The sequence below is a fragment of the Labrus bergylta genome, chromosome 3, assembly GCF_963930695.1.
Source record: "Labrus bergylta chromosome 3, fLabBer1.1, whole genome shotgun sequence".
Lineage (NCBI taxonomy): Eukaryota > Metazoa > Chordata > Actinopteri > Labriformes > Labridae > Labrus > Labrus bergylta.
The window spans coordinates 3,221,839-3,366,017 of NC_089197.1; the positions used below are offsets into that span (position 1 = coordinate 3,221,839).

General features: G+C 43.5%; 3 protein-coding genes across 3 annotated transcripts; all 3 read right to left on the reverse strand.

Annotated features, from left to right (window-relative positions):
• Positions 1-17,960: 17,960 nt before the first annotated feature.
• Positions 17,961-66,730, reverse strand: LOC109999534 (C-terminal Src kinase). The gene is made up of 13 exons (XM_020654594.3): positions 66,413-66,730; positions 39,247-39,330; positions 35,216-35,329; positions 34,194-34,306; positions 28,626-28,845; positions 23,764-23,857; positions 23,278-23,343; positions 23,056-23,155; positions 22,767-22,857; positions 22,028-22,101; positions 21,341-21,536; positions 19,907-19,993; positions 17,961-19,364 (listed from the first exon to the last, which is right to left on the reverse strand). The coding sequence occupies exons 2-13, from the start codon at positions 39,259-39,261 to the stop codon at positions 19,182-19,184; spliced, it is 1,353 nt and encodes a 450-aa protein (XP_020510250.2). The 5' UTR covers positions 39,262-39,330; positions 66,413-66,730; the 3' UTR covers positions 17,961-19,181.
• A 3,579-nt stretch (positions 66,731-70,309) lies between these two features.
• LOC109999531 (enhancer of mRNA-decapping protein 3) lies at positions 70,310-98,745 on the reverse strand. Its single transcript, XM_020654591.3, has 7 exons — positions 98,646-98,745; positions 96,508-96,693; positions 95,655-95,854; positions 85,164-85,520; positions 77,795-77,948; positions 74,189-74,406; positions 70,310-72,566 (listed from the first exon to the last, which is right to left on the reverse strand). The coding sequence occupies exons 2-7, from the start codon at positions 96,669-96,671 to the stop codon at positions 72,232-72,234; spliced, it is 1,428 nt and encodes a 475-aa protein (XP_020510247.2). The 5' UTR covers positions 96,672-96,693; positions 98,646-98,745; the 3' UTR covers positions 70,310-72,231.
• A 602-nt stretch (positions 98,746-99,347) lies between these two features.
• Positions 99,348-103,370, reverse strand: cyp1a (cytochrome P450, family 1, subfamily A). The gene is made up of 7 exons (XM_020654595.3): positions 103,214-103,370; positions 101,918-102,795; positions 101,676-101,802; positions 101,489-101,578; positions 101,223-101,346; positions 101,027-101,113; positions 99,348-100,488 (listed from the first exon to the last, which is right to left on the reverse strand). Exons 2-7 carry the CDS (start codon positions 102,755-102,757, stop codon positions 100,191-100,193), a joined length of 1,566 nt encoding a protein of 521 aa, XP_020510251.1. The 5' UTR covers positions 102,758-102,795; positions 103,214-103,370; the 3' UTR covers positions 99,348-100,190.
• Positions 103,371-144,179: the final 40,809 nt, after the last annotated feature.

Below are 144,179 nucleotides of genomic sequence, written 5' to 3' on the forward strand. Positions count from 1 at the left end.
CCCTGACTCACACGACCAAAAAAGTGTCCCTTTGTTGCAAAAATAATCTGCAAAAAGCAGAGCAGCTACAAGAGCATGAAAGTAGTGATGTAAAACTGGCCTCAGGCTGCACGGACAACAAAAGGAAAGTATTTCTTACATAAAGTGTTTCATTGCACTGAGGTCTTACTATCAGCGGAACCGGAGGGGGGGTCAGACTACAGCCGGTCAGAACCACTCAAAGAATCACACATCAAGACAGACAGAGAGAGAGAGAGCGAGAGAGAGAGAGAGAGAGGGCAGCCAGGAGGAGCAGGAAGCATTTCATACAAAATAAAACCATCGTTTATTCAATCCCATTTCCTAAAAAGTTGGGATGTTGTCGCTTTTCAAGTCTTCTGATTACCGTACTCAAAAGTGCTTTTACACTGCAGGTCACACCTACACACTCACACACTGATGGCTGCTTTGTTATGTGTCCATCAAACGATCCATTCACAAGCTGCAGAGGAAGCAGCGGCAGCAACTTGCTGTGGAGCTGGGGATTGAACCCCCCTTCCAGTTGAGCCACAGCCACCTTTGTGCAAAGTGTTTGAAGGGATACTTCACCCATTTGCATTAATCTTTGTATCATTAGAAACCTGGTAGTGTTTTTGAATGCTCGTGCATCCCGCCCTCATTTTCCCCTGAGATGGTAAATCTTTGTATTACTGAGTCTGAAGGAGCTTCCAGTGACGCAATAATCGTTATTTTGGGTCATTGGAAGCGGTTGCGGTTAGCGGGGTGAAACTACACCCCGCTGGAAGCTAAGCTAACAGGCTCTATGGAGAAAGATGATAATGCAGAAAAAATATAAATATAGCGACGAGACGGCTGCTGCCGACAGGCCGGTCTTGTGTTTTGGCTTGTGGGGCCGCCGCTGGCTGCCGCAACACTAGAACGATTCTGATTCTGACATAGGACCTTAGTGGGAGTGGCCTGCAGTGCTGTGCATTCTGGGATTTGGTGTCTTTCATCAACAAGAGCCAAAAAGACACTTTCTGCCTTTTCTCGGCCAAGAAGGCTCCAACTTAAAAATGAATTTCACATTTGTACATATATGACCCAATGTCAATACAGATTCATGTTTCAATGGGTGAAGTATCCCTTTAAAAACAGAATGTCTTGATTTTCAAGAAATGAAAATCCTCTACTTGATAGAAAATGGTTGAAAGACAATATATCAATGGGTTTTTTTTTGTTGGGGGGGGGGGGGGGGGGGGTCAGCACATTTAGATTTTAATGCCAGCAACACCATTCATAAAAGATTTGACATTGACAACAAAAAGGCTGGAAATTATTTGAAACACCTGTGGATCAGTACAAAAGAACATCTCAGAGAGGCTGACTCTACCGGATGTAAGGGGTTGGTAGCTGCAGAAAATACTGTTTCTCAGTGTAATTTCAAAGAATCTGTGGAGTTCATTTCCTACAGCAGAGAGTGAAAACATCAACAGGCTGAGAGTGAATCCTCAGCAGACGTCACGTGCTCAAACAAAGAAAATAAGACGAGTCATATCTCAACCTTGACTTCACTTGAACAGCGTTGGGTAATGAAGAGAGACGCACACGCACTCCTTCCCTTTTGACAACTTCAACTTTTAGAACAGCTCTCCTGACCAATCAAATTCAAGAAGGGGCGGGACTTCTGATGTCAGCTTTATCAACGACATTGACGGAGGAAGCGCTAGTCTGACTCATCTTTTGGTGTAGAGCGGCTGCTCTCTTTCACGAAAACAGCCTGAGAGTCCAGAACTATTAATATGTTTCCAGGAGCATTTGAGATGAGGCACACTTTAATACAAGGTTCATATGCTGACATGAAAAAACTTTTTACATGCAAATTGAATAAGTTTTTGAAAATCATGGAGACTGACAGCTTTCTGATCGCAGTTTGTCATTCTGTCATGACCTCTGGCAATGATCCTTGATTTGTAGGATCACGTTTTAAAAGTAGAGTCACTTTTTTATAGATTTCAAGCTAATCCCATTCATACACCTTCAACGAAGCAGCAGGAGCAACTTGGGGTTCAGTGTCTGGCACAAGGACACATCGACAAGTGGCTGCAAGAGCTGGGGATCAAACCCCCGACCTTCCTGTTGAGAGACAAGCGATTCTACCACTGATCCACAGCCGCCCCTTTTATTACAATGGTTTGCTAGCGCACAGATATTATTCATTAGATTCAAGTTTGGAGTTTTGCAAAGAGATATGCAGTTATGGCATTTTTCATGGGTGACACTCCAAATAAAATCCAAGATCTAGCGAGTAATTTTGCAGTCATTGTCCCCATCTTTGATGCGTACAAACACATAGTGACCTTGATTAGTATACGTATTTCATAATCATTGCTGATAATGATTGCAAACTTATTTTCCATTTGTTACGTCAAAGTGACCGATGTCCCTGTTCATGCCCTCCTCTGACTGTCTGCAAGAAAACCACGATGGATGAAGTTTGATGATGAGTACTTACATTTTGCCGACTGTGGAGGGACAGTCTTTGGTTTAGCACTCTGATTATCCCAGCAGGTGGTAATCCCATTCAGTGTCAGTCTCTCTGGCTCCGTTTGTGCTGGAAGTAACTGTCCATTCTGACGACAGAAACCTCAGTCACAGACAATATTTCAAGGATGTTAGTGGTGTGTGAAAGGATGGAAGAATTCACAAGAGCATCCAGACTTTAAGAAGGGGAAGTGGGAAACAAATCGTCAGCACTGTAGGAAGGCAGGGAGGGCATACTAAAGGCCCAGACGCACGAGAACGCCACCTGGAGTTTTTTTATAAACTGGACACAACAATTATCCACGTCAAACGTCCTTCACTCCATTCTTCTGACCTTGTAGTGCAGAAGAAGTTAGGACCTGTTTTAACAGCTGCAGAACCTGTAACTGCAGAGTTAATATAAATAAAAAGGTGAGAAGTGCAAAATCCTGCAGTTCCTCGAGTGTCCACTAGAGGCTGGCTCCAGAAGCACAGGAAGTCACATACACACCCATTCTAAAAAGCCTGTTTTTACAGCAGAGATTAACATGTTTACAGCCTGGTTAAAAAAAACCCAAATAGGTGTGTTTAGCTCATGTCTCGATCGGCACACACTCTCACTGGTTTTGATTTTATGAATGATACGAGTTTTGCATAGTTAGGGGCAAGGCTGACGTGATTGACAGTGCTTTACTATTTGGCATATAGATTTTCTGGACCTCCGTTACATCACAGCTAATCTAAACAGATCATACTTTATTAGCACCACGTTGTTTGCTGTCAGTGTTGGGCTCATTACTCAAGAAAAGTAATATGTTACTCATTACTCAGTTTCATTTGACCAAATCTTTTTATTACATTTTTGCAGACAGTACAACATGATGTCACTTAGGAGTAAATCAGATCATCTGCATAGAGTAAAACAAAAATCCCCCAATTAAACAGAAAACCAAGACAATACAATAATAAACACCCATTTAACTCATTAAAGTAATATCATTACTTTACTTACTCTGCCAACAGTAATCCGTTACACTACTCCAGCACAGCTTCCATCAAAGTGTATTCCTTGTCTAGATAGCTTGCAGATGTTTCTTTACCTGGGGATCTTGTATTGCCTAAGACTGGTATTTCCTCAAGGATCTGTCTGAAAAGACGGAGAGTCCACTGTGGAGCTCGGCAACATTTTATCCATCCAAGTTTCATTAGTTATTTTTCCGCTTGTAGCTGTCTACGATTAAAATCCAGTCTTGGTTGTTTCGGCACTGCAAGGCTACAGAGGGCTTGTTGTTCCACCAGCGTTACGTTGTTGTGCTGTCAAGGAAGTTTGAAAGAGTCTTAATACCGGGCAGAGGCTCTGCTTGTCAATAGGCAAGGCAGGCACATGCTTGGGGCCCCAGACCACAAGGGGGCCCCCCAACTACTGACAAACTTTAAACCACAGCATTGCCTCAAAACCCAAATTTGTCAATGGAGGATTTTTCTGTTTGGGAGTGATTAAAAAAAAAGAGGAAAACAATAATGACAGCTAGTTGGAGGGGCCCCCAATGAATTTTTGCCTAGGGCCCCAACAGACCCTAGAATCGCCACTGATATTGGGACACAATTTATATCTGACAACCATGTTCTTATCATCTTTCCTCTCGACTAATCCAAAGAATATTTCCAGCCACTGAATGTAAACGTGTGGGCTTAAATCTTCCAGCGGGCTAGTTTTCTGCGCGACCAGGACGATTATGAAAATGACTCCGGGCAGGGATCGTTGCATTTTAAATCAGAAGTAGGGAAACATAACAACAAAAGCAAGGTTGTAACGCAAGTCATTGTATGTGTGGGTAACTGTAATATTACTACAGGAATTGTAGGAGTAATTTAATACACTACTCATTACTGTAATGAGCTAGCTAGCAGCTAACGTCATATCATACTGAAGTACACACAGCATGCAAAATAACAGAAACAGCTAACTTTGCTAATCGCTGTCAATTCTCAAACACAATCACAGTGGATATTTGGAAATGACAATCGCACATTTAAGCCTCTAGGTCAGTGCTTCCAAATATCACAATATTTACCATGAGCCAACCCCTCAAACAGACAGAGTGATTAGTAAGGCTTGTCATGACTATTCATGGACATAATATCCATATCCAGATATTTTATTATCTGTTTAGTAAACTTTTGCGTCTATCTTCGCTTAAGATCATGTTGTCATGTCCAATATTTTACCCTTACTGACAGTGGGAGCTGTAGTCATAACTTTTATTTTATAATGGGCCCGAGTAATTTTGTATTTCAAACTGGGCCGCGACAGTCTTAAGTTTGGGAAAGGCTGCTCTAGATGTCCAGAAATTCTTCTTATTTTACGGCTATAACGGATACATCATACAGATATCTGTGGGTCACCTCTTCATGTCCGATAAATCGTGAAGAACTACTGTACATCCCTGACCTAGAATTATGAACCTTCTACCTCTCTCTATCTCATGCACACAAACTAAATGGCAGTGGCTTTAATGATCAAAACCAAGGTTTTTAAATAGCATAGCATTATCAGTTTCCACACAAAGCGGCCTGTAAAGCGGCAAAGATGAATAAGACACGCAGGGAAACATGAACCATTATAAGCCAGTGAAGCAGTGATCCATTAAACTGAGAGCACAAAGGGACAAAGTGAAAGGGTCAAGCAGTTCCCTGAGTGTATGTATGTCAGATACACACGACAGCAGCAGAGTCATCGTTACAAACACAGGATTTCATGCCCTCGTCGACACACACAAAAAGCTACTGTATGTTTTCCTCCTGTTTGGTAATCAAAGCAAACGTGTGCTCGCTCACAGCTCGCTCTGCTGCAGCCATGTGATTATACATGTCTGTTCACATGTGAGTTGCCATGATGCATCAACTTAATTAATGTGAATGTGCTCGGAGCAGCCCGGAGTCATTCCTGCCCACGGTACAGAGGTTGTTACATCACTCACATGAAGACACAGAGAACACACACACACACACACCGAGCTATTTGGAGATTTCCCCGCCCTGTATTTGTGGAATCATATTCTCCTTGTAATATCAAAGACAAATCTCTTTTCATTTGTTGTACTTGGTGAGCCATTCCTGCATCTTTCTTCCCTTTTTTATTTTCATCGTCAGTGTCGAGCTTGCAGCTGCTGAGCCACACACACACGACTCCTGGCTGCGTCCGTTAGCTCCTGTGTTTCTTGTTGGGTCTGGCTTACTTCCCTCCTTGCAAGGCTTAAAGACCTCATTTGTGTCTCTCCCCCGCCTTGCCCTTCATGCCAAGCTGTTAAAAGTTCAGCTCTGACGGTGTGTGTGGTCCCCCCCCTTGGCTGCAAAGGGAGAGGGTTCTTGGTACTAACAGTTCCAGTTAACCCCGCTTTGAAATGTTTTCTATAAGACTAACAAAGGAAATCGATCGCGTTGCCAAAATAAATAAATCATTTGATCTGTAAAGTGGGGAACACACTGATCCAACAAAAATAACCAAAGTCCTGATTTTTTTTGATGCTTCAAAGATGGGCTTTCTCGTGGTGTGAGGCGCCGTAAAAGTGATCTGATCTCCTCTGAAGACTTTCAGCGCTGCAGCGATTTCTGATTTACGATCCAAAATCTTGTCGTGCAGAGGGGAAACCCTGAAGACAGCAGAACATGCACTCAGTGGATTGTAATGTGGAAGGAAACAATGTTTGGGAAGCGAGCTAACAAAAGAAGTAATCACCTCACACCTCACCTCAGCTCATGTTTACGCCTTCTCCACGACTTCAGTTAAGACTTAAGTTAAGACTTAAGTTAGCATGTTAGCGCCATGGGGTCTAACGTCTAAAAGTCAACGGGGATTTTGAATGTGTTTGTGTTTAGACGCCTGAAATAAGGTCTGTGGTTAACACAAGCTGAAGAGATGTTGGTGTTTTGTTAGATCACATAAACTACGTTAGGTAATACCTCCACTTGTGAAGTTTGAAGTTTTTACTCGTCTTTAAAAAGGCGGTTGCTAACAAGCGGCTAAATGTGACTACAGCGGTTGTCGGGGACATTAAAGGTCATCACGCCGGACACAGAGGGCGGGAACTCTCTCACTAGTCTGAGATGTCTCCTGTAGGTTTAATCTTTAGGTTCAGGTGAATATTATGTTAGTAAACTATTTATTAAGCTACGTGGATTAGTTTATCGGAGATCGTCTGAAGCGTAACGCTAGTGACGTCACAATCATCCCACGTGGTGTAGTTAGCTTGTAGAGTAACGTTAGCTTTTTACTTCTGTCGGCCGCATTAACGCTTCAAACATCATAAAAATGGCGTTCATCTGTGAAGATTATCCTGCTGAACAAAACGCCTACGCTTCAGAATCGTGTGTTTGACACAGATCTTATTTTCTGCAATGATCCAAAATCCAATGAAAACATCCCAGAGGAGAATTCTCATTAGACCCCCATGGTGACTTCAGGGTTGGCCTACAAAAATACGTTTGTTCTCTATAGTCACTCTCCACACACTAAAGGAACAAATCAGAAATGTTTTGACCTCCGGTGTGACATCTGTTGAGATTTTTTAGTGTGGGCCAGGTTTATCATCAGGTTTATTATGCTTTTCGAAATCTTTTTAAATAATTTATCCCGTAGGCCTAACCTTTTTTATAAATGCTGCTTCAGGCGAGGGGGTTTATTTGAGTCCCGGCCTCTAGGCAGCCCTCAAACTCCCTCTACCTTCTCCCCCTTACCCCAAAAATATTCACGATGTAGCTGTGAACGTACAGTTGTGACAAGCCTTCGTCTGCACAGTTTTGTTTGCAGTCTCCGAGGCATTTCATGAACCTTAACATTACTCTTGGTTGGCTGCGGTTCCTCGTGTCACAACGGTTTATAGTCTGTCCTCTGTGGAACGCTCGCCAAGTCTCAGACACAAAGCCCGGGTCATTTCTGGGGACGGAAACACCGAAAGACAGAAAAATTCATCTTTGTTCCCGAGACAGCACATGTTCAGACGCGTTCTCCTCCTCAGTTTATCATCACATCTTTGTAACTGTCACCCTGCCTGGTTAGTTTGAGTCTGCAGCCACAGTGAATCATGTTTGGTTTTTTAGAGATTTACAAAATCACACATGCAATCCTCAGTTTCTCGCATGCGAGGTGAGATGCAGTGTAAAGTTTAGCACTCTGCTATAAATGGTACGCACAGATGTCGTTTTGCTCAGGCAGCCGGGCCACTCAGCTCGCTGCTCAACGCCTATAAAAAAGAGAAAACAAACTCTCACCTCTGAATGACAGCGAGCATGACGAGTGCTCGGTGTCAGACTGTTGCTCTGACTCATGCAGCGAGGATTCATCAGACCTCACATCATCTGCCAGCTCAGGCAGGGGAGACGATTATTTTCAAAGCTGAACAAACAAAACTTTGCACACCAGCATCTCCAAACGGCAGCGAGACGTCCCTGAAAACTTTAACTTCTAAATGCAGAAGTCTTGTTAGGCGACATCAGTAAACTGCAGTTGCTGTGTTCATATTCACCAATAACTTAACCAAAGTTTTGTTTGGTTTTTGGTGTCAGATGGATTTATTGATTTGAATCAAACCTGAGTAGGGCTGAGTAAAGTTCAAAAATTTTTCGATGCTGATACCTTGACTTTGATACCGATTCCTAAACGATACGTTTTTCCATTACCAGTTTTATAAAATTCATTTTAAAGGTTTTATATGTGATTTTTTTGATTCAGCAGATGTCGCCCTTGAGCACCAGCATGAAACCAAAACAACTCCCGCTGCATTGTTGTGTTAGCATGCTAATGCTAGCGATCTTTATTATGCTGGTATCTTCACACTGCATGTAAATTTACCTGAAATGAGCGTGATCTAGAAACACAGTTAAGCAGTGAGTACAGTATGTTATTCTTCTTTTCTCTAGTCCCTCAATTAAACATCTTTTATAAACTCGGGTGTTACACCCATTGTAGACAGTCATGACTCACAGAGTTATTTTCAGAGGATAAACTTGATTTCTGTATTTAAGTGTGAAAAATCTCATTTAAAGACTTTAAGGGAAAGAAAATTACATGACACATTATGATACAAACCTTTAGTTTTATTTTTCAGCTCCATGGCATTTTAAAGCAAAGCAGTTTCATAACATGAGAATATAAAACATTTTACCACAGTATCTAACGTTAACGTTACATTGGTCCCAGTTTAAGTCACTGGTCTGCCCCTATTAGTAAACAACCATGTACTGCATTTTCACTTTTGCTAACATTAACTTTAGCTGCTAATCCCCCAGTCTTATCGCCGTCCTAATAGAATAGAATAGAATAGAATAGAATAGAATTACTTTATTGATCCTAAACTGGGAAATTGTGGTGTTATAGCAGCAGGTTATCCAAACACACAATATTAGCAAATATACACAATATAATATGAAATATAAAGTAAATAAGCACTAAAAATACAAAAACTAACATTGAGAATATATACATCCAGGATTTAATTTAACACAATTAATCTCAGATGAGGGGGAATCCGGAGATTTTGAAGGAGGCTCGGGTTCTTTAAAGTCAGGCGGATTTGAATGTAGAGGAGGAGATGGCTGCAGTCTGCTCTTCTTCTTGCTTCTCCGTGCAGCTACAAATGTTTCATCAAATTCGTCGTGTTGCCGGTCTTCGTAGTAACGATCTTGTCGCGTTTCTTTTTGGCCTTTGCCTTTCTCGATAGGACAACTAAGGAGAGACAGGCCATGCACGCGGGGAGGAGAGAGGGGGGTTGACAAACACCAAACGGTCACAGTGAGTCCTCTGCCTCTCTGTCTGAGACACCTGCTTTACTGACTGAGTCTAAACACCTCCACAGGGATCTTATATTCTTGCAGGATGCAGCATTATTTGTGATTTTATATTTCAGTCTTTTGTTATGTTGCTGTTTTCTGTAGATAAAGTCAGAAGTATAATACCGGTGAAGTTATGCTGTGAATCGGGTGATATCTCGATGGTGGCTTCCAGGGGCCGCAGGGCCCTTCATCCTCTTCTTATGAGGATGTGCGTTGGCATGGTTCCCCTCCTGCTGGCAACCAGCAGGCCCGGGGCAGGGGGAGGTGAAATGTCAAATGCAAAATGCAAATTCATTCTGACATGCGGTGCAGAAAGCATGTTCTCTGCGACTCGGGAACCCTTGATATTTCACAAAGTCAAATGAACATGTCAGCCAGCACTGCAGGGCAACTACAGGGTTATTTAAAGAGGAGGTTCAGAAAGCAGGCCGCCGTTACATCACAGGCAGCAGGACTGTTTACGTGCAGCTCAGCAGACAAGGCTTCTCTTTGTTGTGCTTGTTATCCTCCTTCTCCAGTTTCCCTCTGTCTGTGAGCCATCAGCTGTTCTCACAGTGAGACACAATGAAGGACGGCCGACAGAGGAGACACACACGGTTTCATGTTAGTTTGTCATTACCTCACTGCTGCGCTCACATCTGACAGACCCCGGGCGCTGTCTCTTTCAAGCTCCTAAAAACACTAAGATGCTCACAGCTGGAGCTTTGATTGACAGCAGGACACCATCAATACTTAAGAAGCAGACATGTTCGATTTACACTGCTGTGGCTGTTAAATGCTTTTGAAATAGAGATCATAGTGTGACATGCTCATTATCTGCTGGTCAGACAAACCATTATTATATATTTTGCATCAATGACTTTACTCACTTTATAACCATCGAAGAACTCCGTCCTGTCTCATAGGTTCACATCATGTCTGTGACCATACAATGATGAGGATGACATGTTTGGTCAGAGAGGCGGTCCAACACTTCTGTCTGAAGGGAAATATCGTACAAGTTCAAGATATAGTAAAGATATATTGCACGAAAATATTATTGAGATCTTCATGGTCCCCTGAGGATAAATGGGTTTTAATGATCCAGTGACTGATCCAGACTCTACGATGTCACACCCTCATGTTCAAGGAAGAATCTAAAAATACTTAGTTTAAAAGGCAAGTTATTGCAAAACTAAAAAACATTCCCATCAGTCCAACTAAAGCCGGGCTGTACAATGTGAGGCCAATGTCGACCTGATTTTTTAGATGTATGATTTACTTTTCAGCCCGACCACATGTTGTCAGTCATGCAGTGTACACTGTCACGGCCCAATCAGCTGCTCTCGACCGGTTGGATGATTTTCACATTTTGATGTTTTGGCTTATGTACTCTGATTGAGATAAATGAAGTCTCATATCTTGTGTTTGCTGCATTTTGCAACCAAACAGTCCATGAAAACAGCAGAGGGAATTTCATATTGAGAACTGTTAATTTAACCTTTTTTTTTTTTTTCTTTTTTTTACACATTCACTCCTTTTAATATCTGGAAAATTAAACTTTTGCCCGTAAAATGGGTTTATTTATTAAAATCCTTAGACATACCTTGGGTTCAACGACTTTCTGCAGCCGGTAAAGCTGCTAAACATGAGACAACGATGACTAGTGTTGTATTTATCGAAATCGATATTGATCTCAAGACTACTTTTGGAAGGTCTCTCCTCGGAATTGTAAGTAATTTTTTGTCTCAAAATCCAGATTTTAAATAAAGACCGCCACTGAAAAGAAAACAAATTAATTTGTATTTTGATTTTTATCCCCCGGTTACGGCCGTTACCTTCCCGTGTCTAAATTACGATCTGAATTGGTGACACGCCCCCTGCACACAAGATGATGATTTCTCTGTGATATTTATGGTCTAGGTCTTGACTCGGTCTCTATCCCTAAATGTCTCAGTCTTGTTTGGTCTCGGTTAGTGGTGGTCTTGACTGGGGCGCTCTGCAGACATGGGGAAGCTACAATTTGAAAGTTGTTGTACGATAAGATCGACTCTGTAACGACTCTTGCACGTTGGAAAAGTTACAGATTTCTGCTTGAAAGAAAAAAGTCTGGGTGAAAAATGTGGCTGTTTGCATTCACACATGCAGATCACCTCGGAAAATTTGGGGAATTTTCAGGAGCTTATTCATGTGTAAGAGCAGCTGTGGTTTGCCTTACAGACTCCTGACACCTTTTGATGCTTTGTATGAATTGTATGGTTTTGGTTTGTTTTACCAGAAAGCGGAATGCAGAATTTAGTCTCTGATCTGTCACGTAAACAAGACGAGGGAAGTAGATTGATGTTTACTGAAAACTGTTCAGATGAGAAAATTGTTTAAGAATGTAATCCTACATCTCTGGATGAGCCGTGCGTTTTATTTATGCTCGCGTAATATTCATATCTGAAGTCGTGTGTGTCAGGTTGTTCAGATGACGCTCTCTGCCTCTGTGACGTCATCAGGTCAGGGGTCGTCGCTGCTGAGTCGCTCTGTTGTACGAGGTCATGCCGCCTGCAGTCTGACATGAAAAAGACACGCAACAGAGAATCATAATTAATTACAGCTGGATGTGACTTCAAGACGTCCACTTTTACATGGCAGACAGAAGTAAATCATGTAGAATAAACTCCATATGTTGCACACGGCCCACAGGGACTACACTGCTGTGACACAGGAAGTGCCCCAACACACACACACACACACACAGGGACAAAGAACTGCCACCCATGTTTGACAGGCTAACATCACTGTCTCTGCAAACACCCCGTAAATAGAAGCTAAATGAGACCGGAAACTGCATATTTTTAGCCCGTTCAGCAAAGACGGTGAAGGGGGTGAGCCCAGTCTGAGTGATGTGTTCACACGGGGAGCTCACATGTGTGACTCAGCCGTCTTGCAACGTTGGCCTGATAACGTCAATATCTTCTCCTTCATCTCCTGTCAACTCGACGCCCGCCGCTTGTCACCGAAAAAACAGGCTGGAAAAGGAGAACTCCCACACTCACTCAATAACAGTGCTGGAGAGAGATAAACAAACCCCTCAGTGTCTGTAATTCAGTGGGATCACTGCTCTGCAATCTCCAAAAATCACTGCTCTGTCTTCAAGGAAAGATTCAGGGCGGAGCACGTCTTCACTTCTCTTGTTGGTTGGTCAAATGATTTATGATAGCAGTCATATCACATCCATCCAGGGTTAGCAAAGCTGTCAGGAATGTACTTTTTATTTTTAATTACTCTGGTATCAGAAGGGAATCCAGGAGGGGCCACTTCTTAAATCTAAGTCGGTGAAAGAAGGAAAGAAATGTCCAAAGCTGATTTCACATCTGCACTCCTAAAGAAATATCTACATCATTTCAGGAGTGCTCCTGAGGGGAACTTCTTCAGAGTTGAATGAGAAGTGGAGGATGAAGCAAGTCCGCTATACGACGAATATTTGCCTTTATATCAAAGGCTATACGTCTAATTCGATTAAAGAGCGGGGAAGAACATTCTGGACAGAAAAGATAATTTAGCTGTTTAATTAGGTGCACATCAAAGCGTTCTCATGCAGTTTATGCACTGTGCAGGATGTAAACGTCACCACCCCCTCCCACTCGCTTGAGGGGAATTCTCCTGATTATATCCTGCTGCGTTCTCACATAGATAGATAGATAGATACTTTATTGATCCTGAGGGAAAAGCATCCAGTAGCAGTTTACAAAAGACATGAAAGACATGAAACATTTGTTACAAATAAACAACCCCCCTCCCCCTCATACATATTAACCCCAAACAAAGATTTAAGTAAGCCCCCTAAAGGAGTTAAAATGAAACCTGTGCAATTAAAAACAGACTAATATAAATTAAAAAATATTAGAAACGTCAGCTCATACAAGCCGTTTTCACACATGCACTCCTAAAAATATCTAGATAATTACAGAAGGACTGCTCCGGAGATTCTCCTGACCTGGCTGTTCACATATGTTCCTCACAGCGGGAGACAATCCCTGTCAGACAGGAGGGTTAGGGGTCGTAGTGGTCGCGTGCAGACACTCTATGCACCGTGCAGCAGTAACAATATATAAACGTCACTCCTCCTCCTATAGAGAACAAACCATTTGACATATTTTTGTAGGCCAACATGGAAGTAGCATCACCATGGGGGTCTAATGAGAATTCTCCTCTGGGATGTTTTCATTGGATTTTGGATCATTAATAAATAATCTCTGTGGTAAACGCACGTTTCTGAAGCGTAGGCGTTTTGTTCAGCAGGATAATCTTTACAGATGAACGCCATTTTTATGATGTTTGAAGCGTTAATGTGCCCGACAGAAGTAAAAAGCTAACGTCATGCTACAAGCTAACTACACCACGGTGGGATGATTGTGACGTCACTAGCGTTATGCTTCAGACGATCTCCGATAAACTAATCCACGTAGCTTAATAAATAGTTTACTAACATAATATTCACCTTAACCTAAAGATTAAACCTACAGGAGACATCTCCGACTAGTGAGAGAGTTCCCGCCCTCTGTGTCCGGCGTGATGACCTTTAATGTCCCCGACAACCGCTGTAGTCACATTTAGCCGCTTGTTAGCAACCGCCTTTTTAAAGACGAGTAAAAACTTCAAACTTCAGAAGTGGAGGTATTACCTAACGTAGTTTATGTGGTCTAACAAAACACCAACATCTCTTCAGCTTGTGTTAACCACAGACCTTATTTCAGGAGTCTAACCACAAACACATTCAAAATCCCTGTTGACTTTTAGACGTTAGACCCCATGGCGCTAACATGCTAACTTACTTCCGGGTTTTAGGACTCTGTGGCACTCTATTGGCTCGAGGTGAATTCCCCGGAGAATATCCTGCTGTGTTCTCCAATCAGCTCACTCGGATAAAATACTAACGGGCTGGCAGGAGAAACTCTGGAGGAGGTCAGAAAATTAAGCTATTGGTGTTCACACATGCAGCTCCATCTTCAGATATCAGGAGTTTTCTGCAAGTGTGAAAGTGACACTGAATGGTTGTGAAAACATGCAGAGGTTTGATGGACTCTTATTTGGGTTTAGGGCCCAATAAACCTCGGACACAATCTAAATACTTCGACTGTCATCATGTGCTTCGCTGCCCCTTGAGCTGCTCCAGTATAACAAACTGGTTTTACTGGTTAGTTTCTTAAAAAAGGAAACATTTCATCTGTGAGCAAAATATCAAGCAGGGCCGAGGATGCTACAGGAATCACTAAAACCACTGACGTCAGAGCCACAGTGTGTTCCCGCGCCGTCATGTAACCATAGCAACAGCACATGAATGAACAATAAAAGAAAAACATGACCTGAAACCGTCCTCTTCACCACCTCACCCTCATTCTGTCCGTCAAACACATGTGAACGTGACAGGTCCAGCTCGGCACGCCGGGGAGAGAACGACGCACATGCAAAACGCCTCGATAAACACACGAGTTGCCCTCAGCGTCTTTTCTTTTTCTGACTCGCCCCCAAAATACAGAGTGTTGGCGCAATCAGATTAATTCAGGGGCTAATTTGCTGCGGTCGACTTTTGCCTCTTTTTTAGTAGCTCAGATCCATAACTTATCGAAAGCTGATTAACGCATCAATCCTCCTGCTTATGCGTGCTAAGAACGCCCGAGCTGTGCGGCTGTCAGGAGTACTTAAGTGTGAAGGAAAGAAGTCGTGAGAGCCTCGTATTAACTCTCTCTCTCCTGTCACCATGAGCTCTCTTCACAGTGATACCTCCAGTCAGGGCTTTACATTTTAAAAATGTGTCATTAGCCGTCGTCATACATGCTACATTTAAAATCAGCAGGACGGATGTTTAAGATGTGGATATATATGTCGAAAGATCACATTGAAGCATCCTTTGACTGATGATAAAGGACGCCGTTTCCGCTGACCCTTCCATCTGAGACTAAAAGCCCCTCAGAGCAAAGACTGTTAGATGCCTCCCGGCGGTGAGTTTTGCAAATGTTGCCCCATTGTGCTCACGAGCTGTGCTTTTTGAACAACAATTCAAGGAGACTAAATACATTTGGGGGGAGGGGGGGGGGAGAGATGCAGGAGGGGGGGGTCTTTGCAGTAGACCCATCCCGTGCAGCTGTAGCAGGATGGTATATCGGGGATGGCGTGATAGGTCCTGACAGCAGCACAGTCTTGGCCATGAGCACAAACCGCCTCGCTTATGTAACCGACCCCTTTGTTGCCGCCGTGTCACTGTCATTAAAATTCATAGAGATCACAATGAAAACACAAAGAAGAAGTGTTTTCTCCGGCAGCAGAAGATGTTAGATCAGAGACAAATAAGACGAGGAGGTAAAGAGGACAGGCGTGTGACTTGGAGAACTTCCTGTAAGTCACTGCAGCGGGGCTAAGTGAACCCTGTTGCAAAGACGAGCGGCAGCGCAGCGATCCCAGCGTGTTGTTAACCGGCAGAAACTTGTCAGCTGACATAACATCGATGCTCCTTCACACCTTTAAGGCTGTGCTGACATTTTACCACCTGTTCGCAGCACTTCTGCTATCAAAAGATTATCACGGGAGGATTATTTATAGCCGCAGAGCCGCGAGGACATCAGGCTCTGAGACACTTCTTCTCTCATCAGTCTTTCTCGCTCCTTGTCACAGGTCCCCCATGAAGTGATGAGTCGTTAAAGCAAAGAACTTTTTTTCTCCTTTCAGGCTGTTAAATCAGATTTAGGGAGACAGGGAGGCTCAAAATGAGTCTCAATGTTTCACCATTGCTTTAAGTTTTTTTCTTGCCTGCACCCTGGTAGAAGGTCCACATGAAGTCAGGATGATATGTTTAATAACACGTAGCATTAAAGAGGACATATTATCCCCCTTCTCCACCTTTTCAAACAGTCCCCCTGTGGTCTAAATGAAACATCTGTGCTGTGGTCAAAATCTAACATGAATCAAGCACCAGAGGAGGTTTGTGACCCTGTATAAACCAGCTCTCTCAGAACGCTCCGTTTTGGTGTGTGTGTCTCTTTAAATGACTTCTGCTGCCGTTACAGCCTCGTCAAGGTCAGAGAGAGCCTCAAGGTCAACGGGATAAGAAGAGTCTGAAACGACCCTGGTGGCTCAGGGTGCTTAGGAAGTTCACTTGAGATGAAGTTTAGTGCTCTTAAAAGTCAATGTGATTACGTCAGGCACACTGAATGTAAATATGGACATAAGAACATGTCTGACCAGAGGTTCCCAAGGGGGGGAGGGGGGTCGTGAAATGTCTTCAAAAGTCCCCCGCCTCTGGCATTTGAGGGTTTGCGAACCCATCGTATGAACGACTCTGAAGCATGTTTCAATCTGAGATGATCTGTTATTATGATGTTCATGTTGAAACCTGTTTGAGGCAAAAAAATGTACTCGTCGAGTTACGATGGCGAGGGTAGCCTTGAGCGCGGCTCTTCGCTTTGATTTGCTTTGGTGATGCTGTTGAGGAACGTCGAGCTGTGACGGGTGAAGATTTGTGGAAGAGCTCTAAAACGCTGATTTAATTGACAATATTTAAAATTATCGCCCAGTGTAACACATCCAACTGACTCATCGGTCTCTGCTGAATATTTCCAATGTGCACTCCCTGAGATGTCATTTGTAAATCCATAGACTGCATGTGACTCACACGCTCACACGAGGAGAATGCTTCACATATAGAAAGAGGGGAATGCATAAAAAGATGCACGGCATGACGGCACCCTTAAAAAAGTGAAGCCAACACACCACTAGCTGATTTATGTCCCAGGATTCAGTCTTCTGAGAACTTTAGTTTTAATTGGTGATTGGATGCTTTCAAAAAGGGCGTGATGTCATGATTGACAGCTCTGCTCACAGAGCTCCTGCATCGTTGTTTGCACTGGATTAGCAGAGTCGGAGAGAAACACAAGAGAGTAAACATCAACTCGGACACAGGAGGTGTTGAATCATCAGCTTCAAACTGACACAATAATCTGTCCCACTTCAGACTTTACCCTCGAGGGATCTTTGACATTAATCGGTAGGTTTTATGTGTCAGAACCAAGCGGCAACATCCGGTGTTGAAAAATGAAGCCGATGCTGAAGTGTAAAATCCTGCAGTTCATCGAGTGTCCACTAGAGGCCGACTCCAGAAGCACAGGAAGTCACATACACACCCTTTCAAAAAAGCCTGTTTTTACTGCAGAAATAAACAAGTTTATAGCCTGGTTTAAAAAACAAAATAGTCTGATTAGTAATCGTCATTACGGACACACACTGTACGGGGGGGTTAATTGTTTTTAAACGGCTCCGACGTAACGGGTTATCCATAATTAGGGGCGTAGCTAACCTGATTGACAGCTGGGCGCAATGTAACAGTTTGTCAAAACAATGCAAAAGATGAGCTGAGGTACGCTTCTGGAGCAACAGCGCTCGTGCATGTAAGTGAGGGGGCGTGGCTTTAGAGGGACCACAGAGGGGAGGGGGTGCAGACGGAGCACTGAGGGAATGCTACTTTCAAAATCATGCTAGTTTAGAAAATTACCAACCCTGAGTTTGATGTAGGGGTCCTAACAACGGCGATATTTTGGCTTTTTGTGAACAGTCTATGCAGGCATTCACACACACACACACACAATGATGCTCTTGTTCCCGCTCTGTTCAGATGGAATGATTTATTCGTAATCATGATAGCATAATAAAACAATGAACATTGAAAGCACTGACAGTTGAACCCAAGGCCTCTCACACACAGCATGCACCAACCCGACCCCAGCGTTCTCAGAGACACTGATCGTTCCTCACGCCAACGCGCTCCCGGCTCCTCAAAGTCCTTCTCGTTTTGTTTCAGTCAGTTTTCTTCTTTTTTTTTTTTTAATCCTTTAAATATATTTTGATATAAAAACAAGCCCACGTATGATGATTTGACCATGTTTGTGAACTCCTTCTCCCCCTTCTCCTCCTCCTCCTGTTATTGTCCTGTATCCCCCCCCTCCCCCTCCCCCTCCTCACATCACCTCTCATCGGGGATGAACATGATACTGGCCACCAAATCCTCTCTTCCAGTTCATGGACACTTGGCAGAACAAAAACAAAAAAACATTCTGATGGAGTGATGGCGGAGGTTGGGGGGGGGGGGAGGGGGAGAGACGGCACTAAAAAAAGCAAAATTTTGAAAACCTCCCTGAAAATGAAGAAAACTATAAAAAAAAGATTTCTTAAAAAAAGGTCATAAAAAAAAATAAACAACAGTCCAGTTGAGAGAATTTGCTGGAGGGAAGTCCGGAGCTCTGTAGACTGGAGGCACTTTGGCACAGAGCGAAGGCCCCACACCTGACACCACACCGAGGGAGGGGGGAGGGGGGGAGGGGTGGAATGACGGAGAGATGAATTCATGCAGATCAACATGGTGACAAAGAGATCCGGGAATGATGGAGGGGGGGGGGAGAAAGAGCACCTGACAATCGTGGAGGAAAAGGCCAGCCTCCCCTCGAGTTAATGCCGTGTTCAGGAGAGGAGGAGGGGAGGAAAAAAAAGAAAGAGAGAGAGAGAAAGAAAAGGGAGAGCAGGAGACAGAGAGGGAGAGCAGGAGAGCAGCGGCAGGTTAAGAAGGACGAAGGAGCAGTGGCCCACCGAGAGAGGAGGAAACTGTCCGGCAAAAAGCTTTACAACACAAACAGGAAACTGTCCTTATATGGAAGCAGGGGGCGGGGCATGTGAGTTTGGGAGGGAAGGGGGGCATAGTTTTGCAGTCCCAGTCAGGAGGAAGCTGTAGTGGTCCCCTCTTCTTCTTCTCCTCCTCTTCCTCATGCTGTTCTGGGCTGTGTCGCGCCCCCTCCCCCTCCCCCCTTCGACCCCCCCCCTCCTTAAGGGCCTCCTCTTCACAGGTAGAGCTCCTTGGCTCTGATATGCTGCAGCTTCTCCCTCAGCATGCGGAAGGAGGGCCGCACCACGGCGTCCAGGGTCCAGCACTGCTTCATCAGGTCGTAGACGACTGGCGGGCAGCCGTCGGGGGCGTCCATCTTGTATCCCTTCTCCACGCGGGGCACCACCTCTTTTAACGGCTGAGAGACGAAAGAGAGAAAGTTAACGTCTACTTTAACCGCCTGGTTTATCACTTCTTTCCATCTGTAGTTATTCTTGTTGACCTTTACTTCTTCCATTTTCTAAACGACTCTGTTGGGACCAATAAATGTTCCTGAAGTCCCGCCCCTTTTCTCCGTCTGTCAGAGCACTTTGTAAACATCTCGTCTTTAGAGCCGCTGTATCAACTCATTATTTATTCAATCTCATGCAGGTCGATATTCAGATGATGATGCAGCGGCTGAACCTCGACATGTCAGGAAAAGGTCAGAGCAAGCGGACAGGAAATGAAGCGTGCACAAATAATGAACTTTATCATTTACAGCTCATATTATGTTTTACTCTCATCTTCTGCTTCAGCAGTCAAACGGCACGATCTCATTATTTTTTTTACTCATTCTGAACAAAATAAATGAGGAGAAAAGAAAGACACAACACACAATGTGCACATGATGAATAAATACATCAGCTCCTGCCATCTGCTGGTGAGCTCCAGGAAATTTAGATTTTTTCAGGTACTTACAATTCTGGGGTAAGGCACGCGCCCGAAGGAGTAGATCTCCCACAGAAGGATTCCGTAACTCCAGACGTCCGACTTGGTGGAAAACCGCTGTGGGGAGGAGAGAGAGAGAGGGAGGGAGCTTTGATTCACACGTTCAAAGTAAATGCACACGGAGCAGAGCAGATCAGATCAGGGATTTGATTACCTCACAGGTCCAGAAGCATTTCTTATTCAAAGATATTAAAGGGGACATATTGTGAAAAATCCACTCTTACAGTGTTTTTAAACATATATTTGTGTAACCTGAGTGTCTACAGACCCACAAAATGTGAAATAAACCCATCCAGGCCCTTGTTTGTGGTCTGCATAAGTCTTACAATACAGAGAAAAATGCTCTGTTTTAAATGTGCTCTCCTTGTGATGTCACAGTGGGATTCTGGTAAAAAAAAAAAAAAAAAAAAAAAAAAATCCCCTCCCCTCCCCTGGTATCTCCACCCATGGACTCCACCCCCAGCCTAGAAGAAAACTTTTGTGCAGGTCTGCCATTTTTATTCTCGCTAGTGAAGGAGTGATGTCAACCGGGAAAACTTAGGGGGGCTCATTGCATTTAAAGAGACACACACACCAAAACGGAGCGTTCTGAGAGAGCTGGTTTCTACAGGGTCACAAACCTCCTCTGGTGCTTGATTCATGTTATATTTTGACCAAAGCACAGCACAGATGTTTCATTTAGACCACAGGGGGACTGTTTGAAAAGGAGGAGGAGGGGGAGAATATGTCCTCTTTAAAACATCCTGAGATGAGATGTAATGTCGTATTTTAAGACTCGTGAGTCCATTTTGATGCTGATGCCTTGGCAGATAGTTTCACACACCCCCTCCCGTCTGTTTGTCCCTTTCCTTCTTCCTGCATCCTCTCCTGTCTCCCCCTATCCCGTTTCTCTTTTCTAACACAACAAGGAGTAACCTCTCTTACCTGCTCTCTCTCTAAAGGGTCTCAAGATAACATTTGTCATGAATTGGCGCTACACAAATAAAGATCGATTGATTGACTTAACGGTGTTAGGAGCATTTCAGGCTGTATTTTTCGGCCTTTTAAAATCTTAAAATAAAACATCTATCTGGTCTTGAAATGTGCATGTGGCTCACGAGAAGTTTTAACGAGATATTTTTCGGCCACAAATTAAACAAATGGATCAGTAAAACGTTGGGTTTAGAAGTGGAGTCATGATGAGACATCCAGTCAGCATGAGCTCGGTACAATGTGTAAATACAGATTCAAGCTTTTATCTAAAACATCGATCTTTATTTGTGCAGTGAGCGCAGCAAAGTGGAGAGGAACGTTTGTCCTGATGTCATGATGTCATCGTGGTGGAGATGAAAACAAACACAGAGAGAGCAAAAACACATCGGCCCGGGTCTGCTGCCCGCCCGCCCGCCCCTTGTCCTCTCTCACCTTCTCTCGTAGTGCTTCTGGCGAGGTCCACTTGACGGGCAGCTTGGCGGTGTCCTGTATGGAGGACGCCTCCTTGGTGAGGCCGAAGTCGCTGACCTTGGCGATGTTGTCGTCGGACACGAGCACGTTGCGAGCCGCCAGGTCTCTGTGAACAAAGTTGTTGGCCTCCAGGTACTCCATGGCTTCACACACGTCACTGAGAGACGCACGGGGAGGGAGACAGGAGTGAGGACGAAGATGACAACAGGTGTGTGCATGTCCTCATTAATCGATGCTGCTAATAGTTTCTTATCAAGCCAAAAAATAAATCAGTTTGAAATGAAGGGACAAAAACTTTCTTGTTGTTTTGATTATTTACGCCTGTTGACCTGCATCCTGACACAACATCATCACAGTCATCACTTCTAATAAAACTAAATGAAGACTTTGAGGGTCTTGACTTTGAGATGAAGCAGCTCTTTATGGAGACAAACTTCCTGCCGTCCTGCTGGTGTAAACAAAGAGGCTCTTTCATGTTCCCAGTGAAGTGCGTGACGCTGCTCTTTTTTGAAAATCTTTTCACATCCTGACAGCTGAGAGAGCAGCGGGTTCAGCTCGAGACCCCGATCTGTGTTCACTCAAAACATTTGTCTCCTCTTTAAAATAAAACGAGTGCTTAAACTGAACGAGAGCAAGAAGAGGACTCACAGCGAGAACTTGAGTAAGCAGTCTCCACCGAGCACGGTCCGCCCTCGGGAGCGCAGGTAGTCCACCAGGCTGCCCTGTGACACAGAGCGAGGTGATTGACACAACATGCATGAGGACACAAAGCTGTGACATCATCATCAAAAGAAAGAAAGATGCTCGTTTGCTTTCAGGGAGATCAGGTTTAAACCTTGCTCACACCCCGGCTCAGTTTACATGAAAAGCCGTTTCACACATGCACAAAACTCCTGAGAAGTTTCTAAAGATTACATGGTGAGCTGCAGGTCACCGAAAGGTCAACAGAATGCAGGAACAATGTCGATGACATCACCTGACCGGTGCACATAGAAAAAAAGGGAATGAAGCTGCTTCTTCCTTTTTTCTGTTTCCAGGTATGTTCTCTTACACTCTTCTGTTGACACTGTGTATATGACCGACTACATAAAAACTGTCATAACAATGTCGTCCGACATGTTGGATATGTTGTAAAAACAGCGTCCTTTTTTCTTGCCGTCTGCTTAATGTGCTTAGTGTGAAAGAGCGACGCCCGGATGATTTCCAGGAAGGCCGTCTGAGATTTCCTGCAACTTTTTCAGGAGTGCATGTGTGAACAGTGAGCAGTTAGCTTAGCATTAATTTCAGAAACGAGAAGTGCAGCAGAGACTCGAGGAAGTTACCGCTCCGGACAAAGACAAAAGGTTCAAAGTTCTGCATGTAAAGAAACAAAAAGAGAGAGACCGACCTTGGCCATGTACTCTGTGACGATGTAGAGACTGCCTCGCTCTTCCACTATCACCCCCAACAACTGCACCAGGTTGTTGTGCCTCAGTTGCCTGTAACAAATAAAACAGAAGCAGATTTTAATGATGGTGACCGTCAGAGGTGTCTCTCTGTTTTTTTCACAACCGTAAAAACAATCATTTTAAATCTGATTTGAAAATACAACCTGTGATGTATAATGACTTTTAATGAAGACAGAAGTTGAACAAACAGGAGGTGAACAGGAAGTGATGAAGGTGAAGGAGTCTTACGTCATGACCGAGGCCTCGGCTATGAAAGCCTGCGCCGTGGCGTCGTTTTTGATACACTTGACCGCCACCTTGGTTCCTCTGTAGTCTCCGACCATCACATCTGACAAGGACACAGACGGGGGGAACGTTTTAGCACGATAAGCAACAAGACTTGAGTCCGTTGTCAAAGGCTTGAAAGGCTTAAAGTGTGAAATTGAAGCGTGCAAGACAACGTTTCCTCACCTCCAAACTCCCCTTTGCCGATGGTCTGCAGAAGTTTCAGCTCCTTCCTGTTCAGAGCCCAGCCGCCTGCCAGGACAGGACAAGGAACAGTGAGCAGAGTTCACAAGTCAAGGACAATCCAGCACAAACCCTTAAAACTTTAGGGAAACACATGCATCACAGCATGCATCCTTCTCAGTCCTCTCAGCCGGGTCAGACGGGAACACGGAGGGAAATTAAAAATCGACAGAGGTGGAGGAAGACGGATTGACCTTTGAGGACTGATGACGCCCAGCAGTCGTCCCCAGACACACAAAGATTAATTACCCTCCTCCGTTGATTAAATAATGCTATTAGGCCTGGGATGAGACACAGACCATGGCTACTTTATGCTTTGTGAGGTTAATGTGACTGTAAACAAACACGAGCACAGTGTGTGTGTGTGTGTGTGTGTGTGTGCAGCTAGTTTCCCTGCAGAGCGGCGTAATGAGCTCAGTGTGTTCTTACTCCTGGAGAACTCGTCCTGAGCTGCCACCGTCCCCTCCATCAGCTTGGGTTTGATGAGCCTGGTGCAAAGGCCGTCAGCGTCTTTGGTGTAATGCTGAGGACACACAGAGAGAGAGAGAGAGGGCGAGAGAGAGAGAGAGAGAGAGAGAGAGAGAGAGAGAGAGAGAGAGAGAGTTACATTTTTAATTCAAGTCTCGTAAATGACAACAAAGTCATCTGATAAATAAAGGCTGATGTTTCCATGAAGTGTACGGTCAAAAGTTTGAAGCTGTTTTATTTTCACCTCACTCGTCCATCATATTCTGTGTCTGTTGTTCAAACACAAAACTCCAGAAAATGTTCCTGAAATATTCAGACGTGAGCATCATGTGTGAACGCAAACAGCTAAATCTTTCATCCTGATTTTATCTGGACTTTTTTCCTGTGACGTCGGGGTGAGCTGATGTGTGCACATAGCAGGAAATATCCTGGAAGATTCAACACAAGCGAGACAAGGTTTACATCACATCAGATGTGATCGGGTGTGTCGTGCATTTAGTGAAGCTGATTCTTTTTGTTTTCTGCTTACAGGTAAACTCTTCACCGTGACATGTTCAGTAACACAGAGCGTTAATATCCTCTCCTCTGACCGGGGTGTTTAGAGGTATGTGTGAACATGCAGGACAGGAAGAATTCAGGACATAACAATCAAGCATTGAACATTTTAACAGTACAAAAGGCATGTAATGTTTATTCTGGTGAAATAATATTCTAATCTTAAGCAGACTCAAAGAGGAGAGCGACTGTAACAACTGAATTTCTCCCTGGGATTGATAAAGAATTTCTGATTCTGATATTAATTTGTACATTGACACCAGTGAGCTCAGTGTTTCGGCTCTTTGTTGTTCCCTTCTCCCCTCTTGTTGTCTTGGAGGAGAGAGGCTTTTTGGACTTCAGCGTGTTGCCTCTCAGTCAGGGAGTGTGTGTTGATTTACTCCTTTGTTGACTTTTTTTAACGACAGTATTCAGTTCTTTTTGAGTGGTAAATCTTTTTTCCATTTCCCATCTGCACAGCTGTCCCAAGAGTCATCCTCTAGTTGGACACTTTAAAGCCAACCTCACAATTATTTTAATTGCACCTTTAATGTTTGCACTGACTGTTATTTAATGTCTGTTTTTGATAATTTTCTTCTTTTTAAACATTTCTAAAAAAGAATTTGATTCATCTAGGGGTATTCTTTAAATCTTTTTTTCAGGTTAATATATATGTATGGGAGGGGGAGGGGGGGGGGGGGGGGGCGGTTTTGTGGTTAATTTGTAACAAATGTTTCATGTCATGTCTTTGTAACCTGCTACTGGATGCTTTGAATTTCCCTCTGGATCAATAAAGTATCTATCTATCTATCTATAAATATTCCTTCATTCTGACTTCGGTTGGGTGTATGATGTGTTTTATTGGGTAAACTTGTGGGTTGTTGTTGTTGACCCCGTGGGGTCGCCTGGGGTTTTAAAACAGAGGAGAGTGCATAGATTAAAAAAAAGAAAAGGTTCTGGTGCTAAATGACAAAGTGATGACAAAGTGAGCTCAAACAGCAGAGTAATGCACGGTAGTTGTTGCAGGATTGTTTTAAATCTTTATAAATTTAACTCCCCTCCCCCCCTTGAAGAAAAGCATGTTGTTGACTTCTGACCTCGATGAATGATCGGGGACTGATGTGGATAGATGTTATCTGAAGGCTTTTGATATGTTAAATGAACGCACGCTGCAACACTTTGCAAAAGGAGCGTGAAGGTAGCGATGAAAAGAAAAATCCAGGCTGCGGTAACGGGAGAGGATGTGAGGAGGATCCATCTTTTTAACATGAATGGGTTATCAGTGGGATCTTCACTTTCACAAACGAGAGAAAGCGTATGTCTGCAGGGAGAAAACAGAACCCCCTGCCTTCTTTCCATTCGTCACAGGAGAGTTCTGATGTCTCGTTTGAACACAAACAAGCCGAGGAGGAGAGAATAAACGCCTCATCTGTGCAGCAATCATACATTCACCGAGCTGAAGAGTGGCAGCATGTGGAGTGTGAGGATGGAGATGAGCTCCACTGATGGGAGGTGTGAGTGTTTGCTGTGGGAACCAGCAGCAGACGAGGAGTGTGTGGGAGGAGGTTAAAGGTCACCGTGTCTGATGTTCACCTCCAGAAACGCAGCCAACAAACCCCGAACCCCGTCAGTACCGGCTCATCGTCTTAAAAAAATAGATATTTCATAACCCAAAGAAAGAAAGAAAATGAATCTTAAAAAAAGGAGGTTAATGTGTGAGCCAATCCGTGAATCAGCGTCTCAGTTCACATCAATCTAAAAAAAAAAAAAACAGCAGAAGAAGAATCTACTCAACCGACAACAAAGCCAGTGTTGTTATGAAACTGCAGCAAGGATGCAAGTGTGTGTGATGACCACCAGAGGGCAGCATGGGGAAGGAAGGGTCAGCTTATTCAGCACAGACAAAACAGCAGCAGCAGCAGCAGCAGCAGCAGCACGCCCTTCTCTATCCAACTACAAGTACTCCATCAAGACATCTGATCTCATCTGTTAATGGACACTGAGGCCTGAATGCTTCATACTGACTTCCTGTTTAACACTTTAAAGCTACAGCAATGTTTCAAAAAGAGCTGGGATGCTGATTTAAATGTAAATAATAAGAGCATTCTGGTGATTTGTAAAAACATGAATCAACTTATTGAATGACAAATAGAACAAAGAAAACATATCAAATGTGGAAACTGAGAAATGCCAGTCAGGAAATAAATCCCCTTTTGGATCTGATGTCAGCGACGTGTTTCCAAGAAGTTGGGACAGCGATGTGTTCACCGCTCTGTTGCATCACTTTTTCTTTGAACTCTGAACGTTTTTGGGATCTGAGGAGAGCGCTTTGTCATTTTGAAAGTCCCGTTCTTGCAATAATAGAAAGTGTCAATAATATGAAGATTTTCAACATCATTTTTTTTAATATATTTATTTTCTATATGACCTGTTAATGTTAATTTTCACTCTGGTAATTATTAACAGAATCAACAGACTCACTGATAACAGAGTTAACGTCTCTCACACTCCTTTGATTAACTTTCACCACCTCTACTAACCACAAAGCAAAAAATAAAGAACGAGCATGGTATCTGAAAATACTTCATCTTGTGAAAACAACAGAGTCCCGTTTGTGTCACCTCACATCATGTGACTGTTACACAGAAGATCACTGAGGGGGGATTTAATGACAGAATGGAGACCTAGGCCTGTCACTGTACACTAACACATATAGTAAATATGAGCTGTGTATGTATGTGTGTGTGTGTGTGGAGCCTGCTGTGACAGGCCAGTAGGAGCAGGGGAACCATGAGCAAGACAGAAAAACACTCAAGAATGTGAGGAATCTTGTCATGGGCTATAATAGAGAGAGAGAGAGCGAGAGAGAGAGCGAGAGAGAGAGGGCGAGAGAGAGAAGGCGAGAGAGAGGACACAGGGGAATAGAGGCGGGGGGAGGATGAAGATATAGAGAGAATGAAAATGGAGAAAGATGGAGAGACAGTTAAGAGGTTAGGAGGATGTATAACAACGAGAGGAAGGGCGGGAAAAAAACGAAAATGTCAGGTATACATGAGGGACCATAAAGAGAAAGAGATGGAGAGAGAGAGGCAGAACTGAGAGAGAGAGAGAGAGAGAGAGGCAGAACTAAGCCTGGAGGGTGTGAACGAGAGAGAGAGAGAGAGAGAGAGAGAGAGAGAGAGAGAGAGAGAGAGAGAGAGAGAGAGAGAGAGAGAGAGAGAGATTGATAAATGCTCTCTGGGGATGTAGATGGTTTTGGAGCCAGCTGGCACAATCCTGTCGTCCACTTCCAACGCCCCGCGAGGCACAGAGACGAGGTCCAATTAGAAGTGTGATAGCCGCCAATCCAGCTCGTCTCTCTATCTGAGAGGTCTCTCTCTCTCTCTCTGCCATCATGTCTCCTGTCTTCCCCTCTCCCCACTCTGTCCTCCTCCTGAACCGGCTTTCAGATATCAGGCGGCGAGTGAGAGGATCAGACGGCTTTCTGAAGACTGGGAACATGTACTCGAGTCTCATTTTCACTGTGGTCACGCTGAAGTTGGTGTGTGTGTGTGTGTGTGTGTGTGTGTGTGTGTGTGTGTGTGTGTGTGTGTGTGTGTGTGTGTGTGTGTGTGTGTGTGTGTGTGTGTGTGTGTGTGTGTGTGTGGGGGGGGGGGGGATTATGTAATCATACTGCTGCATGACTGATCACACTGAAGCAAGATGTCACTTCATTAACTGTAAATACTGGCATACATATTTGATGCTCACTCAGGTCACCATGTGGTGGACTCTGAAGCTTCAGTGTTTATCCAGCTCTGCATGGGTCTGTAAACCTTTCTGTGTTCTAACCTCTCTCCATTTTTCAAAAGCATCTCCAATATTGATCCTAGTTTGAGCACGTTTCTGCTCGTGGAGCTTATTAGAAACATGCAGAGGCTTTTTAGGTCGGGTACAATCACTTCTATCTGAACCACTTCTCTTGACCGCTTCCATCACTGCAACACCTGTTGACCTGATAACTGCTCTCATATCTGACAAACAGAGGGGCGTCCAAAACAGCCGTGTGTGGGGGTCGCCTTAAAAGTGCCTACCTTCTCTGGTCCAAACAAATCCAGAGCATTCAGGAGCAGAATCTAAAGTTAGAAGGAGGACATACTGGCTGCTGCATTGTTGTCAGAGAAGCCAGCACTTCAACACAGCATGTTTCCTTAATGTCTGATCAGATAGTAAGATACCTTTATCATCTCACATCTCACTGATTGGACCTTTAAGAAGGTTACAGCCTTTTGTTTTCTGCTGTCCCTCACCTCGACCAGCTGCATGAGGTTCTCAAAGTACTCCTCCTCGTCGATGGTGAGCTTGCCGTTGTGGTAGATGATGCGGTAGTGCTCCACCTTGCCATCACAGCTGACGCACAGGGTGTAGTCGCCGGGGTAGTTGGTGCTCTCCCTCACCAGGAACAAACCCGTCTCAGGAGGGTAGAGGAGCCGCTCGGCCTGCTCCCGAGTTATCTTCCCATGAAACCATCTACAAAGAAAGATGTGACAGGAGAAAAGTTAAGAGGGAAATGATACAGAAAGAGGTGGATATGGGTTCATGTATGTGTTTCTTCAGGATTCAGAAGAGCGCTATATAAGCCCAATGTATTCTTATTATTGTAATCATGTATAAAGATCCTCTTCCATGTATCACAGCCCACAACACTTCCCCTGAAACAGGAAGTGGAAAACAAGAGAGTGAGGTGATGGGAAGCTGGCAGCAGCACTTCCAGTCCGTTCAGCTCGAGCGGTGCAGGGCCGTTGAAAAAGTACCTGAACCCAAACAACAGGAAGCGTGGAGCAGACACACACACACACACACACAACACACAACACACACACACACACACACACACAACACACACACACAACACACACACACAACACACACACACACACGGAAAAGCCTGAGGCAGAGTAGGAAACCGACACACAGCCACTGCAATAACAGGAAAGTGCAAAAACTGCTCAGACGAGGCGTCGGGTCGAACAGAAACAGGTCACCCACTCCTACAGGGAGGACCAGAAGATGGACATAAATAATCATATAAACTCAGGATGAAGCTAAGCTAAAAAGCCGGCCATACTCGGAGAAAATATAAATCCTCATCCTTCATCTCAAAGCGTCATGTATGACCCCGCCTCACCCTCACCATATGGCCTTCTGGATGCAGCTATAGGCTGCTAATGGATGGATTAGACGGCTGCATTACTCGGAGCGCCATCGCATGCAAACCAGATTCATGGATTTCAATCTTACCCTGGTTTCTGTGCATGGATCTTACATCATAACACTATCCATGTTTCTGAACATCTGTGTGCAGCTGTCTTTAACATCCACCCGTTTACGTCTGCCTCTCTGGGGGTCAGGATGAAGCTGCAGCAGTCTGAGGCGGTGTGTCTTGTCACCCTTCTACCGCTGCAGTGTTTTCCTGCTCCTGTGAGGGGTTCTGAGTAGAGATAAGTTTACTAAACAAAACTCACAATGCTGCTCAAATGTAATGTTCATGTAGTGGTCATGCTGCCACTAGCTGGGGCTGTAGCTCCGGTTAACGGGCGAGCTCTCCTCGCTCGACTCCCCCGATGTAAACCAACACAGGAGCAGCTGCGTCAGGATGAACTGACCACATTCAGTCCAGGCATGTTAAAACTGCATGAAGGACATACAGCTGGTGGTGCTAGCAATGCTAATGTTAGCCACACTCAACATCAGACCGACACACAGGTAGGATGTTGCAACAGGAAGTGTGTGGCTCTACTTATTACCCAGCGTTGTTCAGGTGAAGGTGTGGGCGAGACATGACTCATCGTATTTTTGTGTCTTTGTTTTAGTAGTTGTGATGTCTGCTGTAGATTCGCTGTTAGCCGAACATTTACCCCGTAGTCCCCTCACAAAACGTTCTTTGCTGAGTGGATCGTTTTTATTTAGCTTTGCTCCACCCAACTGTCATGACCTCGGGACCCCAAAGGGTCTTAAAGGCCCCACTTTGGGAATCACTGCCTTAAGACCGATCTGCTAGGAACAACCTAATCTTGAGGCCAAATAGGATGCAAAAAAATCCCCCCGCAACCTTCACAACATCAGTGAAGAAAATAAAATACAATCACAGACAAACCGAGGACAGATACACTTCATAACGTCATGAACACATCAATTAAAACAGCAGTTTACATAATAAGTATCAAAACTTGACTCTATGACGGGGGTCTCCACTGGGTCCAAATGTCTGGAAAACGTCTGATATGAGATGCTCAGAGCGTCCTGATCAGCTGGATCATTTTAATGTGAAGGTGCCGGAGGTTCAGCCCTTACACAAGCGATGATGTCATCTCACTATTCGATCATTTCATATCGTTCTGGGTGTGAAAGCTCGTAACAGCTGCTGAAGCAGCTCACAGCGTCTCTATCCTCCTCCATCTATTCCTCCTCCTCCATCACTCCCCCTCCTCCTCCATCTATTCCTCCTCCTCCATCACTCCCTCCTCCTCCATCTATTCCTCCTCCTCCATCACTCTCTCCTCCTCATCACTCCCTCCTCCTCCATCTATTCCTCCTCCTCCATCACTCCCTCCTCCTCCATCTATTCCTCCTCCTCCATCACTCTCTCCTCCTCATCACTCCCTCCTCCTCCATCTATTCCTCCTCCTCCATCACTCTCTCCTCCTCATCACTCCCTCCTCCTCCATCTATTCCTCCTCCTCCATCACTCTCTCCTCCTCCATCACTCCCTCCTCCTCCATCTATTCCTCCTCCTCCGTCACTCTCTCCTCCTCCTCCTCCTCCTCCTCCTCCTCCTCATCTTCCTCAGCCTCCTGAGACAGCAGAGGTCCTCGTGGCGGGCAGCTTAATACGGGTCATGTTGATTAGATCAGTGCAGGCAGCTTCTGCGCCTCCTTGACTCCTACTAATCCGAGAGCGGGTGCCAAGCTCGCTCGCCCCAGAGACACACACATCGGCCTTTTAATGGACACACTAGCTGCTCTGTGAACGGCAATTATCTACAATCTTCATGCATGACATCATAGTGACAGAAAAAAGGCCCAAAAATGCAGTTAGCATCTTGGAGTGGACAACAGGAAATAGGGCGGTACGTTTTTGAATGCCCCAGCTTCTTAAGGGGGTGGTGCTGCAGGGTCTTGCAGATATCTGCCACAAGGGGGCAGCAGACTGCGCAGGCTGCATAATGCTGCTGAGTCTCAGCTGGTCAGGGTGAGCATGGAGACAGAAGAGCACAGCTGAACCTTTATGTAACTCAGAGCAGAGGGAGAGAGCTCTTCTCTGAGACATCTGTTAGTGATTCACTTCAAAAAACAAAATCAACAAGTCCCTGAAGGTTACAGCTAACGGCTCCAGAGGAACGACTTCTGATGACATGAGGGATATGAAAAAGACAACGACTTCGAGGTCAGCGAGTCAGGAGTCCATTCATTCTTTTAAAGGTCAGATGAAATCAAAGCAGAGATTTATGATGTCTCTAAATCACATTTTCATCACGACGTCTTGGACTGATATCAACCGAACACCAGAATCAAGCCAATAATAAAGACAATATGTGGGTACACAAAACGCCCATTTCCTTGGAAACATAGAAATGATATCGACTAATGACTCAAATTCTGACTGATCCACAAATCCTGCAGCCAATGAAATGCTGTCTCCGTTCTCACAGGACGTACACCAGGTAGCTTTGGTTAGTAATCATCAAGACGCATGTTCTCCCGTTCATGGCCGTTGGTTACAGTAAATTTACGGTAAGCATTCAAATGAAGGTCCCCGGCTTCTTACATTAAACTCAGGGTTGGTAATTTAAAAAAAAAATAGCATGATTTTGAAAGTAGCATTCCCTCAGTGCTCCATCTGCACCCCCTCCCCTCTGTGCTCCCTCATAAGCCACGCCCCCTCACTTACATGACCTCAGCTCATCTCTTACATTGTGTAGAAACTACGTCGTCTCATGTCTCATTCAGCGGTCAGTAAACTCACAGTTTAAACTCCTAAAGTCATCGGTGACGAGCTTTGAGTGTGAGCTAGAGCACACAAGAGGTAGAGAGTGAGCAGGGAGACAGGGAGGCGTCTGATTGGTTCATCAGATTGGTACCTCGTGGCAGACATTGGTTGAAGTTTTTACAGACTTACAAACTGATACAGATGATGGATTTTCTTTGTCCCATTTTCAGAGAACATGAGTTATTAGTTTCTGTCAGGACCTAAAGACAATTTCAACCAGAATCTTATTAAATGTATCTCAAAGGAAATGACCAACCCCGCCTTTAACATGTGACATGAAGAGAAGCAGAATCAAAAAGCTCTACTTTGCATGTCATGGAAACTTGAAGTGAAGCCTCAGTTTGATTACTGTCAGGGTTGACTTCTTCTGCAGTGACTTATAACAGCAATCAAATGTTCATAATTTGCATTTTTCTTCTCTCTCTCTCTCAAGAAAAGAGAGGAAAGCACACCCTGACAAGAGTTTGTTAAAGAGGACATGTTAGTATTTATGATGATATGAAAACATGAAATATCTCTCAGTAAAGTTTAATCTAAGAAGAGCCTCAGCAAAGAGTTATACTGCTGTGTGTTTGCATAATGTCATAGTCATAGCACAGGGCGTATTTAAAGTTAACCACTGGGACTTTTCAGAGATCACACACACACACACACACACACACACACACACTACAACATGCCAGAGCTCAATGACCCTGAGACCAGGTTTAAACCGGTGAAGACAGGCAGTATGATTGGTGGCAAACGGAGAGGTCAGAGCTTTCAGCAGCAGCCGATGAAGGGAGACACAGAGAGTCAAAAGTCTATTTAAATGTTTCCTGCCAACAAGCTGCTGCTGCTAACACTGAGCGGCCCGTCGTCTCTGCGAGCACCGCTCAGCTGAACATAATGACACCCTGAAGAGTCATTCTCGGACTGATCTGTGTTTGAGAAATGCACTCTCACTTCGGGGTGTAACGACTTTCTCTTCTCCATGGATCTTTTTATGTAGTTGAGTTCAAAAAGCAGAGATTCTCAAGCAGGGGCGTGTCCAGACGTTTAGGACTGGGGTGGCTCCAACTGGGGCTCAGTGCCTGTAGTCTTTTTACACTGTGCTTAAAGACTATCAGGCAAGTTGTAGTTGGTTGCCATGGTAACGATGGGGGCTGCAGTTGGGACACTCTGTGAAAGTAAAATACTAGAAATACTGACAGGCTTCATCAAAAGCTGTTGGGTTAGTTTCAGGACAGCGAGCACCACTTTCCCAGTCGAGTGAGCACCCTCCTCCTCCTCCTCCTCCTCCTCTTCTTCTTATTCTACATTTCAAATGTTAAACTCTTGATTGTCATCACTTGAGGGATACACAACAAAACCTCAAATGACAACAACCTCATAACTATGCTATGGGGATTCAGCAGCAGCAGCCTCTCCTGTCTCCTTTCATTTTGCGCGCCCGCCTCTCGTTTTGTTTTCCTCTCTTTCAGATCGCTGCTGTTTCAAAGAGCTTCATTCAAATGGAGTGCACAGCTGTCCTGGCCTCTGTGGCAGTCCGACACAGACAAGAGGAAACAACAAAACAACAAAACAGAAGGGATTTCCATCTTTTGATGCCACGGCTGACTTTTACAATCAACACTACAATTCCCCTCACAGCGGGGGGGCCCAAGTGAACGGGGGGATTCAACGACTTGTTGACGAAATCTAAGACGGAGGAAGAGCTCGTGTGGAAATGTAAAAGATATGAAATACGGAATGTGATGCTTTCAGTTCTGCTGCTTTGAACATGAACTGTAAGATGCACATGCAGACACACAGATCTGCTGGTTTCTCTTCTTCTTTGTGGTACTTACGGCATAAGACTGAGTTTCCCTCCTGATTTGACTCCTTCTCTTTTCTGGACGTAGTTGGCTGGAATGGTGCCCTCTCTGCCCACTGTGTTCCTCGCTTTGTACCAGTTGGGATCCTGAAAGAGACAAACACAAAATAAACAAATGGAGGGGTGTTACCAAGTCGTCCGGGAGGTGAGGTGTCCCTCTCTCAACACGCTCAAGAGGTGTAGATGTTGGATTAGTGATCTACAGATTTATACTGGTGAACACTGCTTCTACTATTCTCACCTTTGTGTTTGAATGAAATAAATGTTTTTTTTGTTTTATTGTAAAGAACATTTCTCCCATCCATCCACCCACCGATCCACCCACTCATCCATCCACCAATCCATCCATCCATCCATCCACCCACCCACCGATCCACCCACCCATCCATCCATCCACTCATCCATCCATCCATCCATCCACCCATCCATCCACCCATCCATCCACCCACCGATCCACCCACTCATCCATCCACTCATCCATCCATACCTGGTTCTTGGCTTTATTATTTTTTTAAATTGCTGTATTACCGTGCAAAACATTTCACTCTAACAATCAATCCTGTTGGTTCGCTCATTTGCTGGGCTCTTTGTGGCTGTGCTGCTACACTTAAAATATGACACACCCATCCATCCACCCACCCACTCATCCATCCACCGATCCATCCACTCATCCACCCACTCATCCACCCACCCACCCACCCCCTCATCGTGTTAATGAGTGAGGGTAAGATGGAGCGTGAGATTGACAGGCGGTGTGGTTCAGCGTCTGCAGTAATCCGGGCGTTATATCGCCCCATCGTGAGCCTGAAGATCTCGATTTACTGGTCGATCTTCGTTCCAACCCTCACCTGTGGTCCCTTAGGGGGTTCATATTCATCACTTTCATCACTTTTGTCATGCAGGTTTTGGCTGATTTAGTCATGCCCTGTTGCACTTGAAGAACCTTAGTAAGCAGTATAATGATCAGTTTCTATATTTCATTTTGGAATATCTTACCCTGGTGACTCCGATAATGGTGAGTACATCTCCTTTACAGAAAGGCAGGTCCTGTTCGTTGGCGGTCTGGAAGTTGTACTTGGCTACACACTCTGTGCCAGTCGTCCAGGGTACCTACATCACACAGGACAGAGAGAGGAACCAACGTTATTCACAGCGATGTGACAGAGATTCAGATTTTTTTATGACTTGATTTTCATTGAAAGGCCAGCGCCGCTCTCTGTCAGGCAGTGCGAGCGCTGCAGCTCCTCATATTTAAAAAGGAATGCAGAAGGTTGCTTTGTGTGTTCGCTGTCAGATCTGCACAGCTGTGTGATCAAAAACACAGACAGAAGAATGAATGAGATGAAATGAGCGAGCCGAGTACAAAGCAGCAGGTGTGAGTGAGCGAGTATCTCCTTGTTGAAGCTGCTTTATTCCTGACATCACACAATACAGCTGGATGTGTCAGCCTCACTCAATAACACATGATGACTTCAGACGAGTGGAGACGACTGGGACTGGAGGAAACCTCGTCTCTTCACCGTCATTAAAGTGGACAAACATACATCCCACTGTTAAATCTAGTTCTCACCAGCTCCGGCTTTCATCCAAGGTTTAGTCTTTTTTTTATCTTTTAGTGTTTTTTTGATCAAACGAAGACGCGACGCATCCTGTGAGGCCGCTCCAGAAACACCTGAGCGCATGTGAGAAAACCCTCCAGAGAACCTGTGGAGAGGGACTGCGTGTGCATACGGACGACCAAATGAAATAAGTGGGACAAAACGGATTTGAGCAAACATAAAGCTCTCTGTGCGCTGTAACATAGTATGACCGCGGTCACACTGGCCATCCGTTCTCTCTCTCTCTCTCTCTCTCTCTCTCTCTCTCTCTCATAATAACATGAAGCGTGCATGTGTTGTATTACGACGTTATGCACAAGAGGTAATCGTGCTAAAGCACAGTTAGTCCTGTGCAGTGTGACCGCGGGCCGTGCTGGCTAGCATGGGAATGGAGCAGCGGGGGGCCCAATCATGCTTGAGTACAGCACGGTACGGTTGGCCAGTGTGACCGCGCCCTGAAACAATGGTTCTGCTGGCTGCGCTTTTCTAGCGGCACGGTTCTGAGTGATCGGGCCTTGATTCAAGCTTTTATCCCGACCCATCTGGACTACTTCAATGACCTCTATGTTGGCGTTAGTCAGGCGTCCTCTTCCTCGCTTACAGTTGGTCCAAAGTGCTGCAGCTCGTCTTTTAACAGACACAGGGAAGCAGCAAATCTCCGCCTCCATTCACTGGCTGCCTGATTCATTTGAAAATGTTACTATTTGTTTTTAAATCTGTACGTGGGGCAGAGACACAAAATGTTTCAGAGGTTTTGCAGCCCTACAACCCGTCGACATCACTGAGAGCCGATGACCGTTTTTCTTTTTTTTTTTAGCCTGTCCAAAGTCTATGCTGAAGACCAGAGGCGGCCCTGCTTATTTAGCTAAATGGACCTCTCCCATCAGGTTGGCCACTCTGCACTGCCTGTTTTTAAATCTAGTCTTAAAACTGATTTTCTCACCTTGACTTCTCACTCTGAATGAGAGCAGTGTGTTCTCATGTCCCTGCTCTATGTGTCATATTTTGGCCGGGTGGTCATGATTTTTAAATTTTCAAATAGTCATATGTTTGTAAAAAATCAAAGAGTTAATGCAACTATTATGTCTTCTATTATTTTTTCTTTTGCGTGAAATGATTATGAGATTAAACTTGATCTGGTAAAACTAGAACATCTCAGCATGTCCTGAGAGAGCGAGGCCCACAGCAGAAGAAGGACGGTCCATTAAACCATGCTGAGTGTGCGTTTACATGGACGTGAGTACCCGGGTTACGAACCTCATCCTGGGTTTTTTCAGCTGATGGTTTGATGCCGATGGAGGCCTTTTGGTCTGAGGTTTGTAACATTACCGACAGGTCACACTGCTGCCCCACAAAATAATTCTGCATCAAGACTGTGATGTGACCTCCAGACCTCCAGAGACTGGATGTGTTAAAGTAGAGACATAATCAATCTAAAGCCAGAAGCTCACTGACCCATGGTGTATTAATGTAGCTGTAAACCACGGCGGGTCAAATACAGTTATAAGACGGGGAGAGAGAGAATTATTAGTTTATTTTTAAACCCTGTCTGCTCGGGGTATGTGTCACCTGGGGACCCTCTGGGAATTTTGGAGTGTACCCCCCAATGTGAGTGTTTGGTGTGGACTGTGGAGCATTCACACGGCTTAAGTGAAGCCTGTAGTTCACTTCCTGTTTACAGACATTTCTGATTGAACATGTTAAGGCGCTGCATGGTAACGGCCTCGACTCCACACCCGGTACACTTCAACAAACAACGAGCTGGTTCTTCTGATGGAGTTTAGTGTTGCTCCTTCTTAATATCGGTCTCTGTTCTGTGGCACGAGATGAGTTGGCTACGTTTTCAGCTAAAATGTTTCCATTGTTTTAAGCGGACAAAAAGCCTCAGAAACCTTTAAAAAAAGAATACCGCCTCAAATTAGTGAGATGCTGATTCAGACAGGATAGATTTTATCAGAGGAGCTGTGTTTGTGTGTGTGTGTGTGTGTGTGTGTGTGTGTTTAAACGCGGTCGGTAAATTCATTTTTTCTTTACAAATTACAGAAATGTTGGATTCACACAGGATTAAAAACACAAACGTCCTCCACAGTTAGTACAAACGACCAGAGGTCACCTGGTTGATTTGAATCCTGTTTGAATAAAGCTTTAGATTCACAGTTAAAAACAAAGAAAACCTCCAAACAAAACATTAACAGAATAAATCGATGCGTGATGTTCACTCTCTCGTGTGCAGGGAAACAGAATTATCTGTTTCATGTAAATTAACTTATGAAAGATTAAAGATATTAAGTCAGAGCTCAGCTTTAGTGTGTTGGTGTGATCTGTGAAATGTGACCTCTTCAGAGAGTGTGTCTGACTGTAGTGAAGCACCGGGGTGTGACAGATAAGAACCATCCGGATCAATAAGGACGCGTGCAGGCAGATTATGATGCAGCAGCACAGGAAGTAATCCCACTCTGAAGCCAACATTTGAGAAGCATTAGTTAAACCTCTGAGACAGCCGGCTGAAATGGAACCACCTGATACTTTGATGGATGAGTCCAGAGCAGCTCTGTGCATGAATACATCACTACATGAGCTGATGTCATGCACACACTCTGCTGTGTGTATGCATGTGTGTTAGTTAACCTTTAGTGCAGAGCTTTTTCCTTCAAAATAAAATCCAGACTTCTCCTAAAGTGAAGCTGGCTGGTTCCTTCAAAATAAAATCCAGACTTCTCCTAAAGTGAAGCTGCTCCATTGTCCCTTCTGGGCCTCCGTACATGTGTGGTGGTGACTGTGTCCTCTGACTGCATTTTACTGTTCTGATTTGTTCTGGTTGACTCGGGACGTTTCTGGGCGGAGCTGGTGTGTTTCCTCCAGCCAATGACAGCGCAGCAGGAGAGTTTAGGAGTGGATACAGTTCAGTGATTGGACGAGATTCAAAGCGGTGAATATGACGGACGAGGATGTAGCAGCAAAGAAGAGAAAATATAATGAGAGTGAGGAGAAACACCAAGTGGATAAAGCTCGTTCTAAAACGAGGGTGAACCTTGTGTTGGACGTGGAGTTGATCTACTTCCTGTTGGACAGGAAGGTGACAAACACCAGCGGTTAGCTTGAGCTAGCGAGAGTTAGCTTGCAGTGTAGCTACGAGCAGTAAATGTACACACTACATCCTGCAGTGAGGGAGAGCTTCTAGAGGGCCATGTTTGAATGTTGTGTTTAAAAACATTTCTACTGACTCCACCTTTAATTAAAACAGAGCAGCATGACCTCACACATGACATCACTGCAAATGTAAGTGCAACTGGTCACTTTAAAACCAAAGATCAAGGTGCATGTTATTTTTATGTGAGTAAAGAATCTTCTATTCTATACGTCCAGTTTCTCCGATGTCATGAGTTTCTGTTTCATATAAATTAAAGACACATGTTTTCGTTCACTTACATGCATCCCAGACATGGTGAAGGGCAGCAGGCAGCAGGTGTCCTCAGGCAGGAAGCGGTCAGTGTTCAGCTCGTACCATCAGAGCTGCAAAAAGAAAAGAGAGGCGTTAAGAAAAGCGGTCCACTCTTTCGTGTTTTCTCAACAGAAAACAGATCGAAACAAAATGTTACACATTCTCAGAACAACAACTGATCCATCCTCATTTTTACTCCTTGATTGAATCGAAAGTCAGACGCTGATAAAGACTCCAAAAAGATGCTCTACCGGCCGGCTCACATGATTCATGTTTTGGTGTAATATTGAACTGATTTGATGCAACGTCTCACACTCATGTAAGTGAATTATTAGAGGGCTGCTGTTTTGGTTAAAGCCAGGTCTTCTGAGCGTCTTCACTGTGCAGCACATTAAAGGTGACCTTGACACAGTGACAGGAGAGGAGAGCCAGGAGGAGATAGAGAGCTGCAGGACGAGAGGGAAGAAGGAGGAGGGGAGGAGAGGGAGGGGAAAAGATGAAGGATGAAAATATGCCGTTTCTCATTTTTTTGCACCAAGAAAAGGTCAGAGTGTGTTTTGGTGTGTTGTGGTGTGTGTGTCTGGAGGACAAAGCGTGCGGCTGAGAGTGGGTGAGAGATTGTGTTATGTTGGTATGTGGCTGTGAGAGAGTGTGCCACTCATTTCAATCAGGAGTGTTTCATGTTGTTTAAAGAGTCTCCTATGATCCTTCAGACTGAATACTACAGTATCTGAATCATAGCCTCCGACAGAAGCCTCCATTCAAAAGCATCTCACTTCCGACCAGCCCGGAGAACAGGAAGTTCAAATGTGAAGGGAGAAGGAGGAAGTGCGCTGACGCATATTTTTCCAGTGCTTTGTGTGAGACAGGGAGGGGCTGTACCCGGTCAGTATCAGCACGGGGATCTGGTCTCTGCCTCGGCCGATCTTAACCTGCTGACGACTGAGCTGAGGGTTTGTCAAAATGTTTGATACTTCGTGATGCCACGTTTTAAAAATAAACAATCCTATTAAGTGTATTCCCGTCTGGGAAAGTACTGAAACCTCAAAAAACTACAAATCTTCAGTCATATTTATGGCCAAAGCAGCGGAGCACTGTCTTAGTTGCACAACTGGGTTGGCAATGTTTTGGTACTGAAATATTACCAATGCATTTGTGCAAATTCAGACACTGAGCAGAAGTTTGCCTGCTTGTTTTTTTCTTATCAAACAAGAAATAATCTGATGGTGGTTGTCTAAGACGTGTATTTTTTAATATTTATTTTTTGGGCTTTTTGGGTCTTTAATGGAGAGACAGGAAAGTGGATAGAGTTTGAAATCAGGGAGAGAGAGAGAGAGGGGAATGACATGCAGGAAAGGAGCCACAGGCCGGATTCGAACCCGGGCCGCCATTCATGGGGCGCACGCACTAACCACTGCGCCACCAGCGCCCCAAAGACGTGTATTTTTGTTGCAGTTATCAGGAAAAGGTTTCAATATTGAGAGTAGAGAGTGAACAGTGAAGGACTGAATGGATAACAGACTTGAGGTTGAATAGCTCTCTTAGTCTTCAGACACATTCAGAGGCTGCCGGTTAAAGAGTCAGCATTAACTCATCCATTCATTCACATTTATACGCTGCAGACGAAGCAGCGGGAGAAACAAGTGTCTTGCCCAAGGACTCATCGGACATGTGGCTGCAGGAGCCGGGAATCAAACCTCCGACCGACTCTACCAACTGAGCCACAACCGCCCCTTTAAAGAAAATGTACCGCAGTGCTTTGACTGATAAGGTGGGAAAAAAATCAATACATGTAAAAATTGAGATTCTTTTAAAAAGATTTGTAACTTTCAAAAATATACTTTTTTTTTTTGTTTTGCTAATCAGTCCCTCCCTGCTAAGTGCTAAAGCTAAAGCTGTACTCTCAGCAGGATACCAAATGGAGCAGCGAGACATTCAGCTCAGTCTCACAGAGATGACTGAAGTAGAGTTAGATCAGTCTCAATATTCACAAATGCACACAGAAGGATTCACAGATGTATTTCAATGCACACACAAATATACAATATACATATATATTTAAAAAACACATTTGTATCTTGTTACAATAAACAACAGTTTGTATATAAATGTAACAAGATACAAATGTGTTTTTTAAATATATATGTACGTTGTCTATTTGTGGATTTCTATTACATATAAACTATAAATATTTGTGTGCGCATTGAAATACATCTGTGAATCCTTCTGTGTGCATTTGTGAGACTGATCTAACTCCATGAAGTCTGGACTAATTCCAAAACAGACTTTGATTCATGAATCCAGAATCGTTTGGATTGAAAATAGATTCTGAATTGAATCGTTAGCCCAAGAATCAAAATCAAAATCGAATCATTTGACACCCAAAGATCCCCATCCTTAGTAAGAGAATCATTTATAGATCGAGATATCCTGTATGTTCTTTCCCTGCATGTCGGGTTCAGGTAGATGTATGACAAACACATCGTTTTCACTCTCTGTTTTATGCAAAGCTACCTTCTCTCTGCTGAGCATTATCCGCTCTGTGTCATTCCAGAGTCGTCTCCTACAGACGGCCTGGATACTCCCATGCTCCCTCAGATCTACAGCTTCACAGCCTCATCCTGTGTTGAAACAGGAAGCAGCCTAATAGCAGACCACTGCAGATCTGTAGGCAAACTGACAAGAGCCAAATATATTCAAGGCCAGGCTGCTGGGCTGCTGGGCTGCTGGGCTGCTGGGCTGCTGGGCTGCACCCAGAGGGCCCCGGGCTCCTCTCTCTCTCCTCGCCGTTCTGTACGTCTGTAGTGTTGCTGCTGGAACCGAAGCAGCTCGCCTCACCAGCCCACAGCCGCACCAGCTGACCAATAGAGGGAAGACAAGCGAGGGCTATTCTTATCTCACTCCAGAGCTGAGGAATGCCTTGGAGCTCTTTAGAGAGAGCTTCAGCATCACACTCCTCACTTCTCTCTCTCTCCTTCAGGTCGGTCGAGTGTCTCTGAGTCGAGAGTTTGTCAGCTCGGTGTTCTGTAGTAGACTGAGGAGTAGTCCAAACACTTCCTTTAGGTTCACAGAGAAGAAGAAGAAAACAGATGTAGAGAGCTCAAACACCACCAGGTGCTATGTTTACACTGCTGTGTGAAATACTTGATTCTGATTGGTAAAGAGCAACGGTCTGCTATCCGTCGATTGGATCGCCGCTGTGAAGAGCAAACAGATACTTAGAAAGGCAGGCGGGCAGTTGGTTGGTAGGGACGCGGCTCTTATCGCAGACTCTGGAGGACTAACTGTGACCTGCTGACCTGAGGTCCATTACTACTGTTTCTACTTTTAAACTCAAAATCTGTTCTCGAAAGCATATGAATAGTTATTTTTGTGTGTGTGTGTGTGTGTATGATCACTTTTGTGGTAACTCATGTTTGCTTTGTCGTGTGTATGAATTATTAATGACTGTGGAAACACTTTCTTTATTTTGTATGCTGTGTTTTGATTTTGTTTTTAACCTCAATGTAAAGCACATTGAGCTCATCTGTCATGAAATGTGCTATAGAAATAAAATTGCTATTGTTATCATATCAATACACGGAAAGAAGTCTGAATTAATTCAGTGATAAAATGATGAAATAACATTTTAGTTGTTTTTTAAGTCTATAAAAATGAACTTGATTGTAATAAATGTGACTCTTATATCCACTCAATTTAAATCATAAACACACATCTTTGATTTTTACATTTCATCATGATGAACTCTGAGCTTTAACCCTCCAGCTGGTTTCTGTTTAAAGTGGATTTGACTTCTTAGGAAAGTGAAAACGACAGACATGATCTGCTGCTCAGTCTTTATGCTTCCTATAGAAGCAGCAGATTAACGATGCCACACGATGATTGAAGGTATTTTACCTGATGTGCGTGCGTGCATCGATTGGATTTGTGCTTCCAGCTGATAACCCACAGGAACACAACCCACCACTCGGACCGCCCCGGGATCTCTCTCCCCCCCCGCTGAAGGCGCCAACAGCAGCAACGCATGAATGTGCTGTGCTCTCGTCTGTCGTAACACAGCCTACTGATTTATACTTTAACCGTTATCATGTCGGCTGAGCGCTTTGACACCAACAACCCAAATATAAATAACTACATGCTTCTCCGTGTGTAAAGGTCACATAGCATACAGCCTTCAAGTTCAGTGCAGATAACAGATGTGGCAGACTCGAGTAAAGTCACATCTCCCTCCGCTCCCTCTGACTCCGAGTGGTGATGGAGTCATGGCAACACACCAGGAAGTGCTCCAGCAAACCCTGATGTTACATCACAGCTCCGACCGACCACACTGATGTTATTACTGTTTGTGCTTCATGTGCTGTTTTAATAATAACTACTACTACTACTGTGTTTTAGAGAGATCTGCTTTGTGCAGAGCGCCGCTTTAATAAAGGAGCTGATGGAGTGAATGCTGGATCTCTAACCCCCCCCCTCCCCCCCCCCTGTGCTCATGTACTTTATATCAGTATGATTGTTTCAGAGCATTAATATTTCACTGCACTCTGCCTCCAAGACAAATTCCTGTGTGTTCATTATAGCTGAAGAATAAAAGCAAACTGTGCAGACATGCTGACGCTCCTGAAGGTTTACCGCTCCGTTAAAAACACAGAACATGACAGTGAGAGACATCACTGAAGCAGATCTGAGCCTTCAGACGTTCAGGCCTTACTTTAAGACTTCTCAAAGATGTTGGAAAACTAAAATCACCGCCTGAGAGAGCGTCCCCTCACTGATCACACATCAGGGTCAAAAACACGGTGCAGAAACTGGCTCCAGCTTCACTTTGTGTTCTGTTGAAGCCGGTTTGAATTAACGACAATCGAACAGAATCTTTGAAATGTGTTTCCTAGGAAACGCACGGGAAGTTTATTTGATGTATTTTGGACTCTGCCGTCCGTTTCTCTCAAACCCTTTTCGGGCGACTTTTTTCGCTAAAGTGCCGTACCTAAGCTCTGCCGTCATCACGTCTTCGTACAACCATACTGATCCCCAACGGCGTCATATTGGGGTCCCAGTCTGTGAATTCACATTGCGGAAAGTACAGCACAGTGGGAGCTTCACATACACACACAGTCTGACATGCACACACACACAGCGCTGCGCTCCCCCTGCTGAAGCCGTCTCTGTTACTACCTCTGAAGACGGTGGAGGGGGGGTCACTTCGTCCAGTCTTTACGCCTCAGCGACATTCAGATTGAAGGCGGAACCTCACAGAGACGTTAATATGGCGGTTTGAAACGACAGTCTGAACAGAGCTTCTGGTTATGAGAGTATTCATTTGATCCAATAGAGAACAAACCATATGACGTATTTTTGTAGACCAACCCTGAAGTAGCATCTCCATGGGGGTCCAATGAGAATCCTCCTCTGGGATGTTATCATTGGATTTTGGATCATTAATAAATAATCTCTGTGTTAAACACGTTTCTGAAGCGTAGGCGTTTAGTTCAGCAGGATGATCTTCACAGATGAACGCCATTTTTATGATGTTTGAAGCGTTAATGTGCCCGACAGAAGTAAAAAGCTAACGTTATGCTACAAGCTAACTCCACCACGGTTAGATGATTGTGACGTCACTAGCGTTACGCTTCAGACGATCTCCGATAAACTAATCCACGTAGCTTAATAAATAGTTTACTAACATAATATTCACCTTAACCTAAAGATTAAACCTACAGGAGACATCTCCGACTAGTGAGAGAGTTCCCGCCCTCTGTGTCCGGCGTGATGACCTTTAATGTCCCCGACAACCGCTGTAGTCTCATTTAGCCGCTTGTTAGCAACCGCCTTTTTAAAGACGAGTAAAAACTTCAAACTTCACAAGTGGAGGTATTACCTAACGTAGTTTATGTGCTCTAACAAAACACCAACATCTCTTCAGCTTGTGTTAACCACAGACCTTATTTCAGGAGTCTAACCACAAACACATTCAAAATCCTCGTTGACTTTTAGACGTTAGACCCCATGGCGCTAACATGCTAACTTACTTTTAAATCTTTTATTTCTGCAATTTAAATAAATATATGAAATCTAACTGGATAAATGCACTGGGTACACTTTATGGACATATTAACGGTGTTTCCCACACATGGGGCAGGCCACCCTAGTATATTTCCGACCTTTTTTTTAAACTGAATTTTTCATTTATTCACAAAATGACCGCTTGCACGACACATAGCCTACATTTCTGCACAAACACACAGCGGAGCGCCATCCACCATGCTCAGCTTTTTACTTTTAGTGCAACAGCACACAGTTGATCCGCTCTGAACTGAATGTTTTCTTACCTTTAGACTAAGTTGGTTAAATTGGAAATTCAATTTTACTGACAAGGACATATTTCAGTTATTATTCACCCTGTTCTCCCATCACAGTCGACAAAGAACAGCTCGATATACATCAACCTGTAAACAACATTCCCATTAAAATTCCAACACTGGTTGGTCGAGTTATATCACACAATAGCAGCATACACAACACTAACTGATTCCACGTCTGAGACAAAGCAGCTGTATGTCGGCTCCGTGAGAGAGAGCAGCTCTTCACTCCGTCGACTCTGAATTTTTAGCACAACCCTCAGGACTCAAATCAATACTTGTGTTTTTCCAGAAGTTTTTCTTTAGCCTTCTCCTACTCAGGTGAACTTTACAGAAGAGAGACTGCAGAAAGTACGTTTAATTCTTAAGATTCAGGCTACAGCTGTCGACTATGTGATGTACCATGCAGTACAAATGACGGGGATATGAAGGCTGATTTTTCATTTTTTTATCTCAAACCCATACTTTAATTTTCTGTGGAGCTGTGGGAGAATAACATGTCTGTTCATGTGAATGTGGACAAAGGCAGCATTCGACCTGAACTACAGGTGTCCGGCCTGTTTGTGGTTTCTATGGCCTACATATGGAAATGAGTGTGTACAGATCTCCCTGTGACTGACTGCTCTCCTGTTTGATCAGACTGTTCAGCAGCAGCTGGGCCGATGGAGGATGCACAGACCAGATACACTTCCTTCTACAAGCAATCAATCAAAGAACTACATTCACAGCCATATATACTTACACATAAAGATGTATATTTCTTGCCATCACATAATTCTGACATTAAGGTTTTATTATCATAAAGGCAGAATCAAAAGTGAAGGGCTGCTACGGCTTCCAGACCTCGACTCGGTCTCAGTGAAAGCTCGTTTATGTCACAGCTTCCTGGCATATGGAAATGTGACCTACTGGCTGCATGCAAATACACTGCACTGTACGAGCTCACAGAAACAGTCACAGTGCTGCAGGCTCTGCAAAGTGGACAGCATGAAACTGTCAACAACAAATGACTTGCGGCTGCGTCACATTTCCCCATATGTAAAGTTCATGACAGCAAGGCTGTCTACGACTGTAAATCAGGAACACATATGAATTCACACCGTGAATAAATGTGAAACCTTTTGATGGGAAATATGCAAATAACAGACTGGTGATGACAGTGAGGTAATACCTTCAGTTAGTGTCTGTCACTGCTGCAGACAACAAGCTGATTCAGTTGATATAACACAATTAAAGTCCCTGACAAACCGAGCAGACGCCAAAGAACTGGTGGTGACGAAGGCCGCCTGTAGCGTCGCCTCACGTCGTGGCCAAAAAGTTGCACTTGAACACACCGCAAAGACTACAGCCGACGGCCAACCACCACGTACGTTCTGCTCATGCGTGAGAGGAAATAACTCTCCATGCCAGCAGGGGGCGGTAGTCTGTTGTTATGATATGAGAAGACCATTTTCACCCCGCTGTCGCTCACCACTCGTATTACAGGTCGTCTACTAATGGAGAATAATGTCTGATAAAAAGAAGAAAATGGCGCTGGTGTTGTCAGCTCTTGGTCTTTTAGTGGAAAAAGAAAAGAAGAGGCGGAGCACATCAAAGTCAAAGGCAGCCTCTCTTCATGGTCAACTTTAGTATTTATGTGTGTGAGGAACCAGGAAGTGGACTTCAATTAGTGCAAACTCAGAGAGATAATGAAGCTGTACCACCAGAAGTTTAATAAGCCTCAGTGTCCTCGTGTCCTTTTCATGTGGTTGAGCGGTTGAGCAGCCGACCCCCCCTCCGACCCCCCCTCCACAGCAGGCCATCACTGCTGGGCCTCCACATGCTCCAGGACTCTGACAGACTGGGTTCAGAGAAGGGATAAGGCAAGACCAGGGTACAACACTGTTTCTGCACAATGCCAGTCCAAAACCAAACTCAGTCCTTCAAAGACGGGGCGGTCCTGAGAAGATAAACCCAATCCTGGTTTCAGACTCAGATATCATATGAACTGAATGAAATAAAGTTGACTGTTAAAATCTGATCTTGTGTTTAATGAACCTCAGACATAATGTTTGGAGGCTGGGCTCTAATCAACACACTGAACTACATTTCCAACTCTGAATCTTCCTACATGGATTTAAAGGTTACCCAGGTGAGCCTGTGAGTGGTTCAGACGGATGTAGGAAAACCATATGTGTTATTTACTAAACCGGGGGTCAGATACCCGAGGCTCCAGAGCCACATACAGCTCGTCCCTGTAGCTTTGCCAAAACAGTCGAGTGTTTTTTTTACATTTCCATTTGTATTTATAACTGTTGTTTCAAAGTATTTTCTGAATATAAATTAAAAGGCTACCCTGTTTATGGTTTATATGTCGTCATCCTAAATGTGATGTCATATCCTGCCTCGGCGGAGCTGTGCACAACGGCACCTTTCCACTCTGAACGGTTGGCTATCTGCTGTCACTCAGATATGCAAACAACAACAAAAGTCATGTTGACGGACATTTCCAGGACAAGCACACAACGCATTTTGTGAAAAAGGATCCGTCTGGGGACAAGAGAGTGAGTCCTGCACTGCTGCAGAGAGCAGAGCAGATACGGTACTTTCAAGACATGTATGGCAGCTCAGGAAACTGTAAGGCGTGATAGATCTGAGCATCGGGTCTCAGACGTCAAAAAACAAAAGTGAGATCCAGGACTGACTCGAGGCAGAGATGATAGGTGGTCGCACAGATCTGGAGGGTGCTGCCTTAAACCCCAATGTTCTGAATGTAGACCCTTAAATGAGGTTAAACATAAAGATATAGAGTACCGTCAGATTGTCAACATCCTTGCTCTGCTCAGCTCTCATTCATCTCTCTCTCTCAGTCGTATACCAACCGTCCCACTCCGCTCCGCCTGACCCTGATAACAGCAGGTGAGATGACAGAGCACTCAGGTAGCTACAGGAGGAACTCTTCTCATTCAAAGTTGTTATGGTGTACATTTCTCTTCATCAAGATCGTTGGCTCTTTTGATAGAAGGGGTTACCGACCCCTGCACTAAACTCTGGGGGACAATTTAAATCCATTTGACAAAATATACATTGCAATACTTTTTTTTTTTACACCACTAGAGGGCGCTTTCTGCTTTTGGCTTCTGTTGTTGGACCTCAGTATCTGAAGACGATGGGCGTACAAACACCGAGTGTTAAGTGAAGATTTGAAGAGTTGTTTTAAAGAAGGGTGTAGCAGCAGGGTGAGCAGAAAACAAACAAACAAAAACAGTGTGCAAATGTTGTAAGAGACTAAAGTACAACACAGCAACCAAGGAGGAGACTCTCCATCCAAACAGCCGGCTTGATTTAAAACACCGCCCGCTCCATCATCTGTAAGCCGGACTAACGACTGTTGACGGCGGCGAGCTTCATATCAACGGTTGAGTAAAATACCTACAAACTGAAACTACAGCGTTATTTGAAATGTGAAAGTTGTCAGCCACAGCAGCACTAAATGATGTGAACATTAAAACGAGGATTGAAGCTAATAAATGAACGCTCGAGAAACTTTGCCATGTAGTAACTTTAACAATGCAGCAAGGCCCCGTGTCCACTTAGCGGCTTTTCTGAGCGCCAGCTTCTTTTTTCAATAGTTTTCAGAGTAGAGTAGAGATCGTTCTCAGCAGAAAGCGACCGCATGGAGAAAAAGCGCAGCGCCCATCGTCATTTTTTCCGTGCTTGACATCTTTTTTGTGCTGGGCTACTTTTCAGAAAGGCGGCCTTTTCCAAATATATGAAATTTCTCGTAGTTTTGCCTCCTACAGATCGTGTCTTGCACCCACATCCTCTTCACTCCGTCTCTGATCAGGAAACAAACGATCTCAAATAAAAATAAATGCAGTAAAAAGTAACAGAGCAGTGTCAGTCATACAGCGGCCTTCGTCAACAGACTGTTGTCATGGAGACAGGACCAACACGCAGTGCGGTAAAAAACGCTAGGTGGAGACGGGGCCTGACTCTGGAAGTAAATGCAGCTAGTTGCTAATTTTCAGTTAGGTCTCCAACACTGATCATGAGCGGAGCGTATGTTTACATCACTACTGACTGAACTTCACTGAAACTCAGTTTGAGCTCATGACAGAGACGGCTGAGCGAGCAGAAGTGAGCAAACTGCTCCAAACAGGTGCATGAAGGGGACACTCAGACCTCAAGTAGAGAGAGCTGGAGGATCAGGGAGCCAAAGAAAGTTAAGAAGAGACTCTGGCTTACTCAATCATGACCACTGTGTGCGTCTGCGTCTGCCACATGAAACACTTTCAGACATCACCTTCCTTCTTTTTAGCTGTGGTGCTGCTTCCACCGCTACAGAACTCTCCTCTTCCTTCTCCAGCAGAATGAAATGAAAGGCTCATGGGGTCCGCGTGGTTGTGGTTTGTTTGTGCTGCATTTTAAATCTTAAAAATAAACTGCCCTTCTAAATCTCAGACTTCTAGCTGGGATACGATTCAAGTGCCTTGCTCAAGAGCAGCACAGAACGCAAGAGTACCCTGACGCTGCTTTCACATTGTTCTGCACTCTTGAGTTCCCAACATTGGCTACACTAGTTTGGAAAAAGCTAAATTGCGATGGGCGCTGCTGGCCTGGTGAAGGTTTGCACGCCCCCTCTCTCTCTCTCTCTCGCCGCTATGACTCGATTCATTCATCAGTCAATTAGCAGTTCATTTGAGTTTAACACTCAGCAGTTCTCTTTCACCAGCAGAGGGCGCTGTATGGATTACAACAATTATTATCTCCCTCCAGAGTGTCGAGCGGTGATGCACGTACATGCACAGTTATTTTCCAGTCGAGTGACCATCTTGTCTTCATTAAATATCTTTTATCTGGTTGACTGTATCAATCTAAGAAAGATATAGACCACTGTATCAGGTTTTTTTCTCCCTGATATTAATTTCAGTATCGGCGCCAACAACCTCATATCGGTCGGGCCCAGGTCCTGATACAAAATTAACCAGAAACAGTCACCATTACTCAAGACTCCTCCTCCTGCACACCATTTCCAGCCCCCCTCCCCTTCCCCGAACTTAACCAAACAGAGTAACTTCAGTTGTGAGCGTGTATGTGACACTAATAATCTCCCACTGTGAGGTGCAGGCATGACAGTCCAGAAGGCTGCAGGACCTGAAGGGTGTCCAGAGTTCAGGTGTGAGAGGAGCCACAGAAAGATTCACAAGATGTCTCAGAATATGAACTTCAAACTGATGTCACACTCGTTTCCCCCCTGCTCCTCCTGACACGAGGTAATGAAACATAATGAAAGAGTCCGACATCGTTAGATATACAACATTTGTCACAGACTCCCAAACGTGACCAGGAACCAAAACAAAGAGCCGGGTGGGCCGACTGGAAGCCGAGCTGAGCAGGAGAGGAAAGAAAAATAAATCACATCTTTTCTTTTTGCAGCAGAGCCAAGGAGTCATGTGCGTGTCTAATCCACGGGCGTCATCCCCTATTTTTATCTGACTGAATGAAAAATAGAGCAGCGTGACAGAGAAACGTCTTCCCCCCCCACCCCCCACCCCCCCTTTGACAAAAAGACAGACAGGCGGCCCCCACTGCCCCTTTTTCTCTGACGTAACAGGTGACGGGCCGGGACTCACCACTGATGAGAGCTTACAAAAACAGAGAGACAGGAAGTGGAAGAAAGAAAGGAAGAGGGAGAGGGAGAGGGAGAGAGAAGCCCCCCCCCCCTCCCCCCGCTCAGGCTCAGGAGGCTGCTGGATGGGAGAAAGCCGAGGGGAGGAAGGGGTAGTGGTGACAGCTTATTGTTTGAGCTCTGTGTGCTGTGGTTCCAGTCTCGGCACACACTCACAGAGGCCCCAGCTATTTATATCCTCTCCATATCCACGCAGGCGGGGGCAGGCTGCCGTCGTTTTCATGGAGACCGCCCGCCGTGCAGGGGCCGGCCGCTTATATCTGAACTGTCTTTGGTGCTGCATACAGGATGCTGTTTTTATTATCTCACCAACAGAGACATCTTTCAATCCACCACCAGCTAGTTAGCACGACCACAATTACATTTTCATCAAGTTGCTGTGAGACAGTTTAAAGTCAAAATCACAGAAAGGAGCTCAGAGAAGCCGGGGTTATCTTCACAGGCAGAAGACGACGACCTTTTGGGAGCTGCAGAAGACGCTTTTAAGAAAATGTTTTTTACAGGCTGAGGAGAAGTCGTGGCAAATTCACTGTGTGAAAAAAACAAATACGACTGAACTGAAAAAAGGTAGACGTGAGTTCTGCACTGGGTCAAAAAAATAAAATAATAATAATAATAATCAGGTGCTCTTAGTCGAATAGCTAATGAGAGGCAGTCTTAAACTGAAAGTCCGAGACACTTTGATGGCATATAAAAATATTTTATTTGTCAGGGATTGAACTGAACTTTATCTTTTCAAAATAAAGCGCCCACTTTGAAAAATAATTCATTTAAATGATTTAAGTTCCTCAGCTTGCTGTCAATGTAGTCTAACTTGGAAGACTTAAATCAGGTTTTTTCCTGAGACACGTTGGGAGAGAAGGTGGTACAAACATAAAGAAAACAAATGAAAATCTGATCCTTTTATAATCAGCAGTCTTCAGCAGGTTCATGAGCTCATTGGTAACACAATAACCCGATACTGAAACAAAAACCTGATCAGCTGTTGATTTGATCGTTTATTTCAGAAATTATTTTTAACCTATGAGAATAATCAACAACATGAGAATGTCAAACCTTCATCTGAAATCACCGCGTTCACTAACACTCTGCGCTCTGTTCTGCTACGAATACACGCCAAGCTGACGCCGCTGGCTCCATCTGACTTACACCGCTCTTATCAAATAAGGGGCGGGGTCAGCAAGTTCACAGTTTACTGTATGGAACTGAACCACAGCGTGTGAGATGAAGACACAATCCTGCAGCAGGCTGGACTTTAAATGAGTCTGTGGTCACATGTAGAAGAACAGAAGGACCTGGACCTGCTGCAGAGAGCCAGAGGGGTTCAGGGACGCGCACACGCACGCACGCACGCACGCACGCACGCACGCACGCACGCACGCACACACGCACACACGCACACACGCACACACACACACACACACACAGAGAGGCTTCAAACATCCCAGGGGGGTTGCGAGAGAATGAGCGAGGAGGAAGCTGCTTGCCGCTGCGCCTCCTCCTTTGATGGCAACACATGACAAGTCCTCCATTCAGACCCGAGGAGGAGACGAGGAGACGAGGAGGCAGAGCACGGGGCCGCCGGAGACACAAAGAATGTCATTAGCAGCAGCCGCCGCGGCGGGGTGGTGGGTACAATATGGCAGCGGCATTAGCGGTGACTGGAGCTCCAAATCTCTTAAATAAAAGAAGCATTCAGAGAGAGGAGCAGTGACACCATGGAGGGAAATCTAACTGCAGAGGAAGAGAGAGAGAGAGGCACAGAGGGATGGAGGGAGACGATGAAGGAAAAATATGAAATGAAAAGGATGGTGGAAAACTCAAAATAGAGATAACACAGATTACTTTAGCAGTGATTAAACAGGAAATGAGAAGGATGTAGAGCGGGTGATCCTCTAAAAAGTAGGTAAACAGGTAGACCATGTTAGTCAGAAAAGAAGGACAGACAGAGTGAAGGACTCTGGGTAAATGCACACATTAATGCACGGCAATCCCCCCTGAAATAACTTCCAAATTGACACAACTACATGCACAGCTTTTGAATGAGTTTTGGGCTGAAAAATGCTCAGGGCGCTGATATTTATTTGCTCTTTAAATAATTCAATGTTTGAGATTCATTTTGAGGCCCAGCGGAATATCGTCGTCTCCCGTTACATAACATTTTCTAACTGCAAATTAATCATCCCATTCCCAGCGCTTTGAATAAGAAACAAAGAGAGGCCGAGCACACAGAGAGACTGAGGCATGCTGGGAGAGAGAGAGAGAGAGAGAGAGAGAGAGAGAGAGAGAGAGAGAGAGAGGCAGGTTGATAGAAAAAGAGAAAGAGATTGCTCACAGATTGTGTGGACAGAGAGATCAGGAGAACAGAGGAGGCGTAAAAAAAAAAAAAAAAGAGTAGTTAGAGAAATGTGGAGGAGAGGTGTAGATGTCAGAAGACGGGGGATAGAGAGTCCTGAAGACTGCCTGCTTTGTATCTGCAGGTCCTTAATATTAACAGCAGTCATCTGCCGGCTCCGATGCCAACCATGAATAATAAAGGCTCCACCCAGCGATGCCAGCCCTCTGAATTATTAATTCAACAACCACAGACTTGCATTAGCACTCAGTGTGAGGCGCTCTCTCTCTCTGCTGTGCATGCTTAGACACAAGACGTGAGCATGTGTGTGTGTGTGTGTGTGTGTGTGTGTGTGTGTGTGTGTGTGTGTGTGTGTGTGTGTGTGTGCGCACAGACATTTTTTACACATGCACGACCTTGCAAACATATTCACATGCTGGCAGGAAGTGAAATTATGATTCCCTCTGACACATCAAGGAGCTACTCCTTTAAAACGCTCCTCTGGTGCAGCACGGCTAAAAAAAAAAAAAAACATCCTGGATTAAAAAATATTTTGCAAACATTGCTAAAACTTGGCATTTCCTGTTGCCAAAAAAATGCCAAAACGCTCATTAAATACCAGAAGAAGAAGTCCAATTTTTTTTTTAGATGAAAGCAATAAAATTACCAGTTTCTGTTTGAGCCCCAGAGAAAATGTTAACTAGGTCATTAGTGTCTTTTCTCAGTCTAGGTTAAGAAACGTAGCCTCATTATGTGAAGGGGAGACGTGCCCGACGGAGGTAAATCAGTGCACGCTGCTCTGATAGTACATTATGCATTGTCTGTATACAGGAAACAAGTGAAGGTCTGAGGGCTGGGTCTGTTTCCGTCTTTGTATGTGTGAGTCAGACATGAAACACTGAGGCCTCTCTCCCCCCCGCCCGCCCCTATTTAAAGCTCTGATTAAATACACACTGCAATGATTCACATGCGTGCACAATCTTCTGCTCGCAGACTATTCTTATCTCTTACTATTAGCTCTGAATGTGAAGAAGAGTCCCTCAAGTAGAGGACGGGATTCTTCTAACACGTTATCAACAATTGTACTTCCCTCCACACCGAGAACGCCGACAAAGTCTGCCATGCAGTCTCCGGGGTTAGGAGAAGCTGAAACACAGCAGAGAGCCCACACAGAGCCGATGAAGAGTTAAAGGAATATGCAGTATTTGAATATGTTGTCTTTTGTACAGAGAGGAGGATGTGTAGGCTAAACATTTTGCAGTTTGGGCACCACGTTGGGAGTCTGTTTTCACCTGTACAGGAGAGCACATGGGGTTACGGGGTGATGGAAATGGTGTGGGTGAGAAATCCCAGGCAGACGGTGAAACACACACAACGAAGCATTGCTTCTTCCAAACTGCAGAAGAGCCGATGTTTGCGGAGGCAGCAACTGACAATCTGGCCTGTGGAGAGCAGGGCTCAGGGATTTCTTGGGTAAATTCACAAAAGCCTCTCTCACACACACACACACACACACATTGTACAGTGCAGTGATAACCCTGTTCACTCTTGCAGCCCAGGGACAGGCTGTGTAAAGAGAGCCGTGTGACCTTTAATCTGTATTCCACTTTATATGTTTAATCATCTCCAGGGGCAAATGGACCATGAGAACTTTTTCTCTTTGTTGTGTAGATTTGTACTCGAGGCTGTATTTTTTTGTAAAATCAAACATCAATGTACCCTGTCCTTGTTCACTTTGCACACGTCTGAACTAAGGTCGTCAGAACGTGTTTTAAAATGATAAATGGTCGTCAGGATCAAGCTTTAGAAACATTGCATGTTTGAGAGAGAGCAGCTGTGGTGCACTGATGTTTTTAAGACCTTTTGCCTTTTTCTCTTACGAACAGACAGAGCAGCCTACTGCTCTGCTGTGCTCAAAAAATCAATACGGCAATATATCATCATGTGCTCCTTGCAAATATCGATGCAGAAGTTACAGAATCGATTTGTCTGCAAAGCTGTGATGACAGTTTGAAAAGACAGTCGACCTATGGTGCAGTTCACAACAAAACCTTCTCCATGTATTTCTCGGATCTCTGAGGATCTGATTTGAAGTGTTTGTAGGATCTGTAATACGCCTCTGCTGTTATTCTCAACAACAAAGAACATCTGTTGTAGTGAATTCTGTGTAGGTCATTATCCAAAATCAATCGTATCTGACAGGTTGAGGGAAAGACCCAGCAGAGCAGAGGAGGTGACAAATTGTACAAATACGTTGACAATATTTCAGTACCAAAACGTCGATGAGATTGAGTTTGTTTGAAAATTCAGGTAATTAAAAGCAAAACAAATCCCCAATGAGTGCGCGCTTAGGACTTATATTTTTGTTGCCGTTAATGGAAACGGTATCAATATTGTTTGATTTTTTTGTATCGTATCGACGTTCGATATTCTGGTGTCATGAAAACCCCGGAGTGAACGACCACCTGGAAGGTGACCCACATTAAAGCTTCTCCCGGTGGTCATAATGCAGCGCTACAGTTTAACTGACCTCTGCTTCAGTTTTCTGTTGTTCTGTTCTCTAATGCATGAGTGATAACAACTTCTGTTTCTCCAGTAGTTACACCAGTGCTTCCCAAAGCGTGGGCAGCGTGTGGGTACTACAGGAGGGCCGCGAAAAGGCCTCCACCACGTCTAAAAATAAAAGAAATATCACAATATTTACCATGAGCCAACCCCTCAAACAGACAGAGTGATTAGTAAGGCTTGTCATGACTATTCATGGACATAATATCCATATCCAGATATTTTATTATCTGTTTAGTAAACTTTTGTGTCTATCTTCGCTTAAGATCATGTTGTCATGTCCAATATTTTACCCGTACTGACAGTGGGAGCTGTAGTCATAACTTTTATTTTATAATGGGCCCCGGAGTAATTTTGTATTTCAAACTGGGCCGCGACAGTCTTAAGTTTGGGAAAGGCTGAGTTACACAATTAAACAAAGAAAAATGTTTCATTTAAAAAAAACTCTGACTTTTAAAGCTGCAAGAGCAAAACTAAGCCACACATAGTTGTCGAGACTTCTCCCCTGAGCTGGATTCAAACATCACATCCTTTGAGTTAAAGAGATACATGGTGGTACATTTAGAACTGCTTTCAGGACTGATGCAGGAACAATGCTTTGCTGGAGAGACAATAAATACTGTTGTACATCATCACAACAATTTCCTCCTATATATGCCGACAACAATAGATAGTCTTCTGGACGCCTGGCTGGGCTAAATGCAGGAAGTATTTTTGGCAGCATGAAAATAATCTGCAACCAAACATTTACCCCAACTCTGCCCTCCTCATGACACAATGAGGTTAACGCTGAAGAAGAAAAACGCAGGGAGGGAGTCCTAAACCCAACCAGCGTACATTCTTATGTTCCCTTGAGACTCAACTCAGAGCTGTGCAGAAACATGAGACGGGTGGCGTTATCTTCCTCTGACGCTGACCCCACCACGGTCTGCTTAGAAGGTCACACATGATGGGCAAGACCAGCAGAAGATGTGCACGTGAGCAAGAGAGGAGGATGACCAAGCTAACTTAGCTAAGCCTTTCCTGCAGCAAACACATCAACGCCTGAGTTTGCAACATTAACCTCCATCCCCCTGAATCCAGGATAAAACCAAAGAGGGGTTTTTGTTTGTTTGTTTGTTTTGGGCTTCCTGCCTTTTTTTCAATAGACAGTGAACAGAGTAGGAAATCAGAGATGACATGCGGGAAAGGAACCGCGGGAAAGGAACCGCTGGTTGGACTCAAACCTGGGCTGCTCGCCGAGTGTTCGGGCTGTATCCGACCAAAACGACTCAAAATAAGCCTAAAAGTCAGTGAAGTAGCTGTCAGGTTCTCTGTGTTGTTCTCTGATGTGCAGACTCGACTGTGCATCCTTTTTTAAATGTTCTGCTCTACCTGTCTTGTAAACAAAGCACGCTTCATGATCACATAAAGACATGCATTTGTTGTTTTATGACGTAGAGGTAACCGTGCTCAGGCCCGGTTAGTCCTGGAACAGTGTGATTGCAGGCCAGCGGGGGAATGGGGGGCAAACGTGACATGAGCAACAAAAATATAATATAGACACTTCCCACAAACGTGGATGATTTCAATCAATCTTTATTTGTACAGTGCCAATCATCATTGAAAGGGTTTAAAAGCCAGAGGATCCCAACATTTCAACTCACGAGCCCCCAAAACAAGGGTGCCAGAGACTGGGGGACCCCCACTGTCCCTGGGAGGGGTTAAGGACTATAACGTAGGCCACAACCCCGCACACGCACCAACAGGCCTCTCTTAACACTGATAACAACAAGGGAACCACATAAAGAAATACAACAGCCTAAAAAACCATGAAACTCTTTTATACAGTAATTTACTGTAAAGAAAGGCCAAAAGCAGAATACATGTCATTTCCAATTTCCTTTAGGCCATGGTCAACAACAAACATCCTACGAGCAGCTGATCTTCTGTTTTAATCTCTCAAAAAAAAGAAATCAACGGGAAGAAATGTGCTTTTATTCCAAAGATCGCCTTGAGGGGATTCTCCACCCGGAGGAGATCAAGTGAAATATTCACTGAATGGAAAACTCTGTATTAGGTGCTTTACTTACTTATTCAGCGCTCGGTGTGACATCATTAAAGCAGACGGCTTTGCTTTATCTTTGAAGTGCATCTGATGACTCAATTTCACAAAACCAGCATCATGCATGGAGCGGCAGATAAAAAGAGGAAGCAAGAGGAGCCTCTCAGCCTGCTCAGATTATTTCTTTGTCGTTATCATCATCATCATCATCATCATCATCATCATCATCATCAGTGACTCATCCGGTTTCCTTTTTTTTTATTCAACATTCATAATAGTGCCAGCAGAGTTTAATATCTCTATAAACGGATACAAATCTCTTCACTGACTGCACTACTTCATCTTTATCTGCCTGTTCTGGCCTCCATATGAACGATTGCAGGTGTTTGTGTGAGCGTGGACGCTGAATCATCACACACGAGGAGGTAAGCTCCAGATATGTGGAGTTGAACAGGTCACTGTGAAATCCACCCTCTGTTTGCTTTGGGGACTCGTGTCCAGAGTTTAGAGATTAGGTTGAAACTACATCTATTTACCTCACACAGGGACGACGTCACAGAGAGCAGCTCTCACCAAATAGATAACTAACAACCCCCCCCCCCCCCCCCACCGTACTACAGATGTGCATGTGTAGTCGACTCACTAGAATTAGAAGTCAGCTAAACGTATTCATGTTTTTTCATGTTGCCTTCAATGCGGGTCAAATGTTATGCTCAAACTGCAACACAACCACTCGCCACTGGGGGTTGCTACCACAGACCGCCTGCAGCTCAGTTTGCTCTCCGTGCTCTACCACTCTGATGTAAACATGCACACGGAACAGATAGTGAAGTATTCTGAACTAGAAAACGGAGATTGGCGTGTTTAAAGGCCGTGTCCTGTAAACCATCATACTGACCGGAGCGTTGGTAACCAGCTTCAGAACTGGAATGTTGAAGTAACACAGCTGGGAGAACTGAACTCAGGTAACTGAACATCAACCTCGAGCATCCCCCCGACTTCATCTGTGATGTCTGTGCGGTGTGTGCTTGTTAACGGTCAGAATAAGCATGACGCCCAGCAGTTAGTTCCCTCTGTGACGGTGTGCAGGGCTGCAGTAATGTGACATCAGGCAGACTGGCTTACCAATGGGTGCCCTGGGATGTGACTATTGCACATCCCTACTTTGAACTTGTAAAGGTGAAACGATGCAATCGAGCAGCCCTAGCTCTAAACAATCTACTACAATAACATTTAACATGTTGCACTAACATGACACCATCAGGTGAGTGACAAAGCTTTACCTGAGTCTCAAACACAATGTCACTTAAACGGCAACAACAACAACTCCCACAATGCAACATGTTCTTTCAAGTTTGACATGAAAACAAGTCAGAGTTTTTCCAACAGGTGACTTCATCCGTCCAATAATAAACCTCTTTCTTTGAATCAGTAGTGAGGTGAACTAGATCTCAAAACTAAACAGATTTTGCAACAACAAATAAACATCAGCTACTGATAACAGAGCTGATATCTGCTGGTATGATGTTGATGCATAGGTGCATCCCTAAAAATGTGAATTTGAATATATCATACTGTGTGGGCACCGGTAGTCTAGTGCTTAGTGTACGCACCCCATGTACAGAAGCTATGGTCCTCCAAGCGGGTGGTCCGGGTTCAAATCCGACCTGTGGCTCTCTTCCCTATTTCTGACTTTTTCCACTGTCCTATCGCTAAAAAAAATAAAGGCATGAAAGTCTTTTAAAAAAAAACAACTTTTAAATATATCATCCTGTGACTCAAACAGGAGCAGCAACCCGCTGTGCATTTGTTTCTGTTTGTCTTCTTTGTGAAGGAGGCAGCTGCTGGTTTACACCTTAAATATCAAACTCCTGCAGTTAGCTGAGTGGTTGTTCAATTGTAAACCACTTTATCTCTTTCAGGATAAAACACAGACACACACAGATGAATCCTCCTGCCCCCTGTGGTCTGTCAGAGTGGATCTGCATCCAGCATCAATAATCGCCTGATGATCGCCGGGAAGTTGCAACATACTGAATGTTTTCAACAGCATCTTTAATACTACAAACTAACCTAGAAGGATGAGAAATAAGTGGGACTGCTTAAATGTCATTTTTTAATCATAAGCAGCTATGAAACGATGAAACCTGAAGGCTGGATGAGATCTAAGTAGATCTGCATCATGAGCTTCTGCTCCAGGTTTTTTAGATTCCCTCAGGGTAGAACATGTCCCTCAGCTTCTTTCCATCCCTGTGCTCATTCACATCAAACATCCAGCAGAGTGGTCCTTTTAATGATAAGCTTTATGTCCTGTTCTGGAGTGAACCACGGGCACCGCCTCCAGGTGTCGGTGATAGCTCTAAGTTGGGGTCAAAGAGGGACTCTGCAGTTTGAGATGATTTGTGTCTTTGTGCTGAGATGACATTTCTAAATGATCGCCTCAGGTAGAAAATCATTACCTGGATGATAAAACATTTCAGCTGACAGATGAGACTCGTTTTATCAAACCACTTCCTCTTGTATTCAGCAACCACAGACACTATTTATAAAACGTTTATGGTTATTATGGGTTTTTTATAAACAGTCGCATGCAAGTATCCATCATAGAAGGGTTTCATAAAAAAGCTTTTCTCTGACACACTAAAGGAGTCCCTTCACTTTGAAAAGTCTTTCTCCAGAAGTGTTCAAACGTTGGATCATCGTTATCCTCGAGTGGAAAGAGTTCCCAGCAGGAAGTCAGTGGGAGCCGTGGGGTGTTGTGAAAGACGAGGCATGTGTCCTGCCTGCGGGTCTACTACTCATTGCTTACATTGTGCAGCTAGCCAGCAGGGCGGGATGCTAGCAGCCTCCGAGCCTTCAAGGAGCTGCCTGACTGACCGGCCGCTGCCCAGATGGGAGAGGCCCGCTGAGATAGCACGCAAGATGGTAGCCACAATGACACTATTCTACTGGGCAGGGAAGGGATCACTCAGAGGGAGGGTACGAGGGGGAGTTTCCTCGATCACACATCTGAAAGTCTGTTTGCGTTCACACATGCAGCTCTTCAGGAAGTTTTCCAAGTCACTTTTTTTAACCAATTTCTGGATTAATTTAGACACCAGTTGGGTGCTTAATTGAAAAATCAATTAACCACTGTCTGCAATCCAACCAGAAAACAGCATGTATTGTACATGGCTTCAAAACTAATCGCGATAATCCAATTATAAGTGTGTCAACTGGAAACAGGGCGGTGCAGACCGGCCAAACAGGAAGTTGTCCGGTAGAAAAAAAACATCTAAACACAGAGGAGGCCTCGATCACTTTATCAGCCAAGAGTTACAGAAACTGTAGCTCACATCTGTACACCTGACCGGACTCTTACTCTCTACACCTGCTGGGTGCACGTTCAGAAGAGGAAGTAGTGCAGATGTCGTGGAGACGTCTTATCGGTTTCACTTCTAAAATAGAGCCGTGGCTCTGACCGCCACTTTGCATCCTGCATCGTCTGCGTTACACCTGCATGACTTTAAGAGCCCAAAAATAAAAAGTGAGGTTGCTTGATTTAAATCTGAGTTGTTGTTCATTAGAAGATACACATTTTTTAAATTGCAATATAGATCGTAGAAAGAAAACATATTGGGATGTGAGTGGTCACCATATGGTTCTGCACTAACACCGGGCCTAACAAATGCAATAAAGTAAATGCTGCTGGACGCATCGATGCAGAGCGGCAGAGCCGACAGTGCAGAGCATGTCATGCACCATCTGTGACGGCCTGTTGCTCACGAGTGCCAGTATACGGCTAAGCTCTGCACCACAATAAATCCCTCCTCTGTCGTTGCACTCGCCGATTAAAGAGACAGTGGACGCCGAAGAGCGGAGGGCTGGAGGGGGGGAAAAACGAACTAAACGCGGTCATTGTGTTGAGGTCAACGGGGCCTTGGACGGGCTTCAAATGTGCAATGAGATGGTCAGTGTACTGACAGGGGAGCCATTCCTCCCCTGCTGAGCACATAAACCCAGCTCAGGGTTTAAGTTAAAGACAGAAACACAGCTCAGCTTCCTCCAGCTTTGAGGAATCGACCGGACTGCCACCCCCCCTTCTCATAAGTCATTACAGAAAGAGGAGCACTGACGTTTGGCCGGGCTAACAGACGTGTCCTGTCACCTCAAGTCCTTGTCAAGCTGCAGCTTCATTAGACTCCTCCGATCTGGGCCGTCACCGTCGGTCAGCTGGTGAAAAGAGGAGGGAGCTCTATCGACAAAGGGAATCTGGGAAACGGAAGAACTTAATGAGTTAATCTGCACGCCTCCTGCCATCCTACGAGATGGATGTGACCTCACAGATGGAGATCTGTTCAGTCTGACTAACTACTCAGAGCTGAGTCACACGAGGTCTCAGAACATTAACATTCTGTCACAAAGAAAAAGACTTTCTGCACAAGAGACAAAATCATGAAAATACAAATAAAACACACACCCTCTCAAATACTCGTTTTTTAAATAGTATTAGGACTCACACACGTTGTTGTAGGCTGAAATAGTTCAACTTAGAGCTGCATGTGTAACTGAGCTTTCTAAGGTTAACTAAATATAGCTAACAGGACACAGAGAGGTTTAACTTCTTCAGCTTCTTTCAACGTAGAGCAACAAAAACGGCGTTACTGCAGCTACGGTAACCCTCTAAGGACACATTTACCCAAAAAGACGAGAGGACAAATAAAACAAAAGATGATGTGCAGTGATTATATTATATTAATATATAATATAAGCGAATCATAGAAATATTAGGTCGCTGTTTAACCACAAGAGCTTTAAGCACAAGGAGACAGAAACATGCTAACCCTGTTAGCACACGTTGTTGTTATGGTAACAAAGGGAAGCAGATTGGCTGTATAACGGTGATTGGAGATGTGCTCCCATTAACGATTGTGGAAGGAGAAAGTTTCAACAAGCTGGTGGAGTTTGTCGATCTGGAGAACAAGACTCCATCGCGACAAACAACCGCTTCATGAGCTGAGAAGAAGAGGCAGCATGGACTGCTCTCTTCACAGAGTCTTATGTTACCATCACTTCTCATTCAGAGCTGGGACACACCACTGCAGAAAACACATCACAAGATTATACAAGAACTTGAGTATTTACATTACTGGAGATTCCCACTCCTAGCCCTGATAGACAGCCTGTGGACTCCTACATGCTGCAAAGACCTCACACCTCCACAAACCCCTCAATACTGCTAACTAGGGGTGCAGAAATGCAAATTTTTCTCTAATCGATGACTCTTGTTAAAGCGAGTACTCGAGTAATCGTTCTGTAGTTCTTTTTTTTCTGTGATTCTTTTCCCCCACAGGAGGCCCCGCCCCAAACTGTGACGTGATGCCGACTGTATCTATTGATTCATTTGACTCTTCAGGATTTTAATAATTGTTAGTAATGCCTTTGTATTAACATTCAAATATGACATTTCTTACTTCAACAGACAGCAAACCTCAAATAAACCTTCACACAGACGTGTTCTGAGCGTTTTAACACTTGATTATAATCAGAGCAGTGAGTGTGGCGAGCGGACGTGCAGACATCAATGCACTCATCACACGTTGAAGCTGTTTTGACAGAAACATTGTGTTAACAAAGACTCCAGTCTGCAGTGTAGAGCACACTTTACTCAGGTGAATAGAACAGGTGAACTGTTTCATCTTTCTCTGTGCGTCATGACACACTCGCTCAAACTCGCTCGTCCGTCCGCTATGAGCTCTCTCTCTCTATAAGGTCGTTCTGTTTTGTAGTTATTAAAAGAATAATCATCTAAAATTCAAAACTATATGAAAACATCGTGTTATGCTGCTCTGTCCTGGATGATCAAACATCATTGGTTTGACGGAGTAAAGCGGTAATCGCAAAGTGAAAGTCTTTCTTCTTCTGTGGACTAAAAAGACAATTTGAACTGAACTCTCGTGGATCATTTTGTATATTTCGTTTGTTTGGGACTTTTTGTTCATTGTGAATTCATAGGGGGGTTAATTAAAGGGATATGTTTGTTAGGGTAGCAGCGTACGGATCAACAGCGGACGCGTTTCAGCACAGAGCTTTTATCAGCGCTTTGTTTATCATCTATTTTCTTTTTGCGCTCGTGCTCCTTTTTTTCTGTTTTGAATTAGGCCGATCCTAGAACCCACAATGCAACAAGAAGGTGGGGGGGGGGGGGGGGACGACAGCTTTTTGGACTGCATTGCCCGTTTTAAATGCTACATGTCCGAGTTACATCCTGCTCCTTTATTGACGAGTGGAAATCAAAACAAGTTATTCAACATGAGGGAAAAATGATGAGATTTCCAAAACAGCTATCCAGGTGATGATACCAACAAGATCTGTAGGAATTATATTTCAGATTTTGAGCAGTGTCATGTGAGAGTAAAAGCTCAGACAGAGAAGTTAAATATTAAAAAAGTGTCCGCTGGATGATTGTGAGTGAAACGGTCTGCAACAAAGGCCAGCAGCCTGCACCTCAAACACAAACACTTTACAAACACTACACCGCTTTTGTCCGTCATGCCACAGCTTGTGCAGGTATGCACGATCCAACACTTCAGTCCAGACAGTTACAGAGTGAGGAAACAACAAAGAAGCTGCAGAGACAAAAAGCATCACATTACTAACATTCATGATAACAACTCCAGTTTTGTTTAACCAGTTTGTTAGCAGGCGTCTTTCCTTGAGCGTTCTTCAACAAGACACTGGTGCTCTGCAGCTTGACCTGACCTTTGACCTCTTTGCAGAAGCTGCAAAGGGACAGCATTTCTCCGTGGGTTGAAAAGCATCATTACATCAGCGTTGATGTTTTGTTTCCTTTACAGCTCGACCACCTTTCTAAACGATCGACGTGTTAGCATGACATCACGAGAAATGTTGAAGACTTCAACAATGGAGGAAGATTTCTATTAAGCAGCTCTGAGCGGACGGATACGGATCAGTGTTTCCTCATCGTGAGGGGGCTGAGGGGGCTGAACCTCCAGCTCTGTGCTGTAGTGCAGAGCTGAGGTGGCTAAAATCCCTGAGTCCATTATCAGACAGGACCACCAGTTTACCCCCCCCCCCTCCCCCATATATTAAATGTCAAAACAAGAGAATACTTACAAACTATCATCTAACAGATTCTCTCTCTCTCTCTCTCTCTCTCTCTCTGGTCCTCCATCACTTCCATCCTAAAACTGCGTATTTCCCATTTTCTGGTTTTACTGACTCACAGCTTTTCTCCTCCTCTTCCCTGAAGTACTGAACTGGATCAACAAACACGTTTGGATTTGGAAAACAGAGAGGGGTGAAACGTGAAGGACGGAACCACAGAGCCGAGACAGAGGCGTCTGAGGGTGGAGGAAAAGGGGGTGTCCGTAAGGGCCCAAGGCTAAAATCAGTTTTGGGGGGCCTCCAACCAGCTTCCAGCAGGGCAATGAAAGAAGATGCTATCAGATGGGGGGGGGGGGGGGGGGGGGGGGTCCTCTTAGGGAAGGTTTCCTATTGTCATTGCAAAATTTGCACATTATGGACCGCTGCTTTAGTTTAAATTGGGGGCCCCCATACTGGTCTAGGGCCCCCCAAACAGTTGCCTGTTGACAAGCAGCACCTCTCTGGACGAGAGGGGAAGGTGGGGGAAAAAAGGGGGTTGAGGGGGGGGAAGGTGGGAGACTCGGAGATGCAAAATGACCCTTAACAAGATAATAATTGTAGTTCACACACAATAAAAACCTCTATGTGGTTCCAGCGGGCTGGTTGTGTGTGTGATGTGTGTGTAGTCGTGTGATGTGTGTGTAGTCGTGTGATGTGTGTGTAGTCGTGTGATGTGTGTGTAGTCGTGTGATGTGTGTGTAGTCGTGTGATGTGTGTGTAGTCGTGTGATGTGTGTGTTATGAATGAAGGGGGGGAAGGAGCATTACATTTGTCCGATAATGGATGCAGCGTTGACTAGCCCTTAGCCACATGCTAACGCTCTGAAACAGGTTAAAATGAGCTCCGTGCAGGGAGACCCGTTAATCATAATGTTGTTTTTAACAGCTGGAGGTGCTTTTTTGAAGAGAATCTGACACACATGGAGAACATAATCCAAAGAGAACCACATCCCCCCCTCCTGTGAGATATCCCGAGCTAACAGGAGTCAGTGTTGCAGCGACAACGAGACAAAAACAAGAGACTGAGGGCAACTCACCCACAAGATCCGTGTGTGCTGTCGACCAGATGTTTGCTGTGGATCAGCGATGAAGAAGGCCCATGAGGAGGAGTCGTGCGGTGAGGGGACATCCAGGTGTAGAGGAGGAAAAGAGGAGACAATCCCAAAAAACGTGGCTTTTGCTTTGGACGAGTCCTCGCGCTGCATAAGTGTGTGTAGTGTTGTCGCGTGTGTTTGTGTCTGAGTGTGTGTGTGTGTATGTGTGTGTGTGTGAGAGAGAGAGAGAGAGGGAGAGAGAGTGTGTGTGGCGGAGCTTTACGAGGCCTGCTGCTGCCGCTGCTGCTGCTGCTGCTGGAGGAAATGGTCTCCGCTCGGATGACCGAACACGCATGCGCAGAGGAGAGGCGAAAGCCATGGGGGCGAGCGGTGTGTGAGCACAGCCGTGTGGCCAACAGGTGAGACTGTCAACTGATGGCTGACTTGTTACTGAGGGAGAGAGATGTCAACAGAGCTGGATGAAGCAGGATATCTAGTTATTGTTCAGTCTCCACGGGGTGTACCCCACGTCCAACTCTCCTCTGATTCACACCATTCAGCAGTGTGCTGAATAATGGTAAAGAGATGACCCTCCTCTTTCTATCTGTAATTGGCTAGTCGGCCTATGCAATGACTTTATGTAAGAGTAGCTTTTTATGACTCTGTGGTGGCATCAGCCATCCTGCTGGAGCAGCAGCACTACAGCTGCAGACAGGAACAGACTGAACAAACTGGTGAAGAAGGCCAGCTCTGTCCTGGGCTGCTCCCTGGACCCTGCTGAGGTGGTGGGAGACAGAAGGATGATGGCAAAGCTATCATCCCTGATGGAGAACGTTTCCCACCCCCTGCATGGAACTGTAACAGCTCTGGGCAGCTCCTTCAGGCTTCACCACCCGCAGTGTCTGAAGGAGAGATACCGCAGGCCCTTCCTTCCTGCTGCAGTCAGACTGTTGAACACAGCCTGCTCCCAGTAGATCACAAAACACACACACAACTGGACAAGTCACTCTGACATCTAATAATAATGTTATATTAATGTTATATTAATGTTATATTATGTTTATCAAACCATTTTATGCAATAACATGTTACACTTTATTACACACTGAATATTACACACTGAATATTACAGACTACACTTTTGTCAAAACTGTAGCTCAGCTGATCTATTTTTAATTTTTTTAAATCTATTTTTTGTACATTCTTAATTTTTCTTTTTTTTTTTAATTTAAATTGTAGTGTTCACTTTTTGTTTGCAATCTTTGCTCTTTGCTGCTGTAACACTGTAAATTTCCCCGTTGTGGGATAAATAAAGGATTATCTTATTTTATCTTATCTTAGTCTTACATGTCATGTTTATAACCAGAGGCTCTGCTTGTCAACAGGCAAGGCAGGAAACTGCTCGGGGCCCCAGACTTGTAAGGGGTCCTACTGTCCTACCTATCCTCCCTAAGGGGGCCCCATCTGACAGCGCTCAGTGTCATTGCCCAGCTATCGCTGTGAAAACCAAAAGTTTGTCAGTGAAAGTCAACAAAGAAAAATTAAGGAAAAGTATCCGTCTATAGATAAGAAAAAAGAAAACAGGAAAAAAAGAGGTAGAGGAGGAAGCGTCGGGTCACTGGTAGACATCATGGAGATGCAGCTGTTTGGAGGGCCCCCCAATTAGTTTTTATCTACAGGGCCCCAACAGACTCTAGAATCGCCCCTGTTTATACCAGAGGTCGTTTATCCTCTGCTGGACGGGATGCTTCAAAGACACTTGGGTTGCTTTGTAAAATCCCTGTACTTCTTCTAGAGCTGTACCCAGCAGGGGGCGTGTCCAAACTCTTAAGACTGGGGGAGGCCCAACTGTGGGGAGTTGGGTATGACTGCAGCCTGGAGACCTCTCGTCTCATAGTCTCTCACTCCATGCGAACCTGAGGGAGGTTTTTCACTGTATTTGCAAAATTGCCTGTTGACAAGCAGCGCCCCCTGATCCTGTCTGAAACCATCCAGGTGTAGCAAATGTAGCCTACTATTTAATGAAAATCAAAGACAGATAAGTGAGCTGTTTTGAGGCGGCAGAAGTCGTGAGGGCTTCATTAAATGTCGACGCCGCTGTAAGCTAAGGGGAATATGACATTGCAGACAGGAGGCTTTAAAGTCAAATCATGTTAAACCTTTAAGGTAAAGCACATGTGCACATCAAGATGGCAGGATTCTATTTAGCTGCTTCGATTTCAGCAGCCTTTCATCAAATGTGCAGCCTCTACTGTCATGGCTTCACAGAACAACGCCATTATTTATGATTAAACGTTAACGCCTGAGTGCCTCCTGCTGTGACAAGTCACCATGTCTGCTATGTAAAAGGCCTCATAGGATATTTACAGCTTAATTGCAGTGATTCATATTTACTATAATTAAAATCATATAAACTGCTACATGTAAATTAGTGTGGCATTGTGTGGCTTTAATGATCTGTTTATACTGACTCTATTGTTTTATTGTTTTAAATCATCAGTATTTATAGTTCACCACAGGGAGGGACATCGTCATTTTGTTATATTGTTGTATATCCTGGCAACTGTCAGGGCCTAAATGTTGTCAATGTATAAGTGCAATGTAGACAGTGTGATTATCACTCATGATCCAATCATACAGACCACTGCTGCTCTCTCTCGTTTTCTCTTGAGAGCTTTGGATTAAAAACATGATTAAAGATCAACAGCTTTTTCCATTTGGTTCAAAGGTCACATATTCTCCTCCTCTTCTTCTTCAGTGTAAATAAACCTCAGAGCTCCTCAAAACATGTGTGTGAAGTTTCTTGTTCTAAATCCACTCTGATCCTGTATTTGATCCTGTCTATAAACCCCTCTATTTCAGCCCTGATCAGAACAGGCTGTTTCTGTGTCTGTACCTTTAAATATGTAAATGAGCTGTGTCTGACCACGCCCCCTCTCTGGAAGGGCTCGGGTGTACTCGGGCTTTCTCGCTCCATGTCCTATTGTTATACGGTGAGAAGACAGACTCAGAGGGCAGAACAAACACCTAGCTGTGGGAGTGTCACCCACCTGGGGGAGGGGCTACTGCCCTTTGTGATGTCATGAAGGGAAAATCTCCAAATGGTCTGTTTGAGCACACATTTTCTGAAAAGTGGAGCAGGCAGAAGACGGAGAGGATGGACTTTTCTCATCATTGGAGGGTTTGTAGACAGACTAGGGACACATGTTAGAGAAACACTTAAAGGGTATTTTAAATAATATGTGATCTTTAATGTTAAAATAAAAGGGGTTTGGATGTTTTAAAAGATGACAATATGTGCCGTAATCTTTGTTCCCCTTATATCCCTGACATACAGTAACAGGTGCTGTCACTCTTCTCCTCTGTCGCCCCCCGGTGGTATGAACTACAATACATTCAATCTGTAGTCCCTTTGCACCTTTAAGTAAAAGCTCTTTATGAACACCTACGACATTAATGATAATGACGTTAAAGATGCTTTTGATGCTGATTAGATGTCTCAGGAACAGCTGTTGATGTTGTGCTCCGCCTCTGGTCACTTCCTGTCCAATCAGACGTAAAGATGTTTGTTAGCACTTCCTGTTGTCGTCTCCTCCTCTATAGATCCTCGCTTGTTGTTCTTACTCTCTGATGTTCGTCGCTCTGGATAAATTAATTGTTGAATTAAAGAAGAGTCACTAATCCTGACGACTTTACAATACCTGCTGTTTGAATGTTATAAATGGTGAAATTGGAGCTAAAAGCACTTACTCTATAAGGTAAAGTAATGATGATGTCATCAGCTGTGGCTTTAGCTGACATAAATACAGTGGAGTAAAAAGGAGTAGAGGTGGTGGAGGTGAAGTGTGACATGAGATGTGCTTCTCAATAATCATGACAGATCATGCCGTTCACACAAACTCTTTTCCAAAATATTTTTTTATTTTTTTTTATTTCACTTGCATATAAAAGAGCACTCATTGTCATCTTAGCACCATGCCGCCTGAAGACTCAAGCTGAGTGTTTGTTTGCAGCTTCGCTTTTGACCGGGTTTTCTTTACAGACGGCGTTCTGCCCTCATGTCAGGGGCTTTGTCGACAACAAAAAGTAAGTTTACAAAGAAAATCAAAACATCAAAATACTTTACACACAGTTCACTATCCTCCTGAGAGACTGTTATACAAAAAAACGAAACAGAAATGATTTCACCTCGTGTACGGTGTTTGCTCCTTTGGCTCCTTTTCTCAGCGAGTCTCAAAGTCTTAATATTTCCCGGCAGTGAAGAAATGTAACGCTCGTTTTAAGAAAGCAAAATGAGAAGAGGCTGCATGTCTTAAACTTCCTGTGCGCCCCTTTGTGGAGGCTCTCAGGTGAATCTGAAATATTTCATTGACGTTAATATTCAGAGCTCTTACTTAGGACTTTGTAGAAGCAGCGACAAACGTAAACCTCGTCTATTTTGCCTCCAGCTGTGCACACCTCGAGCTCGGCAGCTACAGTTCCTGCAAGATCTCGAGATAAAAAAAAATGTACAAGTCTTTAATTTCCCGGGTTAGTGTGATTGAAGAGCTCTCTTGTTCAACGATAATTCCTCGACTATTTCTTCAACTTTTAGAGACTAAATCGATCCAACGTTAGGGAAGGCTCTGTAAGAAAATATGTTCAGGATTGTCTTTGAGAAAAACATTGAAGGTAGCTTTTTAATGCTAGATTATTTGAGCGTGCAGCCTGAGAAACACACTCAGGTTGTTAGTTTAAGAACGCCACTTTTCAAGGATGAAAAAAAAAGTTCTTTACAGTTCAAGGACTTCCTAAAGATGAAGCTGCACAACCTTAAAATGCACATCTGTCAGTTCACAAAAATAAAGACTTCTTTTCTTCGTTCTTGTTAAAAAAAATCCGCCGTTGAAAGGTTGTAAGAGGTCACTATGCCGACCACAACAAAGACAGTTGGCCGGAGGATTTGGCAGTCTGACGAGTCAAAAAATGGAAAAGGTTTAATAATTAGGTTTCACAACACCTCGCTGGCTATAATCTTTAGAGATTAACCTGGTCCAAGATGTTCTCGGTCTTTGGAATGTGCGTTTGAAATTCCTGTCAAATGTGTGAGACTTCAGAAATACAGAAAATGTAATCCTCCAGGGACTCTGCTACCACTTTTCATTTTCAGTGTCAGCGGTTATAAACTCAACGGAGCCAACAGTGCAGAAAGAGTAGGTGTGTTTTTCTTCTTTTTCATTCATTATTCCTGAGATAGAATCCAAAAATAAATAGAAATATAAAGGACCTCTGTAGTTCAACATGCTACAATGATTGCTGGACAGAATGCAGCCCTGAAAAGAAGACTGAAAAAACAAAAGGATCTGCTGACCTGCAGCCCAGAGGAGAAGTAGATCCGAGTTAGCAGACTGCTTCAGTCTGAGCTGGGCTGCAGGGGTCGTAAGGTCAAGATCAGACCCCTGTATGCTATCTGAAGGAGGAAACAGGAAGTTAATCTCTGTTGCTCTGACTGGTCATACAGTCAGAGGGCAGAGATAAACTCACAGTGGTCAGCACTTTGTAAACATATTCACCTCGTAGCACAGAGCCTTTATCAAAACACACCAAAGAACAGGAAACCTTTCCCTCTCAAAAACAAGAGGTGTCGCACGCAACGTGCAGCGGCCCCCTGGGGGTTACCAGAGGACACGAGGAAAAGCCTACACAGCGTGCTCTCAGACGTGTCATGTAGTCATGTAACAAAGATTGTTTTAGTCAGGTATTAACTTTTCAGCCACAAACACAAAGGTACCTCTCTCCCCCTCGTCCATGTGTAACAAAGAGCCGTATCAGCGGGTCACATGTCACGCTGAATGCAGCGGAATAACAAATTTACAACCAAAAGGTGAGCGGTAGCTGATTCCGACTTCCTGAAAGACCCGTTTAGGGATGCCAATGTCACAGAGATAGACTCTGCTCTCCGACTCGGCTAAAGGAAGGGGGAGGCCCAAACACAGAGTCCACTTGGCCTCGATGTTGTGGCACTGCTCGACGACTGCCGGGTCGATACTCAGGACCGGAGCCCGGTTACTGTTGGCCCAGTCTGCAGCCGATTGGTACCAGGACTGCTCCCTCAGAAGTCGGTTCTCGTGGCAGTCCAAGCAGTTGATGACCAGATCCACGGGGCTTGATGGCAGGTCTGGGACAGTTAAAGAGGAGGGTGAAAAAACAGGTGGTGGTTAAGCTGTTTGTGAGGTGCCTCAAAAAAACATGCAGGATTACAGGTTTGATTTCCAGGAGAATTAAACACAGACTTTTTCATAACTCAATAGAATTTAAAAACTAGTATGAAAATAAAAATGACTGAAAATGGTACACAGGTCTCGCTTTGAACGCTGCTTCTCCACCAGAGGGCAGCATTTCTCTTAGCTGGTCCGTCCCCCTGTTCCCAAAACAAACGCTCTCAGGCCCAATCCCAGTGATCACACAGCCTGATCACTGATGCCTCACCGAGTGTTTGACATGATATTAAAAAGAGAAGGAATGGGACACACTATGATGACATCACATTTTGCCAGGAAACAACATTGAATTATATATTTTTTTAAAACCCCTGGTAAAGTTTTGTATTTCCTCTCAGTGTTTCCCCTCGGTTGGAGTTGTAGCAGCGGTGGCCAAGTTTAATAAAGTTTTAGTTGAGTGCAAATTTTTGAAATTCTTAAAATAATTATCAACATTTAATGGACAAAATAATAAACCAACGACCACCCTAGTGTCATAACCCGGCTTGTGGGTAAAGGCAAAAGACGAGAGGAGTCAGAATTTTACAAAACAAAATGATTAATTTATTTCAAAACTCATATTTTTAAATAAAGTCAGCAGCGGTGGTCGTACGTCAGCAGCGGTGGTCGTACGTCAGCAGCGGTGGTCGTATGTCAGCAGCGGTGGTCGTACGTCAGCAGCGGTGGTCGTACGTCAGCAGCGGTGGTCGTACGTCAGCAGCGGTGGTCGTACGTCAGCAGCGGTGGTCGGTGCATATAGGGGAAACACTGGCCTATTTACTTATATATTTAAGCAAGCTTTTAAAAGTTGAATAATAGGATTTAATATTAAACACTTGAATATCTATACATATTTATAGGTTTTTAATTTAGTTAAATCTGCCTCAAACAACTTGTTAAATGTGCTATGGTATAAATATCCATAATTAGTGACTAGGCTACAAATTGTTACCTTTCCTGTCCACGCTCTCTTTGTTTAAACTGATTGATTTATTTTTAAACTTTATTGAAAACTGCTTCAATACACAAACATTTGTCTACATTTAGTTGGCGCCTTCACGTCATCATGAACTCTGGGTAAGTCGTGCAGAAATGTGGACTCATTGAAAGTGTGTCATCTGGTGTTTTTTTTTTTTTTAAGTCTGCAGAGCCCGCACATACGTGATGATGTCACAGTCGGAGAGCGCGTCACACTCACACAATCACAGGGAACACACGAAACTCAGGGCGCACTCACACTAGACAAAGTTGTCCCGTATCGCACTTAAGCATGACTGTCCGTCCCCCCTCTCCATTCCCCCTCCAGCCTGCACTCACACTGCTCCAGGACTAACCGGGCCTGAGCACGGTGATCTCTTGAACATGACATCATAATTCAATACATGCATGGCTTTATGTTATTATGAAGCGTGTTTAGTTTACAAGACAGGTAGCTCTAAAAATATGTGTGTGTGTGTGTGTGTGTGTGTGTGTGTGTGTGTGTGTGTGTGTGTGTGTGTGTGTGTGTGTGTGTGTGTGTGTGTGTGTGTGTGTGTGTTACCTTTGATGCTGGCCACCTGCTTGCCACTGGTCCGGCTGTACAGGTTCACCTCACTGGTGACCGACTCCTGCATCTTGAGGAAGTTGGGCAGGAACAGGATGACCTCCACTTCATGGTTGGCCAGGTGTCGCCCGCAGCTGATGCCCTGCGCTCCCTGGATGTGCGGCCCACACAGGATGACCACCGTGGGTCTCTGGTGGGTGTTTTTCGGGGTGAGTCTGGTGACGTTCAGAGATGACAAAGTTACACCAGACACAAAAAACAAACTGTGTCATACCTAACAAACCCGAATCAAACTACCTCCCTTTGTATTTATAAATCATATGTAACAGAACTTGAATATTTCTTTATCAGACATGATCCTCAAAACAGGTACGGTTCCTTAAAGGTAACGAACTTTGACCTTTTGGATGTTTTAGAAACCTGATTTTAAACTCACCAACCTCTGTTTGTAACTGTTTTAAATAAGTGTCCTTTATTTATCTTATAATACTCGTATTTCAGGCTTCTTCTTACACTCTCCTTTTAATTGTCTTAACTTCTTATGCTGCATTCAGGTGCTCCTGCGATGGTTCCAGTTTACACATTGGGAAGTCGATCTTCCCGACTTCAGTGTGATCACATGCTTTCAATTTGTAATGTTGTAATTTGTAATGTTGTAACAACAACAACAACAACAACAACAACAACAACAACAACAACAACAAACGACACAGATGCTACAAAGAAGCCGTCGAAGTGTCGTCGAATCTCACTGTTGGGAGAGTTTAAACTCCGAAAGTTGATGTGCAATACGGGAATCAATACAAAGTTTCTAACCACTAACATAACATCTGCCCGCCATGTTGATGACAAATATGACATTAAGTCAGCAAGGCGGGCACCAAAGTCTTTCCCAAGTTTCTGTTTGAGCTGTTGTTCCAGCTCGAGCAGGTGTTATCGAGTGTTTTCCAACTCGGAAACTTTATTTTCCCGATGTGTCCAACACCACATGAATGCAGCATTAGAAATGAATGAATGAATGATTGAAAATAAACAATGTCATAGAATGATGGCGACTGCGTCTCACACTTATTAATCAAGGAAATGTGAGACACGGATGTAACTCTCTCTCTCCTGCCAGTGTGATGAAAACTCTTGCTGTGATTTATTCCAGCGTCTGCTCAGTGAATTGTAGAATTGAATCACTCTGAAAAATACGTTCCAATAAGAAAAGATATTACAGCATTATTGCGTTCAGAGGATGTTCATATTTCTCTCTCCCTCTACTCAATAATATGTGTTTGACTCGGGACGTTTCTGGGCGGGGAGCTGCTGTGTTTTCTCCAGCCAATGACATCGCAGCAGGTGAGTTTAGGAGTGGATACAATTCAGTGATTGGACGAGATTCAGCCTGGTAAATATGACGGACGTGGACTTGCAGCAAAATACAATCACAGTGAGGTGAAACACCAAGCGGATAAAGCTCGTCCTAAAGCGAGGGTGAACCTTGTGTTGTCTTTTACTCGTGGACGCTGAGTGATAAGGCTGATAAGCAGCCAGAATGCTACTACTTAGCATGCTAACAAGCGACTAGTTAATGGTGAATATTGTGACCTCATCCTAATATAAAGTGTTGCTTGAAAATCGTTCCTACACCGAGCAGAAGGTTAGTTATGTAGTTATGTTGCATGAGGCAGTAGTTCTCATCACAGCGGCCTTTTGCTACATGTCATACCCCCACTCTGTCCTCCCAACACTTCCTGTCTCTCTTCAGCGTATGTCGTGTGTGTCGTACAGCTGAGGACATGAATTATATAAATAATTCTGAGCTTTTTATATACAGAAGAGTGAGCTAGTCACTGCAGTCAGAAGGTTTAAAACAGACTTTAAGGTCCCAGGCAGCGAGTCCTTCAGTCAAATAACGTTTGTAACAAGTTACAGGACCTCAAGTGCAAACAAGCGACGAGACATTTGGACGCTTGACGAGTGAAACTGGGCATGAGCAAAGCGGTGATAAAGACGACACTTGATCTCTGAACACTGATTCAGATGTGATCCGTATGAAAATGTCCCATTACTTATGAAAACTGCACCATGATACTGCTTTGATCCTGGTCTTGGAATACAACATTTCACTTGATCTTAGGAGCTCACGGTAGCTCCAGTGTTAACCGGACACATGTAGCTATCACTAAAATGAGCCTCTGTGCTCGCGTTATGTCATCTCACAAACGATCGTCAGCGCTCGTAAACAGACGCAGGTTAACAACACCAAACGGAGCTGCTTCAAGTCTACAAGAGGTTCTTGACCTGCAGTGTGACCCCTGTCAGTATTCTTCAAGGTTAACACCTGCTCACTGGTGTAGATACAAGGTAGTAAAAGAGACGATCGCTGTGGAAACCAGAAAACATGACAGGCAAACAGAAAGCTGCATGGGGCAGCTATGATGGTTGTGCAACCATGTTTGGCACCTCGCTGCACATTCTTCTTATAATTAAACAGATGACATTGACTCTGTCTGCAATGTGCTGTAAATCAGATCGAGTGACATGTTGGTCAGGAAGTGATTAACTTTGTGTTTTCTTTGGGCTGCCGACTGAAAGTCAGCGACTTGATTTATGGGTAGAGAAGACCCTGACTTCCAACGACAAGTTTCCTGTCACTGAAACATTGAACACGGGATCGTTCTGATCAACAACATGACGGGATGTTGCTCCAATCACCCTCTTTTGATGAGCGTTAACAAAGTTTCTCTGTTTCCACGCGTCTGTGTCTCTATGATGCTCCACCTCAAGTTGTCAGGAGGGACTGAGAGCGCAGCGGCCTCGAGCTCGTTTGATGGCGTTCAGCTTATTTAAAGTTGAGGATTCCCTCTGTGTGTGTTTTTTTAACGTTTTTATACCAAGACACCTCCGCTCCAAATCAAACAGAGCAGGTCTCTCATTTTTAAAACAGTGCGTAGAATCCAAACTAAAAGTGTACATGCGACCAAAAACTCAGAAATGGTGTGCGCCCAAGATCATTCAGAATTTTAACACCGTTTGCACGCACACCTGCACGCAATGTTCCCTTTATAGAGCACGATCCAGCCCCATGTTCCGCCCTCGACACGCCCACATTCAACCATAAACAGTCAATGCAAATTGAAAGTGATTGAAAGTGCACACAAACAAACGAGCGAGCTGATCGAAGGTTTCACCAAGAAAATAAACTTTCTGACCCAGAAATGGAGGAGCTTGTAATCGAAGATTGCGGCGCCAAAACATTCACCGTTCATCATCATCACGCACGACTCCAGTCTATCTGCAATGTTTATATGTTTACAGGAGCCACACTGACTTCTTCATATACAGTAGGCTTATGGTTTTGGACAGTGTTTAGCTGAGTTTTATAAATTGTGTTCAATTTTGACTGTTTTTTTAGATTATTAGACTCGTCTAAATTTAAATTTCAGATGAATCCACAGAGAAATAATTCACTAAGAACATCCCTCGGTTTAACACAAGTCTGTTTTGGCACTCAACAACAGAAAAGTGGACGAATTCAAAGCTTTGATTTAAATAACCAAATTTTCTCGACTGACATAAATCTGAGTTGGCTGCCCAGAGACAGATATTCCTTACCTGTTTGGTCCGCCCAGCAGAGTGAGAGCCATCTGACAGGAACAAACACCGATCGTCTCCAGGCGGCGCTCCACAGAAAGGCCCCAACGCTCGGCAGCTGCCAGTAAACGTTTATGAAGTTCATAGGGAATGCTGGGAACCACCAAGCCTGAATCTGCAGAGAGAAAACATGAGGTCAGATAGATGACGGGACGAGAAGACAAGGCAGGTAACCACACGTCTCGTCTGGGTCTCGCCCTGGTCTTGGTCTTGACTTGGCCTCGGAGCACTCTGGTCTCGGGTATGTCTTGGTCTCAGTTAGTGTGGACTTGACTACATCACTAAGCATTACATTATGATGTTTGTTCTTGTTCTTGTCTAAATGGGGATGAACGCTGGTTTTGGCGGCCTCCAGTGATTTTTTTTGCCAAAGGCCACAACAGACTCTAGGATCGCCACTGTAGATGGCATGTTAATGCTACCTCTCTGAATTTATTTATTTATTTTTTTAAACCAAACAAAACTCGAGCATGACAGAGGAGTTTTTATTGGTAAATAACGACATGATGCCGTTCCAGCAAAAATCTGCCTGGATGAAGTGACCTTAGGCAAGACACAAGGCACAAAAATGTCTTCACAAGCACGAACTCCAGACCAATCTTCAATTTCAAAATCTCTCTCTCTCTCTCTTACACAGAACAGCAAATGATAAACTGAGGGAACGATAAGAACGAGAAATATTCCTTTGAATGTTACATTCTTGGAAATGTTACATAATTGTGAATCTGACCTGAGTTATGACGTCTCAGACTTTGGTATTTTGCAATTTATCTGTATCAGTGCACAATAATTTGACAAACCAAGAAACGTGACCTCTAAGACAACGACAAACGGTGGTGTTCAGGCTCTCAGGGGGGGGCGTTGGGTACGTGTAAGCAACAACTATCCTGATGCTAGAAGCCCACTCCCAAGGGAAAAGCCCTTCCTCCTCCTTCATGACCTGATGTTGTTCCCATCACGGGGAGATTCTCCATTTCCTCTGCTGTTTGTCACTGCTGTCTGCGGCAACAAAGGGAAGATTGGCAGCCTTTACAAAACATGACAGAGGCGAGGTGAGCCGGAGTGAGACGCCTTTTCCCTGCGGGCCCCCGAGTTCACACGCACCATCACATGCTCTCTGACCAATCCCCAACCCTGCAGCTCTGGGACGGGGGCTGCGCTGAGCTGGACCCCCCACATCGGCTGCTGCCTCAGTCAAAACATAGAGCGGGTTGGCGTGACAAAAAGGGGACAAACATCGTATACATATGAACACCTGACACCTGTATCCCAACGGCTCGTGGTGACAGATCAGGGAGAGCAAAACATGGGGGAGGCATGCTGGTGACTGGGAAACACTCCCATTCAATTCAGCTCCTTCAAATAGTTGAATGAAAAACACTAAACACGTATTTTATGTTTACAATACTTAATGTAGACGTTGAAACACAGTCAATATAACCAGGTCGAAAGGTTCTTGGCGTCAGTTTGAAAGGAGCAAGATGTAACTCTGACACCTACTGTTTAAAATGGGTACTGCGGTCCAAATTCAAAACACTGGATGTAGAGAGCTGCCCCCCCCCCCCCCCAGAGTGGATGCTCACACAGGTCACCATGTGGTGGACTCTGCAGCTTCAGTGTTTATCCAGCTCTGCATGGGTCTGTAAACCTTTCTGTGTTCTAACCTCTCTCCATTTTTCAAAAGCATCTCCAATATTGATCCTAGTTTGAGCACGTTTCTGCTCGTGGAGCTTATTAGAAACATGCAGAGGCTTTTTAGGTCGGGTACAATCACTTCTATCTGAACCACTTCTCTTGCCCGCTTCCATCGCTGCAACACCTGTTGACCTGATAACTGCTCTCATATCTGGGAAACCGAGGGGCGTCCAAAACGGCCGTGTGTGGGGGTGTCTTAAAAGCGCCTACCTTCTCTGGTCCAAACAAATCCAGAGCATTCAGGAGCAGAATCTAAAGTTAGAAGGAGGACATACTGGCTGCTGCATTGTTGTCAGAGAAGCCAGCACTTCAACATGTTTCCTTAATGATCAGATAGTAAGATCACTTTATTATTTAATTGGGTAGATATCTTACTGATTGGACTTTAGACTAAGGGGGCCTTGCATGCAGCAGATTGGACTACAATATGTAGAACTACGTTTGGCTTTTGTCAAAGTTCTATCCAGGTCTGAAATCTGGTGACATCATGTTGTAGGACATCTTTAATAGTTTCACTCACTACCATCATATCAAAGTTGTTTTTGGTTAGTTAATAAATGCTTCAATGCGTTTCCCTTTCTGGGGCTTGTCATGTCACGGCCCCTGGCCTTGTCAGAATTGTTCTCTTGTGTGTACTTTTTGAATTACTGTATTACAGAACTACACTTTGACCTTTTATCACTGTACAAACTGAAGTGTGTGGAACCCTCTAAAGAGGCCGTGCTAATCCCTGGCTGTCTATCGCCTGTGGCACATTAGAAGGGTAATGAAAGTCAAGCTGGGGGAGCTGCCCGGCTCAGGATCCCTTTGATAAATAAAGCCGCTGGGAGGCAGTTAAGTCTTTAATGGCCTCCTACAGATCTACGGACTGGGAGCTGAGAACTTGGTGGCCTCACTGGCGTTCACAAATTCATACTCACACTTGCTAGCACACACACCTCATCCTGCAGTGAACTCTCAGCGGGCCACAACTTTACGCCCTTGCATGCCACACGGACAGTGACACACCCTAATACACAAGATAATTACAAAACACAGAGTCATGCTGTGCAATGTGTGCATGAATAAAATTCTAATATCTTTGGGCTTGTCCTACTCTCCTCCCACTATTCTTGTATTGATACCGCACAAAGAGTGCTAATATGTTTCAGTAGGGAGTAGAAATCTGGAACATACCAATCCTCACGTGAGCGATAAGCACAGAGAAGTCAACTGCCTCTTGTCATGCAAACTGCTGCCTTGAGTGCCAAGCTCAGGGCAAGTGGGAGTCGCACTAGTATGCACTAATTGCTTTTCAACTACCCCACCAGGTGCACTTCTTAATGACTGTTGCCGGTACCAAAACAACACCCTCCCCTACACACACACACACACACACACACACACACACACACACACACACACACACACACACACACACACACACACACACACACACACACACACACACACACACACACACACACACACACACACACACACACACACACACACACACACACACACACACACACACACACACACACACACACACACACACACACACACACACACACACACACACACACACACACACACACACACACACACACACACACACACACACACACACACACACACACACACACACACACACACACACACACAGCAACCAGCAAAACCAGGTAGCAATGAGTGTGCAGCAGCGCTAAAATAAACTGAGCTGGAAGCAATCCTTCAAGCATGACAAGGGAACTGACGGGACTGAAAGCAATACACGCTGGCTGGATGTGGGCCATGTATGACTAAGACCTGAGCCGGGATAGGGAGGGTTAGATGAGGCCGCTGCTCCGCTCGTCTCTGCAGCGCTCCAACAGATGAACTATGTTGACCTGTGCTCTGTGAAGGCAGCAATACGGGGGCTCGGAATTAAATAATTAATGTAGTAACCTGTGGAATTCATTTTCATTTGCCATATATAAAGAGGGCTTTCTGAATTAGTTTTTACACGAGTTGTAAATAATACCATGCAACAAACCTGATTTCATTGGATTTTCAAAAATTCACTTCTATGCGTAACCCTCTTCAAGTTTTTCTCAAACGCTTTTGCCAGAGTTGTCAATCATAACGTTTTTAGAGGATCATTGGATAAAATATTATGAAGAACATTGAAACCAAAGAATCTTGCACACTATCAAAAACATTTTGCAGCATGTCAGTCCTGCGATATGTCTTTCATATTAATTAAAATGTTTCTATGTTCATTCTGAGTCTCCTATAAGACGATGTAAGAATGGTTAAATGTTCTGTGATGACAAAAACATTCCAAGCTTGCATGCTGCCTTCTCCAAGGTGACACAACATAAATACATAAATAAATAAGTAAACAAAGAAGAAAACCAGTTGGCTTAGTTGTGTTGCAGTCTGGCATGTTTGCGCTGAGGTTTCACTGCACAGCTGGAGTCAATGGCTCCGCAGGAAAGAAATACAATAGCAGAACTAAACGTACACAGACTGTAACCACTACAATAAACAATAGTCTATAGAAACAGGCCCGCCACACTGCTCCTCCAGTGCGTTAAGGCAGGCCTAACGTACAGCTTGGCACTCTTGTTTTTCTTTCTCTGTTTCTCGTATTGTTGATTTATCTGTTTACTGGTAAAGTTTCCAGGTCAACAGCGCTGTGGTTTGTTCCTGCACCAGAGGTGCTGTTTATGTAAGGCTCTACGGCGGCGTGCTAATTACAGAGTGCAGAGGATGGGGATTATGATGACAGCCCTGGGAAGCAGATCTGCCTACACGGTAAGAAAAGGAGCCTGTGTTTGGCAGCTGTCTGCAGGATGGCGGCATGGCAGCTCCTCCTGCTGAGCTGCTCTGTGTTATTGAAATCCGATATAGACTGGGATAAAAGTCCCGGGAACACCATCACGACTACAGCTGACCTGTGACATAGAAAGCTATCTACACTTTATATTCAGCACAGTCCGCTTATTCAGCAGGACAGGCGGGACAATGCAAACCAGTGGTTTTAATACAATGCAATCTCGATTATTATAATGATTGATAGTACTGAAAAGTATCCATCCATTTACTTCCGCTTATCCGAGGTCGGGTCGCAGTGGTCAGCCCAGGTGTCCCTGTATATAATCCTTCTAATGAGCTCTAGGGTCAACCCCGGAGTCTCCTCCCAGCGGGGTAGGCCCAGTAAACCTCCAAAGGGAGTATGTACAGGATGTAAAAGGAGTTATGAGACCGGGTAGAGAATGATCAGACTGAATAAGCCAGTTTAAAAAAAATGTGTTTTGAGATGAGATTTGAAAATGGAGAAAGTCGATATTACGGATTTGTGGTGGGAGGGAGTTCCAGAGGTGGGGGGCAGAGCGGCTGAAGGCCCTGGACCCCATGGTGGACAGGCGGGCGGGTGGTGCAGTGAGTTGAATGGAAGAAGAAGACCTGAGAGTGCATCTTAGTGTGAGGGAGGGTGGATTAAACGATCAAAAAGTGCAAGCAAACTCCTACACATGACTGTCAAAACAGCATAAATACATTGGCTATTGTGTAATTTAGACAGTGTGCAGGTGTTTGCTTGCAATTTCTGGTCATTTAAAACAAGAAATGTCCCTTTGTTGCCTTGGTATTGAAACAGGTGTTGAAATCATTACATTTGACAGTTTGGGGATGATTTGATATGTGCTTCATTCTTCAATCATATCAACCCTGTCAGCGACTTTATACCGTGACCACAAGACCACAAGACGGTGAGGTGAAGGTGACCGGGAGCCCTCTACTTCTCGTAAAAACCTCCCCTCATGAGACACTCTGCCCACCCTCCACCTTCTCACTGCTGTGACTCACACCTTGCACTCCAGGGCCTGTGTTAGCGTGCCTGCTGCTTATCTTGTGTCTGTGTTCACCAGTTATGCAACAGGGGGGTTTCTGGAGTGAAATGAACTGTTTATCATCCCTGTGGGTAACTGAGGGGGTCAAAAGTCCCCTTCATGATAAACAGTAACCAGGAGGATACCATTCCAGTAAGTCCGACCCAAGATGACCTTTCTATGACCAACGGGACAGAACGGCGTCACATCCACTGTGACCTGTAATCGTGTTAGTTTTCCTCGTTGAGATGCTGCAGGACATTCCTCAGAGAGAGCCCCTCTGGGTTGTGCTTGAGTGTACAAAATGTCAACATTTTTAAAGTTAAGGCCAAAGCTGTTAATGTGTTTGGAAACAGTGTTATGAGATAAACACCTGGTAGCTCTGGTCAAAGTTTAAACAGAGAAATAAGCCGCTCATCCAAAACAAACACGCTGTGCTCACAGTGCTGACATGCTCAGTGATAAAATGTCCCAAAGAGGGACTTCATGTTATCTACCCGCTAAACTGTACACAGCCTCAGGTGGAATGAGATTACGGTGAGTGTGACCAATAATCCTGGAGAGCACAGGAAGTGAAGGGCGTGTGAGAGGTGCTATGTTAGTTAGATGGACCTGAGAGAGGACTCCTTATCTCCTCCCTCGTATCAGATACAAAACCTCAGAGACTCATACATTAACTGAGTGATCCGCCCTCAAGTCAAAAATAACTGTTTCTTTGTAACAGGAATAAACTTCATACAGTTTTACTTTTTAATTTCTTAAATGTGAGTTTGATACTTTTCTGTGCTCTAAAGTTGTAAAATTAAAAACTCTAAGGCCAAGTGTCCACCTTGAGTTTTTTTTCTGAGCACCTGCATCTTTTAAAAATGATTTTCAATGAGCAGAGAGCGTTTGCTGCAACAGACGGTCACCTTGAGAAAAAGCACTTTTTTCCCCCCCAAGCGTGCCGCCTTTTATGTGCAGCTGCTCCAATCGTTCGAGTTGAAAACACTAAGAAGTTCACTGTTGACGTCACAGGCACTCTGTATTCCTTGTATTTTGCCTCCTACGGAATTGTGCCCTGTACCCAAATCTTCCTCCCTCTGTGTCCGGACCAAGTAGGATGTTAAGCATCCTCCGGTTGACGCTCGATTTAATCTCGATCTCGATTTAAAACACAAGCTGTTTTCACATCTGCACTCCTGAAAATATCTAATATACATTTTCCGGAGAATATCCTGCTGCGTTCTCACATCAACTCACTCTGGCTTGCTGCAGAAAAAATAGTAGGGTTCTGGCAGGAGAAACTCCGGGAGAAGTCTGAGCGACAAATGTGTCTGTTTGCGTTTTCAGGAGATTTCTGCAAGTGTGAAAGCCCTAATACAGTAAAAGGTAACAGAGAGCAAAACTGAAGCTTCTCATGGCTTAAAATTGTTAATGTACAGCTGCTTGCTGCTGATGCTGTGCTGGACTACTATAAATAACGGAATATCAGGTGGAACTTTTCAAAACGTGAGGAGGGGTAGTCGTTGTGTTTGGGTCTGTGTGTGTGCGTGGATAAATTGAGCAGATTAAAGTTGTTACTAAATTACAAACCTAATGCTAGAATATACCCTAAGATAAGCGTAAGAGGAAAAAAAAGGGAGGGGGGGGGCATGGGATCATCATAGTTTTTTGGGGGGTGCATTCTGGGGGAAACACTGAACACGAAATATCACCTGAAATATCCTTTTCTGAAGAGCGAGGATTTATGCTTCGAGTCAGTGGAGTTTGAGCATGCACATGTATTTTGTTCTCACCTGTACAGTACTCTTTGCCGCCGTGCTGGGGTCCTGTTATCTGTCGGTATGTGACGGGCTTCACCTCCAGAATATTCTCATCATGGCGGTAGGTCAGAGGCTTGTGTTGTGTGCCGTGCGTGCTGTGCTGCTGCGGTCGGTTTGCGTGGCTGTTGGTTCCATCGATCTTGGAGAAGACGGCAGCTTTGTCAAACAGAGCCAGGTTGCCCTCGAAGTCGAAGTCCGTGTCCAGGTCCTCGTCGGTCCCGTCTCCAAAGCACTCGTCATCTTTTGGTCTCATCGGCCAACCAGCTCCTCCGTTTTTCACGCTGTTTTTCTTTTGTGTGGTCGCTCTGCTGTTAGACGAGCCTGCGGGAGCTGGAGAGCACACAGAGACATTTAGAAGTCAGCAACATGAGGAAGTGATTTATTGTTGTTTTCAGATTAACTGTGTACTTAATACGCGCTGACGCTGAACTCCAACAACTCTGGCAATAATTCATAAAAAAATCTTTTGAATTAAATGAATTGTATATTGTACCAGGTGAAGAAAGATGGGAGGTTAATTACAAAGATTGTATTTCACTTTAAGGGAAGAGTGTGCAACTTTTTGATCCAGTAGATGTCGCCCTTGAGCACCAGCATAAAACTTAAACAAACTGATGTTTATGGCAGACGTGCCGATATTACTCGATGTTTTCAGCAGTCAAACAACATTTATATGTTTGTATTACAGTTCTCTTTCACCAGCAGATGGCGCTATATGGATTACAACAAACATCATTCTCTCCAGTATGTTGTTACTCTCCAGATGAGTGATCATCTTGTCTTCGTTATAAATATTTTCCACAAGTGTTTGATAAATGTTTGTATCTATATCAATCTATCTGCACAGATCGAACATGGATATAAGAACGATATCGGCGGACATATATTTATCGGCCCCAAAAATCCAATATCAGTCGGGCCATAGTTAAAAGTGTTGAATGCACGTTTGTTTGCCTAAGTTTGCTATTACTATGTTACACCAATATATTGGTATCAGGGTTGTTTTTTGTCTGAAATATAATATATAAATCAGTTATCAGTTAAATATCGATACAGCATAGTATTAGCTTACATTCGTTTTTATTACATTATTTCAAATATACCTTTAAATTTGTAATTACTGAAGGGGTTGCACAATTCATTTTGAACAAGTTGCATTGTTAAAAATTACTGCAGTTGTAAATGTTTGTTTTCAGTTAAGTTTTGGTTAGACTGAAATACCAACAGGTCAGATTGTGAGGTGCATGCAGTCTTTACAGGGTTTTACTTTTATCATAGTGTTGGTCCGTCTGTGGACTCGACTCCCGTTGTGTAGGGAAAAAAAAGGACTGAAGTGAGATCAATAGACTGAGATTGAACATTTCATGATTTTGTTTAGTTTTGTGGACATAATATGCAGTTCAAAAAGTTAAATCACTATATATTGTTTTGCAATTCTCAGCATTTTGCAAAATGTTTAATAATCGAAATCATATTGAATTGTATCTAAAGGATCGTGGCGCCTCACATGTTTCCCACCCCTAATATATCGGTATCGGCCCCAAAAATCCCACATCAGTCAGGCCCTAATTCAAATGTTCTTTAAATGGTGAGGAAATATCCCTACACTGGTTTTGAAATCATCATGTATAAAAACATACAGCTGTTGTATGTGTGTAGAGCTGGAGACGGGGGGGGGGGGGGGTTGTGGTCCCTCACAGGTCTGTCTTGGCTTCAGAATGTAAAGATTACCCATAAACCCTCCTAATCACCCCTGAATGAGCTATGAGCCTTCACACCATACATCACAGCGTTGTGTAAATGTTGTAATCCACACAACAATACGCTCCTGCACTCAGCAGTCTCAAATTGTGACTGGATGTTCGAAACTCCTTTTTATCCGCGGTAACTCTGACCGGCGACTCTTCTTTCTCCTCTCACGGTTAGTTACTATAAATCGCTGAGAACTAAACACCACTGACACACTAAACATACAATGGCAGACTGAGTGCCTCTCAATAAAGTTTACATACATGTTAGCACAAACAAGAAAAAAAAAACCGAAATGAACAGAGAAGAAAAAAAAGAAAGAAAGAAAAACTGGAAAAACCTGGCCTTCAACCCCAACCATGCTGAGCTCTCACGCTAACCAGGAGACAGAGAGGCACAGTCGCACGCTACTGTCACTGTGACAGCTAAGGTACTTTGGACTCTCTCACGCAAGACACTGGGAGGCTCAGTCATAGTACACTGGCACTGACACAAAGACTCTAACTAAGTATGAGCTAATTTCAGACCTGACTCAATATCACAATGCAGCCTTAACACGGACTCGACGGTCTGAAGACGCTCAGTCATTCGAGAGCTGCTGCGTCTGCATTAAATGCATGTTTACAAAGCTGCTCTGAAATATCAAATGGGATAAAGAAAAAAAGCCTTGTGTCCCTCTGAGCACTTACAAACACACTCCTGATTAGAGCTCATTTAAGATGGAGACTGGTGCAACATGTGGTGGAGGAGAAGCTGATGGGTTTGTGTGTTCATCTGTGTGAACAGCTGTAAGAGCTAATTACCACGAGTGAACGCCGTCTTTATTTACAAGGAAGTGTTCTGTCATGCTAGGATTCAAAAAATCTGAATGAAGTGGGCACAGCTCCAAGCCAAACAGGTTAATGAATAACAAGTAGCAGGACGGGGAGTGTGAACTGCACTGATTTCAGCAGAGAGAGAAACTTAGCGACACAGATTTGTTTGAAAAAGCACTCAAGAAAAACGTTACTCTGAAATGATAAATTACAGGAAAATAACTGGGACAAGGCTCACACTATTCATCACTTCTTAAAATGATCTCATTAGAAAATGTTATTGGGATATTTAGGGATAAACAGGAGAGTGATTGGCCAAAGGAAATTTAATGCATTCAGACACTTAAGTCTAAATAGACTTTTTTATGTTACTAATAGGGCTGATAAGCAAATTTTTTTTTTATAATCGTTATCCACATCTGAAAGTTAATTGCAATTGATTACATTTTTTAATTAAGTTCCTCCATTAGGCCCCGTGTCCATCTAGCCTTTTGTTTTTCGCGCCAGAGTCTATTTTGTAGTTATTTTCCATGAGGAGGTGAGCGTTGGCAGCAGAAAGTGGCAGCCTGGAGAAAAAGTGCGGCCGCTCCGAGCACTCAAGTTGAAAATCTTTCAACTTTTCAGAAAAGGCGCTGATGACGTCACCAGCACTCTTTTTCCAAATGTTTGATATTCCCCGTGCTTTTGTCAACATCCTCTTTGCTCCATGTCTGCTGGGGGTTAAGGATCTCAAACATAAAACATACAGTAAAGAGAACGGAGCTGTGTCGGTTATACAGTAGTCAGTGTTAACGCTTTTCTGCCCGTAAAAAAGCACTAGGTGGGCACAAGAGCTTCAGATATATTTTTCACCAGAAATTAGACAAACACTCTGAGTGAGATGAGTTTGTGTAGCGTAGAACGAACTAAACACACGTTGGTGTCTGTGCGGTTAACGGTTGAAGTCTCACAGAGAAGCTCTGAGTGACTTCCTGAAGCTTCCTGAAGAGGAGCTAAAAAAGCTTTTATGTTTTTGTGCTCCTTAATGTTTGTTTTATTTCTCTGTGTATAGACTGAATCTCTCTCCTCTGAGGTGTCTAGTCTAGAGTTGTAATTATTGTAATTACTGGCCAGGACTCCCTTGAAAAAGAGGTTTTTAATCTCAATGGGACTTTCCTGGATAAATAAAGGTTAAATAAAAAAAATGTTGTAATGGTTGTATCTGTTCTCTGTGTTGTCCTTTTTTTTGTTTTGTTTTTGTGTGTTTTGTTTGTGGTATTTGCTGTATGTATTACTTTCTTTGTTTTGTCAGTAGTGTGTTACGTTTTGGTTTTGTATTGCTGTGCTGTACCTTTCTAAATATATGTTTTGGACCCCCTTGAAAATGAGGTGATACACCTCAAGGGGCTTATCCTAATGAATACATTTCTCACTAAACATGGAAGCACAGCAACACCAATAAGATCTGAAAGACTTTTTTTTTGTTCTTAGTTACAGGCAGGTTCTCTCCATGCGTTGAGGAATCATGGCACTTTTATAAGAGTTTTATAAAATGCCACCTTAATGAGGTCTGTTTTGGTCTAATGCAGTTCCATTTTTAGAGAGCAGTTTCTAAATTCCCATCCTACTCTCCCAGAAAGATCAATTGCAGATATTCAGAAAACCATTCGTGGAATCCGTGGTCTTGTATAAGCATTGGGCCCACCCTGCTTTCCCTTTCTTTGTGGCCCAGGGGGCTTCTTGGGAGCATGGCATTGCGTGTGAAAGCAGCAGCCCTGCCCAGGCCACTCAGCACGTTGGCCCTGTGAAATTTGGGCATTAGCTCCCTGGCCACCAGCCTGAGAGCTGGAGATTAAAATAAAACCTCCAAAGGTAAACACTGCTTCCACAATTGATATCGCTTTGGCCTTTCCGAGCACACTGGGACAACATGGCTTCCTGTCGGAGAGGGGGGGGGAGTGGAGGGGGGGCTGGTTTCCTGTGCTGAGCAGGAGCGAGGGAGGGAGAGGAGAAGGGGAGATAGAGGGGACAGGAGGGCACAGAGGCACGAACACTGGAGCTGCTCTTTAGGAGCAGACGCAGGGAGGGAGGGGGGAATGTTTATTGATCTTAGTCACACACATATTGTAAAGAGGAACTTTGGTACAAGGCTTTAGCACGCTATGGGAATCTCAGGGGAGGTGGGGGGGAGTCATAGAAAGACGCCGTTTGGTCCCTTGCTCCAGCTTCTTAGCAGAAACACACAGGGAGAAGGACAAACTAGCTGCACACAAACTTCACACAAGATTAGGCTCACGACCACAGAAATGTAAACGGCCGATGTGATAGTCGTAAAAATCAAACAATATCGAACCACAGGGGGAAGAAATAGAAGCTCCAGGCGGACATTTATAGTTTTTAATGACCAAGAATTGGAAGCAATCTCCCGCAAACTTTCTAATTTGCACAAATAATTTGAAATGTAGACAATGTCACCACCACTGCTCTCTTAAATGTAACTTTAAAAGACACATCAGTCATTTTGGAGCTGCCCTCTCTTGTTTTCTTGCAGCAGCTTTGGCTTAAAAAAATATAAGACGAAGATCTGTGGGGGAGTTCTTTAAGGATCGATACTTTACCAAACGCTAGATTATTAAAATAATGTGGCATAGAAAGTATCCAAACGTTTAACAAGTTTTGATACCACAGGAACAAAAGTCCCACTCCCAGACATCCGAAAATAAGACATTTCTTGTTTTTAATTTCCAAAAATTGCAAGAACTCTCCTGCACGCCGTCTAATTTTATACGTCACCTCATCTGCTCTCTGTGTTTGCAGGACACATGAATGCAACTTCTGCGTCTTTAGGAAACGCCAAACAGACTTGAGAAACGTCAGTATTTTTTGGGGGCCTGGGAGCTGCTCTCGCTCTGTTATTCCTGCTGACTGACTTAAGATAGGTTTTTTTTTTTCTTTTAACAATTGGGTACTTTTCCAATTATTAATAAAATAACAGCGGCTGTATCGTTTTAAATCACGTGGTGTGCAAAGAGACTTTACACTGCTGTGTGAACATATCTGTCTTCATTACAGATTTTCTTTCTCCATAGAAGAGCCAAAAAGAGGGAAACGGCAGGCTTCCTTTTATTTTGCTTTGCAAGCTTCAGGAAAAACACCAGAGTCAGAGGTCAGTTTTACAACCAGGCTAAAGACTATTAACCCAGCGTCCATTAACCGATTCTCCTGACCTCTGGCTCGTCCATTGTTTTGGGGATCCTGAATGTGAAAGTGAACGACATTTACTGATTCCTGCCGAGGCCTCAGAGCCGTCCAGCCAGACTTCCTGCTGAGTGGATGTTGACAAGAGGAAATGCCATTTTTAATGTTTATCTAATCAGGAAGGTTGAGTAACACGCTCTGCATTTTTTTTTTTACAATCACAGACACAACTTGGGATGCAGATGTGCTTCTCAGTATCAACGCGTGTCGCTGCACAGCTGAGACATGAAGAACTGCTCTGACAATTAACATACCATTTTAGAATTTTATCTCAGCACTGAAAATGTTGGCTGCCATTTAAATCAAGATGCAGTTTGTAGAAACGTTCCTACATGTGCAGGTTCAGGTATCGAGTCTTTAGCAGGTCATGAAACCGACTGAATTTAATACTGATGACTCTTTATGACTTATAACAGTAAACAAGACCATCAGCGACAACAGTCATCACTACTCATCATTTCTTCATGGTTGCCAGAAGTATAAGTGTCAGACAAAGTGAGTAAATGCACGAAGCCTTTGTTCACATTTTCTACAGCAAAGATCCTCAATGATTGATGTGTTTGACTGTCAAAATAAAGCACACTTTTAGATTAACTTATGTAAAGGACAGGATCAGCAAAGAGACAAGAAGTACGGCTCGCACGAGTCGTGACAAAATCGAGCAAAAACTCAAAAGTTCCTCAAAGGAGTGGGGCTGCACCATTCTTGCTAAAATGTGAATCATGAAGAAAGGACTTGTACGATGCAAAATGGTCAAAATGGAGACAATATTTGACAGATCAATAGATAAGGTGCTAGGTGGTTTGCCCCACTATTTCTGACAACTTCATGTCGTTTACCTCCCTTTCACTGTTTAATTTTTCATCTCATTTTATCATGTAAATTATGAGAAGCTATTTAAAGACCCCTTGTGAACTGCACTACTTAGCTTATGACCTAAAATTGAACATGTCTAAATGTCTGGCAATTATTCTGATGTTTTGTTGTTGATCTTTTTCTGTTTCTGAAAAAATAATAAAAACATTTAGTGGCAAAAAAATAAATAAAAAATGTGAATCATGATTTTTCTCCCCGAGTATTTAGCTCAAGATTCTCTCACCTGATTCAAAAAATCGTTTGCAGCAAAACACTGGTCGTCTAGGGCTTTCAACAGCCATGACCTATGACCTGTAATAAAGTGCTGGACTTAAACTTAAAAGTCTCTGGTAAACACACGGTCTCTTTTCCTTTCTTATTTCAGAAGAGGTAAAGTGAATAACTGAGATGCTGTAGTGTTGAGAAGCAGAATCAGAGGCCAGTCGACGGCCTGATTCATTAGATAGTTGTGCGTTTTGCCTTCCACTGTGCAAGTAAATGGACTTGAGCTTCTGGGGGTTAAGAGTCTCACCCGAGAAAGACATCTGACATGTTGCTGCAGGATCTGCTACCCCCGACCTTCCGACCGACTCTACCACTGAGCCACAGCTGAGTGTGACTGATAAAGAAACTGGGATACTCGTTTACCAGCGTGTATCATGTTGCACTGAGACGCTTACAAACTGCAGTTTCCTGACATTTTCTTGGCCAGATTTCTTTCTCACTTATCCTCTTAATCTTAAAATCACTCTGGATGTTGCGCAATTTGTTGTTTCAGAAGTTTTTAACAGAATTGGGTAAGAGAGATTTTTTTTTTTTTATTAAACTCCATAACTTAGCAGCCCTGAATGATTTAAAAAAATCTCTAATGAGTCCATGCTGTGTGTGTGTGTGTTTCATCAGATCATTTAATGCCACTCCGACTCAGGGATTCCCAAAGTGGGGGTGCGGGACCCCTAGGGGGGGCTCTGGAGTAATGATAGGGCTGAACAAGACTAATGCACAACGTTTTTTGGGAGATATTTTATGAGAGGACTTCCAGGTACCGTGAGGCTGAAAATGAATCTACACCAGACGTCACAAATCTGGAGGCTGGAGACTTTGAATTGTTTCCTCTTTAAAAGCTGATTGGTAGTTCTTTCAGTTTGTTGTCACGCTGAAGGTGCTATTCTGAACTTTTTGCTGCCGATGTTTGAGAGAAATTCTTCAAATTGTTAGCAAGTCATGACTCTGAGTGTGTGCGGGCTATAAAATATTTGTATCTGCCGGGGGGGGGGCAACAGACAATGTTTAGAAACCACTTCTGTCCCCCATGCGTTTGCTTTTTAGTTGTTGAAGCTATACGTCGCTACTTCTCTTTGTAAGGTCTTCCTCTAAATGAGATCAGCGGTCTCTCAATGGGAAACAAATCTGTTTGATTAAACGCTCAGAATGTGAAGTCCACCACCAGGGGGCTCTCAAATCAAAACAATAACAGATGATGGCTTATTCTCTCTGCTACTCAAACCCCCCCAGTCCGACCCGAGGAAGAAGACAATATAGTTTACAGACGAGCTAATGTATCTGAGTATAATTTAGATGATGCTTTTTAATCACAGCAGCACATACAGCGTCAGTACCTTACGCAGTCTTAACATCTGGTGTTTCCATGGCGACGATAAACACGTCCTGTGTGTCACGGCGGCTGTCAGTGAGTTTATTAACCTTAAGCAAAACGACTCATCGTGCACTCTCAAATAACTCAAAGAGGATCAGAGGTAACAAGTTTCTCCTTTGACTTTCAGACACTGCTTCACAACGCTGCTCTCCACGGCGTCACAAATTACGACCGGGTACGACTGAGGTCATTCCAGCTTCGCCTACTCAGGCAGACGTTTGAGATAAACAAAAAAATCAGAGCTGGACAATGGCAGAATGTTTTGGCTTGAGTGACCGTGTTGGATTACAAGACATTGTTACATCTTCCTGTTAGATGTCTCTGCTTTGCCACGACTGAAGAACACTTCATGAAATATGAATCCATTACATTTAGCCGACTTCCTCTCAGAGCCGTACGGAGCAGGATGAATCAGACAGTGTTGAAATGGACTGTTGGTTTCTGTTGCCCTTCATCCCTGTGATTCAGTAAACATGCAGTGTAATCAGCTGACACATTAAACACATCCGTTCTATTGTTAGCTACAAAAAAAAGTCCCGCATGTGTCGTTCAATCAAAAAAAACTGTGACGTCGGGTGACTTTGCACTTTCAGCTCGGCATGACTGGAAATAATTAAGACGGGTGAGTCAGGTAAAAAAAGGTGACACATTTTGTTGCGTGCTGCCATGTTTCCTTTGGCAACGAACAATATAACTTGTTTCTGTTTTAACAGAGGGAGTACTGTGTGGACATCGCTGTGGTTCACTCCTGTCACGGAGGACATGACTCTGTGCAGCAACAAGTTACATGATGAGAACCAGGAAGTGCCGCCAACAATGAATAAGCAAAAGTTTTAAATAAACCGGGCTTTCCAACCGCACGATAAGTCTCAGGATTGTTTGTAAAATAATCCGTCAATTGTTTTTAGAATTCACTTACACAATCACGCTCTACTTGCACAGACTCCTGTTGTGACATCTTAATGAGGACGTGCAGGGTGGAGTGTAGAGGTCAAAGGATTCAGTAACCTGACAGAAGCCCTCATCAGACTGTGACGTTTCACCTTCAATCTGATTGTCACAGAGGCACATTGGGGGGGACAAAGTGATCCCCCCTCTGTACCATATTAACATAGGTTAAGATGTGAGGATTCTCCACTTGATGGACGTATAAACACTTCAAAAGTGTGCTTTTTTTTAGATTTTCTCCTGGACGTCTCCTGCACTAAATTCCATGGTATAGAGATCTGGTCAATTCTTGTCCGGCGAGCGTGCCAGAGCCCCTCTCGAAACACGCCGCAATGATCCCAACATGCACTGCAGCGACTACCTCTCCGACTTTCCATAGGAAATGAATAGAAAGCGTTGAGACGCTAGCCACAACGCAGAAGGGCAATGTGAATTCACAGGCCGGGACACCAATATGACCCCGAGGCAGAATCAATATGAACGTACAAAGACGTCATGACGGCTGAGCTTAGTATAAAAAGGGTTTCTGTGAACTGGTGCTGATTGACTGAATGATCCCGTCATGCTTCCTCTTTCAGCACTCCCACACTAATGCTTTCCAAACCTTTTTAATGTCTCTTACAAACACACAGAGGGCAGAGGACGTGACACTGGATAAATTGCATAATCACATTGGTGATGAAATGTTTCCAACGCATTTGTGCAGTTAAAGACGCTGTGCAGGAGTTTGCTTGAATTAAAACAACAAGTTATTTAATACTGGGTGATTAGGACTTAAACATTCGTTGCCATGGTTTCGATGCAGGCATCTACATCATATGATTTTTAAAAATATACCTTTAGAAGTTTAACAACTAAAATTAACCACAAAAGGGGCGCCAGGTAGCCTAGCGGTTATGTCGGGCACCCCATGTGCAGAGGCTATAGTGTACTGTAGCCGCCGTGGGTTTGAATCCCAGTTCGGACCTTTGGTTGCATATCATCCCCCGCTCTCTCCTCCCAACATTTCCTGTCTCTTTTCAGCTGTCCTTTCAATAAAGGCCTAAAAATATCATTTAAAATAAATTATTCTGTGCAGTTTAAAAACACATTTTGGATATAATCCTGAAGTGTCACTTTTCATGAGGCATGATGGACTTGTTAGTGATTTCAGCATTTGCTGATCTGGACCAAAGTAGAGTCAACTGTCAGACATCTGCCTACCTCCTCTGCGCAGGATGGTGATGGGAGCAGCGCCGGGCTGAGAGCTGCTGCCTGTGACTTCAGGTTTCGGGACTCTGTTGCTGTTGGCGAGGCGTCCTGAAGTCGTGATGCTGGCTTCTGTTGCAGCTCCCTGGACGGAGCCCAGCTTGTTGGCTGTATGCTGGATGTCTAGGAACTTTAACTCCTTGATGTCCATGGCACTGGAAGACAAACGCACAGCGGGCCTTACTCAGAGCTCTGACTGCAAAGTGAACAACAGATCTCTGTGTGCATGCCACTGGATAAACAGAAGAGGCGCTGACATTTAAAGGGATAACTCTGAATTGAAAATCACAACGTAGGCTGCATGATCTGAATTCTGAATCAAAATACACAAAGTGAAAGCGATGCTGGGATAGATCAGGCAGATGAACTTCACCAAAGTTTGTGCAGCAAGATGGTACTAATGACTATTTCAACATTGATTCATGTATGGATCACTTCTTTTAAAATCAATTAATTGTTTGGTCAATTAGGCCTCGAGTCCACTTGCTGGTTTTTTTCCTGAGCAGCAGTGTCTTTTTTAAACTGTTTTCAATGGAGGGGGGAGCGTTCGCCTGTGTTGTGCGGCCGCCCCGTAACACTTCAGTTGAAAATCTTAGCCGCCCGGTGCTCTTTTTTCCAGATGTATGATATTCCCCATATTTTTGCCTTCTACAGATAGTGTCATGTACCCACATCCTCCTCTCTGCTCGTCAACATTGAGGGAGAGCAGCTGTGTTTCTATGATCATGTAAAAAAGTCCAGTGAGCAACATCACCACCGGCACTAGTTTGATAACGTCTGCCATCGCACTACTCTCCTTCTGTCTCACCTGAAAGTGACCTCAGGAACAGGACACCGGACTCCATTGTGATACGGCCGTCTCAGCGAGATGGTCTGGCTCGCGTGATCGACTGAAATCACCTCTCCCTGGTAGATTCCCAAAGTCTGCCCACAGTTTATAGACACAACACTCCCCAGCCAGTCTGCGGCCATTGTGTCCACTGTGATCGTGTGCCTGAAAAACAAAACACAGAAGAAGAAAAATAACCACCCACGGCTTGGATTTTACTTCAAACAGTCTTCAAGGTTGGCTTTTATCGTTTTAAATCATGAATATCACACCAGCTGGTTCAAGTCAAATAAACACACTCAAGTGTTCAAACTATCAGGAAACATTTAAATTAACTGCTTCACACTTGATTGGTGATTTACAAACACTACTGCAAGGATGACAACACTAACCCATTCATTTATGGTATGGAAGACATCTATATATGGTTGATTTTTACATGAAACCTTTAGAAATTTGAAAATTTGGTACGGTGACAACCCTGGTCACAACCTTAAATTAACCGCAAAAGGGACGCCGGACAGCCAAGCGGTTATGTCGTGTGCCCCGTGTGCAGAGGCTGTAGACCTCAACATGCAGGCCAGGATTAAATCCCACCTGTGGCTCCTTTCCCGCATGTCATTCCCTGCTCTCTCTTCCTCCCCGATTTCCGACTATCCATTTCTGTCTCTCAAATAAAGGCACAAAAAGCCCAAGAATAAACCTTTAAGATAATACATTTCAAGGCGTGGACTGTGATGAAACTGACTTGTTTTAGTTCTGTCCTTCAGTACATTTTCTGAGTATCTGTACTTACTTGAGCATTATTTACTGTATTTGGGGAGACTTTTTACTCCTCTGAATTTCTATGAATGTTCCCGATACTCGCTGATTCTGCTCTGAAGGCAGCTGATGAATTTTCTGTTCTTTTCTCAAATCCGACCCGAAAGACTAATTAACTGTGTTTGTGTAGCTGTGCGTGCGGCTTGTCTAACTGGTGTTTCCGTACCTGTACGTTGTGCGTCTTCATGCTTGAATGTAAAGCGAACGCAGAGCAAACATCACTCAGATTAGGCGGCTCATTTAGATGATGGTGAAGGCGGCTAAGATTCTCCACCTGAGCACCCATGGCCACATCTGCAGCCCATGTTTGAAATGTGTGAATGTTTTCTCTCTGTGTAAAGCCTGACTGACTCTTTCTCTTGTCATCAGGTACTTTTGGTTTCACCTGTTATTGTCCCTTTTATTTTGAAAATCTGCAGCATGTGAGTTTAAACATTTTAAATAATGTTTTCTAAATCAACATAACGTAGCAGAATGTGCAGCTTGACTTCATGCATCATGAAAATATAACAATGTTTAGAGTTTGTTTTACATAGTTTGAATAAGTAAATGTAAGAACTCCAGCACTAATTTGACTGAGCACTTTTAATTATATTTAATTATTTATTTAACCAGGTACATCTATACTTTGACTGAAGTAATGTACTTCGTAAACTACTAAACATTTATAAATTAAATTGTAGTGAGCACATGCTTCGTCTTATAAGAGGAATGTATGAAAGTGAACCTTTTACTCGAGCCTCATTTAAGTGGTGTTACGGGTTAATGAGTTACCGTGTTATCTGGTGACTCTCAGCACATGTTGAAAACGTAATGTCCTCTTTCTTTAGAGTTTGATATTATTAAAGTAACTGATAGGTATATCTTGACAACATAAACAAGGGCACAAACAGCTGTAAGAGCTGCTCGTAGGGATATTCCGTCTTCAAAATCTGCTTTAACTACGACAACCAGAAAGTCACCAGTTAACACGGTAACTCTTTAAACTGTAACACCGGCGAGCTTTAAATTCGCTTTTTCGACAGTTTCGTTTACCCCACGGAGGTAAAATTAAGCATACATGTAGTTGAGATTAAAACAACCCTATATGTAATCCATAAAAGCGCTGTGTTAAGATAAATTAACGTATTTAGCCTGACAGGCGTTGAGCTGTGCTAGCTTGTGAAGCTAACGTAAGCTTAGCTTCTGTTCGCTTAAACAGAAGCCGACCGCGACAACCTTTTTAAATATTCTTATATTTTCTCATACCACAAACTGCGTTTTTGGCAGTTGGGTTTGTATATATTTATATTTACCTGTTCGATAATTTTTGTGGCGAGATTTCAGGAAAAAGTCAAAGCTCCTCCGGTTGTTGTTCGTGCTGTTTCCCGTGTTAGCGTGTGACGTCACTTCCGCCGCTTCCCACGTGGGTTTGTTGTGGTTGTGACACGCTTAAAGTAAGTTATCTGCAGATGTAGGAAGCCCCTGAAGTCCCACAAAGTTAAAAACATTATCGAGTGCACACAGAATAAAATCAACATTTTAAAACTTTTTACTTTTTGAGACTTCTTGGGCTCCATACGAATATGTTCCTACTTATTCTAACATGATTTCTCTTTTATTTTTAAATATAAATGTTTGCGTTATTGATGTTTATGTGTTGGCCATCGCTGTGTTACTATATAAATGGTAAATGGACTTGAGCTTAAATAGCGCTTTTCTAATCTTACGACTACTCAAAGCGCTTTTGCAGGTAACACCTACACATTCACACACTGATGGTAGAGGCTGCTGTGGTGACACCATCGGAGGTCACTTATCCCATTCATACGCATTCATACACCGCCGACGAAGCAAGAGGAGTAATTTGGGGTTACGTGTCTTGCCCATGGACACATCAGACATGCTGCTGCAGGAGCTGGTGATCGAACTCGCAACTTCCGGTTGAGAGACTCTACAGCCGCCCCATGTGGGTGTTTTAGATTTCTTTAAGATAGGAGCAAATAAGGAACAAGATCTCAACAATGGACTTTTTATTTAGTTATTTTTTATTTGTGTGGCTGCTTAAAAAGCCACAGATTGCAAGCCCTAACATCGAGACAATCATTGACACATTAGAGATAATAATACAACTTTTCATAGCCTTCAAAAATGTATTTAAAATATCTCTAGGCGTCTTTTGGTGACATGAAAATTTCATATAGATGCGCAGCAAAACTATTTCACCTCAAGTATATACAAACGCCAGGCAACCAAAAAACTGACTTAAAAAATACAAAGAACTTGATATACATAGAAAATCACATTTTGGGATCCAAATATAGCTTCAGTGTCTTACATCCACATCAAAATTGAATACAATTAATTAGCTTATACATGTAAATGGTATCAAAAGGTAATATTTGTTCTTTCCAGAGTGTTGTGTCACAGGAAAAAAAAAAAAGAAGTAGGGCCCAGAGGTCTAAATATGAATGCCCATGCTTTAAAAACACACAGTTTGTCCCAAAGTTGAATAAGACAACTTATAGTCACTGAGTATTTTACAACTCCTTCTTCTTAAACTTCATTTAGAGGCACCAATCATGTGCAGGACTATCTCAGTGAGAAGCAAAAACATGACAAGAGATGTGTTCATCATACAAACCAGGACATCACTGACAATCTGCAGCAGCTGCAAGCAAAAATTCACTTGTTTGCTTTTAAAGCCATTAAGCTCTGGAGCTTAAACTTGGCATCCAGTGCCTGACATTCAGGGAAAGACGCTTATTTTACCGACTCTTAACCTGACTGTCACCCATAAAGTGTTAGAGTCAACCTTTACAACAACAAGAGTCATACAAAGTACATTAAAAAATATAGCTTCAGTGCTCGTCCCTTGATCGCATTGTAGCCCTCAGGTGGCAGCGCTTGTTCTTCATTGTGAGGCCGTACTCTGGGGTCATGTCCAGAGGCTCTCCGGGCATCGCGGAGAACTGAAGCTTCTGGATGATGATGGCCAGGAAGAGGAAGACCTCGTGTCTCGCAATGACCTCGCCGATGCAGCGCCGCTTCCCCATGCCGAAAGCCATTACCTTCTCCCCCTCCAGCTTGTTGAGCTCTGTGCCGTCGGGGCTCAGGAAGCGCTCCGGGTTGAAGGTAGACGCATCTTTCCACAGCTCACTGAAGAAAAAAAAAAGTAGCAAATTAAGAGATAAGATAAGGAATTGGGGCGGCAGTAGCTCAGTCTGTAGGGACTTGGGTTGGAAACCAGAGGGTCGCCAGTTCAAGTCCCGGTGCGGACCAAGCATGGAAGTTGGTCTGGTAGCTGGAGAGGTGCCAGATCACCTCCTGAGCACTGCCAAGGTGCCCTTGAGCAAGGCATCAAACCCCCTCCCCACCACCAGCTCAGGAGCGCCCACTGTGAGCAGCTCCATCCCTCCATTAGTGAATGTCCATAGGATCCTGTTTGTGTGCATGTGTATATACTTCAGCCTATGTGTGTGGTCATGACCTACAGAGTGTAAAAACTGAAATTTGGCGACCCTCTGGATCAAGAAAAGTAAATCTTAATCTTGAATGCAAACAACTATGTCAATAAGCAGAGAGTTTCATGTTTAATTAGCTGTTGTCACTCAGCCAGGTAAGCAATTGTACTGTGCAGCTGTGGTATTTGAGTACAAACAAGATGCAAAGATAACAAGAAACAACAGGAACTTACGGGTCGTGGTTGATCTGCCACTGATTGATGAAGACACATGTGTCTTTTGGAATGAAGTAGCCGTTCAGAGATGTGTCTCTTGACGTGCTGAAGAGAAGAACAAAGTGTTAGTCCACACTGACAACCAAATCGATTTAAGCATTTTTAATGTGCCACATGTGGTCATTTCTCTCGTCCTAAAGAGGGTGATTCTCACCAGTGAGGGATAGTGAACGGGAGGAATGAAGAATGGCGGAAGATCTCCAGGATGAAGGCCTCCAAAAACGGTAACTTGGGTTTGTCAGAGAGGAGAGGAGTGCGATCCAGGCCGACTTCATCCTCTGAAAATTGAACAAATAAATCATTTATTAACTTTTTAGAGCAGCAAAAGGTTCGTTATGCAATGTAATCAAATCTGTTTATCAGTCTGTTGCTGTCCTGTGAGATAATATCCAAGAAGGTATTTTAGGTTTCTGTACTCACTAATTTCTTGGTAAAGCCTCTCCTGTATCTCCGGGTATGCAACCAAGTACATCACTGACCACGACAAAGCGGTCGAGATGGTGTCAAAACCTAGAAGAGAAACAAAACCGCTGTAAGAACACGTCTTGGTTTTTTTCTAATTCAGGGGAAATATCACTTCTGATCGTAAAAGATAAGGTCGACCTACCAGCTCCGAAGAGGTCGTTGACAATTCCTACAATCTTCTCGTCGGACATTTGGACGTTGGAGTTCTCGTCCAGCTTCCTGTCCTCGCAGTGATCGATGAGCGAGTCTGTGATGTCGCGGATGTTGTCCTGCAAGGTGATTGGACAATCTGAGCAAAACGTTTCCTCACAGTGACTTAAATATGGAAACATTGAGGAAGAATGGACAGAGTAAGTGGTCATGATGTGGTTCAGGGTTGCGTACCTTGTCGAAGGTGGTGTAGTGCTCGGTGACGATCTTCTGCACGAACGCGGTGAAGCGGGTGTTGATGTCCTGGAATCTCTTCATCGTTTTGCTTGGCAGGAATTGAAGAAGCGGGATGAAGTCCGCGGGGTTCCCGCTGCCCACCACCTGGCCGAACTCGTCGCTGAGGTTCACCAGGCTGAGCAGCTCCTGGTCGTCGTGGTCATAGCGTCGGCCGAAGCACATCCCGCAGATCACGTTGGCGACCGAGACGACGATGTGCCGGAAGGGGTCGAAGCTCCCGTCGGCCCTCATGACCGTGTTGAGCTGTTTGACCAGGTACTCTCCCTCTTTGCAGACGTGCTCCTCCAGCACGCAGGAGTACTCCGGGGTGGTGCCCTCCAGGGTGGCGAAGGAGCGCAGGGCGCTGTAGGCCAGCTTCCTGCGAGCGCGCCAGACGCCGGCCTGGTCGGTGCTGAAGGCCAGACTCTTGCCATCGTTGATGAAACGGAAGCTGTACAGGTCAGGCCGGCCGGCGAAGTCGTCCCCTTGCTTGATGAGGGCCTGCCGGGTCGTTTCGCTGCCGCTCAGCACGACCACGGGACGCATGCCAATCTGGATCTGGAAGACGTCGCCGTAGCGCTTGCTCATGGCGGTGAGACTCAGGTAAGGCTTGCTGCCCACTTCCAGCACGTTCCCGATGATGGGAAGAGGTTTTGGCCCAGGTAGCCGACGGAGCCCTTCGGGAATCTCGGTTTTGAAAAACTTGAGGATCAGGTAGACCAGACACACCGTCGTCATGGCCACCAAACTCTCAGACACAGACACCGCTCCGATGAATGGCAGGATCATTAGCGGCATGATGACAACTCCTTTTTTTTCTCTGGCTTCTGCACAACCTGGAAATTAAATAGGAGGGGCATTAGAGAAGTGAGGGCAGGGATGAAGAGGAGTGTTGTGCAACATGTTGACTACATGCACTGCAAAAGTTATAAGTAACAGAAGACTGTCCCACGGCAAGCTTTTGTTGTAAACTCGGCTCCATGTGTTCTAAAGCTGCATAAAAAAACTCTTTGTACAAGAGGCAGGCTTGCAAAGTAGTAGCTTTTGTAAAGCTTATGACCAACATGCAATGACATAGGAAGCTTCTGAAAAGTAAAAAGTTTATGCATACTATAAATTGGAGCTGCAAAGACAAAAAAACAAAGTTAATACTTTTTTTAACAGCTATGCTTGCAAAATAATCTCTCCTCCTCTTGCTCTTGTCACACTCACATATGCTCAGTTAGAAATCATCCGTCATCATAATAATCTTACCTTAGTGGAAGGATAAAAGAAGAACAGGTCTCTGGTTCCGGAGGTTCTTTTCTTTTCTTTTTTTTTAGAAAAGTTGAATTGTGTTTCAGTTGAGATACGTCCGAAACTTACTTTCTTCATGTCCCAAAACCGAGAATGGGCTCTTGCTTTATAGTGCGCTGCACAGCTTCATTGGCTGCTGTTCATGACGTAACACCCTCCCCCCCTCCTCCTCCTCTGTGTCTCTCGGTGTGTTTGTCATGAATGAAGTTAAGTAGAGAGAAAAGGGGTGTGTGTGTGTGTGTAGGTTATGTGTGTGGTTGTGTGTGTAGGCTATGCGTGAGTGTGTGAGGTGTTCGTGCGAAAAAACAAAACTTCACATAAGCGAAGGAATTCTCATTTTCACAGATGTTGACACGAAGTGTTGTTACCTCTGCAGGACGTTTTTTAATTTTTTATTGTCTGCATGTGTTTTATGTGTTATAGTTTATGGACAGATAAGGCACACACACAAAAAAGCCGTCACAGGAGAGCACAGTAATCTGCACAGCTATAAAACAGTTTTTAATCTAAAAACGATAACACTGTTCAGTTTAAATGAATGTTACCTACTGTTCTACAAGCTGCAGCAAAAAAAAAGTAATATTCAAAATAAAAAATATGCTCCATATATGGAATATTCGCGCTAAAACCTCATCCGTGCCCATGTTTTCTGACTTAAAAATCTTAATTGTCTTACTTTAATTCACTAAGCCATCAATGTGCATGTCTTGCAAATTAACCTGTTATTCCTATGACTCAATAAAGTTGAATGAAACTTTATTGATCAATCGTTTTTTATTGTAGAGGAGTGTTAACACCTCTCTCATGGCTGGGTTAACTCGTTGATGAGATGGTTTTCAAGTGTCTGGAAATCCATTATTAGCGGGAGATTGTGATTGATTTTGGAAATCACCAGTTAGCAGACTGATGTGGTTAAATGTGTTTAAAAAAAAAAACACAGTATGAGCCCAACATCAAGTCGCGCCACTTTTCCACATACAATGGGATATATCTCTGCTGAATGATCATGTTTTCTCTCTAAAATCAAATAATTCCTGTTAATTTTTATATACAAATTGAACAAATCTTGGAATTTGCATAAAAAGTCTAAAAGTTCTTATCACTGAGTGATACGCGTGTGGTGCGTGTACCTGTTGGCTCTCCAGCTGGAGTTAAAGATTGACCAGTTGCGTGAGAGCGCAGTGATCAAACCTTCACCTCCCCTCAGAGGAGGATGCTGGGAGGGAGGGAGGGAGGCAATGGTGCGGCACGAATGGAGTGCAACCAGGGTAGATGAGTTCAGACCCGTACAACTTTCCCCCCCCCTTTTTTTTTTAAACCACAAACGCATTCAAACCAAGCTCTGCGCCGCGTGGGACCTCAGCATTGATTTAAGAAATATAAATTGTTTTTTTAGATGATTCTTGTTTTAAAACTGAAAACTACCCAGCTGTTTTAAAAAGAACCCAGTCCGGCAGAACTCGTGTGCGACAGGTGTTATGCCAGTAAGATCTTTGACTTGCAGTGGATTTGTGGAACTAACTGGCCCTCAGTTTGACTTTTAAAAAATCATGGCACTAGTCAAAGTCATGCGCAAAGTATGATAAAGATCATGTTGTAATGTGTATTAGACTATTTTTGTCTGATCTCTACTTTGTGTGTTAGTTCAGCCCTTAAAACCATTTAATGATGAGATTTTTAACACAAATAGTCAAAGATATATTTTGCTTTGGTATTTCTGCTTATTCTATTTCTATTAATATTTAAATCTTCATATATATTTTGTAACCCAAACAAATGTACATGTTCTCAAGATAGATGTCAAAAAAGAAAGACAAAAATGAGATCCTTCTCCAAGACAACAAAAACAACAACTACACACCCACAGAAAAAAATACACAAAACAAGCAAACCCCTTATGGGCAGCCCCCCTACATGAAAAGGATCCATGTACACATACCTTTCCACATGCATACAAATAAACATATCTTTCTGCATTCTGATATTTTCATAACTGAGATGTGTTTGAGCCATAACTTCAGATACCTTATCCAACTGGAACCTTCACCCAGGATGTAAAACTACATAATCCATAAATGTTTTCACGTCTGGCTAGTTTTGTTTTTCAAGGGCACCAGTTTCTGTCATGTATTCTATTCTATTATTCTATTTCTATACCATGTTTAAGAGCTACTTTAATGGCCTAATGTCCCGCCCGGGATTAACAAAGTATTTCTGATTCAGATTTTATGTTGATGTTAATATTAGACTGATGAGTCTATTACAGGGATGGGCAACAATTATGTCTCAAATTTAACTCAACATATACCAGTGATCAAATATAATTATGGACATATTTCTGGTTTTCATGATTTAATGGCAGATTTAGTCATGTGTTTCTCCATGTTGAGGGTTGATGGGGGCCGCATGTGGCCCACCCCTGATCTATTATCACACTCAGCTGTTACTGCTAATGCCACACATACTTTTACCATGATTACTGACATTGTTGTTTTTGCTTTGTTTGTCTCTAACTTTGTCTTCCCCATCTCTCTCTCTCTCTCTCTGCCTGACACAGTTTCAGCAGACGTCTGTTCATCATGAGTCTGTTTCTGCTTCTTAAAGGAAGTCTTTACTCTCCACTGTAGCTTTGCTAAATGTTAGTGCTCATGTAGATTAATGTTTGGGTCTTTGTAATTCAAAGAGTACGGTCTGAACCTAAAGCCTTTTTCTAAAGTGTCTCGAGATATCTTCCAGTCAATTTTCATCAACTACCAAACTTGTAAAAGGTTCAGGTTCAGACATCTTTTTGTGTGTCTTCATAACCTTGAGGTCTTCAGAGGTGGTTGGTTTAATTGACCTTACTTTGGAGAAACCATATCATCAAAGGCCTCTGTGTGAATTTAGGATTTCCTTAACTTGAACATACAATGTAGAATTTAAATGTTTTAATCAGCTTTTGAGACGACTGATGGATGAAGGACTAAAGTATTTTGAAAAAAACAAAACACAAGAATTTTGTTAAATTCTCAATTGCATTGTTGTATTTTTACATTTTCTCGTTAATTGACTACATTTGAAGGTAATAATGACGTATCATTTTGTATATTTCTCTGGGTGATTCATACCAGAATATAAGGTGTCCCATTTAGCCTGTTGATAAAAGCTCTCTGTTGTGTGTTTGATTTGTCTTTATTGTCTCATTCTGTATATTGTCGTAAAGGAGTTAACGTTATAAAAATGTATAAAGTTGGGAGCTATGGCTTAGAAATAATTCTACAAATTATTCGTGTCCCGTGTTACTCCCCCTAACAGACAGAAAATAGGTCTTTGCCTTTTTGGAAGATTAAGAGCTAGATCTGTAAAAAGTGTCTTTCAAATTGTGAGTTTATTTTGGTCTTTGTTATAAAAACTTTCAGGCTCAAACAATGTGAGGATTATTTGGTTCACTCACTCAAAAGTTGTTTGCGTTTATAATAATTAAAAGTGTAGCGTTTGGGAGAAGTCGGCAAGTTGTTTTGGTTGTTGCTTTTGATTGTGCGTAACCCGCACGACTTGGCTCGGCTCGGCTCCGTTCCTGATCCTCCCGGCCTCCGTGTGTTGACTCTCCCGGGACTTTCGTCGTGCGCCTCGGGGCTGCGCCTCTGGTGCTGCTTGCAGGTTGCGTGAGAAGCGGAGCTGGAGTCCAGAGGGGAGGGTCCCGGTCTTCTGGACAATCCTAAATCTGCTTGGTCAAGTCACGCGAAGGCAGCAGCCTCTGGAAAAGACACAAGGGTCTTAAACTCTCAGAACAAAGAGCGCAGGACGCGAGACTCTCTGTTTTTTTTTTCACCCTGCTGGGCACGAAGGTGCACATATTTGCGCGCTATAGCTCCTGTAAATGCGAGGATCTTGGGGCTTTGGAGTCATGCAATCTGCCACTCAGGCTTCATTCATCGCAGTCATGCAACACAGCGGGGCCGTGCCACACAGGCGAGAACCCACAGAACGGACAAAACAAGTTGTGAAACCTGGAACTTATGACACAAGGTGAACCAGTCACTCTTTTTCTGTCACGCAGCGGGTCTCACAGTGGAGCCTGGGAGAGTCATTTCAATGCTTCATGGAAAAGCACGCCTCATTGACAAGATTGATTTATTTAGAAAAGAGAACAAAAATATATTTAGCCAACTTCTTAAAGGTCATGCCTATGATTAAAAAAAACTTCAAAGTGTCTTCAAAAAACACCTTCATGAACTGTAATGTGGAAACCAGGCTCCTTACAAAAAGCACAATCAACACAAACACTATACACCACATAAATGACATTATATTGTAAGATCATTATGGAGGAAAAAACTGCTGAATGAAATGAAAAAATAATCCTATTACAGCTGCAACAATATGCCTTACTGCCTATTATTACATGGATGATTTACTGTACTCATTACGGGGACTTCTTGTAGCTCTTGAGGGTCATATGTAAAGATGAAAGCCTCTTTTAAGCAGCATTACTCACCAGAGTTTTAAATTTCACTCCCACAAAAGGAGAATCACTCGTCTGGTTTAATAACAATGAAACCTCAATCACTTTGAAAATCTTAAAGGAAACTCTCAAAGGGCCTTTTTTGTGTGTGTGCATTATTCAGCGAACAAAGTGAAGGTGATCCACACTTCAGTCCTGTTCCCTTTGGGATGAAATTGAGCCTGATTAAAGGTGAGCATCTAACAGTGGGCCGGTGCACCGCCTGAGGAGAGAGAGCGCTCGGGGCTGCAGGAGAGTGTGTCAGATCGCAACAGGTGAGCAGCTCGCACAGCCGGAGAAAGAACAACTTGAAATGTCTCACAGCTGGACTGAAATGATGCTGCTGCTGCTGCTGCTGCACCCTCTTTAAAGACACATTTTGCAGCTCTCACCAGACCACGTGGGTCAGTATCTATAGGTATCAAACCTGACAAGCAGCTGCTCCTCCAAGACTCCAAGAACAAAAATAAGCCAGGAGAAAACGAGGGGAGCTGCAGGAGGAAGGATGTGAGAGCCTGGATGTGAGTCAGCGGGGAGAGTCGGCTCACTTCTTAAAAAGATTAATGAGATTACTACTGGATGTGTAGAGCTACTGTTAGTGAGTGGAGTTGACCACAGTGGATGCAGAGGCAGGTCATGCCGGCCTGGAGGTGTGTGTGTGTGTGTGAGAAGGAAGAACACAGGCTGTAAAAAATGTTTTGCCCACAGCCATATACCTCTCACAGAATTCTTGGACATAAAAGCAGGCGTAATGACTGTGAAGGTTGTTAGATCTACTCACGCAAAGCCTGTCACGCACACACCTTCAGAGCAGGTGTGTACCTCGGTGTGTCTGTGTTGAGCGTCTTTTGCATACCGATGCTGTCAAGATGTTGTTTTTTTAACTTTTTCACTGGAAGTTGAGTGAATAAATAAACATGAACAGATATCATATCATCTCTTTTAGACATGTGTACATACCAAACTTTGAAAGGTTGCCCAAAATGTATCAATGGTTGCTGCTTTTTGAGATTTTATGCTGGAGAAATCACAGATCTTTCAATGACTTCTCCCTGACAAAATAAACACTTTTTTTTTTCCACATTTTTGACGTCTGTGTGGTGGTTGAGGTTCTAAAAAACCCTGATCCTGATTCTCAAGCTTTTGGGAAAAACAGCTTCCCTGTTGAATCGTTCTCCAGTGAGACACTGAAACCTTCACCTGATCACGCACCACTGTACTGATGAGCTGTGAACTTCAAGGAAGTGAAGGCGGAAAAATAGGAATTTCCCTTCAATGACCTGTCACGTCTAAAGTTCCATCTCGCTCCTCCTGTGTCTCGCTGGAAACAACAGGTTTCGATTTCTGAGGTAAAAACAGCATTTTTGCATGCCTGTGTAAAAAGAATAATAATTTTCTTGATTTAATTAAATACTTTGAATCTGAGCAAATTGTTACTACTGAGAATACTGAGGGGTTTATAAGGCCATGGTCCGATAATAGGAACAACCAAAAAAGACCCAATGAGCAGAGAAACTGTCAAACAGGCTTCTCACAGAGAGAAAGTTCAAGGCCTTTTGAACTCTAACTGTGCAGCTGATTCTTATTCCTGGTGCTGCTGAAGCCCCCCTTTGCCTTTTGTCACGTCTCTGCAGCGATGTTAACACCCAACATATAACGGAGTAACGTTTGCTCTATACGTTTGACAATCAGAGGCGCTGCTTGTCAACATGCAGGGCAGGAAACTGCTTGGGGCCCCGGGCCAGTAAGGGGCACAAAAAAAAGTTACAAAAAGTTAAACCCCAGCAATGGCTTAAAATGTGCAAATTTTGCAATGACAGTAGGAAACCTCCTTCAGGGGGGCTCCATCTGACAGCACTTCCTCTCGTTGCCCTGCTAAGCATCTCATGCAAAAACAAAGTTTGTCAATGAAACTCACTGAAGGAAAATGAAGAGGAGTTATCTGTCTGGGAGTGAAAAAAGAAGAAGAAGAGCAGGAAACGGGATGATGGGGATGAACGCTGGTTGGAGGGGCCCCAAATGAATTTTTTTTTGCCACTGTCGACTATGGAGACGTACAGGTACAGGTACAGCAAAACCACAAAAATTTGGTTTTCACAGCAATAATGCATGCAACACTAGCAGAGCAACGAATGCTGTCAGATTGGGCCCCTTAGGGAGGTTTCCTACTGTCATTGCAACATATGACGAAAACATTTGAGAGCAGTTGATAGATCAAAATAATTGTGTTTAAAGATGTGTCATTGGAGAGCATTTAAAAGCAGAAACAGTGTCAGCACAGCCGGTTGAGTGCGTCCACAGATTAGCAAACGCCTTCAACTGTGACTCTCACAGGAGGCCTAAACCAGTAGATCTAAGAGGCCCAGTTTTGGAAAGTAAGAAGTAAAAAGTTCACAGATGTTCTCTGGCGCCTGGCCATGTAAAACCTTGTAGGTCATGGGTAATGTTATGAAATTAATTCCTCAGGTAATGGGTAACAAGCCGACGGTGGCCAATTCTCGGGTGATGTAAAATGAGTGTTTGTTGTTTGTCAGGAGTCTGGCTGAATCTCTGGCACTTGGAGAAAGCAAAAGTCCAGCTGCATGGAAACATAAACTTCAGGAACTTTCTCTGCATTGTCTCCTTCCCCTTGAAGACCACACAGTGCCGATGACAGGCACCTCTGAAGATATTTTGTGACACCTATAGTCTCTCACATCAGCTCTGCCGCTTTGCTTTGTGGCCAGCTTATTGCATTCAAATGGTTTGATGGAGAAGTATAATGGTGAATCGTCTGCATAACAGTGAAACGAGATGTTGAATGATAACCTGCAAACAGCACTACGACTACTTTATCTACTTTTAATTAATTAATTTTGCTTCATGCAAAGCGTCATTGGCTCGGTATTAGTCATGGCTGTAGGACATAAAAGCTTGAGAGAGCATTTTCTTGGAAGAAAAATGTATCAAGTTGTAAACATTACCTTAAGATTTCCAGGACATAAAACACTGTTGAGCTATTTACCAGCATGTAGGTGACAATAAATACAAGACATATTTTATTGATAAAAGACTTAGGCCTCATGTGCACCTAACGTTTTTCCTGAGCAGAAAAGCGTTGGCCGCTGCTCTCGGGAGTGTTTGCATTAAGTGATTGTGCGCTGAGAAGAAAAGCGCTGCACATCCCTCCTATCTCTATGACAACAGTCTGTTGACAACGGCCGCTTTAGGACTGACACTACTCTGATATTTTATTTCTGAGGATTATCAAAGAGGATGTGGGTACAAGACAAGATCAGTAGGCGGCAAAAATATGGGGAATGTTATACTTTTAGAAAAGAGCGCCGGTGATGTCAACGGTGCCTTTCAGAGAAGTTGAAAGATTTTCAACTTGAGGGCTCGGACAAAAAAGGAGGAGCACTCTGAAGAAAAGACGCTAGGCGCTACGCTTTTTCTCCAGGTGACCGCTTGCTGCTGAGAACGCTCTCTACTCATTGAAAACAGTTGAAATAACCGCTAGATTTACACGGGGCCTAACCCCTTTAATTTCATGAGAAGTTCCAGGAAGAACTTAAAGAAACAGAGGCTGACGTATCCACCGCTTTTCATGTTTAGTAGGTCAAGCTCTCTCATAATTCAACCCTATGGAGTTTTTCTTGCGTCATCATCCGGATTAGTTTTCCGTACAAACTTTGAAAAGCTCCCTCACACGTCTCCTCATGGAGAGTGAACCGAGTCTCAGGGGTTAAATAAGTGCAATGCCCCTTTAAAAGTGTACATCAGTGCTGCTTTAATAGTGAATTCAGAAGCTTAGTGTAACATTAATATAAAAAGACAGTCACGCTCCTATCAAAAAGAGCAGGGGGCTTTGACCAGCTGGACATCAGTGAGCGGGCTCCGGGCCTCGCGTGTGCCGATCGGGCAAACCTTAATAGGATTATTTTGAACTGCAGGTCATGACACCTCACATGAACGTCACCTATGACCTAATATAAACTTACAGCATGTCCCATTTGCTGTTGGTTGCTCGAGTGTGAAATGGTTTGATTGTGTCGGATACAAAGATAGTTAAGTTTTGGCAGATCATCTGGCGCTCCACTAAACTGCTTTCTAAGTTTTCCAGTCTGCATTATTATCTCATCGGCTCCCTGCTGTATGGACAAAGTACTAAATACAACAATCAACTGCATGCTCAATGTTAAAGTTATGCTTTGTTCAGCTGTGGTTGCAGCTTACAGCGAACAACTCTTTTTGACATCTGTTGAATTCAACACATTATATATATAGAGTAGAGTCTTTTCTAAGTGTATTCACACCAAGGGTGAGGGTCTAACACCTGTGAACAAACCAAACTAACTTCCTTAGTGAAAGCAAAAAACATTTGCTTCTTTTTGTTAAAGCTTCTTTTTGGCCCTTTTTTTAGACTTAGACTTTCTTTATTGTCATTCAAATTACTTTACAGTGCAGATCAGAACAAAATATTTTGTTGCATTAGGCTTGTTGTAGAGCAGGATAAAAACAACAAGTATTTACATAGTATTTACACAGATATAAATAGGTATAAAAGAAAAGCTATGTATAAAAAAATAGAAAAGCTATGTATAAAATTACTATAAAGATAAATATATTGCACATCTGTGATGTATATTATATTGTATTGTACAGTCCAGTGAGGTAGTCTTGTGTGGGTTTGAGGGGGAATGGAGGGATTATTTATTTTATGGCCTGTGGGAAGAAGAACATTTGTTTTTTTTGATAAAAAAGCTGAAGAGACAAAATAAATGTAGGGAAGTGAGAGTGATGGGGTCCACATGCATCAAAGGGTCCGAGGCCGGGAGTCAAACCTGCAGACGATAGGTTGATGATTGGAGCCTCTACTCGTGAAGGGCCTGAATAAGCTACGCCCCTTCTTTAACTAAAATACCACAAGTAGTTATACAAATTTGCCTTTAAAGGACGAACGTGCAACTTTTTGATCCAGTAGATGTCGCCCTTGAGCTCCAGCATGAAACCAAAACAAACTTCTGTTTGGCCACGCCTCCTCCATACTGAAGCCTCCGCTCTCCTCCAGAGACACACCTCCAACCTATCTCCACTCGCGTTCAAGTGAAGTGCAAGCGACGGACAAAGTTCTCCTTGTCTCGAGTTGCAATCCCGTGTCCTGCATTGTTGTGTTAGCATGCTAATGTTAGCGCTCTTTAGTTAGCTCGTAGCTTCACATTGTTGTGTTAGCATGCTAATGTTAACGCTCTTCAGTTAGCTCGTAGCTTCACATTTCATGTAAACTGACACAGAATGAGCGTGATCTAAAAACTCTTACTAACATCCAAATAATCAGTGAGTATGTTCTTCTTCTTCTCTCTAGTTCTTGACTAAAACAGCTTTTATACACAAGGGGAGGAGCCGGCCGTCCCGTCCATGTAAACACGGCTCTGACAACAACACAGCCAGCGGGACTCGAGCTTCTCCCTCATTGTAGACAGTCATGACTCAGAGACACATTTACACAGGACAGACTGGATTTATGATTTATTTATGTGGAACATGTCGCACATTCTGCTTTTAACAGTTTTACATTATAATAAAAACATTGCATCACTTTTGATGTATTTCTCTTTAAGTTGAACCTTTAGTAAGTTTTTTGATCCTTGAGGAGAAAATATTCTTTACTTTTTAAATTATTGAACTGAGCTGGGGAAAATATGTTTTAGTTTGCTGCTCCCTTCACTCAGAACTAATGACAAAAACACCTGAAACCTAACGAGCTGCTCTGATTGGACGCTTCTGAGAGGATGTTGAGTGACTTGGAGGCGGACACATCTGGCTGTAGATGTTCTCCCTGATATATAGATATATATGTATGTATGTTTTTATTTTTATATTTTTTTGATCAGCAATAAGAGGAGATCCCATTTGGGCTGCATGGTGGTACAGTGAGGAGGTTCCTGGTTCAAATCCCCATCTGACATGAGCCTCTCTGTGTGGAGTCTGCATGTTCTCCCCGTGCATGCGTGAGTTCTCTCCGGGTTCTCCGGCTTCCTCCCACAGTCCAAAGACATGCTCGTTAGGTTAATTAGGTGTGAATGTGAGTGTGTGGCTGGTTGTCTGTCTCTGTATGTCAGCTCTGTGATTGATTGGGTGAACAGACCAGTATGTAAACCCCGCCTCTCGCCCAGTGTCAGCTGGGATCGGCTCCAGCCCCCGTGCGACCCTGAAGAGGAAGAGCGGTATAGATAATGGATGGATGGAGGAGACCCCATTTGAATCCCATGTGACCTCATATGGGGTCAGGACCCTATGGTTGGGAAATCCTGGCTTCACTATTTATTTGTAATATTAGGAAATAACCTCAAGCAGCAAAAGTGATCACCACGTTTCATCATGAGAAGAAATCATCACAAATAGATTAATTAAAATGATTTAGGCTATAACATTTGATATCATCACCCAGAGCACAGCCATATGTCTGCTCTCTGTTTTCTGTGTTGGGTAGGAAACAGCCAAACAGAGGGTGGTGGTTAATCAGTGCCATGGGTGCTGCAACAGGTGATAGCAGCATTTCAGGGGACAGAAATAGATGTTGCATGAGTTCAGGTCTGCACAGAGACAATCAACAGATAACAGTGTCAGTGAGGGTCACCACGTAAGCATAAAAAATCTGCTGAACAGCGCTGCTCATATTTCCTCACGCAACCACGAACAAACCGAGAGGGGACCTAATGTTCACATGTTCCGCGTGTGTGTGTGTGTGTGTGTGTGTGTGTGTGTGTGTGTGTGTGTGTGTGTGTGCGGGGGTGGGAGAGAGGTTACTGGATCACCTTCCCTTCCTGACCAGGCGTGAATACCAGATTAGTAACTGAGCTAATGCACCCCCCCCTCACGCACACACAAACACGCGCACACACACACGCCAGTATTCGCGCTCCGCGGTAATAACAATAGTTGCGTGCGGAAATATCTCGGTCATCCATCTTTCTGTCACCTCTCCCTCTGCAGCTGAGCACGAAGGTGTCATAACTGAGCACAAATAAGCGAAAGCAAGAAAGGCCGGATCATAAAAACCCCCCTTAACTCATGACGAAGAGCGGGAGGAAGCACGGAACGACCCGGGTCAGACACGCTGTGCGTGCCGGAGCACTTGGCTTCGTTTCATCACAGAGCAGAAGAATGGAAAAAAGAAAGAAAGAAAAAGTAGACAAATGAGTATGCTCACACTTTGAGTCACAATGTGAATGTACACGGTGATCAAAGAAAGATAATCATATCGGGAATATGAACCTCTAGAACTACAGTTGCTTCAATTAAATCTTTAAATCACTTTTAAAAACTCACTTTTATAGACGTGTCTTTCTGTGATATCACCTCTTCATTCAGGTTTATCCATTTCTACTCCTTCATCCTCTGTTGCTTTCACATTTTTATTTAACCCTCTATATTTTCTTCTTTTTTTATCTTCATTTTGTTTTTATTACCTGATGTGATGTCTCCCTCTTGTATCAGTTTCATCCCCTGTTGACTGTTTATCTTGTGTTTACTTGTCTGTAATTGTTTTGCTTTGTAGAGTAACCTGTAATGTCTTTGTTGATCATATTCTTTTTGCAGACTCCTCTCTGTTCATCCTGACTGCTGATGTTTATTGTGTTTTTGTCCTGTTTTTAAAAGTGCAGCATAAATAAAGCTATTATTATTATTTTTGCATTTTAAGAATGTATATGAAATTTAAAGAGCATCAAGAGAAAAAAGACAAACACAAACAAAATAAAAACGAGGAAAAAGCTGGTTAAATAAATCTCAGATAAGATAAGATTTGTTTATTTGTTTATTTGTTTATTTGTTTATTTGTTAGGACCCCCATAAGCTGTACCCGAGGTTTCAGCTTTTCTTCCTGGGGTTCACGATGAACTTTATTGTCCCAGTGGGATATTTGTCTTGGACTTCCCAGTGCTGTGATGCAGTGACAACATATCAAAGTACATTCATTCATCAGTAACACGTCAGTGAAATAATCATTCAATTCTGTATATAAATGACTAAAATCATAAATATGTAATAATTAGATGAACTACTGCAGGTGCAGCTATACAGTTGCTGATCAGTGTCTGATACATTAATGGTAAAGTGGTAAAATATGATTAGTGACAGATCTGTGTGTACTTGCACATACATCTAAATTCATATCTGACTTCATCTGCACATCTGTAAATATACAAAGGCTTCATAAAGGCAAGTTACAAACTCACTTAATACCTTATTATCATTTCAACGAGGAGAGACAAGTACACGATTCAAAGATAATATTTATTTATTGATGATGTGATATTAAATGGTTATCAGAGAATCTTTGAGACAGTGATTAAAGATGGGAGGTGGAGGGAGGTGGAGGGTCGCTCATAACGATGACATGAATGAACTAGTGGAAGACGAAGCAGCAGCAGCAATATGCTAGGCTAACGATGAGGGAGTGCAGCACAGTTATTGGATAGATGTGAGCAGGTGAAGATTACGAGAAGACGAGTGAGCATGTGTGGAGGAGCATTCCTGACTGAACTTTCCCTGCAGCTACATTTAACCAGAGGATCATTAGGTCGCCCGACTGGGAGGAGACCCCGGGGGTAGACCCTGAGTTCACGCCTTGGGATCCCCCAGACAGAGTTTGGAATTGTTGCTGGGGAGAGGGAAGTCTAGATCGACCTGACCGCGGATAAGACAAAGAAAACCACACACATATATCATGTTCAGAGGTAGATAATATGTGAGTGACATAAAGGGGCTCCATGGTCTCTGAACCCAAAGTGTCGGGGTTTGATCCCCAGATCCTGCATTCACATTGAAGCACAGGAAAGACCCTGATGATGATGATGTATGAATGTATGAGTTAATACTGATGGACTCTTTACACACAGTAGTAGTGTTTGGGCTGTAGCACCTCTCAAAAGATGGACTTGAGTTTATTTGAAGGGGGAAATGGCAAGGGGACCCCTGCAGCACCTCACACCTAGCTGTGAGACGGGGGGGGGGGGGGGGGGGGCTGACCTGAGGGAGAGAGCCACAGGGGGGTCCCCATGACACAGGACGCACAAGCCCTGGTGACCCTTTGGCCTATTTGTTAGATGTGGCCATGTTTTTAGATTGTGTCTGCATGCATTGTGTGTGTGTGTGTGTGTGTGTGTGTGTGTGTGTGTGTGTGTGTGTGTGTGTGTGTGTGTGTGTGTGTGTGTGTGTGTGTGTTTCCTGCTTCTCTGAGCTCTTTGTGCTCCCAAACTGAACACAGCTGCTTCTTTCTGGCTCAAACTCAACTGTGCATTATGTGCAGAAGCCATCTTTATATTTCATATTCTACAACATACCATCAAACATTCCTGTTTGGTATTGCAGAGAGAGAGAGAGAGGTTATTATCTCAAGCGGAGATTGTGGCCACTGTGCCACCAGCGCCCCACGTCCACACTTTCTCCCACCAAGTCAAAAAAATAGATTTTAAGGATTCAGTCTTGTGAGCATCGATGTGACATTTTGACAACTTTTTATAACTCAGAGAAACTTCTACATAATGTTTAATTATCTGTACATTGTTTTGTGCCTTTCTTCTTCTCTCTTATGAAATGCGTGCGTGTGTGTGTGTATGTGTGTGGCATATTTTACAACAGGACCTGAATTTGAGCACTTTTATCCCTTATTGACACTTCAGAAATATTATTTTTAACCGCCCAATACCTGACTGTAACTATTTTATTTGATTTTAATTACTGACTTATCACTGTAGTCATTTAAAGCTTTTAAATTATTTTAGTGTATATATTTTATTGCTTTTTTATTGATTTTATTCTCTGTAGTAGCTTTATCTCATTTCTCGTTTTTTTTAAATTTATGTATGTTTTCTCGTCATCATTGTAATTGAGGGTAGTCCTCAATGATCTCTCCGAGAACTTAAATAAAGGATGATCATCATCATCTGCTCCGGGACAACGGATTGGAAATTAGCTTGTTAGCTAACTCTGGTACAAAGCTTCTCTTCTCTTCTGAGACTGATGTTTTGTTTTGATTCAAATAAACTGATTAACTAATAAACTAAATTCTGGATTCTAGGAATATTTGAGCAATATCTTTTCAAAAATGCCACGCAGAGGATTTCTGAAATAGACATGCCTGTAGGTACAAAGTCCTTGTTAATCACTCATTTTGAGCTTGGCGTTCGATGTCGGCCTGTTATTGACAGAATGATAAAAAAAAGGTTCTTTAATTAGGACGCCGTATCCTTCTGTAACTGGCCTCTGTGTGCAGCGGAGGTTTCGTGTTCAGACTGCACGCAGGAAAACACAACATCCACCAAGCTGAAAGTGAGTAAATTGTCTGAATTGAGGTCATGACCCTAATTAACTGTCTGGCCGTGGCTGCGTGCTGGCGCCATGGTTCGAAAAGAAAAGAGAGAGAGAGAAAAAAAAGTCTTCTCCCATCTTCCAGGACAATAAAAAGAGTTCTGTCAATGTTTGGAACATAAACAGAACTCATGTGTGTTATGTAAGAAAGTTTACACGTAATGACAAACCTGCTTAAACTCATCACGGCTCTGTGACTCTCTTCATGTTTCAGTTATCTTCTTTTAATGGTTAACGCAAACATTCGCTGTTAGATGCACGCAGAGCGGCAGGAAGAGGAAGCTCGTCCCAGAAACTCTGACAGAAAACAATCTCGAGAGTGAGTTAGTGAAACAAGAGCGAGCAAAATAAATGTTTTCTCAGAGTTCACATTAAAGAGTTTTTATTCATTCTAGGCATTTTTTTGTATTTTGGTCTTTGTGCTGATGTCGCCTCGTTATCTACATGTTGTGATTTGAAATGAAAACATCAGTAAAAAGTTGTTCTTCGTGCACGTTGGCTTCATTAAAGGCAGAGTTGGTCATTTCCTCAAGATCCACTTTTTAAGATTCTGGTTGAAGTTGTCTTTAGGTCCTGACAGAAATTAATAACTCATGTTCTCTGAAAAAGGAACAAAGTAAATCCATCATCTGTATCAGTTTGTAAGTCTGTAAAAACTTCAACCAATGTCTGCCACGAGGTACCAATCTGATGAACCAATCAGACACCTCCGTGTCTCCCTGCTCGCTCTCTACCTCTTGCGTGCTCTAGCTCACACTCAGAGCATGAGCTGAGGTCCGCTTCTGGAGGGACGGCGCTCGTGCATGTCAGTGAGGGGGCGTGGCTTTAGAGGGAGCACAGAGGGGAGGGGGTGCAGACGGAGCACTGAGGGAATGCTACTTTCAAAATCATGCTAGTTTTTTGATAATTACCACCCCTGAGTTTAATGCTGTAGAAGTTCTGTGAGGTAGGCAGATGTCTGTCCATGCAACGCTTTAAAAAATAACAAGAATCTGGAATTTTATTTAAAATTTTATGAGAGCTGCAGCGTAAACAAATAAACAGAACTGGAGTAACATGTGACCTTTTTGAGGACGTAATTATGGGGTTTAAATCTTGCTTTAAAGTGATTGATATGTGCTTTTACTATACTTTAATAAACAATAAAACCAGGTTGTCGATGCTTTGACAGACTTTGCGCTTGTTGTGTGTCGTGTGTGTAACTTTGTGAAAACGTGCTGCTGTTTGTTTTGGCCTGGTCGCTCTTGTATCAGAGATCTTTAATCTCGACGAGACTTTTCCCGCTTTTTATAAATGTCGAACAAAACAATAACTGCTTTATTGCGATATTCACGATAGGACAAGCCTTCGTTTCTTTATATTTACACCACTCTGCTGAAGTCTTTTGTTTGCACAGAGAGCAGAGATTCCCTCGGCGTGCTCTGATCTCTCCCGTCTGCGCTCGCTCTTATTGCCTCATTCATTAATCGCCCATTATTCTCTGCAGGATAAACATTGTGTCGGCATTTGTGCTGGTAGCCGATCCCTTTTTTTCTATAGGGGGAAATAAGATATGGATAAGCTTGGCACGCAAAACAAGTCATGCATGTCACATATTAACCTTTTCTGCCCCCCTGCACGCACACACACACACACACACACACACACACACACACACACACACACACACACACACACACACACACGCACGCACACACACACACACACACACACACACACGCATGTTGCTCCCACCACAACCTTCAGTCTGTGTGGTGCAAACCGACCAGCCTGTCGTCTATCGGTTAAAGTGAAGAATGATTACAGCAAAGATGTCTCACTCTGAACATTTTTCTGTGGACCATAAGGAATGTGTTAAAATGACTGAATGAATCAACAGGAAATTCAGCACAATCAGCTCTACCATTAGATGTATTTTACTAAACACAAATAAAACAATGATCATAATTTGATTACAATAATAACTTTGGATAAAAAAACGATTGTAAAAAAAAAACGTAACTATGGCAACATTATGCTTCACCTGACCTTAGCAATGTTTGTAACACAGCTACACTTGAACTCCTTTTATGTTGAAGTCCATTAATGTTTAGGCTGCAAACTGTGGCATAAATTAAGTGTCAAATCAAGGAAACACCACCACCACGTAACTTGACGACCCTTTTCTCCCTTTCTCTTCTTCTTCTTCTTCTTCTTCTCTTTCTATTCTGGTAACAGGATGAAATGTTTGGATGACTTTGTTTTCTAGAAATTTCACCCCTCATTTTCCCATTTTTGTTTTTTTTACCTTCCAAGGAGCACTAGCCGGAACTTTTTCTGTGGTAGATCGTCGTTTTCAGACTCTTTCTACCACAAATTCTCCTCCTGAAAAAATGTGTAATGTGAAGATCACTAACCACAAGTTTGTTATAAATCCTGAAGTTGAAGATGCAGTCCTGTCATAAATGGTTACTGCGTCATAAATAGATAAAAGGTCATAAATACCCTGTACTAAAATGTACAAGTGTTAATGTTGCTCAAATATCTCGCACCAAAATATCTCACTCATATGCCTCATGGGTAAAAGGACTGAGCGCCTCATGCTTTTATTTGTTGGCTCAGATCAAAAGAGATAAACAAAAAGAACGTGTTTGTTAATGATGCCTGCACACAATATTTCCCCCCCCAAAAAAATCAGGTCCAAATTTCTATGCCGCCAACTTGTTCTTGATTTAATATAAAATATAAAGCATGGCAGGTTATAGAGGCGTGAGAAAAACATACAAAAAGGGAGGAGTGTAGAGGGCCACAAGTTGTAGACAGACTGTGCCAGTTTTTTTCTTTTTTCTGCCTACTGAGTGGTTCTCCCTACAATAGACAATCTACGGGTTAATCATTGTGCATTGCGTGCAGACTGTGTTTGCTTGGACAGAGCCAAGGGTCAGGAGGTTGTGTACAGAAAAGAGCTGAGGGAGGTATCAGTCACCCTCCTCTATCAAAACAGTCATCGGCCCGTTTTATTAGACAGCACGCAACAAGTTGTGTGGAAAGAAAAGTTTGCACGCTGCATGCACGCTGCATTTTAAGGCCAACTGTGCGTTACGGTTTATCAGCTGGATGTGCATGTTTGAGCGCTCTGACTAGATGAAGCATGTTTTCTCTTGTCATATTAAAGATGATTTGGGGGAAAAACAGCAGAAAAAGGAGCAAACTCAAACAAGGTGCACGACCGCAAAGAGAAAAGTCCTTTAATGATTTATAATCTGTGAGGAGCCGCAGCGAACACAGATCAACAACGGACACCAAACTAGTGACAATAGTTAAAAAATTAGCAACCATTCTCTTCGCTGTGCATCCGTTTTATAACTGTAATTTGATTTGCCACATATGTCGACACATACAAGGAATGATTCTTGGTGGGTTTGGTGCAAAAAACTAAATACGTAGAAGAAAAAAATACAGGGAATATCTTTCATTTTAGAAAAGACCGCTGGGAAAAACAACAGCGGTTTCTGAAAAATGAAGTTCTCTGAGGAAAGAAGCTTGGAGCTGCGCTTTTTCTCCGGGTGGCCGTCTGCTGCTGTAATCGCTCTCTCCTCATTATAACAGGTGAAAAAAGACACTAAAGCTCAGAAAAGAGGTAAACACGGGGCCTTATTTTAAATATTTCTGTGAAGTTTCTTGTTCTAAATCCACTCTGATCCTGTATTTGATCATGCCCATCATGTACTAATTTATGTGTTTTGAAAGATCCAATCAGAGAGATATGTAGTGAGTGAAATGATAAAGGTATCTTACTATCTGATCATTAAGGAAACATGTTGAAGTGCTGGCTTCTCTGACAACAATGCAGCAGCCAGTATGTCCTCCTTCTAACTTTAGATTCTGCTCCTGAATGCTCTGGATTTGTTTGGACCAGAGAAGGTAGGCGGTTTTAAGGCTACCTCCCACCACACGGCCGTTTTGGACGCCCCTCGGTTTGTCAGATATGAGAGCAGTTATCAGGTCAACAGGTGTTGCAGTGATGGAAGCGGTCAAGAGAAGTGGTTCAGATAGAAGTGATTGTACCCGACCTAAAAAGCCTCTGCATGTTTCTAATAAGCTCCACGAGCAGAAACGTGCTCAAACTAGGATCAATATTGGAGATGCTTTTGAAAAATGGAGAGAGGTTAGAACACAGAAAGGTTTACAGACCCATGCAGAGCTGGATAAACACTGAAGCTTCAGTGTTTTTGCAAATCGTTAGCACCATGCTCTGAGTTGCAGTAAACATTTGCACACAATTAACAGAGCAAGAGTCTTGATGAACATCCTCCTCCTGCCTCCTGAATCTCTCAGGAGAGGCAATCTGGAAAAGCTGATAACTGGTTCCTTCACTTTGGAGAATGAGAAACTGAAGAGCATCACACAGTAGCTTTGACAGAACATGGAAAGGAAGGCCTTCAGAAAAAATGTTTGTGAGGTCATGTCCACTCCTGGTTTTTGATTTACTGGTAGATTCTGATCTCCTTGAAGAACCTGATGTGATATTATTCCTGGAAGTTGGTCCGGCCAAGTCAAACAGGTCAGATACTGACTGTACCACAACACAAACAAGAGTCACTATCTGCAGACTGCGCTGGTAAACAGGGTATGGCACTCGCCCATGTACACCACTGAGGACAACATCAGACGGAAGGATAGAAAGAGATGAACATATTTAGTCATGTTAGCGTTCCAGTCCAGTTATGCACACCTGAGGAAAAGCATGTAAATGAAGATGATCACTTCCAGCCCCTCTGATCATGTTATGCTAATGTCTTCCTGATAAGCCCACCTTGTTTCCACATGGCCTAAGGACCATTCATATCCATCCACCAAACTTTGTTTCACAAACTCTGGTTCTGTCTGATGGGTCAAAGAAATCTGTTTTTAGTCTTACTCCGGGTTTAGGTGAATAAAAAATGCACGTTTCACATTATTACAATGCCCCTGAACGCAAAGGTAAGAACAAATAAACCCACTGTTTTCTATCTGTGCACAACCATGAGTTCTGTGCATGGTATGGGAAACCATGCCAACCCATTTGTAAATCATGGGTACAGATTTACTAAGAGCTATTTCTTTTTTCTGACCGGAGACTTTGGGGGCTCAGTGCATTATAGAGCAGAGTTACAAACGCTTTAAAAGCTTTATATGTGACTTTTTTGATCCAGCAGATGTCGCCCTTGAGCACCAGCATGAAACCAAAACAACTCTCGCTGCATTGTTGTGTTAGCATGCTAATGCTAGTGATCTTTATTATGCTGGTATCTTCACACTGCATGTAAATTTACCTGAAATGAGCGTGATCTAGAAACACAGTTAAGCAGTGAGTACAGTATGTTATTCTTCTTTTCTCTAGTCCCTCAATTAAACAACTTTTATACACGAGGGGAGGAGTCAGCCAGCCGTCCGGGCGATGTAAACAAAGTGAAGATAGGACTCTGAAAACTCTGAAAACATCACGGACAGTGGGACTCGGGTGTTACACCCATTGTAGACAGTCATGACTCACAGAGTTATTTTCAGAGGATAGACTTGATTTATATTATATTTAAGTGTGAAAAATCACATAGAAAGACTTTAACGTGTCTTGATAAAATATTTCTTGTAAATTTCTGCACCCGTTTGAGTCAAATCTTCCACCTAAACTTTCTTTTTGATCTTAACTTCGAGGCATGGTATAAAGAAGAGTTCAACATGCCTTTATGCAAATTCCTTACAGATGTATAGATCGTCTTGTTTCCCCAATTTAAGAAACTGGGGTAAAGCGAGTGCTGGAATCTGAGACAGAATGTTTTAGGCAGAGATAAATAATTCCCTTGCGTGAGGAAGCTCCGGTTGTGCAGGTACACGTGTAGCACTGAGGCTATAGTGTGCCAAGCTTTATCTCCTTAATCAGTTCTCTTTGCCACCAGTTAATCATTAGTGCATGCCAAGGCTCAGACACATTGGATTCATTACACGCAGCGGGAGAACGGAGGTAGCATGACGACACCCAGCACTTGATAGTCGCTGACATGGCCGCTGGACAGCGGTGTAAATTACAACAGCCACCGGCACCTCCTTTTTGTCCCAGTGGGACTAGATTTAATCATGAGCATTGTGAAGCACTCAAACATCTGATCTGTCTGTGTCTCAACATGCTCTTTATGAGTGAGAAGATAAAAGATATAAATAAAGACTGACACATCTGGACACATTTGTGCTGCATGCACATTTGAGTACGGTGTTTAAAGCGTGCAATCCAGCCGCTTTAAGGTGTGTGTGTCCTGCAGTGTCTTATTGTTAGGATATTGCAGCTTTGCATATATGCAGTGGTGTAGCAGTCTAACTGGTAACAGTGATTCACAATAGAGGGGAAGGTGAGCATGCATGTGTGTGTATGTTATGCAATCCAGGCCAAGGCAATAAAAAAGTGAAGTTAAAGAGAGCATGGCTGCTGTGTGCCGTGCTGGCATTTGCGATAAGTAAAGGCAGTAATCCAACAGCTTTCTAGCTTGCAGGCCCTCACAAAGCAGGAGATTAAAGATGGTGATCATGATAGGAGAATGTTACAGAGACACGATAGAAACTGCTGAGGGACCTGCCACACCTTGTATACAGTATGTATATGTTGCAATGCTGGTCGGTGTGTGTGAGCGTGTTCACTGCTGTAGGTATGTTTAGAAGAACGGGTGCGTGTAAGCCCGGAGAGTGTGTGTGTGTGTGTGTGTGTGTGTGTGTGTGTGAGAACAGCACTGAGAGAGAGAGAAGTCGTGTTGTTTGTTGCCAATGGGTGTAACCTGGCTTAGATAAATTTTGATCCCTACAGGGCAGCTCTGCTTGTCAACCACCCATCTCTGGGATGTGAGCAGCTCGTAAACACCACAACAAAAAAAAAAAAAAAAGTTGGCTCCCTTCCCCTTGTCTCCTCTTTCCACTCCCTCTTCCTCGCATGTTTACAGAAACTAAACGGCATCCGCTCCTCTCGTCGGGCCACATTCTGCAGGCCGCTCCGCAATCAGGCAAAGCACGTTTAATAAAACCTGAGAGACATGATGACTGACCTGGAAATCACACAAGGTGAAGTTTGGATTTTGGGAGAAAAAAGACGAGACTCGCAAGGATATGCTGCATCATGTGTCATCATATCGCAGCGAGGGGACACAATGTTCACACAGTCCGCCCTCACAGTGCCACATCAAATGAGGTAACAGATAGATCTGCCAACAGCCCAATTTCCCCACCTGTCAGGCGAGAAATGATTCTGATCTGATCTGCAGCCAGTTCTCGGCTCGCAGCTCTAATTTATGAGAAATTGTAATTGTAGCAGCTCATTTACACATACCAGCTTGGCCTCAGGTGACTTTTTATTGTTGGAATGATTTTCTTTGATGTTCATATGTTCTGCAGGTAATATTCAAATTTCATTCCGGATACTTTCATTTGTTACAAGTTTGGACAGTATGCTATCTAAACTGGTTCATATAGTATGTTATCAGTTCAGATACCTTTATTAGGTTGTTGGTTACACCTGAAAATGCTCTGCAGTGATATAAAGCAGTACATTAATAAAAAGGTTTTTAGCTTCTGCCATTGTCAGCCAGACCACCATGGGGGGTCGACTGAAATCTGTATTTATTGATCAAGAAAAATCAATTTTCTTCTGCTTATCTGAGGTCGGGTCGCGGTGGCAACCCAGACTTCCCTCTCCCCAGCAACGTTTTCCAGTTCCTCTTGGGGGATCCCGAGTCGTTCTCAAGCTAGACGGGATATATAATCCCCCCAGCGTGTTCTGGGTCTGCCCCCGGGGTCTCCTCCCAGTTGGACGTGCCCGGAAAACCTCTAAAGGGAGGCGTCCAGGAGGCATGTGAAGGAGCAGCCGCTCTACTCCGAGCTCCCCCCTGAATGTCTGAGCTCCTCACCCTCTCTCTCAGGCTGAGCCCAGACGACCTCCAGAGGGGCTTCTGTGGGCCGTAGCCGATTCCAAAACAGGAACCTTGCAGAGTCTCTGTCTGTCTGTCCTCCCAGCGTTTCTTCCTCTGTTCACAATAATCTACACGAGAAAGTCTGAATGTGTCGAAAATGAAGGTTTATCTCTGACCCAGTAAAATAACTTTTACATGACTGACGCAAAAAGCTGGATGTGTTTTGGATGCCTGGGGGCGCGAAGTGGGGTCAGGAGCCACAAAAAGGTTAGGAATCACTGATGTGTCTCATAAGACCCTCTTATATAAAGTAACAAAGAGAGCCAGCACTCAGGTCAGCAGCAAGAAACCACAGCTGAAGTCAAGAACGCTTCTGTTTCTGTTTCAGTGCAAGCAAGCCACATTTTTTGACAAGCATTGCAGGTATACAAAACAGGTATGTGAATCTATTCATTTTAATTCAAATAAGTGAATTAATCAGAACCTGCAGTCGTGTAAAAGCATCAGTGCGTATACAATTCACATGCAACAGTGGCAAGTCAAACTTGTACAACACAATTCATACATGAATGTGCAGTAAAAAGTGTTAAAAAATATGTTACAATGAAAAGTGTTAAAAATGCTGAAGTGCAAAATCCTGCAGTTCCTTGAGTGTCCACTAGAGGCTGGCTGCAGAAGCACAGGAAGTCACATACACACCCATTAAAATAAGCAGAAATTACATGTTTACAGCCTGGTATAAAAAAACAAATAGGTGTGATTAGCTCATGTCTGGATGGACACACACTGTACGGGGGGTGAATGTTTTGATAACACATCCGTTTTGATTTGATGAAGGATAAGAGTTATTCACAATAAGGCGTGTAGCTGACATGATTGACAGTTTCTCAAGAGGTTTAAAACCCGCCTCAGCTCCAGCTCTCAGCCTGTCATTAGGTTGACTGAAAGTTAGGCTGAGACAGCATTTCCAGCTCGGAGACCGCCATCGATGAGACTCCAAAGCCCGCTGCAGGAACAGACGGATGACTCAGGCTTCTTTCCATTAACATTTACAAGAAAGCATTGTGTTCCTAGATCTTGTTTTTGGTATACTGGATATGAGAATGGCGTCACACAGTTACGCATCAATACAACATTTGTAAGTGTCATACTGTGGTTGTATTACTCACTTCTCAGTCAGACATGACTTTGCATTTTTTTGTCTTTCTTAGTTCCTGCAAGTTTATTTTAGACTGAGGACAAATGTGACAAAACCTTATCATCAGATCGTGAGAAACAAACTAAAAACCATCATGATTCAGATTGATGTTTTTCTATGGTCACTCAGTCACAGCACAGATGACACGTTGACCTTTTTGTGTAAGAGGACGGTTGCCAACTTTTTCAGTGCCAAATAAGTAACTAAATATTTAGTTAGGAGCTCAGTGACACAGCGGTGTGGGTATGATGTGTACATGGAGTGTACAAGCAAGAAATATGTTTGACGTGTAGTATTACTAAAACTGTATAATTATGTTAGTTTATATTAATAAAAATCTCTAAGAAGGGACTCCTACACTGCAAAAAATCACACCACAGAGCTCCATCTGAGAATCATTTTAAATATTTTATAACAGAAAGAAAACACGACCATAAGTGTCACATTCTGTGATTCGGTTATTCAAACGTACAATATGTAGAATTTTAATATACATTAAAATATCTAAATTCATCAAAAATGGACAAATGGACTTAACTTTTGTTAAGTACTTACATTACCTCAAATATTTCCAACAGTTATCAAAGCCAGAGAAGTCCGGCGTTGTCGTGCCGGCCGCCATGATGAGCCAGAATGTTTATTGTTGTCATGGAAACACGGGATGTAACGTCAAAGACCGCTGCATAAGGAAGCGGGAGTTGAAACTGAAAGCTGCTGTACTGTTGCTGTTTGTGCTGCTGTGATAACAACGTCATGCACCTCACAGCGGGACACGATCCCTGTCAGATGGGAGGAGGGAGGGTCTCCTGAGGTCAGACATGACGACGGATGAAGCAGCAGAGTCCTCTATATTCCGTTATAATGAGATTATGTGTCTTTGTATCAACGCTACGTGTAGTTGAAGAGAATCTCAATGTGAAGTAAAGAGAGGAGAAGAACATCCTGGAGAACAGGAAACATGCAGCAGCAGGTTGATTAGAGCACGGAGATGGTAGAGGTGGCGTGCAGACAGTCTATGGTCGTACAGCGATCACAGGGAGTAAACGTCACCACCCCCTCCCACTGGCCCCTCCCACTGGCCCCTCCCACTGGCTCCAGGTGAATTCTCCTGATTATATCCTGCTGCGTTCTCACATCAGCTCACTCTGACTTTCTGCAGAATCAATACGAGGAGGCTGGAGGAGAAACTCCGGGATAAAGTCAAAGAGAAATATTCAGCGATTTGTGTTTAAAGGTCAGTTTTTCAGGAGTTTTGTGCAGGTGTGAAAGCACTGAAACAGAGTGATATGGCTTTAAAAAAACTTTAAATGAGTCCGTGTATGAGGATAGAACTACAACAGATAGAATGTGCACAGTTGATCTTCATTGGCGGATCGTCAACACTTTCTAATCCTTCATGATCCAATGTCTTCCTGTCACACACCCTCAGTGGTGTCCTGCGACTAAGAGCTCAAAACTTTATTAATGTGAAAGCATCTCAAAGAGGGTGGCATTAATGACTGATTATTAGCGTATATGAATATTAACAGCAGCATGTTCTGTCAGTTCACAGCTCAAATAACACAACACAGTGTGCAGCACCTCTTTAAACTCTGGCCTGCACACGGAGCACATAAACAACCTCGAGACACTCCCAGGAACACATGAATGAATTTTTTTTTGTGAATGACAGCAGCAGCTTGACAAAGACTTCTCTCTGTCTATCACTGGAGACCTTTCACACCGACGACGAGCTGTTTTCTTTGGCAGTAAGCAGCCTCCGACGTTGTCAAAAGTTTCACCACCAGAGTTCTCATTGTCTCCTGGAATAACATCCATCTCTTTGTTTCTTTTCTCTTGAGACTTTTTTTTTAATTTCTTTTTTACAGTTTTAAAAAAGCTTAAAGTTGATCCATTCTGCTGTTGACATTTTGTAACGAGTTTAGCTGCAGTGTAGGAAGTTGACTCAGCAGACTTGAGTTTATTAAGAGGTGAGTGTGTATTTACAGTGAACAAACCCCAGTGTGATAACGTCACAACAACAAGAAAAGTTCAAAAGAAATCATGCAAATAAAAGTGCGTTTCAGATGTGCGGCGCTGTCAAGCCCATTCACTGTTTGTGTTGCTCTGCAAAAAAGCGCATCTGTGCCCACGCAGAGCTAATCACTTGCCGTTCTTGAAGAAGAAATGTTCAACTTAGGCACCTCAGGGCATCCAATAGGAGGAAAGATCAGATCACAACAAACGGTGTCCCACTTTCCTGAGCTAAAGTTTACGGACCTACCAAGATATCGGAGAGAAATATCTAGTTTCAAAAGAAATGTCAAACAGTTTGTGCAGTGAGTACTTCTTCTGTTGAGAATTATGGCATCCGTATGTGTTCAGTTACCGCCGCCACGCCAGTCCTCCTTGAAATAGGAAACTTCCCCTGGCATTATTGACTGCCCCGTTAACAAACTGTCTGCAGCAAAGAACTAAACAAATTGCTACTAGTAACTAAGATATGCGATAAATGATTACAAAGAAAACTTTAGCAGAATGTACAACATTTTAAAAACAGCAGAGATCCAGTCTGTCCTGTGTGAATGTGTCTCTGAGTCCTGACTGTCTACAGTGAGGGAGAAGCTCGAGTCCCGCTGGCTGTGTTGTTGTCAGAGCCGTGTTTACATGGACGGGACGGCCGGCTCCTCCCCTTGTGTATAAAAGCTGTTTTAGTCAAGAACTAGAGAGAAGAAGAAGAACATACTCACTGATTATTTGAATGTCACGTAAAGGTTTTTAGATCACGCTCATTCTGTGTACAAATGCAATGTGAAGCTACGAGCTAACTAAAGAGCGCTAACATTAGCATGCTAACACAACAATGCAGGACACGGGATTGCAACTCGAGACGAGGATCATTTTGTCTGCAGCTTACGCTAAACTCCTCCATGCAGACTCCAGAAGCGAGAGTGGTTGGAGGTGAGACAAACATGCAGTTTGTTTTGGTTTCATGCTGGGGCTCAAGGGCAACATCTACTGGATCAAAAAGTTGCACATTTTTTAAAGTGTTCGTATCAGGAAGTTGATATACCAAAAAAAAAGGATCTGTTGATTATACACGGTTCTGCCACCGTGTAAAATTGGCTCCAACGGTCGGCGCACATCCTGGGGGCTTGGTGGAAACCTCTTCACGCTCTGTTCTCCCAGCACTGAGAGCAGCCCTGCCCTGGCAGCCCTGCAGCGTACTGCCTCCTGAAATGTTCCAAAGAGCCGGCCAATCAGAAGAAAGTGGGCACATGGGGAGGGGGTCTTAAAGAGACAGAGACGGACAACATGAAATTGATCTTTAAATTGCATTGGTTTATAAAAGCTTTTTAATATGATCAGAACAAAACATTTGCAAGTTTTCAATTCAGTGGGGAGCACTAAAGACAGAAACTCCACCTGTGCAGCCAGAGAAACTGCTGACAGGATCCTGCAGAGTTATGTTTTACAATGAGTAACAATAACATGGCGAACAAGCCAAGTTTATGTGTTTCCATTGTCAAATGGCAAAACCATACCGAGCAAAGCCAGGCTATGCCTTGCTGTGTCAACTTTCACAACGGGGTTTTTAATCTTTTAATCAAACTCTGACAGTCGACAGAGCCTGAGAGATGTGTCATGAAAACTATGACTTAATCGAGGGCATCTGAGCGAAGCTGCTTTGTTTTTCTGTTTTTCTGTTTGACACAAATACCTGCAACAATCCAGAGAGTGGTGTGAAGGGAAGAAGTTAGACGTTCACACTGTGGTCGTTTGGAGCTCACGTTAGGATGCTAGACCGAGGTGGTTAACAGGGTTAAAACACACTCTAAACATCAGCATGTTAGCATTATTATTATTAGCGTTAAAAAATGCTGACATTAGCATTTAGCTGGAGACATTATGACTGAAAGTTCGAGGTGCTGCTTGTCAACAGGCTACTGCTTGGGACCAGTAGGGGGCCAAGCAATTGCCTGGTGGCCGAAAATGTGCAAATTTAGAAATTTTATGTTTAAAAGTTGACTGTGACGTGCTAAAATATACTTGAAACATGTAAATGACCACTGGACACAATGAAATCTCGACCTGTAATATTTTGGTATTATAATTATTCACTCGTAGACACTCACAATAAATATGTTCAGGTAGTTTATGTAGTGCTGCACTGTTCATCTTCTATTCACTGCAAAGGTCAGTATTTCCTCCCTCTGTCTCTCTTACTTTATCTTACACATCTCTCTCTCTCTCTCTTCATCTTGCTTTGCTGTCTCATCTAAATACTTGAACATATCTCTAGTTCATATGTTAGTCACATAAGTAAAAAAAAACTCTTTTGGTGTAATATCAGTTTTTCTGAGGATTTTTATTTTACATTTTTGTGCAAATTTGTACACAATTGATGCACACCTGCTGTTATTAAACATTTAATGATGAGAGTTGGAGAAAAGTTTTATGCATTTGCTGTGGTTCAGTGGTAGAGTCGGTCGTCTCAGACAGAAGGTCGGGGGTTCAAACTCCTGCTGCTACAGGTCTGATGTGTCCTTGGGCAAGACACTTAACCCCAAGTTGCTCCTGCTGCTTACCTGAGGCGTAGAAATGTGTATGATTGAATTAGTTTATAATGATGGACTCTTTATACAGCAGTCTCTGCCATCAGTGTGTGAATGTGTAGGGGTGACCTGCGGTGTAAAAGAGCTCTGAGTGGTCAGAACACTAGAAAAGAAATGTACAAGCTCAAGTCCATTTATCATTGCTTTAATACCTGTTGCTCAAGGTTTTCCTGCAATCACACACATTTTCTGATACAATTTAAGATAAGATAATCCTTTATGGATCCCCAGTGGGGAAATTTAAGATCAACAGTTTGCACTGTTCACATCTCCTCGTCTGCTCACATCGCTCTTTCTGTTTTGTCTTCTCTCTTCATCATCTGCAGCTCTCCGTCTGTGATCCCAAAGATTTCATACCGATTCATGCAGAGGATGAAATGAGGGATTTTACTGACGGCAGTATTAGATAAATAAGCAGTTTTCTCAACTCACAATGCTGTTCAACGTGTCCCAGTCTGACATAAGTAATGATTAAAGTTAGTATCTGAATCGTTTATTTTAAATCCCTGCTACGTCTGTACAACAGCTGGGACTGGGCTCAACATAATGTCTCTGAGTAAACTTATAGAAGATTTAATGTCCCCCTGAATCCTCATATCTGGTTGTTTACCGGGTACTAATTATACCTTGTGTGACCCCTCAGGAGACGCGAGCCCCAAAGTCTTGCTCCAGGAACAGCTGAGGAACACACCGCCCCTCCGCTATGACATTTTTTTAATCTTAAGAGGTTAGTTTTACAAGAATGTCTCAATAAAGTTTTTCAAAATCAAATCATAAACACAAGATACAACGTATCGGCAAACATCCCTCCAAAAATAATTATCAAAGAAAACCATCAGTGCAACTTTCACCCTACAATAAGCTTCATTATGAGTCAATGGTGAAGGTATCAGTGTGTGTGTGTGTGTGTGTGTGAGTCAGAGTAAGGAATGTAACTAACATTACAGTAGCCGAGGGTTGAACACAGAACATGAATACCATTTAGAGCAGTCAGGGTTAATTACATTTTCTGGTTTTATTAAACATCCTTTCATGACCCGGCAGGCCCGTGCTCTGTGGTAACCTTTTGTATCTTCAGGATGGACACGGCATCGCTATGAGTGCGTGCTTGAAGGTAGAGTCAGAAGCATTTTTGGTTGCAGTTCTAACTAGGCTCCTCCTCCTCCTGGGCTCATCGCCCCCCGGAAGCTCACACTCACACACGACCTACACTGCAAGCTAACACACGCTAGCACATGCTAACTGCCAGTGTTTTGGGTCACCACCACACATGTATGGAGGCCCAGAAGCGACAATTGCGGGCACAAAGCTCAAACAGCTTTATTTGCTCAACTTTCTCTTCAAGTCAACGATCGTGCAGTTGGGTTGAAAATATTGTACTAGGCCCTAAAAACCTCAGAGAGACTTTTTCTAGTGATTTGACTGTTCTTAGTGACATCAGCCTGGCATCTAGCACCACTGTTAGGAATCTAGGAGTTCTATTTGATCAAGATATGTCCTTTAGCTCTCATATCAGGCAAGTTTCAAGAACAGCCTATTTTCACCTTCGTAATATATCCAAGATCAGGAATATCCTGTCGCAAAATAATGCAGAAAAACTAGTTCATGCATTTGTTACCTCCAGATTGGATTATTGTAACTCTCTTTTGTCAGGGTGCTCTGGTAAGTCTCTAAAGACTCTTCAGCTAGTCCAGAACGCTGCAGCTCGTGTACTGACCAGAACTAGGAAAAGGGACCACATTACTCCTGTGTTGGCTTCTCTGCACTGGCTCCCTATACAGTCCAGAATAGAATTCAAGATCCTTCTTCTCACTTACAAAGCTCTAAATGGCCAGGCACCATCTTACCTGAAGGAGCTACTAGTGCCGTACTGCCCCTCGAGAGCGTTGCGGTCCCGGAGTGCAGGCCTGCTGGTGGTACCTACAGTCTCTAAGTGTACTATGGGAGGTAAAGCCTTCAGTTATCGGGCTCCTCTCCTCTGGAATCGTCTTCCAGCCGGGGTCCAGGAGGCAGACACAGTCTGTATTTTTAAGAATAGACTTAAAACTTTCCTTTTTGATAAATCTTATAGTTAGTGCTGGTGTAGACCAGCTCTTAGTTATGCTGCTATAGGCTTAGACTACCGGGGGAACTGGCACCTTGAGCTCCTCTTGCTCCCATTCCCTCGTCCTGCATCTTATCCCATCTCTCCCCCTATCCCTTTCCAAGCCCGGCGCAGTCTAGGCCTGTGAAGACTGTTTCGTCATGAGCCGGGCATCCAGCTGAAGATTTCTGCCTTTTTAATAAGGCAGTTTTTTCTTACCACTGTAACTTTTGCTGCTTTGCTAAAGTGCTCATGATGGATAGGCCGGGTCTTTGTAACATAACAATGAGTAAGGTCTTTTTACCTGCTTTTTGTAAAGTGTCTCGAGATAACACTTGTTATGAATTGACGCTATACAAATAAAAATTGACTGAATTGATTGAAACCGTGCCCTCAGGAAGAGACCGGGCACAAAGAGACGTGATGAAACGCCACCACATCCGGGTGACTTTAAATCAAAACTGCTTTTTTAACTGTCTCTCAAACATTTTTATAAGTGGCCCGCCCAGACAAGCAGTGTTTCACCTCAGAGCTGCACACCTGAAGAACCAATGCACACACAGTGTACACACACACACACACACACACACACACACACACACACACACACACACACACACACACACACACACACACACACACACACACACACACACACACACACACACACACACACACACACACACACACACACACACACACACACATGATGTAATAATGAATCAGAACGCACACACACATACCGTCCTTTGACACATTCATGAATAATCACGTTAAGCAGTTGGCGTCGTTTCCTGCTTGTGTTTGATTTTTATATTGATATATTCTCTGATTAATTAGAGGCATTTAAAGCTAATCCTTGGTCACACACTCTTTCTCTACTCCCTATATACAGTAGTTCACTCATTCAGCACACTACATTCCCCCGCTGGCCTGCCCTCATACTGCTCCAGGACTAACCGGGCCTGAACGTCATAATACAACACATGCATGGCTTTATGTCACTTTGAAGCGCGTGTCTACATTTAAAAAAAAGGGGACACACTGTCGGCTCTGTGTCCACACATTGGAGAACAACACAGAGAACATAAGAGCTACTTTACTGACTCTGTGTCTTATTTTGAGTCACTTTAGTCAGAGTGTGCCAGGGCCAAGGAAGAAGACCGAGTTTGAGCACGGATCGGAGCGGTCACACTGGTCAAACAAACTGGACTTTGTGGGCTTACAAGTCACTAAAATGTGCGTGCAATTTATAAAACGGGTGCATTGAACAAAACAAAAAAAACACATTTCCATTTCTCCTCCCGGGCTCCGTACAATTTCTTCAAGGAACATCTGTGTCGACCCCTTAAAGGTTTCAAAAGGTTTAACAAGTGTTACCTTTGCGTTCATTGTTTGGTAGTTGAGTCATAGATGAATAAAACCAGGATGATTAAAATACATGTACAGGTGCATGTGCCCATCCCACACCTGTGCATTCCTATCAAAGCTCAATATGTTTAAACTGCTGCTGAACCGAATCCAAACATACAGTTTTGTATTTTCAGACACCGGGCGGTCACGGAGGAGCTCTGTTTCTAAGTCAACAAATCATGAAGTATTTAGAATAAATACACATTTAAAAGTTCCTAAAAGTACAAAGAGAAGTTTTGTTGTCAACAGGGGAACCATGTTGGAGAAAGAAATGAAGAACATCGGCAGGTTGTCGCAGAGTCGAGTGTTTGAAGGGATATTGTGACTGGAAATAAGTGAATCTGCGATTTGTTAAAATAATAAAGTAAAACAGCACTGAATGAGAATATTTGTACTGCATTAGCTGTTGAAATGTTTTACCATAGATTGTAAATATTAATGGATGAAGTGACGTCAGCCGTCTCGTCCAGCAGGGGGCTCTGGAGGCTCATCAGCAGCAGCCGCCATGCTGGAAATGCTGTCTCAACCTAACTTTCAGTCAGCCTAACGACAGGCTGAGAGCTGGAGCTGAGGCGGGTTTTAAACCTCTTGACAAACCGTTACATCGTGCCCACCTGTCAATCAAGTCAGCTACACGCCTAACTATGAATAACACGTATCGTTCATAAAATCAAGACGGATGACTAATCAAAAAATGTACCCCCCGTACAGTGTGTGCCATGAGGACAGTAACTAATCAGACCTCTTTAGTTTTTTTTTACCAGGCTGTAAACATGTTAATTTCTGCTGCTTTTTTGAATGGGTGTGTATGTGACTTCCGGGGCTCTTTAATCCAGCCTCTAGTGGACACTCGAGGTACTGCAGGTTTTTTCAACAGCGGAGGGTGCTACTTGGTTTTTACTCGTCTTGGACTGTGTTTAAATAGTTGTAAAAGTGAGTTAAATGTGTTAAATATTAGACAGATCAATAATTATTTAGAACAAGTGAAAGTGAGACAGTGACCCTGTTGTCCAGAGCAGCCGCTGTGTGAATCTACGAATGCCTGCTGCTAAATAAATACCGGTTCCAAATCGGTCACGGGACAGTCTACGTGCCCCCCCACTCCCCCTCCCCCTCCAGCCAGATCCACTGCTGTCTAAGCAAGACCTTTGTTATGGTGGGAGGGATTTCGAAAAGCTACTGGTGTCTGCACAATGGTTGCCAAGCTCTAATTGAATTAACGGCCTGTTTTCCAAAGCAGGCCGCTTGGAAATTCCACTTTTATAGATCCCGCTGTCCTGCCAGAAACCTCTCAGTCTGCCTCGGCCAAAGAAAACAGTTTGTGATTCTGCGCTGTGTGTGTGTGTGTGTGTGTGTGTGTCTATATTTTACTGCATATCAGCCTTGACAATCTAAGTGATTTGTACTGATATTACACAAAAGAAGAGGTTACACCTGAAGGCTCCGGGGGTTGTCTTAAACAAATATTTTGCCCATCTAAGTGCCACGCATTGATTTAAGAGTTTGTCTGCATGCCATCACGGTTAACCAGCTGTGGTTTGGCCTTCGAAAATAACACGTCAGATAACAGATAACGAATCCCAACATTCACACAACAACAGGTTAAGTGGGGAGCAGATGTAGGAGGTTCACAGTCCAAAGCCAAACACCGCCGATGGGATGTGTTACAACTCGAGTTTGTTTTGAAGAATGTGAAGACTTTGAGGCACAGACGTCATCAGAGCCAAATTATTTTCTTAGATCATAAAACGAGCCGATGTAAAAATGCGGTTATCGTGTTGCTGAGAGGAAAAGTGATTGGCAGAGCGAGGGTGAGAACAGATCTCATTTCCAAACATTAATTAACGTGCATCATGTGCTCACATTGTGAAATAGGTTAATAGATGTTTTGATGAGTTGAGGTGGAAGCACTCCAAGTTTTTATGTTAAGACCAATTTACTGATCACTTAAACTCACACAGAGCAGAGGGAGTAGTGTGGTTTTTTTTTTCAGCAGACATCCACGTAAACAGCGTTACTCGTTTAGTGCAGTTGTGTCTACACTGGCGACCAGGAAGAAAGACATTGTGTAAATATGTCCGATAAACGTAGCGTTGATACAAAGGTCAAGACGCTAATTCATTCATGATAATGTTGGACTTAAGTTGCTCCATTCTGAATTCCTCCATTCCACCATCCATATGAATGGATGTAACTAATCCATTCATACCCGCCACCAACGAAGCAGTGGGAGCAACTTGGGGTTAAGTCTGTTGACCAAGGACACATCAGACATGTGGCTGAAGGAGCTGGGGATCGAACCCCCGACCTTCCAGTTGAGAGACGACGACTCTACCAACTGAGCCACAGTGAATGCGATGCACATTTCCTCAAAAAGAGTTTGGAAACGTTATTTCCGTCAATTATTTCGCCCCTTTAATAATAGTAATTGGTGTTGTATTTCATATTGTTGGAAAGCCTGATTAGTCCCCTTTACACTGAGGTATAACTTGTAAAGATTGTGCATTCATGGAAAGAGCAACACAGCTTAACATGTGGGTAGCGCCCCCCCCCCCCAAAAGAAATGTGCCAAAAATCCCCTGCAATATTATTCTGTTGGTGTTCACTCCTGTTTTGAGTTGCTTGGTGGAATGGATGATTGCACTCTCCCACAGTAATAAGGAAAAAACAACACATATTGGCCATTTTTACACTTTATTCATTTGACACTGTGGGATGGCATCCCATTCTTCAAACAGGAGTTGTTGAAGGTCAACCAGCGTGGCTGTGTTGGTCACTCTAGCACGTACAGTACGCCCAAATTGATCCCACAAGTGCTGTCAGTTAGGTGCCAGTCAGGTGTCAGTCATACACCTGTAACTGGCGCACACCTGGCAGCACTTGAAGCTCGAAACAGGAGTGAATACCATCAGAAAAACATTTCAGGGGATTTTGGCACATTTTTTTAGGGCGCTACCCAAACGTTTAGCTGTGTTGCTCATTTCATGAATGCACGATCCTTACAAGTTATGCCTCGTTGTAAAGGTGACTAATCAGGCTTTCCAACAATATAACATACAACACCAATTAGTATTATTAAAGGGGCGAAATAAGGGACTGAAATAACGTTTCCAAACTTTTTTTGAGGAGTTTATTTCATAAAACAGGTTCTTAGGAAATAGTTAATAATTTGCAAACAAACTCGTGCACCCTGTCTTAAGCCTTCCCACTGTCTGCAGGATAATCGGGCTGATGTGAGGTCCGATTCCTCTTTCCAGGAAATCGACAGGAGTGTTCCTGACTCGAGGCTGCTCGGGGCCGAGAGTCAATCTTAACGTCCATGATCTGCTCGGAGATTGTCAGAGACACCCCGATTTATATCACACAAGTTTGATATTTAGGATATAAAAGTCGTGTGTAATTATAATAACGTTGAGAGACGAGGCAGTACAGTTATGAGTGGACAGTGGTGGCGATTGGAAGCAGGACGTACGGGTGTGCTGGACAACTATTATGCATCTGACAGTTACAATCTGACCTCCAGGTCTCGCTGAAGAACAGACGATCCATGTTGTCCGCGTCTCCCCAGACATTTATTCAATCAAACTTTTAATTTTAGAATGTTTTTTTCCTCTCTGTTCAAAAAACTTTAATCACAAATTTAACTGCCTGCCTAGTTGTTTATATGAGGTCACATGAGGTGATGAGTTTGAAAATCTAAATTAGTATGAGATGTGCCATTATTTCTATATCTTGTAGTGTGTGCATGCTGACATTATAGAGAAAATATCTGTTCCTTATGTGCCTGTGCCGTACCTGTTTCCAAAATCAGGTCGGATTTTCTAACTCCTGTAAACTGAGCCGGGCTTCACTTTCAAATCACTTACAAAGGCTGTGCACCCAAACATTGCAAATAAACTCTTATTGTTTTGTTGCATATTACACAGTGTGAGTGTTGCATGTACTTTAAATTGTGACTTTGTCAATAAGTGAAAATTAATTTGCTTGTGTGCACAAACTTCATGCCACCCCTGCATGAGTCGACGCCCCAGGTGGGAAACCCCAGTCAAAAAAAAAAGTCTGGACACGCCCCTGCCCACTCCCGTTCCCGCTGTGAGGGACGTGTGTCGACAAGCTACCGATGAAGATTTCAGGGACTTTTTCAGGAGTTCAGCATTATAAACTGTGAATTAAGCAACATCACACAAGAGGGAGGGGTGTTGCACTGAATATGAGCTCTGCAGAGATTCAGGAAGATTATCACTGCAGGAGAATCACAGCTCATATTCAATACATCAGTCCGTCTTGTGTGGTGTTTTAAACATGCGCTATATAAAACATTTGACATGGAGGCCAGCTGATTATCAGAGCAGGTAACTTCTCTTTGGTTTTGACCAGATTTCCATAGAGATGAGGTTTTGGCTACACGGGTTTCTAACAGGGTTGCAGGTTTTATTTAACTGTGTTTGTGTTCCTTATCACTTGTGCAGAGATGCTTCCCTCGAGGCAGCCAGTTAAAGCCATATGTTTACACCTGTCATTGAAAATGAGTTTGCCTGCAAGCAGGTTAAAAGAGAAGAAAAGCAAGTTGTAAAATGTCTGCAGCTTAAGGCCAGGTCAGGAGGTCAAAAGTCAAAAAAAAGATGAAGCTGTTGTCCTCACGCAAGGCAACTCCTGCAACCAGAGGCAACGCTCTCTTTTGCTTTCAAGACAAGACGAGCCGAGGACTCGCTCGTCCGGTTTTTCACACTCTTGGCTCTGCTGTGTGCATGCGAACAGCTTGTAAATGACAGAGGAAGCCGAGGTGTATAAAGACAAGTGCCTCGGGCCAGGGGAGTTTACACAGCGCGCTGCCATTAATCCGCCCTCGGATTTTTCTATCCAATTCTACCATAACAATGCCATCCAAGTGCAACTTTCCTGTGAAGCGAAAATAAAAGAGTTTGGTAACTCTTTGATATGCATTCTTGTTAGGTGTGATGTTGTGTTTGTGCAGCGTCTGCCAAAAATCAAATCATGCATGTGCTGTGCAAAGAGTGAATAAATCAAGGTGTTTCTTTAGAGGTTTAAAGCTGAAGAGGGATAGACAATAAGGGGAGAATAAAGAGGAGGGATGAAATGCATCAAATGGTTGCAGGCCGGGAGGAAAATCAGCAACCAGTGCAACATGGGACGGCTTTTTGTAAATATGGGACGATGCAGAAATCTGGTGTTCCTGCAGGCACCTCTGAAAGTGTTTCTACATTGAATTATTTGTTGTTTCATACGTCACTTGGCAGACGCTTTTATCCAAAGCGACGTACATCAGAGAGTAAGTACAACACAAGCAAGGATCTAGAAAAAAGGAAACAATGTGAGTAAGAGCAAACGATCAGCTTTGAGTCTGATTGGACACACAGGTGCTGACAGGAAGTGACCAGAGGCAAAGCACAACATTGAGGGCAGTTCTTGAGAGCTCTAATCAGTATAGAAACCATCTTATAAGTCATCGTTATCAAACAAAAACCATCGTCATTACCATCATCATCATCAATAATATGGAGACCATCATCATTAAGTTAGTAGGTATTCATAAAGAGCTGGGTCTTTAGCTTTTTCTTAAAGGTGCAGAGAGACTCTGCAGATCCAATGGAGTCTATTAAACATCACATCACCCACTGCTGTAATGAAAGGTCCTGACTGAGGGATCAGTGCTTCTGAAAGAGCCTCATGTTGTGGCTCCTTAAACCACAGATAGAACATACTGGGATTGATGGCATGCTTTTCGACTAATAAGTCCATTACTCATCAGACTGGTAGCAATTCTCAGGCCTCTTAGCAGCTCCTTTATGAGCAGAGTGACAGAAGTCTGCCTACAATCGGAAGAGGGTGTGCCCCAGAGACAAGGCCTGGAAGAGGAACAGGCTTCAGAGAGTAAACTAGGGTGCTTAGCACTCAGCCTCAGGCACGTAGCTCAGATTTAAGAATGAGTTAGCGTGTCAAGATAGCGTGTCTCGCAGTAGACCACACCTGCACCTGTCAGGTATTCTGTGGCATGCCTGTGTTTCGTGCAGGAGATCATGTGTGCGTGTACGGGCTGCATGTTACATAGTAAGACAAGTCTGTGTTGCTCCCTCGTCTTTTTTTTTTTTTTGCACGCAGCTGCATACCCATAGCCGATTGATGGACACCTGTGATTTACCTGCAATGGCCGCGGATCCCTGGAAACATCTAAATATTTACCAGGAATTCCAGCGGTGTGTACGTGCTGGTGCCGAGCAACTTCCTCGCCCTTCTGCTGACACATTTAAAAACGGGTTATATAAACTGTAAGGATTTCTGTGTCACCTCAAACAATCCCAGTTACCCGTTGCCTGTGGCTCTGATTCATGGACTGCTCCAACCTGTGTTGTGATTCAGCAATGTTTCTTTTTTATTTTTTGTAAGACACGATTACATAATCATAAGTATAAAGATGAAAACACTCGAGCAGCAGGGGACAGGTCGCTGCATGTCAGAATCTACATGTGCAGGTTATGAATACTCTCTAGAGTCCTACTACCTGAAAAGATCCTCCAAATGTAAAAACAAAAACACATTCACAGTGTATGTAGGTGGTAGCTAACATGTTATCAATCGAATGCCTTTATAAACATTTAGCTGATATTAGCAGCATTAGTGCAGAGTCAGATCGTGTTTGTAATGTGTTTGTTAGGAACATGGCTGGTCAGGATTGGCTGAGGGCCAACGTGCCCAAATGATCTTTGAAGCTTTGTTAGCGACGGTTAGCTAACGTGTACCTGAATAACATTGCCTTGGCGAGTCTCCTTCTGCGCGCGCTCCGTGTTGCTTCCGCTCGTTAATTTTGTGTTTCCGGTAGGTTTTGACTCCATCGTATTGTGCTGCAGCAAAACTATTCAAAATTTGCCAAAATGCTTTTGGCTTCTTTGCACCTTCAGCTTGGAATTTGCTACAAAGCACTTTAAAAATCAAGGCACTGGTCTCTTAAGGCCATTTTAGATCTTTAATTCTAAACTCCCTTACTTCTTATTGCACATGTTTTAATTGATTTTGATTTTAATACTTCTTATTATCTGTTTGTCTGGTTTTAACTGATTTTGTTTATCTATGATGTGTATATATATATGTGTGTGTGTATGTATACAGTATATGCATATACTTATATGTGTATGTGTACATATCGTGGAATAATAGTTGCCTCTAGTTGCTAAATGCTCCATTTATCAGCTAGCTGCTAATTTAACCCTTTGAGGGCGTTTTCCCCGCGTTCGCAAATCCACCAAGAAACAGCAAGAAGAAGAAGAAACCATGGCAACCACTCGCCGACTCTCTGCACCCGGTAAAGGTGCTAAACATGAGACATCGATTATTCGATTTAAGTTTATTTAAATGACATATCAAAACAATCGTCACAAAGTACTTTACAGAACATTAAAAAATCCCAATAAAACCACGAGAACAAAAATTACAATGCACCAAAAAAATACAAGAAGACATCAAGAGAATCAAATAGAAAGAACTCAAACAGTGATCGACTGAAGGAGACAGTCAAAATAAATTAAAATAATAAAATATTGTGGATAAAACTACAAGAACAATAAGTCTTCAAAAGAGATTTAAAAGGAGATACTGATGTAGTAAGTCTGAGATCTTCAGGCAGGTTGTTCCAAGGAGCCCGAGCAGCAAATTCTGCGTCTCCTTTGGTTTTTTAAAATCAAAATAAAATGTCACCGATAACGATTCAACCCAACGATACATCTCAATCTGTTCTGAATAAAATCTGCAGGCATGTGCACTCTCGCTCGCTCGCTCACTCTCTCTCTCTTTTCTCTTAGCTTCCTCCATCCTCTTCCATCTCTCAGCCGTTGTATCAAACAGAACAGAGACGAGCTAACTGGCTAATGTCGTAAAAAGCCGTATACACACTTCATGGGAGAGAACCGCGGCCTGCTACCAAACCTACATGGTGTTGGAAGCGGGCGACCGGGCGCTCTGTGGACACGAGAGAGACGCCGTTCTACTTTCAGATCGACTATAAAACTACTATTTTAAGTTGGAAGAGTTACAGATTGTTGTTTTAAAGGAGATGTTAGAGGGACGTTTCTCTGGATGAAGCGCCCACCTGTCATGTCTGCTTCTCCCTCTGACAGATAAGAGCTACTTTCTTTTATCAGAGACGTTTTGTACGTGCCTCTTCTCTCGGAGACGAGCTGGTTCCTTCACGGTTTACAAAGAAGAGATAAATGATAAACTTGCTATGCTGACCTGCTTCAGACGCCCGCAGATGTTCTGATTACTATTTTTAACTCCTTGGTTAAAAGAAAGCTGACTCAGCTTCTGCGATGGAGGATGATCAGCCGTGTTTATTTGTCTGCTCATGAGCTGAATTCAGTTTTGATATGATTTCATAACAGAAATGCTTGTGCACCTCCCTGATGTCACTGTGAGATAAGGATCAAATACTTTCAGCGTGGGAGTCGAGATGTGGTTGGTAAGCAGATGTAGATCCTCGCCTGACGGAGGAACGCGTCGATTCTGAAAAATAAAAAAATTAATTCCTGAGTTGCTTGATGTCACGTCGCTTGTTTCACAGGAAAATATTCTAAAGCTCACATATCGTTTCCTTCAATCATAAAGAACGATGAATGGTCAGTCACAGACTACTTAAAAGCTTTATATGTGATTTTTTGATCCAGCAGATGTCGCCCTTGAGCACCAGCATGAAACCAAAACAACTCACGCTGCATTGTTGTGTTAGCATGCTAATGCTAGCGATCTTTATTATGCTGGTATCTTCACACTGCATGTAAATTTACCTGAAATAAGCGTGATCTAGAAACACAGTTAAGCAGTGAGTACAGTATGTTATTCTTCTTTTCTCTAGTCCCTCAATTAAACAACTTTTATACA

Bases quoted from the DNA above. Each gene is read 5' to 3' on its own strand.
- LOC109999534 (XM_020654594.3), bottom strand. The intron at 23,858-28,625 runs GTGAGGGACAGC...GTGTGTCCTCAG, and splicing joins ACCTCATGCAGCTGGTCGAG to CATTACACCAAAGACGCTGA. The intron at 22,858-23,055 runs GTAAGACTCCTT...TATTTGTTACAG, and splicing joins GCCGAGGCCTCGGTCATGAC to GCAACTGAGGCACAACAACC.
- LOC109999531 (XM_020654591.3), bottom strand. From the start codon at position 96,671: ATGGCCGCAGACTGGCTGGGGAGTGTTGTGTCTATAAACTGTGGGCAG. The intron at 77,949-85,163 runs GTGAGAACAAAA...TTCTCTCTGCAG, and splicing joins CGGCAAAGAGTACTGTACAG to ATTCAGGCTTGGTGGTTCCC. The intron at 74,407-77,794 runs GTAAGGAATATC...GAACGTCACCAG, and splicing joins CTGCTGGGCGGACCAAACAG to ACTCACCCCGAAAAACACCC.
- cyp1a (XM_020654595.3), bottom strand. From the start codon at position 102,757: ATGCCGCTAATGATCCTGCCATTCATCGGAGCGGTGTCTGTGTCTGAG. The intron at 101,579-101,675 runs GTAGGTCGACCT...TTTCTCTTCTAG, and splicing joins CAACGACCTCTTCGGAGCTG to GTTTTGACACCATCTCGACC. The intron at 100,489-101,026 runs GTAAGTTCCTGT...TTTTTTCTTCAG, and splicing joins TGGCAGATCAACCACGACCC to TGAGCTGTGGAAAGATGCGT.